At 48.0% G+C, this 144179-nt stretch overlaps 2 protein-coding genes across 9 annotated transcripts in view; one reads left to right on the plus strand and one right to left on the minus strand.

Moving 5' to 3' along the window:
* C10H1orf21 (chromosome 10 C1orf21 homolog) overlaps nt 1–37914 on the plus strand; it is a 78387-nt gene extending 40473 nt beyond the window's left edge. For 3 of the 6 annotated variants that reach the window (XM_075616905.1, XM_075616906.1, XM_075616903.1), the window contains 6 exons: nt 10957–11167; nt 12843–12937; nt 30947–31023; nt 34631–34691; nt 35683–35726; nt 37317–37914. In XM_075616905.1, the coding sequence (XP_075473020.1) occupies nt 11074–11167; nt 12843–12937; nt 30947–31023; nt 34631–34691; nt 35683–35726; nt 37317–37350 (405 nt within the window). In that variant the 5' untranslated portion in view covers nt 10957–11073 and the 3' untranslated portion in view covers nt 37351–37914. Of the gene's footprint in view, nt 1–5282; nt 5427–10956; nt 11168–12842; nt 12938–30946; nt 31024–34630; nt 34692–35682; nt 35727–37316 lie in introns of those variants that run through there. The other 3 variants (XM_075616907.1, XM_075616908.1, XM_075616909.1) reach the window with 3 other exon arrangements.
* A 13341-nt stretch (nt 37915–51255) lies between these two features.
* On the minus strand, nt 51256–113253 carry EDEM3 (ER degradation enhancing alpha-mannosidase like protein 3). 3 transcript variants are annotated; one of them, XM_075616911.1, is made up of 22 exons: nt 112790–113253; nt 112386–112619; nt 109498–109543; nt 104730–104830; nt 98688–98727; nt 96614–96726; nt 92404–92557; nt 91284–91418; nt 89533–89638; nt 88678–88775; nt 85040–85165; nt 83034–83117; nt 81999–82082; nt 80514–80638; nt 80103–80268; nt 77102–77256; nt 74947–75100; nt 71147–71341; nt 65179–65344; nt 63726–63911; nt 59283–59330; nt 51256–56003 (listed from the first exon to the last, which is right to left on the minus strand). In XM_075616911.1, exons 2-22 carry the CDS (start codon nt 112523–112525, stop codon nt 55615–55617), a joined length of 2811 nt encoding a protein of 936 aa, XP_075473026.1. In that variant the 5' UTR covers nt 112526–112619; nt 112790–113253; the 3' UTR covers nt 51256–55614. The 3 variants fall into 3 exon arrangements, with proteins under 3 accessions (XP_075473026.1, XP_075473025.1, XP_075473027.1); XM_075616910.1 differs by having other exon boundaries at nt 112386–113253; XM_075616912.1 differs by lacking the exon at nt 59283–59330 and having other exon boundaries at nt 112386–113248.
* Nucleotides 113254–144179: the final 30926 nt, after the last annotated feature.

The raw sequence follows: 144179 nt of genomic DNA on the forward strand, positions 1-144179 counted from the left end.
TATGTTTTTCTAATGTGGGAGGTATCAGATCCAGTTTTATTATGCTAATTGTTTACACCTGATTTTTTAATCAATCTTTGCATAGCTAATTGGATGTGTGGGTGTATATATATGTGTTTAGCACACCCATAGTCCATCCCCTGATAAAAACAGTTTAGCTGTTGAAACGCGTAGGGCCAGGTGTGCTGTGGATCCCTTCAGCGTCGTTTTGCGAGTTCTGCTTGATATCTTCCTGCTTGACATCTCCGTGCACGGTGTGACGTCATCTGCCCGTTCCACCGCACACAGTGTCCCCGGTGGGAACCTAGACTATCTGGAGGTGTGTTCCCGGGGAAAGGAAACTGTGATGAGCCTGATGACGTGAGTTCCTGCTGGCAGAAATACACGAGGGCTGTACTGGATGCAGTGGAGTCACGGAGCAGAGTAGCAGAGCAGCAGCGCTTACAGATCCGTTGGAGCATGAGCATTACTCATACAATGCTTTTTTATCTTTTATGTTTGTGAGTTCATTTTATGAGCCTTTTATTGGGAATTAAATACTTTTTTGCACAGTAATGCACTAGGATTGGGCGCTTTTTTCTTCTATTTTATATATGTGTGTGTGTGTGTGTGTGTGTGTGTGTGTGTGTGTGTGTGTGTGTGTGTGTGTGTGTTTGTGTATATGTATAGTATATATATGTGTGTGTGTGTGTGTATGTATATATGTATATATGTGTGTGTGTGTGTGTAGAGGTATCAGTACCGTGTTAGCCGAGCTTCAATAATCAAAAAATAAAATATATATGTGGTATGTGTCATTGAGCTGCATTCTACCAACCAGAGAAATTAAGATTTAATTGGCTTTTGGGGTATGTTTGTGAGCTGACTCTATCAATTGAGAGAGAAATTATAATCTAATTAACTATTTTGTATGTCTGTGAGTTGATTAGACAAACCCCTCCCTTAAGTGTTACTCAAATGCATGTGAATAGAGTACTTAAGTCACTGGAGCATGGCTGTGAGCCATAAGGCTGTGTAACATCAAAAGCGTCACATCATAAGTGTACATCAAAAGTGTCTACAAGAGTTAATTTTGGAGTTGAAATTGGAGGTGAAAATTGGAGGAAGATCTGGACTCTGCATTACAACTTTGCCACTGTGAGACATTAATTTTTATCATCTGTGATTTATTTGTACACTTTTATTCTCCAGTACCTCGGAACTCTCTCCTCTTGCATCTCACTATGCCCTCCCTATTTCTTTTTCTGTTTACTGTTTCCTCACTCCTTTGCAAGCATTTCTGTTCTCTACAACATCCCCACTCCCCACTGCTCCATTATTTATACACCTCTTTCCCAACAACTTCTTTACCCCTCAATAAAAAACACCCACACAAATCCTCTATTCACACCCTCTATCTACTCCTTCCTGCTGCTGGGGATCTTCCCTAAGCCTGAAGCCAGACATACACACCTGATCACACTCATGCCTCCCTGCCACCTCTTCCCCTGTAAATGGTGTTAACCTTTTCATTTAACACTGACCTTCCTTAAATTTTACCCCACAAATCAAGCATCCCAATAGCCTGCACTCATGGCTATTGTCCCACACTCAGTCACTCCTACCACCCATTGTGACCAAGTACTGCCATCTACAGCACTTACTCCCTCACCTGCTGTCTCTGTAAGTTTCCCATTAAACCTCTTAGATTGTAAGCTCTTCGGGGCAGGGATTTCCTTTCCTATTGTCTGATTTTGCTGCACTTATTGTATAATTATAATTCCCTGTACTGTATTATTTGTGAAGCGCTGAGTACACTTTTGGCGCTATATAAATACAGACATACAATACAATCTGTGGTATTTTCACTGCATGTGAAGTGGGTGAAACTTATTGGAATCCCTGTGTCCCCTTGGCTTGTGACCTTGGCTAAGTCACTTTGTCTCCCTACAGTATATGTTGTGCCTGTAAAAATGTAGGTACAATATTGTCAGCTCTAAATACTAAACTGTGTGTGTATATATGTATATGTGTGTATGTGTGTGTGTATGTATGTATATATATATGTGTATATATGTGTATATATGTGTATATATATATATATACAGTGGTCGACAAATCACCAAAAAATCTACTCGCCGAACAAAAAAATCTACTCGCCACCTAGTATTACACGTGTGCTGCTTGGGCCAATAGGAGCTCGCCACGATGTTAAATCCACTCGCCTGGGGCGGACAAATGTATAGGTTTGTCGAACACTGTATATATATATATATATATATATATATATATATATATACACACACACACAATAATCAATCATCCGCCACTCATCATCATCCCTTGTCAATCATTAATCATCCATCCACCACCCATCATCAGCCCTCGTCTGTCATCAATCATCCACCACCCATCATCAGCCCTGGTCTGTCATCAATCATCCACCACCCATCATCAGCCCTTGTCGATCATTTGTTGGATGAAGCCTCATCAATGATTTTCCAAGTGCTGCGGTTGCAGTCTCTCTTCTCCACGTTACTTCAACACATTTTTTTTATTTTATCCTCCCTTTTTATTGTTGACTCTGCCTTTTAATATCCCTTGGAAGCCAGTCAAGTATACCATCTTTGTCCAACGATGGTCATTTCTTCCGATATGTATGACCCACTGCTATTTTAATTTCTTCTTCCTTCTGATGATATCACTGACTTTTGTTTGGTCTCAAACCCATTCATCCTTTTTCTTGTCTCTTCGAGTAATACAGTGGTGTAAAAAAGAAAGTACACCCTCTTTGAATTCTATGGTTTTACATATCAGGACATAATAACAATCATCTGTTCCTTAGCAGGTCTTAAAATGAGGTAAATACAACCTCAGATGAACAACAACACATGACATATTACACTGTCATGATTTATTTAACAAAAATAAAGCCAAAATGGAGAAGCCATGTGTGAAAAACGAAGTATACCTTATGATTCAATAACTTGTAGAACAAACTTTAGCAGCAATAACTTGAAGTAATCGTTTTCTGTATGACTTTATCAGTCTCTCACATCATTGTGGAGGAATTTTGGCCCACTCTTCTTTACAACGTTGCTTCAGCTCATTAAGGTTTGTGGGCGTTTGTTTATGCACAGCTCTCTTAAAGTCCAGCCTCAGCATTTCAATCGGGTTGAGGTCTGGACTTTGACTGGGCCATTACAACACCTTGATTCTTTTCTTTTTCAGCCATTCTGTTGTAGATTTGCTGGTGTGCTTGGGATCATTGTCCTGTTGCATGACCCAATTTCGGCCAAGCTTTAGCTGTCGGACAGATGGCCTCACATTTGACTCTAGAATACTTTGGTATATAGAGGAGTTCATGATCGACTCAATGACTGCAAGGATCCCAGGTCCTGTGGCTGCAAAACAAGCCCAAATCCTCATCCCTCCACCACCGTGCTTGACCGTTGGTATGAGGTGTTTATGCTGATATTCTGTGTTTGGTTTGGGCCAAACGTGGCGCTGTGCATTATGGCCAAACATCTCCACTTTGGTCTCGTCTGACCATAGGGCAGTGTTCCAAAAGTCTTGTGTTTTTTTCAGATGCAACTTTGCAAACCTACGCCATGCTGCCATATTCTTTTTAGAGAGAAGAAGCTTTCTCCTGGCAACCCTTCCAAACAAACCATACTTGTTTAGTCTTTTTCTAATTGTACTGTCATGAACTTTAATAACATTTAACATGCTAACTGAGGCCTGTAGAGTCTGAGATGTAACTCTTGGGTATTTTGCAATTTCTCTACGCATTGCACAGTCTGACCTTGGGGTGAATTTGCTGGGACGTCCACTCCTGGGAAGATTGGCAACTGTCTTGAATGTTTTCCCCTTTTGAATAATCTTTCTCACTGTAGAATGATGGACTTTAAATTGTGTGGAAATGGCCTTATAATCCTTCCCAGATTGATGGGCAGCAAAAATTGCTTCTCTAAGATCATTGCTGATGTCTTTCCTCCTTGGCATTGTGTTAACACACACCTGAATGTTCCAGACCAGCAAACTGCTAAAACTTCGGCTTTTATAGAGGTGATCACACTTGCTGATGCTCAATTAATCAAGGGCATTTGATTAGCAGCACCTGTCTGCTACTTAGCATCTTAATTCCTATGGAAGCAGTAAGGGTGTACTTAGTTTTTCACACATTGCTTCTGCATTTTGGCTTTATTTTTGTTGAATAAATCATGACACGGTGTAATATGTCATGTGTTGTTGTTCATCTGAGGCTGTATTTGCCTAATTTTAAGACCTGTTAAGGAACAGATGATTGTTATTATGTCCTGATGTATAAAAGCATAGAATCCAAAGAGGGTGTACTTTCTTTTTCACACAACTGTATATCCATATATTAATAACATACACGTGCACAGCCTGATGCGGAGAGAAGACTGAGAAGGAGTCCGGATTCAGAACCTGGCATCAGAAGCTAAAGAAACATTCAGCGAACATTGTATGGTCTCTAAGTACGTGTGCTGGGTAGCACTCTACAAGATAAGAATTTCACGAGGGTGAATTGATAGCATGGTGCAAGAGAACAGGGAGGAACCTCAGACCCCCCCCAACAAAAGTCACTAATATATACAATGGTTCCCAGCACACAATCTAATGACGAATCAGAACCAGACAAATTTCAGATTGAAAAAACGAAAAAATATATTGAAATTAGATGCAATACAGCATATGTCCCCAATACAGGCATGGTGAGTGCATCTCATCAAGCAGAACTACAAAATAACCAAAGTGGAAGGAAGAGGAGGAGTGGAGGAAAAACGAGGGGGATTACAAAACAAAAGAAATACAGGAGTGGGAGGAACACACTACGTTAATGTGTTCAAATAAAAAAGGTATCACCTAATACTGAAGTACTCATTTATTGCAACTGGACTAACACAACTATTTCCGTTTAATTTATATACATATATATATCTATATACATATAGATATATATATATATTCTCTCATGTTCCACGATAATAAAAAATATCTAAAAAGAATCATTAGATGTTTGATTATATTTAGCAAATTCACTCAGTCAATACTACCTATTAAGAGATGATACAATTACCCTGACCAATTTTCTTCTGAATAGGACTGTAACTTCTTATCCCGTGCTTATTTAATCTGAACTACACAGGATGATTGATGGAAAAATGCTATTTTTAGAAATGAATCCAGATTTGTGCAGACTCCCCGTCTGTCTGGCAAACATCCCAAGCAAAGTGAAACGATAAACATGACAGCTACAGATGTCGTGGGACGCTGCCGCCAGCAAAAACCCGCAGGTCCGGAGACCGCGTCTGCCACGGTCACGCTGGGGGGGTTCACGCTTCTGATACACTGTACATAGATCACTGATGAAGACTGAGAAAAGTAGGGGCCCCAGAACAGAGCCTTGCAGGATACCACAGGTGATATCCAAGGGGTTGGCGTTAGCGCCCAAGATAGACACATGTTGGGATCTATGTGATAGCTATGAGTGAAACCAGTTTAACGTACGTTCCCCGATTCCAGAGCACTGAAGCTTGTTTAACATGATCAGCAGCATCAAAAGCCTGGTTACTGTGGATTGTTTTGGGCGAAAGCCAGATTGGAGTTGGCAAAGGAAACTTGTCTTGGTATAGCGATTACGCTTAATTGGGAGTGGACACATTTTTCCATGACTTTGGATAGTATTTGGAGAAGAGAGCATGTTTTTGTCCCCACTTTTGAAGACTGGGACACCTCTGGCAGTTTTCCAGGTCTATGGGATATGGCCTGAAGACAAGCGCTTCTCTGGTAATGTTCTTTGATGTCAATGGTACTGTAAGATACTCTGGGACTAGAATCGGGAGCCTGATTTATCAGAGACCTTACTTACTGTATGCTAGGATTCGTCCATCTCTGATACAGGGTTATTGCACTCAATCCGGTGTTTACTGTAATTGGCTTGAATGGCAATTACCCTGGATCGGGCGTCATACTTTGCTTTGGAGTTTGATTGATTGGTAACTAAGCCATAGAACTATGTGAGAGAGTCAACTGGATTCTGCCTCTGGTCACCAACTGGTCAGCCAAAGGATTGAAGAAATAGTTTAAACTCTAGCTGACCTGGCTATTTAACCTGACACTGTGAGGGCTCTTTTGCATGTCATTACCCAGAGTCCCTGGCTGCAGTGGAAGCACTGTATGCTAAGAGATAATGGGGAAGGGCAGGGATGCAGACCTGTTTGAGACGTGAATGTGCACACAAGGGGTATTTTTATTTGCTGTTCACTGTACGGTGGAGGGTTTTTGTCACTTTTATACCGACTATAATTGATATAATGTGTGGTTGAAACCTGTCCCAGCGTCACATTATAATTATCCTCACACTGATGAGATCCAAAAGGTCAAAACCACTGTCTGTGAGTAGAATTACTGGCTCTACACTTCGTTAACCCACGATGTACTGAAAATCTGGGTAATTCAGCAGGTGTAAGCTTATAGGGGTCCATGAATATACAAAATGTTCACTAATAGCATGGTCCCAGGGCTGTTTTGGGGTGGTTTTTTGTAGTGCGCGGCTTAGCTTGTGATTTCCATGGTGGGAGGTCACACGATGCCCTTGCTTTTATAGATAGACATTGTTGTTTTGTCTAATTTGATTGTTGTAATATCTAAAGAGGTTTAAACACGACTCCGCGGTACTAGATAGTGGTGATGTGTACCTCACTGCAGTGCTTGCACATTACAGGCAGGGAATGCCCCATGATACATTATCTCACATGAAGCCTTCCCACCGTGTACTGGAATTGTCTTTTGATAAATATCTTCCATTGACTGTGTGGCAAACTCATATTGCAGGTGTCTGATAAAGTGCATCGTCTCTTAGTATACACCGGGAGATTGTGCTCTCTAAAAACCCGTTTCATGTTAAAGATGTCATTGTTTATTGCATTCATCGAGTGCTGGGACCTCACATTTTTACCTTTCCCTATTTTAGACCCAAGGGGGGTCCTTTATTCTGTGCACCAGTAATTGTTGCATATCACTTTGGATAAAGGGAAGTGCTGCCTGATCTAGGTGCAATATTTTGTGTTCCTTAAATAAATGCAACCATGCAAAAAGCAAAGATGTGGCTGCTTTTGTTTTTCTTTTGAAGTTACGCCGTTTGTTTCTCTCTGAAGGGGGTATGTCTGTTACTCACATGTTTTCTTTACGCGTATCCTACCCAGGTCTTACCATAAAAGTAAGGGAGGAGCGTGAGCACATGCAGAGCACGCCGGGATATCTGACACACACGGAGCAGCCGGAGCAAATGAAACCTCTCCCAAGTCTCCGCTCGCCGTGTTTATATACTGACTTTAACATGGACTGGAAAGCATCCATCACACATGCACAACCCCTTAAGCAGGTCACTGCCATTAGTACACTTTGACCCCTCGGAGGGTCTGACCCTATATGGCTGGATCCACGAATCTCCGTTAAATCCAGGCGCATAAAGTTAGGAGACGTTACCGGTAATTATATGCAAAAACAGCGGCCGTTGTGCTGCACCTCATTACCATAGGCTTAATGTTACAATATCGTAGCATAAAATTGCATTATCTTGTAATAACGTGACATTACTCTGATGAGGGGGGAGAGAGAGGGGGAAAAAAAAGAGAGAGAGAGAAAACACGAGAACAATAACAATTGGTAAGCAAGACATTGAGTTTCGCCCTGGGTAGGGGTTAGGGTTAGGGGTTGAGCTTCGGCTGGAGGTAGGGGTTAGGGTTAGAGGTTGCGTTTCGCCCCTGAAGTAGGGGTTAGGGTTAGAGGTTGAGTTTCGCCCCTGAGGTAGGGGTTAGGGTTAGAGGTTGCGTTTCGCCCCTGAGGTAGGGGTTATGGTTAGAGGTTGAGTTTCGCCCCTGAGGTTAGGGTTAGGGGTTGAGTTTCGCCCCTGAGGTAGGGGTTAGGGTTAGAGGTTGAGTTTCACCCCTGAGGTAGGGGTTAGGGGTTGAGTTTCGCCCCTGAGGTAGGGGTTAGGGTTAGAGGTTGTGTTTCGCCCCTGAGGTAGGGGTTAGGGTTAGAGGTTGAGTTTCGCCCCTGAGGTAGGGGTTATGGTTAGAGGTTGCGTTTCGCCCCTGAGGTAGGGGTTAGGGTTAGAGGTTGCGTTTCGCCCCTGAGGTAGGGGTTAGGGTTAGAGGTTGCGTTTCGCCCCTGAGGTAGGGGTTAGGGTTAGAGGTTGAGTTTCGCCCCTGAGGTAGGGGTTAGGGTTAGAGGTTGCGTTTCGCCCCTGAGGTAGGGGTTAGGGGTTGCGTTTCGCCCCTAAGGTAGGGGTTAGGGGTTGCGTTTTGCCCCTGAGGTAGGGGTTAGGGTTTGAGGTTGCGTTTCGCCCATGAGGTAGGGGTTAGGGTTAGGGGTTGCGTTTCGCCCCTGAGGTAGAGGTTAGGGTTAGGAGTTGCGTTTCGCCCCTGAGGTAGGAGTTAGGGTTAGAGGTTGAGTTTCGCCCAAGGTAGGGGTTAGGGTTAGAGGTTGAGTTTCGCCCCTGAGGTAGGGGTTAGGGTTAGAGGTTGAGTTTCGCCTCTGAGGTAGGGGTTAGGGTTAGAGGTTGCGTTTCGCCCCTGAGGTAGGGGTTAGGGGTTGCGTTTCGCCCCTGAGGTAGGGGTTAGGGGTTGCGTTTCGCCCCTGAGGTAGGGGTTAGGGTTTGAGGTTGCGTTTCGCCCATGAGGTAGGGGTTAGGGTTAGGGGTTGCGTTTCGCCCCTGAGGTAGGGGTTAGGGTTAGAGGTTGAGTTTCGCCTCTGAGGTAGGGGTTAGGGGTTGCGTTTCGCCCCTGAGGTTGGGGTTAGGGTTAGAGGTTGAGTTTCGCCCCTGAGGTAGGGTTAGGGGTTGCGTTTCGCCCCTGAGGTAGGGGTTAGGGTTAGAGGTTGAGTTTCGCCCCTGAGGTAGGGGTTAGGGTTAGAGGTTGAGTTTCACCCCTGAGGTAGGGGTTAGGGTTAGGAGTTGCGTTTCGCCCCTGAGGTAGGGTTAGGGTTAGGGGTTGCGTTTCGCCCCTGAGGTAGGGGTTAGGGTTTGGGTTGCGTTTCGCCTTTGAGGTAGGGGTTAGGGTTAGGGGTTGAGTTTCGCCTCTGAGGTAGAGGTTAGGGGTTGCGTTTCGCCCCTGAGGTAGGGGTTAGGGTTAGGGGTTGCGTTTCGCCCCTGAGGTAGGGGTTAGGGTTAGAGGTTGAGCTTCGGCTGGAGGTAGGGTTAGGGTTTGAGGTTGTTTTTGCCCTGGGTAGAGGTTCGTGTTAGGGGCTAAGTTTCGCCCCTGAGTTAGGGGTTAGGGTTAGAGGTTGAGTTTAGAATTACCTGCGACGGGCGACGAACTGTCCAGTGGTGAAATGGCTGCAGCTAAACAGGTGCAGCTAATTGTCATATATGTACCTAACTGTTACCCTCATCCAGACCCTGTAAAAGCCCTACCTCCGTTCTGGATGTGAGTAACTCCAGGTGTAGGTATGGCCTGACTATTGTTGTTTTAAGTCCCTGGACTTTAGTGGACTTGCTCTTAGAGTAACACCTTATTTGTATATCATTATCACTAACGATATGCTCTTTACAGGAGAAAAATGACTTAACATTACGTTGTTATCTTTTTGATGCTACACCATTAGTCTTAACGTGACTTTAAGTGACTTAACAGCGCTATGTGGATCTGGGGGCGTCAATGACAAATGATCAGAACATCAGGTCGTTCAATTAACACCGAAAATGCAAATCACAGCTCTGAGTGACCTTGTTACCCGTACAGCATTATAATAAACTGATCTTCCCTCCATTCAACTTGGGAGGCCTGCTACATACTTGGACACACGTGATCATGGGTGTTGCAGAAAAACAAATCGGCATGAATTAGATGTTACCAGAACAACGCGTATTGGCAGAAGCTCGGAAGCAGCATGTGGACCTGCTTTCAGCTGCGTAGGACTGCGTCAGTGTGTGGGCCGGCGGAACGCTGTTATAACTGCAAGGAGACCGACAGCTGGGGGTTTAACAGAACACATTTGCATATTGTAACTAAAAATAATTGTCGCTGGTGTTGTTGAATAGTGTAAAATGTCAGCAACTTGGGAGGACTTCAAGCATTGCAAATAAATGTATACACATATGGTGTTGTATATCCGTTATACCAATCGCACTGTTTAGTAACTTTGGGCCTAAATTGTTTACCCCCTTGGCATACCTTAAATCCTATTAACGTTTCAGTGAATGTCCGTGTTTATTATTTATTTTTCTCGAGCTGTTTTCGTTTTTAGGCCCAAAGCCTGCAGTATAGTGTTCCCATGGCAACTCCTGCTGTTTATTCTAACTTGCTTCACCTCATTGGGCGAACCGCTCACGTGACCGGCCCTGCGCTCCTGTGAGCGCCGAAACTAAAAAAAAAATTAGGTGCTACGCCTCTGCACGCCTGTGGAAGCGTGCGCGAGCCCCTGCTAAAGCCGCTCTCATTGCGGCTGCAGGGGTTCACTGACAAGCGTCAGCGCGCCTCAGCACGGCGCTGACCATGGACTCAGCCTAAGTGTGTCCTGATACGTAGCCTCGGTAGATATTGACAGGAGATATTAACCACGTTGCCCAATCTGTTGTCCACTGTGAAACCCCGGGTCCATTTTACATCCTCCAGTTCTAGAGCATAACCTCTCGCTCTAGAACTTCTCTCTCTGCATTATACCTTTCTCTTCAACATTTTACAAACCCTTTATATATGTGACAGTTTCTATCATATCCCCTCCTCCCGTCTCTCCTCCAAGCTGCACATATTAACCCTTTTATATATGTGACAGTTTCTATCATATCCCCTCCTCCCGTCTCTCCTCCAAGCTGCACATATTAACCCTTTTATATATGTGACAGTTTCTCTCATATCCCTCCCTCCTCTCTGCTGGACCTGTTAAGGTTCTTCATTCATTCTGATAAGTTTGACGTTGTGTGCGTGTTTTTTTTTTTCCCTCCTGCAGGTCGACCACGAAGTTCGACAATGGTGGATACGTTCTTGAGTTTTTGGCACAGCTTGTCAACGTCCCACTAGAAATGTATTTTCCAATCAGTCAGTCTCGAGCTGACTGATTAAAAACATGGGATGTGCTTCAGCAAAGCATGTATCTACCGTACAAAATGAGGAGGATAGCCAGAACGGGAAGAGTTACCAGAATGGGGATGTATTTAGTGGTGAGTGTTAATTTTTTCTTCTTCTTTACTCCCTTTTTGCTTCGGCCTATTTTACATCCAACCAGAATGAATGTTTCCGCTGCCTGGGGATCCCACGGAATCCTGACCACGGAATCCTGATCGCTGCCTCCTCCGGCTGCTGGAAATCTTTTCATGGGTGGTCCCATTAGGAAGAGCCCACCAGGAGCTGCAGCGTTTTCCTTTTATTCCCATGTTCCCAGGGACAGTAAGCCAGCTATATCCATAGGTTCACTTATTTAGCGGATATGGCAGAAGAATACAACCCCTATAGCCCCTCTATAACACACTTCCCTTCGAGCGACGCGTCATCATGGTAACCCGGCGTCAAATGACGCAGCGGGGTCCCATGACCCCTACGCGTCATATGATACCGGGGCCGAGCAGTGGTGGGGGTGTGGTAGCGAGGCACCGAGGAGAGCAGGCTGGGGTGCGCACGGGGAAAACTTTGCGCACCCCTGATTTAGGTTTTTGGCTCCAATTTTTTTCACACAGGGTGTGATGTAGGGCAGGGGGGGTGCGCAAACTGGGGGGCACGCCCCCCAGGGTGGGCGCAAGATTGTTCAGGGGGGGCACGGCGGTTGCAGGGATCCCGAGCTCTTCCCCCAAGGCATTTAAATTAATGCCGAGGGATCACGTGTGGCCTCTGCAACTTCACCTACCTTGTCTTCGGCGACACATCGCCATGGCAATGTGGCCGCAAATGACGCCGCAGGGTCATGTGACGTCACATTGGCACGGCAACGTGAAGTCACGTGACCCTGTGGTGTCATTTGACACCGGTGAGAAGGTAAGGGAGGGAGGGCGCGAGCAGGCGGGGGGGGGGGGGGCGCAGCAGGAAAAGATTGTGCAGCCCTGGTGTAGGGTATATCTGGGTTTGCTTGTCACTTATTTGTTCTTGAGAAAAGTCCCAGTGGGGACCAAAACGTTGAGTCAATAAATGTCACTTTTTTGCATATAGGAGTAGTGCCTGTCCCTATATATATATATATATATATATAGGAGGAGTGCATATATATTCTCCTGCTTCCTCTTCCATACAACAAACCATTAGAGAGGATGTCTAAGGAATAAGATTTGAAGCCAAGAGGAAAATATTGTGTATCAGATATAAGCGATATACTGTATACTACTGTATACATTGTGGAGACACATAACACTATACATACATACCCCGCATTAACGTACGCAATGGGACCGGAGCATGTATGTAAAGCGAAAATGTACTTAAAGTGAAGCACTACTTTTTCCCCACTTGTCGATGCATGTACTGTACTGCAATCATCATATACGTGCAGAACTGATGTTAATAAGGCATGTGTAACAGGCTCTATAGTTTCCCCGCTTGAGCACAGCTTTGGTACAGGTAGGGAGCCGGTATTGGTGTTCAGTACATGCTGACAGGCGCATGCGTGAGCTGCCGTTTGCCTATTGAGCGATATGTCCATACTCGCGAGTGTACTTAAAGTGAGTGTCCTTAAACCGGGGTATGCCTGTATTTCTTTCTGTGCTGCATGGATTTCTGTTTGCACCATGGAGAGCCATGTCTGATAATGAGGACGGAATACTAATACTTTGACTCACTCATAGCTCGTTCGTTCAGACATGACTCTCTGGACTTCTGTTCTCATTAATGTTCCTTTGCTTTACCCTGCAGACGAATACAGGATCAAACCTGTTGAAGAGGTTAAATACATGAAAAATGGGGACGAGAAGGAACAGAAAATAGTATCGAGGAACCAGGAAAACTTGGTAAGATCCACATGGAACAGTAGGTTATGCAGAAGATGGTGATGTGTATTAGAAAAGTCTATCTTTAGGTGGAACCATGTTGCAATTCTACTGTCTTCTCCTTGGTGTGACCTTGGGCAAAACCATACATTCTGGCACTCAGGCACCAATTGCATAGATTGCAAGCTCTCTGGGGCAGGATAACAATTCTGCAAAATTCTGTTTATTATTGTAAGATTGGGTCCGTACCCTTTGCCGATTAAGTCACAATATATAGCTTTTTAAGGAAGTTTTTTTGCAGAAAAAGCATGTTTTCCATACTTTCCCTGGCTTTTTGCATATAAATAATGTTTATATTAAAATGTGCAAAGATTTTGAAGATTTTTATTTTTGCTAATTTTGTTTGTAATGGTTTTTAGTTCCTAAACGCACATTATATAGGGTTGAAGGAGCATCTCAGTGAGTAAAGACACTGACTGGTACCCAGTTTAAATTAGAAGAACAAGGTTCAATTCCAAGTGTCGGCTCCTTGTGACCTTGGGCAAGTCACCTTATCTCCCTGTGCCTCAGGCACCAAAACATAGATTGTAAGCTCTACAGGGCAGGGACTGTGTCTGCAAAATGTCTCTGTAAAGCGCTGCATAAAACTAGCAGCACTATAAAAGAACATGTTATTATTATTATATGCAACTTTTGTACTTATCTGTAACGTTGAAATAGTTGTATTTTTCCTCAAAATTAAATATCAAAGGAACATTTCTATTCTAAGATCCAGGCCCCCAGGTTCTTGAGAAATGCACCTTTTTAACGTGCTGGTCAATTGTAAAATAAAATCAAGATGGCGACAGATGACATCCAATAAAAACACACCTCTGTCACGAAGCATATGGGTAGCTCTGCTGGCTGATACTATATATCTCAGATATACTGACCATGGCCCCCTGCAAACACACTTACCAAACACCCTTCTACTGTTTAAGTTCTCCCCACTTACCACTTAGAGTGTAAGCTCTTCGGGGCAGGGACTCAGTTTCCTATAGTTATATGCCTGAAGCGCTTATTCCCATTGTGTTATATTATTATGTCTCGTGTATTGCAAAGCGCTATATAAATAAAGCTATACATCCAATAAGAAGCCGTGATATCATGTCCCCACGATGACGTAGCTTCCTATTGGCGTTCAGGAATGAGGCTGACTTGGCCATTTTCATTTAACAAAAGGCACTTTAAATGGTAATTATCTTAGGAAACGGGGTCCTCAGAGCTGATAATAGTACAGAGTAGTTCAATGGGTACCACAATAACCATACTGAAAAATGAGACAGGGAAATTACTACTTTAACCTTTTCACTGCCATGCCTCCAGCATTTGCGGTCATGGGATTGCTCCAGGAGCGATGACGTGGCCGTGATCGCTACCCGACCGGCATACACGTAACTAGAGGGATTGCCCCTTCCGATTTGGATTGGGGGCCCAATCATTCCCTAGCAAAAGAGCATTTGCCCATGATGCACCTGGTATGTCAATATGGGCCAGGCCGTACCAGTCCCATACGTTCTGTAAGTGTTAATGGGTCAGGCAATGTTATATATTGGTACAGGTGCTGTACCTTTTGTTGTCAGGTAATCGTTCTTCTGGTTTTGAGCGCGTTACAGGGAGATTTTCCATCGGGATTTTGATTGAAGCTTGTTCTGCTTTGTAATCCATCTAATACCTGGGGGGAAAGAATCCGAACTCCTGTCCTAACAAGCAAAAAAAACCTTGCCCATATTTATTATATTTGCCCCTAATTGTTGCATTGGGGGGACCACCTCATTTGCATAAAATACATCCCCTTTGGGTCATTTACATGTCATTAAAAAGCTGCTGGTACAGGGCACAAAATGTGGCGTAAAACATACCAGGAAAATCTTTAGAAAATGGCGCCCGGGAAAATACCAGAATAATGTCCAGCAATTTATTGGGGTTTTAGAACCCTGCGCCACTTCTTCAGGTTTGTACGGAACCCCATAAGGTTTCTCCATCGTATTGCGTGTTTCAGAGTAGTATGAACCCTTTGAGTGCCCATGGGCATAGCTACTACGTCATGGGGTTTGGCGCTCAGGAGGTCCCATCATGTAATAGCTACGTCCAAATCTCCTGCTTGTTCTAATAAAGCAGAACGCGTCAGGAGCGCAGGACGCCATCTGAACTGATGGGGAAACGGATAGGGATGATGATTCCCCTTCTGGGCCCTGGCACTCAAAGAGTTACTCATGAAACCAAATACTGTATTGGACAAGTCGATGCCACCAAATATGAAGATACATGTGTGCTCCTTACTAGAGATATGCAATCTTGCCCATTGTCGCTTACCTCGCAAAAAAACAAATCTATACGTCACATGGAGAGATACCTGGGAGCACACCTGAGATACCTGAAAAAAAAGTCTAATTTGAATATGCAAAGTATATTGAAATAATTTCCATTAGTATTTTTCCTGGGGTGTTCACAGGTATCTCACCACAAGATGGCCCTTGTGAACGCGATCGGAATGGAAGTGGAGTATCTTCCACTTCCGTTCACGTTCTGGGGGATCTTCCGTCTACCACGTGGTAGATACACCAAGCGATCATGTACTTGAGATCCGGAAGTCTGCTGGCATTCGGGTGCCGCTGGTCATTGAGCACTCAAAGGACTACAGATGTATAGATTAGTCTTTTGGGAGATATATACTGTAAGTCAGTGGGTTGTCCCTCTATCCCTCTCCTGACAAACCCATTTTTCAAAGTGTGGAGAGTTTACTCGGCGAACTTCTTGAGAACCTAAACAGTTAGAATATTGCAGACGTTGCATAACTCCTTGTAGGAAATAGGGCCCCATTTATAGCGTAATGGGGCGGTGGGTAAATCTTTGCTTACATGGTAAAAGCAAGGATTAGTTATAGACTTGAGTGCACTTAAACCAGCAGTCCACCTTATGGGGACCAGGAGGTCCTCTGCAGCTGAACCGAGGCACTGGGTTACCAAGATAGTTCATTTTTTACTTTAACCAGTACTCCTCTGTGTACTGTGAGTAAAAGCTGCAACTATGGTATCGTGCTTTAATGACGGCCTGCATACACCAACTTTCTGGCATGAGATCCACTGTTCTTCTTACCTTACCTTATCAGATGTGCCTGTTTTTATTGTACACATTGTAAGTACATATATTGTAGTTTTTTTCTACTTTTATAAACGTTTTATTGGTCTGCACTATTGGTTCTCTCCGTTGTTCTTTCTCCTTTCCTGAGTTCCATCCTGATTGCAAGCCTTCTCTCGAGCTCCTGTTACCTTGCTTCCTGACATCGCTGGTTATACACTTACTTCTTGGTGTTCCTGACTCATTGCTCCCTTCATATCCTGGATGTGCATACTTGTTAGGGAATCCTTACAATTCCCTTTTGAAGGTTGGGAATTTTGTTACTTCACCTTACACTGATTTATTAATTTATGACACTTATTTTACACTTAGATATTATATGCACTGTGTTTTAAGCGCCGTTCTGAATCACTTGGGTTACGCATACCTGCTGGTAACAGGGGGCCCTGGGTCTCCCGCATGGTGTTATAGGGGAATGACAGTACAGGCTTCTGGGGTCTTGCCCGAATCGTACTCACAGTGAAGCGCCTCCATCTCTTGCAGCCCCCAGATGTATGGGGAGAAGTCTCTGCAGGAGAATCTCTTTACCTTCTTCCCAATAGACTTCACTCGCAGGACAGAAGTATAGTAAAACACAGGTCTCTTTATTCTTTCTGTATTCAGCACAGCAGTCAGATCTCAGCTTGTAGGGCTTCCACCCTCAGGATGTCCCTGGACCTCACTCCCAGCCATAGGGCACCAGGAGCAGTCCCAGCTCATCCCTTACTCTCTGGTAGAGTAAGGGGAACAGTCTTCCACTGCTCCCCTAAGGGAGGGCACACAGTGTACAGAGCAGTGCACGCTGCACTCAGGTAGACCAGCCTCTCTCACGGTAGAGGCAACACTGCCTAAATACAGGAAGTGCAGTGCCTTAAATACAGATCCAGTAGGAACCACCCCTGTGCCTCTGATTGGACACAAGGCCTGATTACACTACCTTCTCTGACTAAATGCACTGCTATATGTGGGGAAAACCCATGATTACTCCTGGCAACCTACCCTTCCTAGGAATTATTGCCAGGAGGAGGGCAGAGCTATAGCCCAAAACCATTCAGGGCTACACATGTATGTATGTATGTATGTATGTATGTATGTATGTATGTATGTATGTATGTATGTAAAAAAAAACACAAGCAGATTGTTAATTTGAAATCCAGGATTTTAAGAAGAACGATGCCAATAAGATAATTAATGGGGGACAGAATATTCATCCTAGTCAGATTAGTCTTCCCTTTAACCCTTTGAGTGCCGGAAGAACGGCGGCACCTGAATGCTACTGGTCTTCTGGATCTCAAACCACAAGATCGCTTGGACGGATGTGGAAGATACAAGCGTTCGCAACCGCCATCGTTCCCCAGAAGATGAGAATGTACAGCATGAGGTGCCTTGGTTTGCTGAGCCTAATGACGTTCAGGGGATATCATGGGACACTCGAGGGTTACCAAAGTGGGGGAGATTCGCCAACTTCCAATCCAAAGTTTTCTTCGAGCCCCCAGATCATTGTGTTCCTGGTATGTCGCCCAACTAAAATACCTGAACTCTTAACAGTTATATAAATAACAGCGAAGGAAATATACAGCTGTTATAATTACTCTTGGGAAAACAGCTGTGCAGTATGCAGTATGAGGTACTACTAGTATGAAGTATGACCGTACTGCCTGTCACAGCAAGAAGCCATTGTTGCCTTTTGTAGGGAGGCAGTACTCCTGGGACTCAGTCAGGCTGAGTGGCATTTCTATGCTAATAAGAAATATAATGAGGTGTGATTCCTGGCCCTACTTCCAAAGGCTTCACACGGACGGGGTGAGTATGCGAGTATTACAGCACTTCCGCACCCCTTCGCTGGCTCACCTCCGCCAGCTGCGTCTTGTGTCTGGAACAGACATGACATCAGATTCTGCAGAAGGATTAACCCTTTATTTGCCATAACCAAACACTACAGTTTGCCTATACAGATTGCAGGGTGTATTGCTCAGCACGTGATTCCCAAACCCCGCCACGGCTACTATATTCTTACACTTAGGGCCTCATGCAGAGAGCAGCGCTATAGCAAATATCGCCATTTTTTGTTGAAATTCGCGCAGAAAACAGCAGAGAATGGCAAGGTAGGAAAAACGCGCCATTTTTTTTTTCTATTTATAAATCTCGCCGCGCGGCTGCCGAGAACCTACATCTCGGCAGCTGAAAAAATATCCGAATTCAGAAAGGCGCGATCGCCATCTAGTGGCCCCCAATTTGCTCCGCCAAAAAAAGTTGGCAGGAAGCTGGAGCTCACCGGCGAGAGGGAAAAGAAGAAAAAAAAACGCGTTTTTTTTCAAACATGTTTCCCCAGCGCGCATCTCGCCGGTTGAAACTCTCCATATTCACACATGATTTTAAATGCAGTTTTCGGGCCTTTCTGCATATAGAGATAAAATCACGCCATTACAGGTACATTTTATTAACATCTCCAATTTATTTTAGCGCTGCTCTCTGCATAGGGCCCATAGTGTCAGAAATTCCAATATTCTGCCAATTATTTGCGAAGCTTTTATACAATTTGCTACTTGCTGCTGTTTTGCTTTAAGCGTACACAATCACAGCAACTATTTGTATATATAGGGCTAAGTTATCATGGACTTACTGTAATTGGGAATTCGAAAAGCAGAATGGAAACATCACTTTTTTATTATGGAATAATGGGTAAAGTTATGGGGTTTCCTTCGCGGCGAGATGGCCGGCGGTGAATTGCTCTCGGCGGCTGTTTTAGTGGCAGCAAGTCATCGGCTAGTATCATAGCTACTTCTAACACACTAGGGAGGCATTATTGCTGCACAAACTCAGTGTCAAGCAAACACTTTATAATAAAATCCCATTCTTTTCAAACCTCCTCCTGCTGTTACCAAATAGTCTCCAGAGCCATAAATGACATCACAGGAGGTGATAGCAGAGAGACGCAGAACACTGAACATGGCGGCACACAGAGAGACGCAGAACATTGAACATGGCGGCACACATAGAGAGACGCAGAACACTGAACATGGCGGCACACAGAGACAGAACACTGAACATGGCAGCACAGAGAGACGCAGAACACTGAACATGGCGGCACACAGAGAGACACAGAACACTGAACATGGCAGCACACAGAGACACAGAACACTGAACATGGCGGCACACAGAGAGACGCAGAACACTGAACATGGCGGCACACAGAGACACTGAACACTGAACATGGCGGCACACAGAGACGCAGAACACTGAACATGGCGGCACACAGAGAGACGCCGAACACTGAACATGGCGGCACACACAGAGACACAGAACACTGAACATGGCAGCACACAGAGACACAGAACACTGAACATGGCGGCACACAGAGAGACGCAGAACACTGAACATGGTGGCACACAGAGAGACGCGGAACACTGAACATGGCGGCACACACAGAACATGGCAGCACACAGAGAGACGCAGAACACTGAACATGGCGGCAGCACAGAGAGACGCAGAACACTGAACATGGCAGCACACAGAGACGCAGAACACTGAACATGGCGGCAGCACAGAGAGACACAGAACAGTGAACATGGCAGCACACAGAACACTGAACATGGCGGCACACACAGAGACACAGAACACTGAACATGGCGGGACACAGAGAGACGCAGAACACTGAACATGGCGGCACACAGACACAGAACACTGAACATGGCGGCACACACAGAGAGACGCAGAACACTGAACATGGCAGCACACAGAACACTGAACATGGTGGCACACAGAGAGACGCAGAACACTGAACAAGGTGGCACACAGAGAGACGCAGAACAATGAACATGGTGGCACACAGAGAGACGCAGAACATTGAACATGGCGGCACACAGGGAGACGCAGAACACTGAACATGGCGGCACACAGAGAGACGCAGAACACTAAACATGGCGGCACACAGAGACGCAGAACACTGAACATGGCGGCACACAGAGAGACGCAGAACACTGAACATGGCAGCACACAGAGAGACACAGAACACAGAACATGGCGGCACACAGAGACGCAGAACACTGAACATGGCAGCACACAGAGAGACACAGAACACAGAACATGGCGGCACACAGAGAGACGCAGAACACTAAACATGGCGGCAAACAGAGAGACGCAGAACACTGAACATGGTAGCACACAGAGACACAGAACACTGAACATGGCGGCAGCACAGAGAGACACAGAACAGTGAACATGGCAGCACACAGAACACTGAACATGGCGGCACACACAGAGACACAGAACACTGAACATGGCGGCACACAGAGACGCAGAACACTGAACATGGTGGCACACAGAGACACAGAACACTGAACATGGCGGCACACAGAGAGACGCAGAACACTGAACATGGCGGCACACAGAGAGACGCAGAACACTGAACATGGCGGCACACAGAGACGCAGAACACTGAACATGGTGGCACACAGAGACACAGAACACTGAACATGGCGGCACATAGAGATACACAGAACACTGAACATGGCGGCAGCACAGAGAGACGCAGAACACTGAACATGGCGGCACACAGAGAGACACAGAACACTGAACATGGCAGCACACAGAGACACAGAACACTGAACATGGCGGCACACAGAGAGACGCAGAACACTGAACATGGCGGCACACAGAGACACTGAACACTGAACATGGCGGCACACAGAGACGCAGAACACTGAACATGGCGGCACACAGAGAGACGCCGAACACTGAACATGGCGGCACACACAGAGACACAGAACACTGAACATGGCAGCACACAGAGACGCAGAACACTGAACATGGCGGCACACAGAGACACAGAACACTGAACATGGCGGCACACAGAGAGACGCAGAACACTGAACATGGTGGCACACAGAGAGACGCGGAACACTGAACATGGCGGCACACACAGAACATGGCAGCACACAGAGAGACGCAGAACACTGAACATGGCGGCAGCACAGAGAGACGCAGAACACTGAACATGGCGGCAGCACAGAGAGACACAGAACAGTGAACATGGCAGCACACAGAACACTGAACATGGCGGCACACACAGAGACACAGAACACTGAACATGGCGGGACACAGAGAGACGCAGAACACTGAACATGGCGGCACACAGACACAGAACACTGAACATGGCGGCACACACAGAGAGACGCAGAACACTGAACATGGCAGCACACAGAACACTGAACATGGTGGCACACAGAGAGACGCAGAACACTGAACAAGGTGGCACACAGAGAGACGCAGAACAATGAACATGGTGGCACACAGAGAGACGCAGAACATTGAACATGGCGGCACACAGGGAGACGCAGAACACTGAACATGGCGGCACACAGAGAGACGCAGAACACTAAACATGGCGGCACACAGAGACGCAGAACACTGAACATGGTGGCACACAGAGAGACACAGAACACAGAACATGGCGGCACACAGAGAGACGCAGAACACTAAACATGGCGGCACACAGAGAGACGCAGAACACTGAACATGGTAGCACACAGAGACACAGAACACTGAACATGGCGGCAGCACAGAGAGACACAGAACAGTGAACATGGCAGCACACAGAACACTGAACATGGCGGCACACACAGAGACACAGAACACTGAACATGGCGGCACACAGAGACGCAGAACACTGAACATGGTGGCACACAGAGACACAGAACACTGAACATGGCGGCACACAGAGAGACGCAGAACACTGAACATGGCGGGACACAGAGAGACGCAGAACACTGAACATGGCGGCACACAGACACAGAACACTGACCATGGCGGCACACACAGAGAGACACAGAACACTGAACATGGCAGCACACAGAACACTGAACATGGTGGCACACAGAGAGACGCAGAACACTGAACATGGTGGCACACAGAGAGACGCAGAACACTGAACATGGCGGCACCCAGAGAGACGCAGAACACTGAACATGGCGGCACACAGGGAGACGCAGAACACTGAACATGGCGGCACACAGAGAGACGCAGAACACTAAACATGGCGGCACACAGAGACGCAGAACACTGAACATGGTGGCACACAGAGAGACACAGAACACAGAACATGGCGGCACACAGAGAGACGCAGAACACTAAACATGGCGGCAAACAGAGACGCAGAACACTGAACATGGTAGCACACAGACACAGAACACTGAACATTGCGGCACACAGAGAGACACAGAACACTGAACATAGCGGCACACAGAGACGCAGAACACTGAACATGGTGGCACACAGAGAGACACAGAACACAGAACATGGCGGCACACAGAGAGACGCAGAACACTAAACATGGCGGCACACAGAGAGACGCAGAACACTGAACATGGTAGCACACAGAGACACAGAACACTGAACATGGCGGCAGCACAGAGAGACACAGAACAGTGAACATGGCAGCACACAGAACACTGAACATGGCGGCACACACAGAGACACAGAACACTGAACATGGCGGCACACAGAGACGCAGAACACTGAACATGGTGGCACACAGAGACACAGAACACTGAACATGGCGGCACACAGAGAGACGCAGAACACTGAACATGGCGGGACACAGAGAGACGCAGAACACTGAACATGGCGGCACACAGACACAGGACACTGAACATGGCGGCACACACAGAGAGACACAGAACACTGAACATGGCAGCACACAGAACACTGAACATGGTGGCACACAGAGAGACGCAGAACACTGAACATGGTGGCACACAGAGAGACGCAGAACACTGAACATGGCGGCACACAGAGAGACGCAGAACACTGAACATGGCGGCACACAGGGAGACGCAGAACACTGAACATGGCGGCACACAGAGAGACGCAGAACACTGAACATGGCGGCACACAGGGAGACGCAGAACACTGAACATGGCGGCACACAGACACAGAACACTGAACATGGCGGCACACACAGAGAGACACAGAACACTGAACATGGCAGCACACAGAACACTGAACATGGTGGCACACAGAGAGACGCAGAACACTGAACATGGTGGCACACAGAGAGACGCAGAACACTGAACATGGCGGCACACAGAGAGACGCAGAACACTGAACATGGCGGCACACAGGGAGACGCAGAACACTGAACATGGCGGCACACAGAGAGACGCAGAACACTAAACATGGCGGCACACAGAGACGCAGAACACTGAACATGGTGGCACACAGAGAGACACAGAACACAGAACATGGCGGCACACGGAGAGACGCAGAACACTAAACATGGCGGCACACAGAGACGCAGAACACTGAACATGGTAGCACACAGACACAGAACACTGAACATTGCGGCACACAGAGAGACACAGAACACTGAACATAGCGGCACACAGAGACGCAGAACACTGAACATGGCGGCACACAGAGAGACGCAGAACACTGAACATGGCGGCACACAGAGAGAAACAAGGAAGTCCATTACTTGGGATGATATAGCTGGATTCTCTTCTCTACATGTAGTTCCGTCTTGAAAACATTTACATGAAAGTGTGTTAATAGGGGTGTAGACTGCCCCAATGCAGACCCCTCTGGTGACTTGGGAGTTAAGTATGCCGGGTGTCAATGTAATGAGCTGCCCATATTGTGACAGGAGGAAGAAACATCAAACACTGGAGGAGGTTAAACTGAGGTCACAAAGAGAAGAAAATCCTACAAGACCAGAGAGGCCCACACAATATGAAGGGAATGGTGGGAACTGTGGTGGATATCTCCTGCAGAGCAGGACTCGTAGAGAACAAATAACAGGAGAAAGCTAGAACCCCAGAAACAGTATTAATATTTAAATAATAATGGGATTTCACTGCCCCCAGCCACGTTATTATAAAGGAAAGAAATATCTCCAAACTGTGCAAGTTTGTGAGACTTTGAACAATACACACCCATCTTTAAAGGTGCAGATGCCCCATAAATGCAATAGAACGCCACACTAACCACATACCACGGCATCTGTGTTCAAACCGGGGTGTATGTGGATCAGCCACAAAGCATTTTTGTAGCTACAATTTAGGTGGGCTGGAGGAGACACTGTCTCTGCAGCCACTGCACCTGGTCAGATTCCAGTGTCCCCCTGTGGCCTTGGGCGTCCAACTATCTCCCTCTGCCCCAGGCACCCAATGTTACCCTGAGATTGAGGGGGGAGGGGTGGTGGTGATAAATGAGAAAAACCATCATGATTACTAGGCTGTTCTTGGTGGTAATGTCATTTCCATACAGTAACATATAATACTATATCAGTGGTCTGCTCTCTGATAATCCCCCTTATTACCTCTGATACAGATGCATAATGTTATTTATCACATCTGTCATCTTATAGCGTATGGGAATCAAAGACAACAAAAGAAACAACTATACAATACTATACTGCACTATATTATACAGGCATACCCCGCTTTAAGTACACTCACTTTAAGTACACTCGCGAGTAAGTACATATCGCCCAATAGGCAAACGGCAGCTCACGCATGCGCCTGTCATCACGTCCTGAACAGCAATACTGGCTCCCTACCTGTACCAAAGCTGTGCGCAAGCAGGGAGACTATAGAGCCTGTTACAGATGCGTTATTTACATCAGTTATGCACGTATATAACGATTGCAGTACAGTACATGCATCGATAAGTGGGAAAAGGTAGTGCTTCACTTTAAGTACATTTTCGCTTTACATACATGCTCCGGTCCCATTGCGTACGTTAATGCGGGGTATGCCTGTACTATACTGTAATGTACTGTACTGTATATACTGTACTGTATATACTGTACTATACTGCCATCTGCTGCAGAAAAGTGAAAGTATGAAATGTAACGTGTACTTTCTCTACATTCTGTAGATCTCTGTTTTTCGGAAGTTGAGGCGCGTGATAGAATTGGGCAGTGCGTTCGTTCGTGTGACTTTAGATTTTAATATTAAAAGGTTATGGAATGGAAATTACATATTTTTGGTAGGGATTTTTTTTTTTAGCGTGACAATGAAGTGAAAAGGCAAAAAGCCAGGAATCTGTCCTGTCGTGTATGTCGTAAAATCGGAGCCCCTCGCAGCTGTACGCCTGGAGATACTCCGAAATACTCCTATGTGAGATCTCGCCGATAAACGGCAAGAACAATGCACACAGTGCACCGGGGGTCAATGATATATGTATACACGTATTACATGCAAACTGCACATAGTCCAAATGGTGAACATAAAAACCAAGGTTTCAAATACCAATCACATCAAATAAAACACAAAATCATCAAAAGATAAATCGAAAAGTAATGAGCTAAATACGATAATGTAACCAACCAGTAATAATGAACAAAAACGACTTGAAATCGGATAGCAAATCCACTGACAAAACAACCAAATAAAGTGCATATAACCAAGCGAAATAACGCTGAGCCACTCCTTCTCTGTATATAATATAAGAAATAATAGAAAAATAATAAGAATGCTAGTCATCTCCACAAGAATTGAAGAAAGTTCCCATAGGAGTAAAAGTAAAATAACAGAAGCAGAGTTCTCACACCTGTTATCCCCCTCCTCCCCCCCCCCTTTTTTGTCTTTTTGTTTTTTTTTTGCTTGTTTACAAACAGATAACATGTTACAATTTTGTTAAGAATGTTTTTTTTTATTCCACGTTTGAAAGTTCTAAATATGCAATGTTTTATTTGATATGAAAAAAATTGAAGTTGGAAAAAAAAAAAAAAAAGTATATAAATTCGAGTAAATAATTAATTATAAACAGTGATAACTGTCTCTGACAACAATCACTTAGTAAATAATAAGGGTACTATGATAATTGATGACATTGTCGCAACCACTCAAATGTATGATATATTAAATTGACATAGTCCCTTACATGGGATGATCACAGGATCCACAGATATTATATAAATAGTATTTCTTTATTATAGCTCTGTCAGTTTCCTACCTCAGGAATCATTAATGAGATGGTCAAATACATCGGTTTCCAATCCAATTCCGTGAGAAGGTACTAATTATGGTTAATAATATAGGGTTTCCAAGGCGTTACTCATTAGTAATCAATGTTGTTTTCCATATAATTAAATCATTCACAATGTTTTTGTGTGTGTATATTCTATTTTATGTATATAAATATTTGTATTGTTATTTAGTTAGAGCCATTTATGGTTAAATTCTCATGTATGCTAAAAAGTTTAAAGTCCATGAGGGACATTTATGGTACTAATGATATAATTACCAGTATTAATGACTGTAATGGAAGTGGTGACATCATGATGAAAAGCGTAGGGACTTGCCTTCAAATAGCCCCATGGCAACCAGCTACATCTCTCCCTCTCCTGTCATGTACCCTTTACGTCTTACTTTGCCAGTTATGACCTTCAGCGGCTTACTTTATCTCCCTGTGCCTCTGGCACTACAAATTAGATTGTAAGTTCTGAGGGACAGGCTCTACATACATTGTCATCATTGTATAAGGAAGAAAGAAACATCCTTTCAGATTGCACAGCACATTGCGTTACCCTCCTGCCGTGCCGGACTGAGACACAGCATGTACTGTAGCAGGACTTGTTTACTGTAATTCTATTTGCATGACTTTGTTCTTAGGCTTTGGTCCCGCGGCGGCCGGCGGTCCACCAGCTGCCTGCCTCCGTCTGGATGTCCCCGCTGGGTCCTTCCGGCGTGGCTGACTGCGTGCTGTGACGCGTGAGCCAGCCGGAGCTACAAGGAGCTTGTGGTTTCGGCGAGTGCCGCGTCACATGACACGCAAGGCAGCCAATCCGATCCCCCCCTTCCGATTCTCCCCTCTGCTCCGATCCCCCCCTCTGCTCCGATCCCCCTTCCGATTCCCCCCCTGTTCTGATCCTTCTCCGATTCACCCCCCGTGTGTATTTGTGTGTATTTGTGTGTGTGAGTGCCTGTGAGTGTGTGAGTGCCTGTGTGAGTGTGTGAGTGCCTGTGAGTGTGTGAGGGTGCCTGTGTGTGTGAGGGTGCCGAGGGTACCATGGGGCTGAGGGGCGGCAGCAGTGCTGCGCTGTGGGGGCGGTCCCGCCCCCTCATGTCATGGCTGCGCCCCCTCACATCATGGTCGCGCCCCCCCACCCATTTTGGCCACGCCCCCCTCCCGCCGGAAAAAATTGACTGCAGACCACAGATCGCGGTGCAGTGAATTGCACGCGCCGCCGGCAAGCAAGGCGGCCTTGCGGGCGCGTGCAGCGGGGCCTTAGGCTGAGCCCCAGTACCTCCGCTGCACGCGCGCCCGCGAGACTGGCGGCGCGTGCAGCCGATTCCCCGGTCTGCAGTGAGCTGCATGAAGAGAGACCGGGGGGGGGGGGTGTGGTGGGGGAGTGACGGGGTCGCGGCCATGATGTCACCCGGCAGGATCGCCCTCATTGGCTGAACCGCTGAGGGGCGTGGCTTATAGCTCCGTCACGAGTCCTGCTCTCAATTCTATTGAGAGCAGGAGCAACTCTCGCCACAGCGCTGCGGCTCCCCCTCGCAGCGGGCCCGGCGCCATTGAGGGGAGGGCTCTCGTCCCTGCAGCGTCCGCCACAGCGGGCGCTGCAGTAGCCAGCGGGGATCAGGCCTTACCCATCATATCCTTATTATCTCTGGTTTGCAACTACTACCACCTTAACCACGCAGAATAATGTGTGAGCAACCTGATAAGTACAAAGGATGAAACAACAGCGCTGTGTGTCCGTGTCCCAGGCTTAGCTGTGTGTCCGTGTCCCAGGCTTAGCTGTGTGTCCGTGTCCCAGGCTTAGCTGTGTGTCCGTGTCCCAGGCTTAGCTGTGTGTCTGTGTCCCAGGCTTAGCTGTGTGTCCGTGTCCCAGGCTTAGCTGTGTGTCCGTGTCCCAGGCTTAGCTGTGTGTCCGTGTCCCAGGCTTAGCTGTGTGTCCGTGTCCCAGGCTTAGCTGTGTGTCCTTGTCGCTGGCTTAGCTGTGTGTCCGTGTCCCAGGCTTAGCTGTATGTCCGTGTCCCAGGCTTAGATGTGTGTCCGTGTCCCAGGCTTAGCTGTGTGTCCGTGTCCCAGGCTTAGCTGTGTGTCCGTGTCCCAGGCTTAGCTGTGTGTCCGTGTCCCAGGCTTAGCTGTGTGTCCGTGTCCCAGGCTTAGCTGTGTGTCCGTGTCCCAGGCTTAGCTTTGTGTCCGTATCCCAGGCTTAGCTGTGTGTCCGTATCCCAGGCTTAGCTGTGTGTCCTTGTCGCTGGCTTAGCTGTGTGTCCGTGTCCCAGGCTTAGCTGCGTGTCCTTGTCGCTGCCTTAGCTGTGTGTCCGTGTCCCAGGCTTAGCTTTGTGTCCGTATCCCAGGCTTAGCTGTGTGTCCGTGTCCCAGGCTTAGCTGTGTGTCCGTGTCCCAGGCTTAGCTGCGTGTCCTTGTCGCTGCCTTAGCTGTGTGTCCGTGTCCCAGGCTTAGCTGTGTGTCCGTGTCCCAGGCTTAGCTGTGTGTCCGTGTCCCAGGCTTAGCTGTGTGTCCGTGTACCAGGCTTAGTTGTGTGTCCGTGTACCAGGCTTAGCTGTGTGTCCGTATCCCAGGCTTAGCTGTGTGTCCGTGTCCCAGGCTTAGCTGCGTGTCCTTGTCGCTGCCTTAGCTGTGTGTCCGTGTCCCAGGCTTAGCTGTATGTCCGTGTCCCAGTGTCCCAGGCTTAGCTGAGTGTCCTTATCCCAGTGTCCCAGGCTTAGCTGTGTGTCCGTGTCCCAGGCTTAGCTGCGTGTCCTTGTCCCCGTGTCCCAGGCTTAGCTGCATGTCCTTGTCCCCGTGTCCCAGGCTTAGCTGTGTGTCCGTGTCCCAGGCTTAGCTGCGTGTCCTTGTCCCAGTGTCCCAGGCTTAGCTGCGTGTCCTTGTCCCCGTATCCCAGGCTTAGCTGCGTGTCCTTGTCCCCGTATCCCAGGCTTAGCTGAGTGTCCTTGTCCCCGTGTCCCAGGCTTAGCTGCGTGTCCTTGTCCCCGTGTCCCAGGCTTAGCTGTGTGTCCGTGTCCCAGGCTTAACTGTGTGTCCGTGTCCCAGGCTTAGCTGTGTGTCCGTGTCCCAGGCTTAGCGGCATGTCCGTGTCCCAGGCTTAGCTTTGTGTCCGTGTCCCAGGCTTAGCTGTATGTCTGTGTCCCAGGCTTAGCTGTGTGTCCGTGTCCCAGGCTTAGCTGTGTGTCCTTGTCGCTGGCTTAGCTGTGTGTCCGTGTCCCAGGCTTAGCTGTATGTCCGTGTCCCAGGCTTAGATGTGTGTCCGTGTCCCAGGCTTAACTGTGTGTCCTTGTCCCAGGCTTAGCTGTGTGTCCGTTTCCCAGGCTTAACTGTGTGTCCTTGTCCCAGGCTTAGCTGTGTGTCCTTGTCGCTGGCTTAGCTGTGTGTCCTTGTCGCTGGCTTAGCTGTGTGTTCTTGTCGCTGGCTTAGCTGTATGTCCGTGTCCCAGGCTTAGATGTGTGTCTGTGTACCAGGCTTAGCTGTGTGTCCGTGTCCCAGGCTTAGATGTGTGTCCGTGTCCCAGGCTTAGCTGTGTGTCCTTGTCGCTGGCTTAGCTGTGTGTCCTTGTCGCTGGCTTAGCTGTATGTCCGTGTCCCAGGCTTAGATGTGTGTCCGTGTCCCAGGCTTAGCTGTGTGTCCGTGTCCCAGGCTTAGCTGTATGTCCGTGTCCCAGGCTTAGATGTGTGTCCATGTCCCAGGCTTAGATGTGTGTCCGTGTCCCAGGCTTAGCTGCATGTCCTTGTCGCTGGCTTAGCTGTGTGTCCGTGTCCCAGGCTTAGCTGTATGTCCGTGTCCCAGGCTTAGCTGTATGTCCGTGTCCCAGGCTTAGCTGTGTGTCCTTGTCGCTGGCTTAGCTGTGTGTCCTTGTCGCTGGCTTAGCTGTATGTCCGTGTCCCAGGCTTAGCTGTATGTCCGTGTCCCAGGCTTAGCTGCATGTCCTTGTCGCTGGCTTAGCTGTATGTCCGTGTCCCAGGCTTAGCTACGTGTCCCAGGCTTAGCTGCATGTCCTTGTCGCTGGCTTAGCTGTATGTCCGTGTCCCAGGCTTAGCTACGTGTCCCAGGCTTAGCTGTATGTCTGTGTCCCAGGCTTAGCTGTGTGTCCTTGTCGCTGGCTTAGCTGTGTGTCCTTGTCGCTGGCTTAGCTGTGTGTCCTTGTCGCTGGCTTAGCTGTATGTCCGTGTCCCAGGCTTAGCTGCATGTCCGTGTCCCAGGCTTAGCTGTATGTCCTTGTCGCTGGCTTAGTTGTTTAATGCAGCATGGAGCTCCAGGGAAGCCATGTAAAAAATGCATAGAAAGCTAAGTGTGACCCACTCTGTGCACATCACTACTTACACGCTATATCCCTGTGCCTCAGGCACCCAAAATAAGGCGACTTGCCCAAGATCACAAGGAGAAATTACACTGGGATACGAACTGAGTTCACCAGCTCCAAACGCAGTGACATTACCACCGAGATACTTCTTCAGTGCAGGTTAAAACAGAAGTATTGTATGTATATATTTCTTTATATAGCGCCATCCAGGTACATAGCGCGTCACAGCAGTAATACACTGGATATAATATTGTGATCCAGGTACTGATCAGCATTGGTCCAGAGTAATTTACTTGATAGAGGAAGGATTTTCTTTCCTGTGTGTGTCACGATTGGCAGATAATCCTCCGTAACAATGTCATTATAAACACAGGCGTCAGTGGCTCCGCCTGTTAGAATTTAGCCCATTTGAACATAATGAACATTTGTCCTTTTAAACCATGTTACTGAGAAGAAAGTCTAGGGCCCGGCCCGCAGATCTCTACTGAGAACCGCTTCCGTGAATAAACTCAGTATATTTCTATCGCTTTTCTTGCAAAACAGAGTATGACGCAGCAGTGGATAAGAACGGACATTTGTTTCTATTTCAGGAGAAAAGCGCCACCCACCATGTAAGAGCTAAAATAAATAATGAAGCTCCTGGACCAGGCCAACAGCATCGAATAAAGTAAGTACGGCCAGCAAGCTGAAAAATACATGTATTTCTGTGTTAAAAAACTTGTGGCATTCTTGCAGCTGTTTATATGGTGTAGAAAGGCTCATTAAATAGAATACAGACCAGCGACAATGTGTCTCTGTATCATTCAATTGCTGCGCAGGGCATTCGAGTTTTCCCTGACGCGCGCTCCCATACTGTCACTTTATCTCCCATACTGTCACTTTATCTCCCATACTGTCACTTTATCTCCCATACTGTCACTTTATCTCCCATACTGTCACTTTATCTCCCATACTGTCACTTTATCTCCCATACTGTCACTTTATCACCCATACTGTCACTTTATCTCCCATACTGTCACTTTATCACCCATACTGTCACTTTATCACCCATACAGTACTGTCACTTTATCTCCCACACTGTCACTTTATCTCCCATACTGTCATTTTATCACCCATACTGTCACTTTATCTCCCATACTGTCACTTTATCTCCCATACTGTCACTTTATCACCCATACTGTCACTTTATCACCCAAACAGTACTGTCACTTTATCTCCCATACTGTCACTTTATCTCCCATACTGTCACTTTATCTCCCACACTGTCACTTTATCTCCCATACTGTCATTTTATCACCCATACTGTCACTTTATCTCCCATACTGTCACTTTATCTCCCATACTGTCACTTTATCTCCCATACTGTCACTTTATCACCCATACTGTCACTTTATCACCCATACAGTACTGTCACTTTATCTCCCATACTGTCACTTTATCTCCCATACTGTCATTTTATCACCCATACTGTCACTTTATCTCCCATACTGTCACTTTATCTCCCATACTGTCACTTTATCTCCCATACTGTCATTTTATCACCCATACTGTCACTTTATCTCCCATACTGTCATTTTATCACCCATACTGTCACTTTATCACCCATACTGTCACTTTATCTCCCATACTGTCACTTTATCACCCATACTGTCACTTTATCACCCATACTGTCACTTTATTTCCCATACTGTCACTTTAGCTTACATACTGTCACTTTAGCTTACATACGGTCACTTTATCTCCCATACGGTCACTTTATCTCCCATACGGTCACTTTATCTCCCATACTGTCATTTTATCACCCATACTGTCACTTTATCACCCATACTGTCACTTTATCTCCCACACTGTCACTTTATCACCCATACTGTCACTTTATCTCCCACACTGTCACTTTATCACCCATACTGTCACTTTATCACCCATACAGTACTGTCACTTTATCTCCCATACGGTCACTTTATCTCCCATACGGTCACTTTATCTCCCATACGGTCACTTTATCTCCCATACGGTCACTCTAGCTCTTGTAACTCCAACTCTCATACTTTTACTCGAGCTCCTATACTGTATTTGTAGTTCCCACGACTAATTCCCATATTGTAACTCTAGCTCCCATACTATAACTCTTGATCCTATAACTCTAGCTAAGAGACTATAGCTCTTGCTCCTATAACTCTGTCCCATACTGTCACTCTTGCTCCTATAACTCTGTCCCATACTGTCACTCTTGCTCCTATAACTCTGTCCCATACTGTCACTCTTGCTCCTATAACTCTGTCCCATACTGTCACTCTTGCTCCTATAACTCTGTCCATATTGTAGCGAGCTCATGGAACCATAGAAACTGATGACCAATAACAACCACTTCTTCCAGCCTGGCCATTTTCCTATCTGCTGGGAAATCTAAGACCCTGTTGGATCCCTGGTTCCCTTTCATATTTAGGATCTCCTTTCATCTGTCCCATGCTGTTTTTAATTCTGTTTCTGAATTAACCTCTACCACTTCTGCTGGGAGGCGATCCCAAGAACCCACCAGCCTTCCTGTGATGAGCAGCCGCACATTCCCCCTCTCCCGTCTCTCCTTCCAGCCGCACATTCCCCCTCTCCCGTCTCTCCTTCCAGCCGCACATTCCCCCTCTCCCGTCTCTCCTTCCAGCCGCACATTCCCCCTCTCCCGTCTCTCCTTCCAGCCGCACATTCCCCCTCTCCCGTCTCTCCTTCCAGCCGCACATTCCCCCTCTCCCGTCTCTCCTTCCAGCCGCACATTCCCCCTCTCCCGTCTCTCCTTCCAGCCGCACATTCCCCCTCTCCCGTCTCTCCTTCCAGCCGCGCATGTTGAGTCCATCAGTCTTTCTTGATAAGATAACGTAGACATTGCACCAGTTTATTTTCCCTTTTGTCCAACCGTTAATTTTCAGAAGTCCTTCTTAAAATACGGGGTCATAATTACCAAACCGTCGTCTGTCATAAGACACCCTCCGGTGCTGGAAACCCCATTACTGGGAAACCCATTTCCGACCACTCAGGCCAATTAGTTGTTAGGTGTCTTCTAGTAGAAGACTGCTTGGTAAATATGGGTCCTAGTCTCCAGAACAGCGCACTAGAGGAGAGAGCTCTACCCTCCAATAACACGAACACAGCAAATATTCAGAATATCACATCCCAGACCCCAGACGTGCCTGGTCCTAACTGAGAATAGAACTTAAACTAGCTCTTACCAAAAAGAAGGATTTAAAAAATCAACATTTGGAATAGATATTAGGGCTTAGGGGCTGTCTGCCACTGAAATGAGTGGAGTGTAATATAAACAGTATAGTGTTTATAGTATAATGTGAGTATATTCCAAATATAAAACATATTCTCTTGCTTCTTCATATGACTGTAGTTTGCTATATATATGGCCAGATGCTTGTAATAATAATTATATATAATATATATATATATATATATATATATATATATATATATATATATATATATATATATATACACACACACACACACACACTGTATGTCGTATGAACCCCCCCTTCATGAAAAACATTCTTATCAACTATGACCTGCAGATTCTCGCCGCTTGAAGAATTCTTCAAAGTTATAGTTTGGGGGGAAAAACACATTTTGTAAACAACGTAAAAGTAAACGGAATACATTTTCTTGGAGCACGGTCGATCTAAATCAAACATCTCTGTTTTGGGTTCTTTGGAAAGAAGAATTTTCTTTTCACCTGGGCTCTGAAAGGGGTGTGGGGGGGAGGGAAATGGGGAGGGACGACACTTGTCACTCAAGTGTTTATTCAACCTATATAGCCAGTCCTGTCCCTCTTAGACCCCAAAAAGATAAGGAAAGAGGGGGCTTTGCCTGTGCAAACTCCTGATAAACACATAGCGAGAGCAACTAGAGGGAACCAAACTACTCTTAAGTCTCAGCTAACGATGTTAACAAAGTAACTTTCAAAATAATTGACATTTACTTTAAAGGTGTGTACTATCTGATTTTCTTTCAAAAGTTCACCATTTTTCTTTAAGTGGCCACGATTTAACTCCTTAAACAGGTCACTGGCATTGGGTCATTTATGTCCCGACGATGTTCACTTAGGGGAACAGACATGCTGTGTTTATGCACGAATACATCACTATTTCATTCATTTTCATTACTTGTCTTTATTTCCTACGGTGGACTTGAAGCAATAAATAATCTTTCCTCCATGTAAGTGTCTGATTTGCAGAATAATTGAAACTTAACCCTGGCACGCCTTGTCTTTCCATCAGTATACACGTCTCTGAAAGCCAGCAGGAGTTTTTCAGGCTGCTGGATGAAAAAATTGAAAAGGTAACTCAAATCTGAATACCAATAGTGCCGCAGAATTACAGATAAAGGGAGTTATTCATGGAACGGCGACCGTGTCAATTCCCACTGACGTCAATGAGGTTTCAAATGGATAGTGCCCCGATCGGCACTATTGTAGTTTAATTAATAACCCCATAGGTACTGAATGTCTGGATCGGTTGGGACAGGTTTACACTGCAAAATATATGGGTGGCTCTAAAAATGCAATCTGTGATATTCTCCCTACTTTCTACAGAGTGTAAGCTCTTCGGGGCAGAGACTCCTTTCCCTAATGTTTCATTTTACGTATGAAGCGCTTATTCCCTTGATGTATTATGATATGTCCCGTGTAATACTGGTGTGACACGCTATGTACATGGCTGGATCTATACAAATGAACATATACATACATTTTATTTAAAAGGAAACTTGTTTGGGCGCGGTTTTTAACCAGTCTTTTTACGCTGTCTTCAGTTATTCTTGCCGTGTCCTTTTGCTGCAGTTCAGTGCAACCTGGGATTGTTTGCATGTAATTTGGGACTTTCGATAGCTTTAATTATAGATGATAAAATATGAAGTTATACTAAATTTCAGGAAATCCGACCAGAGCAAGATCCAGGTGAGAGAACCAGAAACGTGTTCTGTCCGTGTTTCTGTTCCCATAAAAATCGTTAGGGAACGAAAGTTCTGGAACTTGTGATAATGGGAATCCGCGGTTCCCTCTGGAATATCCAAATAATCCCCCATTTAAACAGTTATCTTTGATTAAATAGACACGGCCGTGTAGCGTGTTACAGTACAAAACTGAAAACAACTTCCCGGTATAATTTATGAGAAAAGTTCAATCAACTTTAAATTAGCAGTGACCTATTTGGATCTTCTGAAAAACGTATATATTTCGCTTTTCTCTGGCCGCTGAATTCCAGCTGCTTCTGTTTATCTGTTTGATGGCCTCGCTGTACTCGCATCAGAGCCTAAAATTAGACTTTTACAGGGTGTAGATGCGGAATGGGACATCTCGCCACCGCTGCCGCCAAGGTAAGTGTATTAGCGTTTATTAATATTAGGGGTTACCTTCTAGGGGTTTTAGAGTAAGAGGTTACGGTTAGGATACGGGGTTAAGCTTTCTCGGTTAAGATTTTTGGCTTTAGCTTAAGGGGTTAATGTTAGGGGTTCAGGGTAAGGGGTTTAGGGTAAAGGGTTATGGTTTAGGTTTTTAGGGTAAGGGTTAAGGTTAGGGGTTTAGGGTAAGGGGTTAAGGTTTAAGGGGTTAAGGGTTTTGTGGTTAGGGGTTAGGAGTTTTAGGGTAAAGGGTTAAGGTTAGGGGTTTTTGGGTAAGGGGTTAAGGTTAGGGGTTTTAGGGTAGGAGGTTTAGGTTAGGGGCTTACCTTTGCGTCCTGCGGCTGGATGGCTGCGGCGAGTTGCCGGCAGGAATATCTCCTGGAGCGGTGCGCGTGGGTGTAACACCGCAGTAAGATGCGCTTTAAGTAACATACAGATGCAGTCAGATCTACTGTCCTGATCTGCGGGAAGAAAAGCAAAACGCCGCGGTTCGGGGGACAGTAACGGCTGCCTGCAGGGGGGTCCGTTCTTCCAAATGGAAACCCAACCGAGAGATTTGCTGCCGCCGCTGTCAGGATCCTGCAGGTTCTCCGGCAGTGGAGACATTTATAGCCGTATTTCCCATTTCAGGGTCTGGATTAGAGATGGGAATTTTTTTTTGCGAATTTGGATCCGCAGCGGATCGGCCGGTTTCTTTGGTCCGCGGATTTCCGCAGATCAATGTAAAAAAAAAGGGCGATTCGCGGATTTATTATTATTATTATTATTACCATACGCTCCGCGGGTTCCGAGGGCGTATGTGTACAATCCAATTCTTAAGAATCCGCCAACGGATCGCTGGATCCACGGATTGGATTCTTCAAATCCGTCCACGGGTTTTATCCAATGGTGGATTTAGATGAATCCGCGCGGATTTAAACCGCTCAAATCCATTTGCGGATTTTACACGGCGAAAAAGATTTGGGGGGGAAATGCGAGAAAATCTGAGAAACGGATGTCGGTTAATTTGCCCATATTTAGCCTAGATCAGAGTAACGCTAAAACATACTTCCCATCACGTTCTTAGACGACAATACCACATTATGCTACAATAACATGATGGTAATCCTATGCTAATGACGTAGAACGGACGCGGCTTTTGTACATAATTATCTTTGAGGGCGTGTTAATCTCAGAGAACGTAATGTCCGATCCTGTTTTAGTTCCCGTTATGAGCCCGTATATAATCAAGCTTTCTGGATCTAGGCCTAACTTGTCTTATATGTTTTAAGGGAATTATTCACTAAACTGAGCAGGGCGTTATCTCACGGAAACCCCATTGACGTCAGTGAGAGTTACAGATGTAACTGATCTTATTACTTTTAATGTGAGTCAGCGCACAACATAACGCGGTAACACGTGTTTGTTATCGTCTTAATCATTGTTTTCAATAGTCCTACAGTAAAATAACACGCCAGCGTTAACGGGGCAATAACGCCTGCTACTGTGTGACATTTCCCGCTAGCGGCACCAGTGTAGTTGCAGGCCAATGTTTTATGCCTAATTGTTGTTCATGTATTTTTTAAGGGCCACGATTACTGTTCAGAAGAGGAAGATGTAACATAAGCTTCAACTCCGCACATCAAACCAAAGGGCGCACGTGTAAATATATATCCTATCCTACGGGAGACTCTCGGGAGACTTTCTGCCAGACGATGACCGCAGACGGAGCTGGTGAAATCCAAGTGTACAACGCAGTATTTCAAAATGAACTATGAACACTAATCATTTTGTTGCTGCTGGCTCCGACTTCGTATGGCTGCCATTGCTTAATATTCCGGATCTTTTCATGTAGCCGACAGGTTTCCGCTGATAGTGGTGGCATATTTCCTGCTTCCCACGTGCAATGTATTAAGGCAGAAAGGGAGGTAGTATCGCAGAACGGAACAGTGTTTTCAATTCAGTCATTGTTGCAATCACAGTGATTCCAGGCTACATAGTACAGTATATACTCTGCGTGTTTGGGAAGGGGCGAGCGCACAGTGATGGAAGGGTTACATCGATGACGTGTGGATGGAGAGGTTTTCTGCAGGTATTCGGCTTGCTCAGCTCACATACAAGTGACCACAATCATTTCAATCCCGTTTTTTTTCTAGTCAAATAAACTTTGTTCCGTTTTTATGTTTTCCCGTATCTTTTGTTTTTGATTTTCTTAATGTACAGAAACAGAGAGGGGATACACTGGTATTACATACATTTAAAATAAGTGTATATACACCTAATATCTATATATATAAAACTGGGAGAGAGGAGCTGGCTTACTATGTAATCAGCATGTGGTGTGGGGAACTAGCAAATACAGAAGCAGTAACTGTGGCTGCATTGGTCAGAGGGTATAAGAGGATAGTGCAGTGAGTGAGTATAGTAGGGTAGTGAGTGAGTATAAGAGGATACTGGAGTGAGTATAGGAGGATACTGGAGTGAGTATAGGAGGATACTGGAGTGAGTGAGTAGGGGTCACCCAGGACATTGTAAACAAACCACTGAACAGGTGAGTTTGCAGCTGCGTTTTGAAGTTAGAGAGAGAAGGTGTTGGGCGGATGTTGAGAGGGAGACACTTCCAGAGGCGGGTACGCGTTAGAGAGCTGTGGGGACACAAGGGCTAGAGAGGAGTCGGGTCTTAGCAGAGTGTAAAGAGCAATTAATATATATACATATGTACTATATATGTGTCCGTATATGTTTTGTATATATTTGTGTGTATATATGTAAGTACGTGTGTGTATGTATACTGTATAGAGATGCATAGATCTATATATATATTTCAGCTGTATATTGTATGTAGATTTTTTTTTTTTTACCATATTATAAATGGGTTTGACGGTTCATTAAAAATATATATTTTCTGTAAATTAGGGTAGATTCCGGGTTGAAAAAAAATATTTTGTATTAATCTATCGCAACATTGATTGTTTTAACGGGGGTTTCATTTTTGTGCAGCTATGAAACAGACCACATGTGCAACCGGCATTTTTCTTTAAATTCACATTACCTGTAAAAGAGAATACATGCACACAGTGAGCAGTGGGAGAATACACGCACACACACACAGCAGTGGGAGAATACACGCACACGCACACAGCAGTGGGAGAATACACGCACACAGCAGTGGGAGAATACACGCACACGCACACAGCAGTGGGAGAATACACACACATGCACACAGCAGTGGGAGAATACACGCACACAGTGAGCAGTGGGAGAATACACGCACACGCACACAGCAGTGGGAGAATACACGCACACGCACACAGCAGTGGGAGAATACACGCACACGCACACAGCAGTGGGAGAATACACGCACACGCACACAGCAGTGGGAGAATACACGCACACAGCAGTGGGAGAATACACGCACACGCACACAGTGAGCAGTGTGAGAATACACGCACACGCACACAGTGAGCAGTGTGAGAATACACGCACACGCACACAGCAGTGGGAGAATACACGCACACGCACACAGTGAGCAGTGTGAGAATACACGCACACAGTGAGCAGTGGGAGAATACACGCACACGCACACAGCAGTGGGAGAATACACGCACACAGTGAGCAGTGGGAGAATACACGCACACGCACACAGTGAGCAGTGTGAGAATACACGCACACGCACACAGCAGTGGGAGAATACACGCACACAGTGAGCAGTGGGAGAATACACACACACAGCAGTGGGAGAATACACGCACACAGTGAGCAGTGGGAGAATACACGCACACGCACACAGTGAGCAGTGTGAGAATACACGCACACGCACACAGCAGTGGGAGAATACACACACACAGCAGTGAGAGAATACACGCACACGCACACAGCAGTGGGAGAATACACGCACACGCACACAGCAGTGGGAGAATACACGCACACAGTGAGCAGTGGGAGAATACACGCACACAGCAGTGGGAGAATACACGCACACAGTGAGCAGTGGGAGAATACACGCACACGCACACAGTGAGCAGTGTGAGAATACACGCACACGCACACAGCAGTGGGAGAATACACACACACAGCAGTGAGAGAATACACGCACACGCACACAGCAGTGGGAGAATACACGCACACGCACACAGCAGTGGGAGAATACACGCACACAGTGAGCAGTGGGAGAATACACACACACAGCAGTGGGAGAATACACACACACGCACACAGCAGTGGGAGAATACACGCACACGCACACCGCAGTGGGAGAATACACGCACACGCACACAGCAGTGGGAGAATACACGCACACGCACACAGTGAGCAGTGTGAGAATACACGCACACGCACACAGCAGTGGGAGAATACACGCACACGCACACAGCAGTGGGAGAATACACGCACACAGCAGTGGGAGAATACACGCACACGCACACAGCAGTGGGAGAATACACGCACACGCACACAGCAGTGTGAGAATACACGCACACGCACACAGCAGTGGGAGAATACACGCACACGCACACAGCAGTGGGAGAATACACGCACACGCACACAGCAGTGGGAGAATTGACACTATTACGTTATTCCAAATGACTTTTGGGTGCAGACAAATGCCAATATTTTATTTTCGCATACCCATCATCAAAGCTGAGTAAATTGCTCAGTCCCGTAGTGTACATGCGCAGCTTCTTCCCTCATCATCGCGCTGGGAAAACATCTTTGCGCAAGAACACACCGCTCGCTCACAGATTGGAATCGATCAGTAGCATATTTAAACCAGTGAGCAGAGCTCTGTTTCGCTGAATAAAATACATTAAACACAATGTTTCGAGGCATTTGCGGGACCGGATCCAGATCCCTCTAGCAGATTTTGTTTTTATTTCAGTTATGACAAATGTAATTTTCAAACCCACTGTTCGGGTCACAAGGAAATCAGCTGGAGAAAGACTGCAGATTTTATTCTTTTTCATGACGAAGTGTATTTTGAGGGAGATTCATTCTTACACATTCTGCTTCTTCTAATGTTGAACAAAATCATTTGTAAGAAAGAAAAAAAAAAAACCTAGTCTATTTTACAGAAATTACCAACAGGACTTTAAAGTCTCCAGCAGGCGCGGAGCAGCAGAGATTTAAAAACAGAGGCAATAATTACAAATCTTTTGTTTCATAATTAGAATTCCCATTCTAATATATTCTTGTAATATTTTGTATTATGGTCTTCCTTTATCATGAGTAAAACTGTACAGAATGTATTGTAAAATTGCAGTGTGATACTTTGATTTAATAACGGACACAAGCAAACAATACACAGAGGGTTTAAGCAAATAAATTGCATCATAAAAATGTATTCCTCAGTAACAAACTGTTTTGCTTTTATAAAGCGGATTTGATGGACCTCCAGTTCATGTTTAAAAGAGTTAATTTAAAATAAAAATGTATTTCTCTTGCTTTTATACGCAGCTTGGCCTTTTGATGTATGTGCAGCTACAAAAAGATGTCTTCTACAAGTCCATGCGGCAGTGGTCTCTAGTCAATCTAAAACCGTGGTGGCCCCTCTCCAATGCAATGCCCATCATGGTCACTCATTTCGAGAGGACTTCCTTGTTCATGGAGGTAGAAGATTAAAGGATAGATATTCATGAGAGAGAGATCCAGAGGGGAAGGAGAAGGGGGGGAGGAGAGAGCGAGGGGGAGGATAGAGGGGGGGAAGAGAGAAAAGAGAGAACTTAAGGGTTATGGATGGGCTGATGTTGAGCAAATAATTAGTCCATCCATTATATACAGGGCCTGTAGAATATAGAGGACAGAAACTTGTTGGCAAGACCCGTTTTCCCATTTCAAATGGTTTACGGGAATGTAGCTCAGTGTAACCAGACACGCAAAACACTAACTCCTTATGTGAGGGTTTTGTTGTATACAAGGGGTATTAAGAGCATGCAGAGTGAAACAAACTGTATAGGCCCAAGATGGAGCTATATCAGACATAAAAAGTTGTAAAGCATCTTGCTCATGCATGTACTGATACACACTCATACTATACTGTACTGTACATATTCTGATAGATGCAGAGTAGACTGACTCGTACACAAAGACTCCCTGACGCACACAGCCAGGTCTCCTGAGTCTACCCAAGATTTCAGATGTTGTCCAGGGCATTTATCATCATCTTGACCTTGTTTGAACCTTGGAGACCCACCAGATGCTGGGGGCCAGCGTGGAGTTCCCAGTATACCAGTGGGCAAAGAGTTTCTTTTTATCTGGAACACTGACTTCTTGTCAACTGTTTGACCAATGACGGCATCATAATTACTTTTCAAACAAGTGCCCAACTAACAATTTAGGAATAGGAAGCCGCAACACCCTCTGTTCCTATTGGCCTGTATGACAGGAGATTTAAACCACCAGAAAGTACCGGTGCTATGTTTACAGGTAAGTGTCCCAAGAACCAAGGGGGCCCCAGAGCTGAAATTAACAGTCCTGCTCTGGACAACCGCTTCTTTCCATCTATGTAAAAATACAAGAAGTAGGCATGAGGGAGACACTGCTCCGCTAATCGTCCTGAGCAACAGTCTCCTGCAATTCCTCTTAGGCTACGGGTCCGTCATACCTGGCGGCGCAGTTTAAAGCCGCGATCAGCAGTCTGTAGGGGAGGGAGGGGGGTGGGGCCATGACGGGGGGGGGGCGCAGACATGACGGGGCATATCTGCCCTTCCCTTGGTGCGCGCCGACCACGTGACCGCATTGCAGCACAGGAAGACAAAATTATTGTCTTCCCAGCCCGGGTACGCGTTACAGCGCTTTGCGCGCCCACACACTGCCACTGGGGACCTGGCCCAACAGACGAACTTGGACTTTAATCACCAAAAGTGTTTCATACCCTACACCACACACCAAAAGTGGAAGATGTTCAATTAGCCATCCAAGGGCCACAACTCCCAAAAACTACATACAGGCATACCCCGCATTAACGTACGCAATGGGACCGGAGCATGTATGTAAAGCGAAAATGTACTTAAAGTGAAGCACTCCCTTTTTCCCACTTATCGATGCATGTTCTGTACTGCAATCGTCATATACGTCAAGAGACAGGGGGTGCCCAATGCTGCATCCAATTGACAAAACATATAAAGTAAAATACTTCAATAATAATAATTGGTTATTTAGTTAACCCTTTGGCCAAAGGCGTCATAAGCCTGCATACCAACGTCAAGGTATAACCAAAATAATGCAGGTCCTACACTACACTGTGAACCCTTCCTTTTACCTCTGTGGGTCTTGTTCCAGCAGCAAGTGAAATGACCTTCCAAGTCAAAAGGGTGAAGGAGGAGGAGTGAGCTCTGGGGGGAGGTGCCACAGCCTCCAAAGAGACATAGAAGGTCATTTCACTTGCTGCTGGAACAAGACCCATTATGGTTTTTCCCCTCTCACAGAGGTAAAGGAAGGGTTCTGCATAGTCCCTGTTTTCCTGTGTGTAGCTGTGCTGGAGCCTGCTTCTCTTCCACTCAGAGCTCCCAGGCAATTGCTGAAGAATCAGGTTGTATTCTTTCTTTTTTTCTTCTTTCTTTTTTGGTATACTTTGGTGTGGATCTGTGGGGGAGTATACTGTGAGTATACAGTGGTTTTTGTAGAGGGTTTGGGTGTTTTTTTCAGGTTTAAAAACCATTTTTATTTTCACCCAGAGGCTGCTGTATTTCAACCCAGCAAAGCTGCAATTTGGCTGGCAGGAATTGCAGTCTCAACCCCTCTCCCCTCCCCCACCTCTGGTTGTTTTTTTACTTCCAGTTTTCACTTTAATTTAAAGCCTGATTTCTTTCTTTTTCATTTGCAATTGAGAGCTCTGTGTCTTACTTTAAAACCTTCTTTTTTGTGTGTGGTTTCTTGTAAGAGAGAGAGAGTTAAATAATTAAAGGGAGAAAGAGAAGATTACAGCAGGTTTTAAAAGCTGTTTTCTTTTCCCTCCCTGTGCAGAGAGATAGTTAATTGGTTCTTAAAAAGACAGTTACCTCTCTGCATCTCTCTCCCTAAGCACTATTTCATCCCCTTACTTAGAGGCTTATTTCATTATGCCTGGGGGGAATAGGACTAGTGCAGCAACAGGGGCCACACACCTGGACATCGGACTCCAAAAACTGGGGCCCCTAGGAGCAATAACCACAGCCCTAGGCCTGGTACTTCCAGTGCCCTGGCTACACCTCCCCCAGCTCCTGTTGTCAGTTTAACCCCTGCAGTCCCAGTTCCAATTTGGGCGCAGGTGGCAGCTGCAGGCGTTGACCCCAGTAATAACAATGCTGGGGCCACGCCCTGTCTGAGCAGGAAGCTTGGGGTGAGGTGCCCAATGTCACCTGGCCTTAGCATGGAGATTTATGTTAGGGCTGTGGCAGACGTTGTGGGTCCCTCTGCTGTGGTGGCGGCCAGCAAGATGTACGGGAGAGGCGTTTTCTTCCTCCGTACGCTGGCTGCCAAGCACACCCTGGTGCAGAAAGGCATCAGTGTAGGGGGGACCTACATCCCTGTAGAACCCATGGAGGGGTTAGGCACTAGAATTATTCTCTCCAATGTGCCCCCCTTCATCCCAGATAGCCTCATGCGGCTGCACCTGCAAGTCCTGGGAGACATTAAGTCTCCCATAACAAAAATTCCACTAGGCTGCAGGGATAGAGCGCTGAGGCACGTGCTCTCATTTAGGCGGCAGGTACAAGTGCTGCTGCCGGGGAACACAGAATCTGTGGAGGGTTCTTTTAGGGTGCCCTACGAGGGCATAATGTACACAGTGTTCTATGGCACGGAGGGAATCAGATGTTATCTGTGCAAGGAGCTGGGGCACACTCGTAGGAGTTGCCCCAAAGGGAATAGAGGACCTATCCCAACTCCTACACCCGCCCCTCCCTCTGCCAAGACACCCCGTACCGCTGTGCCCACCACAGCGGGGCCCAGGTCCCTCCAGGGACCACAAGAGATGTTGCTGTCCCATCTGGAACAGTGACTTCTGCACCTCTCCCTGGAGAGCGGAGAGAAGGAGAGGGGGTCACCCTGGAGCGACCACCCTCTGTTATCACTGTCTCCCCCCGAGGGGGAATACCCTGTGCCGCTGCGCCCACCGCAGCGGAGCCCTCGGGGGCACAGGTCCCTCCAGGGACCACAGGAGATGTCGCTGTCCCATCTGGAACAGTGACTTCTGCACCTCTCCCTGGAGAGCGGAGAGAAGGAGAGGGGGTCACCCTGGAGCGACCACCCTCTGTTATCACTGTCTCCCCCCGAGGGGAAATACCCTGTGCCGCTGCGCCCACCGCGGCGGAGCCCTTGAGGGCCCAGCCCTCCCCTGGGTCCACAGAAGATGTCACTGGCCCATCTCAAACAGTGACATCTGAACCTCTCCCCAAAGAACAGAGGGAGAAGGAAAAGACCTCAAGGGCCCAGGTCCCCACTGGGATCACAGAAGATGTCACTGCCTCAACTAAAACAGTGACATCTGAACCTCTCCCCCCTACAAAGAGGGACAAAGGAAAAGTCACCCCACAACAGTCACCCTCTGTTGTCGCTGTCCCCCCCCAAGAACACCTTACCCCCAATTTAAGCACCGTACAGAGTGTGGGGGAGCAGGAGGAAGCTCCTGTTATGGAGGTAGCGGCACTCTCTCCTGGGGAATCAATTCCCAGAAAGAGGAAATTTAAAACAAATAAGAGGGTGATTGAGGAGGTGGAGGGTGAACCATATTACGTTTACCTTCTGAAGTCTCTGAAGCGGAACGTAACATCAGTTCCGCAAAAGGTGGTCCTGTCCGGCCCACTGGTTACGATTAGCCAGTGTAAACCGGATCCTACACACGTACAGCCCCCCCCCCTCGAATTTCTGGAGGGAATACAACTGAAGGTACCCGGCGTCTCTGGGGTGGAAGGCCAAAATGCTCAGCAGCATGAGGCCTTGCCCATAGATATAGACGTTGGGGTGCCTCTCAACGCCCCTCCCGGTTGGAGAGCATCCCCAGGAGAATTGTGCTTCGGTGAATTTGCCTTGCCGAATGCACCTATCTTTGGAGCCAGCCAAGATCCCCCTCCGGCTGTACCGCCTTCGAGTGTCGCACCTGAGGCGGAGTCAGGTTTTGCGTCACCAGAAGTAGGGGATGGGCTAGGGCTGACCCCCATGGTTGAGGATGGAGAGGGGGAGGCAGGTGTAGGTAGGGATGCTTTAGTGAGCACTTCGGATTTCAACTGGAGGCTATCTGACGTGAGCCCTCTTAGTGGGGAGTTTTGGTCTTTGTCAAAGATGACTGCCAGGCTAGACTCTCTCCTTGGGGTGCCTACAGAAGAGTGCCCTCCCGTGATTGAGGCAGATGCCCCTAACATTCCGTTTACTTACACGGCGATAGAGGAGACCAGGAGGGTAATTGGGTACCTTTTTTGTTCAAAAGGTCACTCCAGAAACCGCTGCCTCTGCCATGCCGCCACCAGATACCCCTGAACATCCTACCCCGGGGTTGGAAGTGGAGGTTTTAGTGGACCCCCTCGTGGAAACACCGAAGGGGGAACCCACTCTAGGACTGAGAGAGACCCCCGCAGGGGAGGGTGAGAGTCTTAAGCCTTTCAGTCAAGAGGAGCTTAGGGAGTTGGGGCTCAGTGAGGAGTCTTCTGGCACCGTGGAGTCGGTGGACTCTTTGACCCCTGTTATCCCTGCCCAGGAGCTAGATGCTTTCCTAGAGGATACCCTCCACAAGCAAAAAAACTTGAAGGTGAAGTTGGCCCTTGAGAAGTGGAAAGATGCCTCGGTCATTCTCCATTCTCTTGGAGCTTACATCAAGGTCAAAATCTCCGGGGCTATCCATATTCGTGTCCTGAAGTTTGAAAAAGTGGTGCGAGACCACGTAAAGGCTTTTTGGGGTATAGTACCCTGAGCACCTGTGGGGAACCAAAAAACTCCTGATTACCAATGGCATTAAGCATCGGTACGCTAAATGTTAACGGCTGTAAGGATGGGTTTCGCAGGTTCCAGGTACTCTCCTTTTTGCAGAAGGGGAAGTATTCTGTGAGCTTCCTGCAGGAAACCCATACCACTCCAGAGGCTGAAGCCAGCTGGCATTTGGAGTGGCGAGGCAGTGTCTTCTTCAGCCATCTCACTTCAACATCTAGTGGGGTGGTGACCCTGTTCTCTGAGTCTTTTCAACCAGAGCTGCTGCTTGCCAAAGCTGTTGTTCCAGGTCGCCTGTTGCATATCAGGGTCCAACACGAGGACCACACGTTTAATTTCCTGAACGTGTATGCTCCTGCCACCGGACCCCTGAGAAGGCAGTTCTTCGTCAGAATGTCTGAATACCTGGAGACAGTCGACGCGGACGAATACGTGGTGCTCGGGGGTGATTTTAACTGTACCCTCGAGGCTCGGAAGGACCGGAATGGTCAGGAGCCACACCCGTGTTCTGCGTCGGCCTTGCGGGAGGTCATCACCCGCTACTCCTTGGTAGACGTCTGGCGAGAACAACATCCTGAGGCATCCACTGAGTTCACCCATGTTAGGGTGTTTAGGGGTGAACGGATGTCCTGGTCCCGGATCGACAGGCTGTATATTTCTAGCCACAGCCTGTCGCGAGCCCAGTCCAGTGCCATTAGGCTGGCGCCGTTTTCGGACCACAATTGTGCGTCCGTGACGGTGATGCTGCTACCTGCAGCACCTTCGGCCGCTTATTGGCATTTCAACAATACGTTGTTGGAGGACAAGGGGTTTGCGACGTCAGTCCGAGACTTTTGGATGGCCTGGAGAGGTTGCAGGTCAGACTTTGACACGTTAGAGCAGTGGTGGGACGTGGGCAAGGTTCATCTGCGCCTCGTATGTCAGGAGTACACCAGAGGTGCCAGCGGGCGGCGCAATGCTGAGATCGAGGCCCTCAGGGAGGAGGTGCTCGATCTCGAGAAGCAGCTGTCTGTGGCGGGAGACCAATACATGCAGAGTATGTACGTGGAGAGGAAGTGCGCTCTCCGGGACTTGGAAGATCGGAGAGCTCGGGGGGCGTATGTGCGATCCCGCATCAACTTCCTTCGAGAGATGGATCGCGGGTCGCGCCTCTTCTACACACTGGAGAAAAAGAGGGGAAACCGTAGACATATCACATGCCTGTTGGCAGAGGACGGTACCCCTCTGACTGACCCGGAGAGCATCCGGGACAGAACCCGGAGATTCTATGTAGATCTTTTCTCTCCGGAGTCCATCCAGCCAGATAAATGCAGGGTCTTATGGGAGGGGCTTCCCACGGTCGGTGAGGATGGAAGGGAGCGGCTTGAGTTACCTTTGACTCTGGCCGAGCTCTCTGAAGCCCTCAGTCTTATGTCCCGCGGAAAAGTGCCGGGGCTAGACGGGCTGACTGTGGAGTTCTTCCGGTTTTTCTGGGAGATGCTGGGACCTGATTTCACCAAGGTCTTAGCCGAAGCCCTGGAGATCGGTGAGATGCCACTTTCGTGTCGGCGGGCAATACTGTCTTTGCTGCCGAAGAAGGGGGATCTCCGTCAGATCTCTAATTGGCGACCGGTCTCACTGCTCAGCACGGACTATAAGATCGTAGCCAAAGTGCTTTCGCTGAGGCTCAAGTCCGTGCTGGCAGAGGTGATTCACCCCGACCAGTCCTATACTGTCCCGGGCCGGAGCATTCATGACAACATTTTTCTGGTCCGGGACCTGATGCACTACGCGCAGAGGACTGGTCTATCACTCGCCTTCCTGTCCCTAGATCAGGAGAAGGCGTTTGACAGAGTGGATCACCGTTACCTTATGCAGACCCTGCGGGCGTTTGGCTTCGGCCCACAATTTGTGGGCTTTCTCCAGATGCTGTACGCTTCTGCAGAGTGTCTGGTGAAGATTAACTGGTCCCTGACGGCACCTTTTGTGTTTGGTCGGGGAGTGCGTCAAGGGTGTCCCCTGTCTGGGCAACTGTACGCGCTGGCCATTGAGCCCTTCCTCTGCCTACTGAGGAAGAGGCTTACCGGGCTGGTGCTGCGGGAGCCCGACATGCGGGTAGTCCTGTCGGCTTATGCCGATGATGTGCTCCTCGTGGCCCAGGACCTAGATGATCTAGAGCGGGCACAGGAGTGCCAAGAGGTCTACACCGCGGCCTCTTCTGCTCGGATCAACTGGTCCAAGTGCTCCGGCATCTTGGTGGGTCCCTTACAGGTGGACTCTTTGCCCCCCGCATTTCATAATATCTCGTGGGGGAGCGATACTCTCAAATATCTGGGAGTCTACCTGTCTGCTGCGGAAGACCCAGCCCCAGAAAACTTCAGTGATCTTGAGGAACGAGTCATTGCTCGTCTGGGGTCTTGGGTGTATCTGTCGAGGATGCTTTCCCTTAGGGGAAGAACCCTGGTAATCAATCAGCTGGTGGCCAGTCAGCTTTGGTACCGGCTGATAGCCATGGGTCCGACCCCCGAATTTATCAACAAGATCCAGAGGAAGTTGATGGATTTTCTCTGGATGGGGAAGCATTGGGTCTCTGCGGGAGTTGCGTGTCTCCCTTTGGAGGAGGGTGGACAGGGAGTGGTGTGTGTCCGCTCCCAGTTACACACTTCCGCCTCCAATACCTGCAGAGATACCTATTCGCAGATCCGTCTCCGCAGTGGTGCCAGCTGGCAACCTTTTTCTTTCGCCAGCTGCGCAATATGAGGTATGACCGGCAACTCTTTTTCATCAGGCCCGAGGGTTTAGGTAGAAACCTCTCGGAGCTGCCGGCATACTACCGGGACTTACTGAAGGCCTGGAAACTGGTCTCCGCGACCAGGAAGAAACAGGCGGTGGGGATTGATTTCCTCGCCGAGCCCCTGCTGTATAATCCGGCAGTGGGGGCTCGGATGTTGGATTCACCCTCTATTTGCCGCCGGCTAATCCTGGTGCAGGTGACCAGAGTCGGGGATCTCCTGGACTATGAGCGGCGGGATTGGGTAGGGGCAGAGGTGCTCGCGCCCCGTATGGATCTGCGTTCTGCCCGCGTCCCTCGTCGTTTGATCCAGGAGATTAAAGATGCCATACACCCCGACTCCCGCACCTTCATTGAGAGGGTATTGCAGACCGGAGGGCCTTGTCATCCTATCAACTTCGGCTCTCCGGATCTTTGCGTGGAACCAAGGTCACGGCAACCCCCTCGGGCTCTTCTCTCCCCCAACCTCAGCAAGTTGGGGGAAATGTCCCCGGCATGTTTCCGCGGCATGCCGAGGAAAGTCCTGTATTCTCTGGTGCTCCATATAGTGCATTACCTCGCCCTTGTCACCCGCCCAGACACCGTCTGGAGGCGGGTATTCCCAGCGAATGAGGATGAGAGACCCCGGTGGAGGGAACTCTATTCATCTTTGGTTCCCCGTCCCGCCGGGGATTTGAGTTGGAGAGTCCTCCACGGAGCACTGAGCACAGGAGAGTATTTGGCACACTTCACGGACTCCCCTGCCACCTGTCCCTTCTGTGGCGAGCGGGAGTCCGTATATCACATTTATTCGAGTTGTGCCAGACTGCAGCCCCTCTTTTCCTTCTTGAGGAGCTTGCTCCTGCTGTTCTGGTTGCACTTCTCACCTCATCTTTTTATTTTTGGGTGCCCAGTGTCCCGGGACAATAAGCCTAGGGATCTCCTGGTCAACCTGCTCCTGGCATTGGCTAAGGTAGCCATTTGTAAAACCAGGAAGCAGTGTTTGGAGGGGGGGGTCCCGACAAACATCGTGGTCATGTTCCGGGCGCTGGTGCACTCCCGTATTCGGGCAGAGTACTCGTACGCCGAGTCTACTGGGACGGTTTCAGAGTTTGCCTCCCAGTGGGCGTTAGGCGGGGTGCTTTGCTCGGTATCCACCAATCAGGGTTCTTCAGATTTAACCCTTCTGTTTTAAGTGCACTTCATCAGTGCACTTGTTGGGTTCATTTAATTTTTGTTTGACTGGTTTATTTTTGTTCTACTTGGTAACAAGTAGAATTGCTGTTCAACTGAATTGGCCGGCCAATCAGTTTCAAACCAGATCAAAATAGTTCCCCTCTCACAGAGGTAAAAGGAAGGGTTCACAGTGTAGTGTAGGACCTGCATTATTTTGGTTATACCTTGACGTTGGTATGCAGGCTTATGACGCCTTTGGCCAAAGGGTTAACTAAATAACCAATTATTATTATTGAAGTATTTTACTTTATATGTTTTGTCAATTGGATGCAGCATTGGGCACCCCCTGTCTCTTGTTATATACAATTGCCACACTCAGTAGCTCTCTGGTTGACATAAATATATATTCACTTTGTGGTGGGTGTGGGAGTTTGAGCTTGTTAGGAATCTGTGTTAACCTAAATCGTCATATACGTGCATAACTGATGTAAATAATGAATTTGTAACAGGCTCTATAGTCTCCCCGCTTGCTTACAGCTTTGGTATAAGTATGGAGCCGGTATTGCTGTTCAGAACATGCTGACAGGCGCATGCGTGAGCTGCCGTTTGCCTATTGGGTGATATGTCCTTACTCGCGAGTGTACTTAAAGTGAGTGTCCTTAAACTGGGGTATGCCTGTACAGGTAGCAGGAAATAAAAGGACTTCAATTCAGAATATTTACAGCGTTTATTAAATCTTTACAATCATGTCAAATACACAATTATATATACACAAGGATTATATACACTTTCAACCCAGACTTTTACAGTACACAACAGAATCCAACATTGGTAGTGCGGTATCACTGCACGTTTACCAGACATTGCATACGTTTTAAAAAAATATAAATTAGGCTAGTAAAAACCGCTTTAGAAATTCTCAACGTACAATGTGCAGGGCGGCTGTTCCGAGTGAGTCTTTCGCACAAAATTTGTGTAAACAACCTTTGGAGCGAGACAGCTGGGTCTCGCTGAAGCCTTTAGCTCTGGAAGGTTTGAATGTTTCGTTGAAGGTTATATCCACTGAAGAACAAGTTCCTTCTATAAAATCACAACTGTAATGTAAGACATGTGTAAGAAACTGTGGTTATCTTAATGGCAATTTGATAAAGAGAATAAAAAGGAGTGGAACAATTGCGATGCATGATCGATGATGCATGTTCAGCAAACCAAGGTTTCCAAGCGCCACAGTGAAATGACAACATTAGATTAGTGTTTACCTGCTATGACCATGTCAATAGCGTTCGTTAAATGTGTTTTCTGGTTCTGCACCCCATTAACTCAGGCTTCGGCTGTAAAAGTTCTATTATGCAGCACGTAAACAAATCCATGTTTAAAATGAACTAGAAGCTAAAAAGCAACACGCTCATTTGCATGTCATTACCCAGAATCCTTTTCTGTCGTTTAACCACTGTATGACAATAGGGTGAGTGGAACTGGCTTGGGGGAAACACACGGAGTCCTCTTTCCGCACCCTTTACCGACGTTTTAGGATCTTACATGGGACGCCTTCGATTACAGAATATACTTTTAAGCTAAAAACAAATACATGAGAAAATTCGAGAGTAAAAATTCTAAAACCATTACAAGATCAGATATTTACCGATTACTACTGAATGCATAAAATAAAGGGTACAAATATACCCCGGTTTGATTAAATAAAAACATCAAAATGTTTTAGAACGCTGAATTATATCTATCATCTTTTTTTAATGCAATACAATTTTTCAGAAAATGCATTTATCGAACAGTACAATGTAAACAGGCAGAGTACATCCATTGTGAAACGTATAACTATTTATCATTATCCCTTCCAAAGTGGCAGTGAAAGGGTTACATTAACCAAATGAGGTAGATTGTAAGACCCCGTCATTATTAAACATATTTTGCTGGCTCACACATTAAATAAGTAGCCGTTATATCAGGTGAGGGCAACTCCAGTGCTGAAGGGCCACCAACAGGTCCGGTTTTCAGGATATCCCTGCTTCCGCACAGGTGGTGCAGTCTTCGACTGAGCCACCTATGCTGAAGCAAGAATATCCTGAAAACCTGGCCTGTTGGTGGCCCCTGGAGGACTGGAGTTGCCCTCACCTGTGCTAGATCAACTGAAGCAAATGGAAAAAATGGAATTTGTTATATTTACAGTACTTAAACTATTTCTGTATTCACATACTCCAACGAACCCCTTAAAGTCAAACACGCGGACCGAGGTAAGGATTTGCATTAGCGTAGGAAAGATTTTCACAGTTCCCTGTACACGTCGGAAGGCGACGTCGCTACAGATTTGCCATTCATGGCAGTGACAAACGTCATTGTATTAGCGGTTAAACAGAAAACAATGCAACACTTTCTACAAGAAACCAAAGCGTTACTGTGGATAAAATATTTCTGGCTGCAAACAAGCAGGATCCTGTGCAAAATAAAGCACGCCGATTGAAATATTGCCATGTTTGTACTGTTTTTGCTTGGAATGGTGCGCATGCAGGGAAACGGTGGGTTCTAGAGCTTGTCTGCGCCACTGTCTGGAACGGATGGTGCACGAGTCCGCCGGGGGCAGGGGTGACGCCGCAGTGATCGGATCGTGGAAATGAAGACGTCAGTTTCCTAGTGCGCATTATAATGGTCTCAATGGCTCATTTTATACAATGCGGCAATCGGTCAATGCAAACAAATAAAATAAAAAAATCGGGGTATCTATTTCTTGTAAAAGCTGTGAAACGTACAACTCCCCATCGCCCCAATGCTCATCGCGCTGGTGGCAGCTTCCATCTTTGGTCACAAGAGAAAAGTCAATTTCTTACGAACCCTCAGACGGCAAAACGATTCAAGTTACAGCCTCGTTTTTTCAGGACTCTTAAATAAAGGGCTGTAATAAAATATAATCTTTTAGTCTCAGTCATACCCCCCATTGAGCATTTGCTATGAATAACTAATATTTTTCTTTGGCTGCAACATTTTCCCTTTATTACTCACATTTTCAAAGCCTTAATTTGAAACGACGATCATTAATAATGGTCGAGGAATTAGAAAGGTTTTATTGTAGGACTCAAATTTACCTTTTTAAGTCAAGGTATGTCTGACTGGTTTAGAAACTACAAATATGGTTACCCAAACCAGGAGTGGGCAACTCCAGTCCTCAAGGGCCACCAACAGGTCAGATTTTCAGGATACCCCAGCTTCAGCACAGGTGGTGTAAGCCGACAGCCACCTCTGCTGAAGCAGAGATATCCTGAAAACCTGACCTGTTGGTGTTCCTTGAGGACTGGAGTTGGCCACCTCTGCCCTAAACTAAGAATGTATTCCCTTTGCTTACTTCAACCTTCAAAATGCCTTAATGACATACCTAGAACATCATGTGCCCCGCACGTCAGAGACCCTTGTGATGTTCCGGATACGTCATGGGCACTTGTTTCTTTTCTAGGGACAGATTGGGCTGAGTATGTACATGTGCTAGGAACTGCAGGGTACAGGAATACAAATACCATAGGAGTAAAAATGATTACCTCACTGTCACCAATTCCTTTTGGTCTAGGAAGACCCGGTTTTGTTAACATACATTTAAGGGTTTAATATGATGTAATGATGTACAGTTTAGGGGGATTCTCAAACATATTATGACGACTCCTCACTACCAGAATAACCTAATCATTTCCCATTAGCTTTGTTCATTAAAGATGCAGACACCCTGCTTATTTAGTTGTTCACGATACTTAATAAAGTCTTCATTTTCACCTCTTCACCATATCTTCTGCTACATTAACGCTTAATACTTTGTGACTTGTGTTATTTTCCTTGTGGCATGGTTTAGCAACTGTGGCTCTCCAAGCATGTCTAAACAATTAACTATGGAGCAAAGTACGGGCAGTGCTGCAAATTTCCTTTTTAATTATTCACAGCAGGTCATCAAGATAAGCTCAACTCGTACACCTACAATAGACAAACATTTTGTACACAGTTAGGACCGATACAATAAGGAAAAATTAATTAATTGTAGGTTGTGATACCTAGAACTTGGGTACTACAACCTACGACCAATCTACATTCTCCAAGACTTATACGGCAACCAGACCTTTGAATCCCAATAAAATACATTTTAAACGGTTGCCAAGTCCAACTTCATCTATTTTCTCTTCCAGGGGGTACTGCAGTTTTAAATGGTGTGCTCGATTAGGATTAATACCTTTTTAAATATTTTCCATTTTCTTTTCACAAGTGTGTCCAAGTTGCAACCCATGGTGTTAATTCAAGTATTAAAGATCTGTAAAATATGGCTTATTACATGACAATGGCAAATGAAACAAACGTTTATACTACACACAGCTGCGTGTGTATGGGTACGGATGTTCTGTTATGTACTCAAACTGGTTAACGTCAGAGGATTGTGAAGAATTGCAGAAATGCTATTAAAAACAAAAAATGTTTTGCCCCAAAAACTACTTCCATGTTTTCAGAAAAATGTTTCATGATAGAAAAACTAAACCGGATACTTTGAACACAGAGGAAAATGTTGGAACTTGCAAGAAACTTCAGTTTAGTGATAAACATTCGACAAGAAAAGCTCGTTCCTTTCCAAATCCAATTTGAAAAATCTAGAGGCAGAGTTAAGCAGACGACATTCTAGTAATTTCTTGTACACAGAATTATCTTTAAAACTATTCAATAAATAATGTTTTACACCCTTCTCAGATGTAGTGAAGGTCAATGAGGATTTTTCCAAAAACATTAACTGGATTTATCTCCTTACTTTGACAAAGCCCTTTGACAGATCGACATAAAAAATAGAATTTAGATCTGTCCCATCAATCTATAAACATCTGACAGTCAGTCAATGGATCGTTTACAACATATAAAACAGACATGCCTTAAGATATTGTGGACCCATTATAAATCTACAGAGAATAGATTGCCAAGTATTGTCCTTCACACTTGCTGTTCACCACACAGTACAAGCCCTGGGAGAAGGGATTCCAACGCCTTCCACGTCGTAGAGAAGTTTAATGTTTCTGGAAAAGTGTGGGGTTTTTTTGGTCATAGTTCATCCTTTTCCATTATTTCGAACGCTTCAATGTCTTCTTGCCAATCTGCCAATATCGACTCTATTGGCTGAACTTTGTTGTCCCATTTCTCCTTGTTCCTGGGATCGTCTGAACTTCCTGAATGGACCTGAAGATCGTCACCAGAGTTCTTCAGGTCTTCAGCGTTGGTCTTACTACTTTCTGATGAGAGGTCCTCCTTGGGCAGAGGGGAATTATCACTGTTGGCGGAACTGTCCAACTCTGGTTGAGAAATCACAGAAGCTTCGTCCTTAGAGTCTTGTTTGCTCACACAGTGGTCCTGAGGCATGGAAGCTTCTTCTGGAACCTGTTTCTGCGAGTCGTTTTCCACTGGTCTCTGTTCTCCACTTTCACCTTCTAAATCTGGGTCACAGAAAGAGAAAACCTCAATGTAGGCATCAGTAGATGTCCCAGTAATGGTCATTTATGCATACAATATAATGCTACAAACATACTGTTAAACTCCCTCGCAAGTCTCAGCTCACCACATTTACAAACTTTTAATTTTTTTAATGATGTAAAAATACTTCTAGGTGCCAGATTTTGAGAACCATCAACCCCCCGCCCCCTCCCCCCCCCACATATATAAAACATTAAACATGTCCCCGCCATTAGTTCTTGTATCGTACACTTTACGGCACAAAGTCTTACCCAATCAAGAAAGAGGCGACTACGAGTACTGGGAGGTGTACTGTGAGGCTTGAGAGTTCAGCATAGGGTGCGCTGCAGTTTATCCCAGGTCATTCCCTTCCTTCAGAACAATTACATTATAATACAAATAGAACGTGTTTGCACTGGCAGGTTACTGTGACTTAGACGTGAGGAATGCAGGTATTAAAGTACTAGAAGTATATTGGACTTCCCCCGTCTGTGGATGGTGTTCTCTGTCACCGTGTCAGCTTCAAGGCGCCAACTCCTCCGAGTCGGCTACCACTCCGCTGCTCCGGATGACGTCACACGCTGTACTTCCACTACGGTGTCCCTGCTGTGCCACAATCCTGTGACAGAGAACACCACCCACAGACGGAAGAAGTCCAATCTGCGTTGTGAGATTGTCCACATTGAGGCTTGAGACCTAGCCACTTGATGTGAGTAGGTTTCCAATTTTTACCCACGGCGGAGGAGGGTGTGACATCGGTCATTTAGATCATCACCCAATGTCATCATCATTGTGAACACAGTGTGTGTGTGTGTGTGTGTGTGTGTTCACATGTATACTGTTTACTATTTTTTACCCCTTTTTAATACTATTAAATCCTTTGCCTTTATTCACCTCGCTTATCACAATTGTATCCCAGGTAATGCACTATAGTAGTGTGTATGTTATTTTTGTCTCCTTTTCCTGAGGTACGTCATTCCTAAGATCCAAGCATTCACCATCTTAGCTCCATCGTGCTATTCTATTCCTCAGCGCCAGAGAGGTCTGTTTATGTTTTGCATTTCATACTGGACATTAGACACCCAGTGGACTTTTTAGGATGCTTTTTGGACAGTATCACAGGACTCTACTATTGGACTTCATGCACTATTGTTGTATTATTTATTCATTTATTATTCTTAGTTTAATTTTTGGTGGTAGTGGCGCTTTTTGTACACTAATTTTTCTATTGATAGGTTGTGGCTGATTGACCTCTTGTCGGAGGCAAAGGATCTTCAAAAGTAGTACATTTGTGGTGCACAGCTAAAGCTATTACCACTTAACATTTACTACATCACTAAAATACATCGCAACAAATACATAAGTGAATCAGTGAATGTGAAAACAGATCAAACGTATGTGAACGGATATGGCGAGGAAGACTATAGAACATAAGCTTAAAGAAAACAAAGCAACCACTTGTGGTTGGAAAGAAGTAAATCATTGCACTCAAACAAGACGGTGGATCAACCATAAAAGACAGTGCAATTATCATAGAGCTGAAATTGTATGCGAACACATAACACAGGGCATAATCCAGCAGAGGACAAGCGAGAAGAAACCACCAATGATGTAACCCTGCGTCCTTCCAAAGCAAGTGGCAAAGCAATTAAATCCATGAAGAATGGGAAAGCTCCCAGGAAAGATGGAATTACAACTGAAATCTTGAAAGAAGCTTGGGAAGAAGAAGAGAAAATCCTTGCAAAACTCTTTACATACAGCTTGGAGAACAGGAAACGTCAAGAATAAAGGAGTAATGCCATAATTATCCTCATCCACAAGAAAGGAGAGACGGACATCAACAACTACCAACCAGTCTACTTCCAATCACTTACAGGATTTTTCCGAAGACTCACTAACCGGCTCCAACAGAAGCTGGACTTCTCCCAGCCTAGAGAACTAGTGGGATTTCAACGTGGATACCACACAACCGATCACATCCAAGAAGTACAAGAAGCAATTTCCTGAAATAATACCATCTACCACTGCACTTATGATTTGTAAATTACAAAAAAGCATTTGATTCTGTCTACACCTCAGCGGTCATGGATGCTTTAAGACAAAATGTTGAAACTTACATTGATATTAGAGAACAATTTATGAGAACGCCACATCAACTATTAGATTAAATGACGATACAGACAAAATAAGTATCAGCCAGGGAGAGAGGAAGGGAGACACCATGTCACCAATGTGTTTCATTGCAACACTTCAAGAAGGGTCCAAGTCATTAGATTGGGGGGAAAAAAGGAATCCAACTCAGCTGGGAATATTTGAGTCATCCACAATTGGGAGATTACTTATTCTTTGCCACAAGTACAGAAGACCTCCAGCAACAAATTGGAGAACTCGAAGCAAGTAAGAGTGTGGGCCTCCGTATGCATCTCAGCGACACCAACGGAAAGTTCAACAAATGTGTGGAGTCTGCAAAGATTGAAATAAATTCAATACAACTAGAAGTGGAAGACTAGGTCTACTTTGGTCAGAAAATAACAACGAATGGTAACCTCTTGAATGAAATCCACAGAAGAATGAAGATGGGATTGGGGCTTTTGGAAGAAACAAGACAATATTTCAAGGGAACCTTTCACTTGTGTGAATAAGAACGTTTTAGATCAGTGTATGCCCGTGTTCACTTATGAATGTGAAACGTGGATCCTAAGTGCCAAGTTAATTCAGAAGCTTTAGACAATGCAAAGAAGTATGAAGAGATGCATGCTGGGTATTGCCGAGGAGACAGGAAAAAGAATGAATGGTTTCGAAACCAAACAAGTCTATGACATTAACACATGGGCGAAGACGACGAACAAAAGTAAGATGGGGGGGATTAAATAAAAAAAGAAATGATGTTGGAGCGACAAGGAGAAGAGGCAGTAACCGGAGTTTGTGGGAAATCATTGGGGTGGCTTCATGCTGCAGTGGGGAGACCAGGGCCGATGGGAAAATATACAAACAAAATATTGTAGTACACACAATTAATTGTTCTTGGCTGTCAGAGGGACAATGTTCTGCACGTGTGTGAATTTTATAATTCAAGAAAAAACATTCAATTACATGTAAAACTCAGAGCTAGTTAAGTAGATTTATAAGAAACAAATCTGTTAAACAAACTTACCAACGACAAACTAATCTCAGATTAATTAAATTGATATTCTCCACACATTTTTTTTTTAATCAAGTCTGATTTACTATGCAACATTGTGTCAGGCGTAAAAAATACTTACTGCTATTAAGAATGTAGTTTGGGACTATTTTACCTTTAAAAATGGTTGCTGAAATTCCAGATGCAGCACAAAAAAGGGGGAAAAAATAGTATTTAAATTCATCAATTTTACACAGTACAATAATTAGTCAATGCAATCAGCTTTCAATACAATGCAATGTGAACCACAGAGTGAGGGGGGTATTTAATTATTTCCAAATGAATTTTAAGACAAGCGACTTACAGAAGGCAGTCCCTAAGCATTCCCGCACGGGACTGGTTTAATAGTCCCATGCACACACGCGGTGTCACATGCTCGAGCATGCCACGTTTCAGGAATAGCTGGTGTTGGCCTCACTCCGTGTTTACTTATGGAGACGTTCATCACGGCTAATACTCCCATGTAGAGTAGCAACTAGTGATGTACCGAGTACCCGGAATTACCCGGTACCCGGCTCTTTTTCAGCTACCCGGAAATTACCCGGACCCGGCAACGGAGAAGTGGGCCCGAGTAATGTCAGAGTAGCTGAAAATACATCACATCACTTACCTGCAGCCAGCGACGGGAGACATCTAGGAAGAGCAGCAGGGATCCTGTGACGGTGTCAGCATCAGGAGGGTGTGTTCAGCCGGCGTTGGAGCAGCAGGAATCCATTACACAGCAGCAGGTAGCAGTGTGAGCCGGGGAACCGTGCGAGCCGGGGAACCGTGCGAGCCGGGGAACCGTGCGAGCCGGGGAACCGTGCGAGCCGGGGAACCGTGCGAGCCGGGGAACCGTGCGAGCCGGGGAACCGTGCGAGCCGGGGAACCGTGCGAGCCGGGGAACCGTGCGAGCCGGGGAACCGTGCGAGCCGGGGAACCGTGCGAGCCGGGGAACCGTGCGAGCCGGGGAACCGTGCGAGCCGGGGAACCGTGCGAGCCGGGGAACCGTGCGAGCCGGGGAACCTTGCGAGCCGGGGAACCGTGTTACCGGAGCAGGAGCGTTCCTATTGGATAGACGGCTGAAGACACTTCTGATGCGGACAACGCCACAAGACTTCTGCTGCTCTTCATAGATGTCGCTGCGGTCTTCCGCCACCCTGCAGGTACGTGCCAACCGGGTACCAGGCCGGGCAGAACAATTCATTTTGGCTGGGTACTCGTTACCCCTTTTTTTTTTTTAATTACTACCCGTACAACACCCCCAAATAGTGTAGCAACATATACAATACTCCCATATGGTGTAGCAACATATACAATACCCCCATAGAGTGTAGCAACATATACAATACCCCCATAGAGTGTAGCAACATATACAATACCCCCATATGGTGTAGCAACATATACAATACCCCCATAGAGTGTAGCAACATATACAATACCCCCATAGAGTGTAGCAACATATACTATATCCCCATATAGTGTAGCAACATATACTATATCCCCATATAGTGTAGCAACATTTACTATATCCCCATATAGTGTAGCAACATATACAATACCCCCAATACAGTGTAGCAACATATACAATACCCCCATAGAGTGTAGCAACATATACTATATCCCCATATAGTGTAGCAACATATACTATATCCCCATATAGTGTAGCAACATATACTATACCCCCATATAGTGTAGCAACATATACAATACCCCCAATACAGTGTAGCAACATATACAATACCCCCATAGAGTGTAGCAACATATACAATACCCCCATAGAGTGTAGCAACATATACTATATCCCCATATAGTGTAGCAACATTTACTATATCCCCATATAGTGTAGCAACATATACAATACCCCCATATAGTGTAGCAACATATACGATATCCCCATATAGTGTAGCAACATATACTATACCCCCATATAGTGTAGCAACATATACAATACCAAAATACAGTGTAGCGACACATACAATACCCCCATACAGTGTAGCGACAAATACTATACCCCCATAGAGTGTAGCAACATATACTATACCCCCATAGAGTGTAGCAACATATACAATACCCACATAGAGTGTAGCAACATATACTATATCCCCACATAGTGTAGCAACATATACTATATCCCCATATAGTGTAGCAACATTTACTATATCCCCATATAGTGTAGCAACATATACAATATCCCCATAGAGTGTAGCAACATATACTATATCCCCATATAGTGTAGCAACATATACTATATCCCCATATAGTGTAGCAACATATACTATACCCCCATATAGTGTAGAAACATATACAATACCCCCATATAGTGTAGCGACACATACAATACCCCCATACAGTGTAGCGACAAATACTATACCCCCATAGAGTGTAGCAACATATACAATACCCCCATATAGTGTAGCAACATATACAATACCCCCAATACAGTGTAGCAACATATACAATACCCCAATATAGTGTAGCAACATATACAATACCCCCATAGAGTGTAGCAACATATACAATACCCCCATAGAGTGTAGCAACATATACAATACCCCCATATAGTGTAGCAACATATACAATACCCCCATATAGAGTAGCAACATATACTATATCCCCATAGAGTGTAGCAACATATACTATATCCCCATATAATGTAGCAACATATACTATATCCCCATATAGGGCAGCAACATTTACTATATCCCCATATAGTGTAGCAACATATACTATATCCCCATAGAGTGTAGCAACATATACAATACCCCCATAGAGTGTAGCAACATATACAATACCCCCATATAGTGTAGCAACATATACAATACCCCCATATAGAGTAGCAACATATACTATATCCCCATAGAGTGTAGCAACATATACTATATCCCCATAGGGTGTAGCAACATATACAATACCCCCATATAGTGTAGCAACATATACAATACCCCCATATAGTATAGCAACATATACTATACCCCCATATAGTGTAGCAACATGGGAGTTGATGTAAAACCACAGAAAATACATTTCATGGCAGCCGCATCCCAATTAGAAAATGACTTGCAGCTAAATGTTTGCCTGTAAGGTTGTGTGTGCTGAACAAATATAGAAATAAATGTCAACAAATGAACCCAGCTACGGCTGTGCTTATAGAGCTGGCTATGTGACCGCTGATGTCAGCCGTCACCGTGGCTATCGCGATTCCTGCAAGGGAGGGCGACAGGGGGCGTGGTTTTATATAGCACTTTACAGAGACATTTTGCAGACACAGGTCCCTGCCCCGTGGAATTTACAATCTATGTTTTGGTGGCTGGGGCACAGGGAGATAAAGTGACTTGCCCAAGGTCACAAGGAGCAGACAGCGGGAATTGAACCAGGTTTCCGATTCAAACTCAGTGCCAGTCAGTGTCTTTACGCACTGAGCCACTGCTCCTACTTAGCCCGAGGTTAGCATGAGAGACAAGGAGTTGTCAAGTAGACACCATGGGGGTTATTCAATCAGCTGTGACAATGACGATCAGCCACAATCGCATGGGAACTCCCTTTGACTTTAATATTGCAGGTTAGAAAGGGAATGACTATGAGCCGTTTGTTTTGTCCATCTTATTTCTCATGAGATGCGGAGATCCTAGAAGGGAAGTGTAGGATTCGCACTCACGTGAGAATAACGTTTTCTTGGATCAGTTCTGCTTTGGCTTAATACCACTTGTGAAAATGAATGAACGAGCTACGGGCGCAGAAAATACACGTAGTCTCACTCACACAAATCTGATCCTCAAAAAAAGCCCGCCACCAAAATAGAGCAAAAGATCTTGTAATCAATGGTAGGCATAGCACACCTTTTTGAGGACTATAGCAAATATGTTTAAAGCAGAAATCGCACCCAAAATGGGATTCAAACCAGGGGTCGTCCTGAGCAGACCCTATCCGTGGACTCCCCCAAGTTCCCTACCCCTATACAGTTTTAGGTGCAGATGATGGCGCGAGCGGTCATCCAATAGGAACCGGCAAAGTCATTCATTGCACCTTATTGGACGGCGTTTGTTTCCCCAGGTTAAGAGGAGAAGATCAGCACCTACAGCTAAGTATTTTGTGATTCGGGGGCGGTGTCACTGGTGCAGAAGGTAGAGGTTCAGCTCTAAAGGACCCCTGGTTCGAATCCCTAATCCCCTCTGCCTCAAAACCTGCAAAAAAAATGTAAAACAATTACGAGCAGCCAAGACTGGGACTTGAAGCCCATTGTTGGACTATAGCTGGTGTGTCCGACACCATACATCCTCCTACAGCCCAGCTCATATCAATCCTTTCCCTTAAAGAAATGCCAGGACCATTACAACTCCCAATCTTGTGTAAATCTAAACAGAACCAACAAGACCGCAGTAACAAAGTCAGGCGCTCCTTACATTGATCATTTCTCAAGTTGGGCGCTGAAACTAGATAGAAAGGACAAGTGACTGCGACAGCTTACAGGAGCCTGTCACGTTCCTGGGCGCAGTGATGGGAGTATTAGGGTCCCATGTAGGAGCAGTAACTGCTTGGCCCTTACCTCGATCTTTGGCTTTATCGGACAGAAGCACCTCCACCTCCTGGTACTCGCGGATTGCGTGCAGTATGAGGTTTCCTTCCTTGCTGAAGAGAAATAGCATAGGGATGGTAATATCGTCTGTGTTCTTCCCATCGCCAGCCATTTGGAAGAGAGGAGCAGTGTCACTGCTGCTGCCGTCATTGTCATCTAGGAGAGAAATTCAACAACCAGTAAGTATAGGTGTGTGTGTGTGTGTGTGTGTGTGTGTGTGTGTGTGTGTGTGTGTGTGTGTGTGTGTGTGTGTGTGTGTGTGTGTGTGTGTGTGTGTGTGTGTACACAAAACAAAAATCAGATCCTGCACTCCTACCAAATTGGGCTAAAATATACTAGTGACATTTACATTGAGAACCTAAGTCTGTAACAAATGAGTAATTTTGTTGCATCTTTTGATCAAAACATGATTTAAGCCTGTTAGGAGTATTATAACTCTATGCTAATTGCTCTCATTGTCAGTCTACATATCACCCTCCACTGAAGAGCAGGGGAGTGTTTATGGCTGACAGAAAGGAGAGATAAGTTAGTATTAGTATTTCACACCAGGGTACTTCTGCACCCACAGGTTACCTTTACAATAAGGGAACTCCGATACTGGCTTTGGTCAGCTTTTTAACTGCACTAAATCACACATAAGCATATGCTTCATTTAATTAACCCCTTTAAGGCACTTTGAACTAAACTTTGTGAAGTATGTGATAGGACAATAAGAAATGACATATAGTCAGGGTAGGTGCCTGCTAAACGGAGGTTACCGTGACCAGGTTGGCGGCTTGAATCATGTTCTGATCAAAAGATGCAACCAAAGGACTCCTTTGTCACACAGATTTAGGTTCTAAATGTAAACAGGTCACTGGTATATTTTTGCCAAATTTTTAGCAGTGCAGGATCTTCATCAATGTAAGGCCGATCCTCTTACCGGATTATGAAACTGTTAGGAATGGGGCTGGCATTTCTTTATTTAAAGCTATATTATTTATATTTTATAAATAGAAAAACATCAGCGTTGTAAACACACAAATATACGTCTCTCTCGCGCGTGCGACACACACACACACACACACACACACACACACACACACACACACACACACACACACACACACACACACACACACACACACAGTAAATAACCACTGGTACGTCGGCTGCCTTTGGCGCTTGCCTTGGCGAGGCGGATACAACCTACCATCGCCTGCCCACAGTATTTTACTAAAGACACCCTTTTTTTAAGAAATATGAATCAGACATGGGCTGTAATATATTGACTTGTCTTTTTCATGCAGCAATAAATAGAAAATACAAATGCCGATGACACAGGCTGAAAATGACTGACTGCCCCCAACAGCATCGATGGGAACATGACAAAACCGACATTATAATCAGGACGGTACAAGAGCTAGACTGGGAAAATGCTTACCGATGACAATGCCGCCGATTGCGCCCGATTTCTGTACGTTCCGCGCCTTCTCAGCAAACATACACTGACCTCGCTGCATGAGAGCGATTCTCCCCCTTATCGCTTCGGGGTTGGTGATGTCCGAGCAGCCGCTGTACGGCTCAGTGGCGGCTACGAAGCCTCGTGTCTGTTGGAGACATGATGTCAATGACTAACAACTAACCCTTCGCTGCCAGAGAAAGGGTTGAGATACAGAAAATTGATCGCTCTTCATCTGCGTCAACACCAAATTGTACAACAGATACCAAGTCACTGGATATTACATTTGCTATTCATAATCTTCTCAATCAGTTATTCCCAACCGGTGGTCAGTGAACCCTTAGGGGTTCGTGAGGTGTCTAAAGGAATATGCCCTTCCTCCCCCCCCCCCCCCCCCCAAAAAAAGATGGCGGATATCAGGCGGTATAGTGGGTTCCTAAGCCCGTGGAGGGACTGTGCTCTTAGTAAGGTGCCAAACTGAACCTTAGTGTCCGTGATATAGCCGTCAATTACATTGGGAGCTTCTAAAAGGCTCGCCCCATAGTGCTTAGCGTCAGCCGCTGCAAGGCATTGTGGGGTGTCCCTTTGAACACTCCTGTGGAGATTTACATTTATACCACCCACACTGCACGCACACACTAAGGGTGGCATGTGGGACCCGACCAAGCCTGCGGTGCCAAGCTCAGGACACTATACTGCCCAGGGGTCAGGCGGTTTTGTTAGCAATATTTTGGCGAGTGGTTAAAACTATTTATTAATTAGGGGGAAGACACACACACGTGAAATTTATTCCTCTACGTTTCGGCTCCCAACAGAGCCTTCATCAAGAGCACCAACAGTGATACAGCAGTGATCATATTTATAACCTGAAGTGACCCCTAGAAAACCCGCAAAAACCTCACTCACTTAACCCCTGTGACGTCATGAGTCAGGTGGAAACCCAGCGGGGCCAAAATCCAAAAATGAAAACGGGGGGGAGGGAAGGGAGGTGAGATGGAGTTAGGATAATACGCCTAGAATAGTGTAGTATAAGCCCCGTAACACAAACACAAATGTAACACTTACAAATCGCAACTGCAATTTAAGCAGCAAAAAAGTAACAGTTCAGAACAGCGATGTTTAAAGGAACAACGAGGAAAAAGCCGTGTCGCAGAGGGGGGCGGCCGCAAACACTCACAAACCTAGATACTGTGGTATAGAATTTATCGTCTTCCTCTTAGCGACACTGAACTCGCACTTCTCCAGAAAGGACGGTCGTTTGTCCCTACCTGTACACCCTCGGCTTTTGAAGTTGAAATTGATATGTTTAAACTATATCACAATTTCAAAGTTAAAGACTTTTTCAAAAATACCCATACCAGTGCCAGCATTCATCCGTTTCAACCAGGGGTGAGCAAACTTTTTATGCCGAGCCCCCCTTTTCATCCATGAAATTTCTCGGGCCCCCCCAGCCTGATGTAATCAATCACATGAAAAAAACGGTATACAATGTAAATACAAATACAGCTCAGCCCCGTTATAGCGCGGTCCTCGGGGGCCACCCGATCCGACCACGTTATAACCTGGGTCGCACTAATTTAAAAAAAAAAAAATTGGCCGCCGCGCGCCTGATCGGGAGGAGGGAGGGGAGCGAGGGGGAGGAGGGAGGGGAGCGAGGGGGAGGAGGGAGGGGAGCGAGGGGGAGGAGGGAGGGGAGCGAGGGGGAGGAGGGAGGGGAGCGAGGGGGAGGAGGGGGAGGAGGGAGGGGAGGGAGGAGGGGGAGAAGAGGTGGAGTGAGGCGCCGGCATCCACCGTACTTCCCCCAGCATTCCCCTTGTACTTCCCCGAGCAGCCTCACTTCTACCAGCACCGGTTCCCTCCTCCCCCTTCAGCAGCCGCACACTGGTTTTTATTCCCCCCCCCCAGCCAGCAGCCCCACACCGATTTACCACCCGCCAGCAGCCCCACACCGATTTACCCCCCGCCGCCAGCAGCTCCGCGCCAATTTCCCCCCCTCCCGCCAGCAGCCCCGCACCGATTTACCCCCCCCGCCGCCAGCAGCCCCACACCAATTTACCCTCCCCCCGCCAGCAGCCCCGCGCCAATTCCCCCCCCCCCTCCCGCCCGCACCGATTTCCCCCCCCCACAGCCAGCAGCCCCGCACCGATCCCCCCCGCCCCACGATGCCTCAGCAGCTGACACCAGAGGTAGGAGCGCGCTCTGTGTAAGCGCTCGCAAAAAAACCCAAAAAAAACACACAATCACAACCAACACACAATCACAACCAACACACAATCACAACCAACACACAATCACAACCAACACACAATCACAACCAACACACAATCACAACCAACACACAATCACAACCAACACACAATCACAACCAACACACAATCACAACCGCACACACCACACACACATAATCACAGGCACACCACACACACACACAATCACAGGCACAGGCACACCACACACACACAATCACAGGCACACCACACACACACACAAAATCACAGGCACACCACACACACACAAAATCACAGGCACACCACACACACACACACAATCACAGGCACACCACACACACACACACACACACAATCACAGGCACACCACACACACACAATCACAGGCACACCACACACACACAATCACAGGCACACCACACACACACAATCACAGGCACACCACACACACACAATCACAGGCACACCACACGCACACAATCACAGGCACACCACGCGCACACAATCACAGGCACACCACGCACACACAATCACAGGCACACCACGCACACACAATCACAGGCACACCACGCACACACAATCACAGGCACACCACACACACACACAATCACAGGCACACCACGCACACACAATCACAGGCACACCACACACACACACAATCACAGGCACACCACATACAATCACAGGCACACCACACACAATCACAGGCACACCACACACACACAATCACAGGCACACCACACACACACAATCACAGACACAGACACACAATCACAGACACACACACACACAATCACAGACACACAGACACACACAATCATAAGTCAGGGGATGTCTGTGTGCAGGGAAGGAAAGCCCCGCCCCCTCGGACACAGACAGAGCAGAGAAGCAGCCTCAGCACGGAGCTTCTGGCCGCCCGTGCACAGCTCTGCCCGCCCCCAGGTTTCCCCGCACGCAGCCCACGCCCCCCCCCCCTAAATTACCTTGCGCCCCCCAGTTTGCGCACCGCTGGTTTAAATGACGGAGCAGCTTTGACCGGATTAATAGGAATCCGTCCCTAATAACCTTTGAGAGGATTGTCCATAAGGAGATACGTGATGTATATACACGCACCCCTACAACTAGCGCTCACACTACTAAAGCTGAAAGACTAGCCATTCGTGACTTGGCTAACAATACACACATTATCATTCAAGCGGCGGATAAAGGGGGAGCAATTGTTATGTATTATAAAGACTAAAAGGGGCATAGATCGTCAGACAATGAAATGATTCCACACATTATAAAACCATTGACCTTTGATCCTACGATGTCATACAACAGAGACTGACACTACACTACAAAATCTGGGGCCTTCCCCCACTGGAGGCCTGTTGGTCACTGTGGATGTCTCCAGCCTTTACTCGCGCATACCGCACGATAGTAGCATGACGTAGTGCGCAGCCTGATCATCAACAACCCGCATTACACGGGGGCCGCATTACACGGGTCCCCGCATTACACGGGTCCCCGCATTACACGGGGGCCCGGCATTACACGGGTCCCGGCATTACACGGGTCTCCCGCATTACACGGGTCTCCCGCATTACACGGGTCTCCCGCATTACACGGGTCTCCCGCATTACACGGGTCTCCCGCATTACACGGGTCTCCCGCATTACACGGGTCTCCCGCATTACACGGGTCTCCCGCATTACACGGGTCTCCCGCATTACACGGGTCTCCCGCATTACACGGGTCCCGCATTACACGGGGTCCCGCATTACACGGGTCCCGCATTACACGGGCCCCGCATTACACGGGCCCCGCATTACACGGGCCCCGCATTACACGGGCCCCGCATTACACGGGGGCCGCATTACACGGGTCCCCGCATTACACGGGTCCCCGCATTACACGGGTCCCCGCATTACACGGGTCCCGCATTACACGGGTCCCGCATTACACGGGTCCCGCATTACACGGGTCCCGCATTACACGGGTCCCGCATTACACGGGGGCCCGCATTACACGGGTCCCCGCATTACACGGGTCCCGCATTACACGGGGGCCCGCATTACACGGGGGCCCGCATTACACGGGGGCCCGCATTACACGGGGGCCCGCATTACACGGGGGCCCGCATTACACGGGGGCCCGCATTACACGGGGGCCCGCATTACACGGGTCCCGCATTACACGGGGGCCCGCATTACACGGGGGCCCGCATTACACGGGTCCCGCATTACACGGGTCCCGCATTACACGGGGCCCCCGGTAGATTACCCATGTTTACACATTTTACACAAAAATTACTTCAAATTTGAAACCGAGTTCTTTCTACAGGTATCGGGGAACCGCAGTGGGTTTGAATATGGTCCCTGCCGGTGCTTTTATGCATATTTATGAAAACTTACACATCCTGAACGAACCAACAGATTCCAGGTTCACCTTCGCTGCTTTGACGACCTGTTCTTTATTTGGACAGGTCCTGCCGCAGCACTGACCAGTTTTTGACAAACTTAATTCACTCCCTTCTCCGACCAGGCCGAGCACGACACAGAACACACACACAGATTGGGGTACGGGGACACGAGCTTGTGACAACTTTGTTCACCAAGGAGACGGACAGAAACAGCCTCCTTCATGCGAGAAGCCAGCACCCATTACCCCTTAAAAAGGTTTACCCTCCTCTCAGATGGTCAGGGTGGCTCGAATAGTGAGTGATCCAGAGGAAAGAAATAGACAGCTCATATGGGTTAAAGTACATCTACTGACAGGGGTTGTAGCTAGAAGGATGTCCAAAGTAGTCTTGAACGGACTAAATGATGCAACAGGAAAGTACTTTTACAGTACAATAGCAAGTCATTTGATGCGCGTTGCCATGGTGATGCATCACGTCACATGACCCCGCGGCCATGGCGGCACGTCACCGTAGACGAGGTATGACACACTGCAGAGGCCACACGCGACCCCCCAGCACTTCATTTAAATGCCGTGGGGAAGAGTGCGGGGCCTCTGCAGCTGTCGCACCCCCACTGAAAAATCTTGCGCCCCCCAACACTAAACTATTCTAGGGGTATGTATCCTAACTCAGGCTCACCCCACTTTCCCCTCCCCCGTTTTCCTTTTTGGATTTTGGATCCCGCTGGGGACTCATGACGTCACAGGGGTTCAGTGAGTGAGTTTTCGCGAGTTTTCTAGGGGCCACATCAGGTTATAAATATGATCACTGCTGTATCACTGTTGGTGCTCTTGATAAAAGGCTCCGTTGGGAGCCGAAACGTTGAGGAATAAATGTCACCTTGGGATTTGAGTGCCTGTCCTGTTTTCTTCTATCTGATGTGCTGCCTTGCTGACACCTGGTCGGTTTGCACCCTACTACCACCCGTACCAAGACCAGATAACCCAGGAAAACTTGTAGTGGGAAACGCTCAATACTTTGCTATTTTCACTGTAACTTTTTGTACCATGAAATATGTCTTAAATAAACATTTGATAAATATTATAGTACTGGAATAATCACATCTTCCTGCAGAATTTCCTTCTAAAAGCAGAACAGCAGCTAGCAAATGCTGCAACGTCGATGCCAAATCACTACAATAACGTAACCCTTGTCTGCTGGAAAGGCCAACGGCGCACAAGGCATTCTGGGTCCCATCGGATGAGAAGGGTTAAAGGGACAGGTAGTGCAATATTGTGCAGGTCCCAAACATACGGGCGGCAAGCAGAATTCTACCCACCCCTGCGATATGCGTGGAAAGGTCCATTCCAAATTGGGCTGGTCCCGCAGTCAACACCACTCTTCCAAAGAACGGGTGAGACACTATTTGCACGGCACGGGGTGGAAGCTGCTGCTCTTTCTGTTGCTGACTGGACAGCTCAATCATTTCCTGCATGAAACGTAATCCATCCTCCGCATCTATCGAGCTCGCCGCCTGCAAAACAAGGAACGTTATATATTACCGAGCTCGCCGCCTGCAAAACAAGGAACGTTATATATTACCGAGCTCGCCACCTGCAAAACAAGGAACGTTATATATTACCGAGCTCGCCGCCTGCAAAACAAGGAACGTTATATATTACCGAGCTCGCCGCCTGCAAAACAAGGAACGTTATATATTACCGAGCTCGCCGCCTGCAAAACAAGGAACGTTATATATTACCGAGCTCGCCGCCTGCAAAACAAGGAACGTTATATATTACCGAGCTCGCCGCCTGCAAAACAAGGAACGTTATATATTACCGAGCTCGCCGCCTGCAAAACAAGGAACGTTATATATTACCGAGCTCGCCGCCTGCAAAACAAGGAACGTTATATATTACCGAGCTCGCCGCCTGCAAAACAAGGAACGTTATATATTACCGAGCTCGCCGCCTGCAAAACAAGGAACGTTATATATTACCGAGCTCGCCGCCTGCAAAACAAGGAACGTTATATATTACCGAGCTCGCCGCCTGCAAAACAAGGAACGTTATATATTACCGAGCTCGCCGCCTGCAAAACAAGGAACGTTATATATTACCGAGCTCGCCGCCTGCAAAACAAGGAACGTTATATATTACCGAGCTCGCCGCCTGCAAAACAAGGAACGTTATATATTACCGAGCTCGCCGCCTGCAAAACAAGGAACGTTATATATTACCGAGCTCGCCGCCTGCAAAACAAGGAACGTTATATATTACCGAGCTCGCCGCCTGCAAAACAAGGAACGTTATATATTACCGAGCTCGCCGCCTGCAAAACAAGGAACGTTATATATTACCGAGCTCGCCGCCTGCAAAACAAGGAACGTTATATATTACCGAGCTCGCCGCCTGCAAAACAAGGAACGTTATATATTACCGAGCTCGCCGCCTGCAAAACAAGGAACGTTATATATTACCGAGCTCGCCGCCTGCAAAACAAGGAACGTTATATATTACCGAGCTCGCCGCCTGCAAAACAAGGAAAGTTATATATTACCGAGCTCGGCGCCTGCAAAACAAGGAACGTTATATATTACCGAGCTCGCCGCCTGCAAAACAAGGAACGTTATATATTACCGAGCTCGCCGCCTGCAAAACAAGGAACGTTATATATTACCGAGCTCGCCGCCTGCAAAACATGGAACGTTATATATTACCGAGCTCGCCGCCTGCAAAACAAGGAACGTTATATATTACTGAGCTCGCCGCCTGCAAAACAAGGAACGTTATATATTACCGAGCTCGCCGCCTGCAAAACATGGAACGTTATATATTACCGAGCTCGCCGCCTGCAAAAATGGAACGTTATATATTACCGAGCTCGCCGCCTGCAAAACAAGGAACGTTATATATTACCGAGCTCGCCGCCTGCAAAAATGGAACATTATATATTACCGAGCTCGCCGCCTGCAAAACAAGGAACGTTATATTACTGAACTCGCCGCCTGCAAAACAAGGAACGTTATATATTACTGAACTCGCCGCCTGCAAAACAAGGCACACGTTATATATTACCGAGCTCGCCGCATGCAAAACAAGGAACGTTATATATTACTGAGCTCGCCGCCTGCAAAACAAGGAACGTTATATATTACTGAGCTCGCCGCCTGCAAAACAAGGAACGTTATATATTACCGAGCTCGCCGCCTGCAAAACAAGGAACGTTATATATTACCGAGCTCGCCGCCTGCAAAACAAGGAACGTTATATATTACCGAGCTCGGCGCCTGCAAAACAAGGAACGTTATATATTACCGAGCTCGCCGCCTGCAAAACAAGGAACGTTATATATTACCGAGCTCGCCGCCTGCAAAACATGGAACGTTATATATTACCGAGCTCGCCGCCTGCAAAACAAGGAACGTTATATATTACTGAGCTCGCCGCCTGCAAAACAAGGAACGTTATATATTACCGAGCTCGCCGCCTGCAAAACATGGAACGTTATATATTACCGAGCTCGCCGCCTGCAAAAATGGAACGTTATATATTACCGAGCTCGCCGCCTGCAAAACAAGGAACGTTATATATTACCGAGCTCGCCGCCTGCAAAAATGGAACGTTATATATTACCGAGCTCGCCGCCTGCAAAACAAGGAACGTTATATTACTGAACTCGCCGCCTGCAAAACAAGGAACGTTATATATTACTGAACTCGCCGCCTGCAAAACAAGGCACACGTTATATATTACCGAGCTCGCCGCATGCAAAACAAGGAACGTTATATATCACTGAGCTCGCCGCCTGCAAAACAAGGAACGTTATATATTACTGAGCTCGCCGCCTGCAAAACAAGGAACGTTATATATTACCGAGCTCGCCGCCTGCAAAACAAGGAACGTTATATATTACCGAGCTCGCCGCCTGCAAAACAAGGAACGTTATATATTACCGAGCTCGGCGCCTGCAAAACAAGCAACGTTATATATTACGGAGCTCGCCGCCTGCAAAACAAGGAACATTATATATTACCGAGCTCGCCGCCTGCAAAACAAGCAACGTTATATATTACTGAGCTCGCCGCCTGCAAAACAAGCAACGTTATATATTACTGAGCTCGCCGCCTGCAAAACAAGGAACATTATATATTACCGAGCTCGCCGCCTGCAAAACAAGGAACGTTATATATTACCGAGCTCGCCGCCTGCAAAACAAGGAACGTTATATATTACCGAGCTCGGCGCCTGCAAAACAAGCAACGTTATATATTACTGAGCTCGCCGCCTGCAAAACAAGGAACATTATATATTACCGAGCTCGCCGCCTGCAAAACATGGAACGTTATATATTACCGAGCTCGCCGCCTGCAAAAATGGAACGTTATATATTAACGAGCTCGCCGCCTGCAAAACAAGGAACGTTATATATTACTGAACTCGCCGCCTGCAAAACAAGGAACGTTATATATTACTGAACTCGCCACCTGCAAAACAAGGCACACGTTATATATTACTGAACTCGCCGCCTGCAAAACAAGGAACGTTATATATTACTGAGCTCGCCGCCTGCAAAACAAGGAACGTTATATATTACTGAGCTCGCCGCCTGCAAAACAAGGAACGTTATATATTACTGAGCTCGCTGCCTATGTTTGTGAAATAGAAGTGTTCAAATACATGGTGTATGCACATATTTGGAGTTAATTTTCACAAGTACCCTACGTAAAAACTTTACTCTCACAAATATAGAAATATCCATGACTGACGGGGACTCTGTCCTCTATCTATCAGTGACGCCATTATCCCCGGAGACACATTGGAGCCGGCATCAGAGATAGCCTCCTGCATGGCTGCCTCAAGATCTATGCCCATCTGGAAGCCAACCATTGGCTTCCCACCGAGACCATAAGGACATAGGAGGTAAGGAACCAATGGGAGAACGAAGGTGAAAGAAGACACAACAGGGAAAGAGGGCATGGAGGAGAAGGGGAAAGGGGGAATGGGAATGGGAATGGAACGATTGGCAAGGCTTTCCACCCTTTCTTCAATGGTAATGTGTATGTTACGTTCTCCTTTCATTGGATATATTACGGAGGAATTAAAGCAGTATGCATCAATAAATGTGGACCCTCACCTGGTTTGCATGTTGGACAAGCTGTACTCTTCCATCTTTCAGGTGAATCAAACTGACGCCCATCTTCTTCAGGATCTCCAAATGTTCCGAGTTACTGGCCATGAAATCTCTCGCTCGTAGGGGAGGCCTGTTCCCACTGCCAGAGATCTCGTCCCTGCCAAAGCCCAAAACAGACGGTATATTAATAATGTACGAGAAAAGGGAAAGCAAACGAACATTATTACTTCAAGCAAAATAGAAGAAAGAGGTTACCGGCCGCGTCGAGAGAGACAGGAAGCCAGCGGTCAAACGGATGAGCTGAAGAATATCCAGGCGCTAATATCACCATATAAAGTGATATTTATTTTACATAGAACGACCAACGTTTTGGCCTCAAAGGGATGTGTGTGTATCTGTGTGTGCATATGTATGTGTGCGTGCACGTACACGCTTATACAAACACACACTATCTGTTTAAAGGATTTCAGTTTGTAGATGTTTACGGCACACCACGGCTTTTACTCCTGAACAGAAACACACATTGTGCTAGATTTATCACAGTTTCTCCGCTGATAAACTACAGCACATTCATTTTGTGATACATTGGGATCGTTGTTTAGCTTTAGAGACTTTTGATGGACACTTGTCTTTAACATAGGAAAAAATGTACTTCATAAAGAGAATAATTTCAGTTACAATAACAAACGAGATCCTCCCCAGTTCTACGAGTCTGAAAGAGTGGCTTAGCGAAGAAGAACATTTCCTTTGAAGCCGCAATCCTACTTTCCTTATTTTAATAATTTTTATTTTTTTTGGAAAGTTATAGGATTGAAAAGCAAAGGGGTTCTGAGGCCGTACCGCGTTCATTTCCGCTCCGGGGACCCCCTGCTCCCCGAGATTCTCATCTCCGCAGGGGGGGGGGGGGCGGAAGCAGAGCCGGCTGGGCTGTGTGGAGCCATCAAATGACAGATTAAATATCCCGCATCATGAGGGCCAATAGGAAACCGTGACATCATCCCTTGCGGATTCCTATTGGCCAGCGCGACCAGGACATTAAAACTGGTGGCACTGCTACTGGCGCCCCGTACGGAGGTGTATATCTCTGGGAGCAGGGAGTCCCCGGAGCTGGAATGAACGGGGTTCATCTCCCGAGACTTCCTGCTGCCCATCTAGGGGGAAACTTTTCTGAGAAGCATATGCTCCTTTTAAGCAAGTGAAACGCTGTCTTGATCCCCGATTTAGCTCTCCTTGTACAGGTCACATGGCACATACAGTATTTACCAAGCAGCTTTCTCCAATCGGTCACGTTCTGGCGCTTTAAGACGCCTTACAGTCCTTGTATGGCTTAGAAGCGTGTCTTCCAGCACTGGATTGGGCCCTGCTTATTTAGTATTTCTTTTTCTACGCGTGTGTGTATATATTATAAGCAATAATATATAAAGCAATAATAAGATTGCAAGCCCTATGTAGCAGGGAAGGATTGTCAATAGACCATATAGAACGTACTAGACAATCCTTCCCTGCTACATAGGGCTTGCAATATTATTATTATATGTACGTACATGTACACACACACACACACACACACACACACACACACACACACACACACACACACACACACACACACACACACACACACACACACACACACACACACACACACACACACACTTTCTTGTCCATAACACGGACAGTGTATGCAGCGCAGTACATAGAGTTCTCCAAACACGATTCCCTCACCCACAGAGCTTACAATCTAATGTTGGTCACTGAGGCACAGTGGACTTGAGTAACTTGTCCAAGGTCACAAAAGCCGACCCTGAGCAAGTTACTCAATCTGATATTCATGACAACAGCATGCAGCGTCTCCTTCAGAATATGAATTGGTGTTTTTAAAAACAAAAAACAAATGACCCCTATTTTTGAAGTTAGTTTGTAAACATTGAGAGTTCAGACTTGGGAGCAGTTTGATTTCCTTTGGCAGTTCAAATCGTTGTCTGGATTTGTTTAGGGAAACCAATTAGACTTCCCTTCTTTACAGAAAGGTTGTTTCTGGCTGGTTACATGGGATTGCACCTTTAACGTCTGGTACAAAGAGAAGATAATTATTACAAACAAGCAATATAATGAAGCTGAAGTAAATATAAGCGAATAAGAAAAGGAGCTCTCTTACATTCGGGAAGGGCCCCGCGGACAATTCTTATCCACCACGTTCTTTAAAGGTTCCCGGATGCTTTGTGCGTACATCGGGTCGTTTGGGAAGAGGATCTGGGTGTTCGGACACGACCAGTCGAAGTTACTGTCATCCAGTTCGGTGTAGTGTGTAGTCTGGAATGAAAAGTGGCTTTAGCATTAGAAAACCATTTTTCCTTATTTCGGGGATTATTCTTTAAAATCTCACAGTAGCAAAACTGGTGCAAGTCCCCGGCATTTAAAGTTTAAAAAAGCCTACAGCCTTTTACTTCCATTTAGTTTTTATTTTGCAAGATTTTGTTCTACATACAAGTCTGCCGTCACCTCTTTTTAAACTGTTTTATTCCCAATAGTCTAACCGTGTGAAAGGTGCAAGTACAGCAGCAGATATTGCTGTGTAAACACACTGCTGCAGGCTCGGTGGCTTCTTAACGCTAGGAGTGGCCGTTCTGTTCCCTGAACGCAGCGATCAGAGCTGGAACCAGCCCTATGGCGTACAGGTAACACCATGCAACAAATGCTGGTATTTTAGGGGGCGATCGGACCGAAGTGGATTGTCCTGCATTGCTGTTTACATAGGGATGTCCCCCACAATGTGATCACTACACCAAGGAAGGATGTGGTGTAGTAAATGATGTAGTAATGATGTAGTAACATTGTGTTTATTGCACAATCAGCTTAGCAATGAAGGTGTAGTCCTGTTGGATGAAACATGTTGGTGTTTCCTACACCTTCATTGCCAAGCTGATTGTGTTTATTGCACAATGTTACTACACCTGGAGTTGCCCTATCTATTTTTGATCCACTGATGCGGATGCTCCTTTCCTTCTACATATCCTGATCTCTACCACTGAGGATTGCACGCTGCAGAGTTTTTCCCTGTCTGGATCTCACCGTCAGGTAAAGGGAACAGCCCCTCTGTGTTTACCTTCTCAGTGCCTGCTGTTTTATTGATCTAAACCCTATAGGTAGGTAATTACTTACCAGGGGACCAATCTCTGTGGTAGCCAGGTGGGCACCACTAGGTCCCTTAATCTCCCTTGGGTGATCTCTGTTATTATAAAGTTATTAAGGACATTGGGACTATACTCTGAATATATTATTCTTATACTGTACAATAGAGCACTTACTGGTGAAGCCCCATCTACCAAATCACCAATATGTAAAGATTAAGTCATCCCAGATATCTTTACTGAGATCTGAGGCAGGGATTCACCATGCTCTGATAGTGGATATCAGAGCTTGATCCAGCATTAACTGCCAATGGCTTGAATGGCAGTTAAGTGGACTTATCCTAGCTTAGCTTCAAGTGAACTGTTAGTCTAGTTATCCAATCAAAATTGTCCCTCCAGTGAATTCATACGGTCTTGTATCGTGTAATAATTTCTACCTCTGGTTTTTTCTAGACAGGTCTCGGCAGAGATCTCTACAACATCTTTAGATAACCCCATTGTTCTTCTTTTCTACCCAGCAAAATGTAGGGCTTCGTAAAATAAGTGCTCATGTAGTCCCGGACTTTTGATGCCGCATCCAAGTATAATAAACTAACCTTCGTCTTTTTACACTGATATCCAAGGCACAGGACCCAACCTCATTTGTGACTACTACTGATGTTAGTATGTGACATTATTCCCCAAGATAACACCACAGTGACGGCTGCCTTTCTTTACCCAAAACTGACACCTAGAACAGGTTTGAAATTGTTATTTAAAGTTAGTTTGTAAGCATGGTGAGCTGAGAATTGGGGTGGGTTCGACTTCCCCTGGTTGCTCCCTTTTATTTGAGGTCACGGTTTAGTAGATGAGGTTGAAAAAAAAAAAGGTTCAACCTATTTTAAATTTAGACAACAGATACTTTATCCTATATCCGTACTTACAGTATATTGATCCAGAGGAAGGCAAACAAAAAAAACCCCAGTGACACATTATCCAATGATATCTCATAAGGGGACAAATAAATTCCTTCCTGACGGCAAGAATTGGCAATAAGATTAATCCCTTCCCATGTTTACTTATTTGGTGTATCCCTGTATACCTTTCCTTTCTATAAAGATGTCCAACTTTTTTTTTTTTTTAACAAATCTATTGTATCTGCCATCACAGTCTCCATGGGTAATGAATCACACATTGTAACTGCCCTTACTGGAAAGAACCCTTTCCTTTGTTGCTGTGAAATCTCCTTTCTTCCAACCTTAAGGGACGACCCAGAGTCCTTTGTACTGCCCGTGGGATGAATAGTTCTTTTGCGAGCTCCTTGTACTGTCCCTGAATATATTTGTATATAGTTACCATATCCCTTCTTAGACGACTCTTTTCTTTTTTTTGTTTCAATTTTTTTTATTGTTTTAGAGAGACATAACAAATATATAGTCTTGGAATACATGTGATGTTTCAACAGTGTCACTTGTCCATACAACAAAGGGCATTAACAGTTCGTCATCATTACTGAAATAAAATAGTTGCTATAACACTGTTTTTGAATAAGTGTGGTCTGTCTTCCTATTTCCGGTTGTGTTAGACGCCTTTTTTCTAATGTAAACAAATCTAATTTAGCTAGCCTCGCCTCATAAATCAGATTATCCATCCACTGTATTAATTTGGTGGCTCTTCTCTGCATAGAGGGGCATAACTATGCTTCCTTTCCTTCCACACCTTTGCTCCCCTTAACTTGATTGGTTCTGTGATCTCTCTATCATGCACAGGTCCTAACTTGTGAGTACTACAGACGTGTACGTGACATGTTCCCTCCAGATAACACAACATATTCTGTTAGAACACATGAGTTTCCAAAGGATTGCACGGCAGTGTTGGTGCGGAATGTCACCGCGGATCCCCCCAGAGGGGAGAATGAAACATTCGACACCTGCAGACTGACGCTTTGAACTTATTGCACTCAGGGCAGTGTCGGGCTTCACTGCGGACCAGAATTACTTATTTCTATTGCAAAGCAAGCAGCACGGGAGAAAGGAAAGGAACACGTACTGTATTTTTTTTGGCGCTGGTGGGGTTTGCAGTAGAAAGCCACAGAGGTAAGAGATGTGCTTCGGTCGTGAAAATATAATCTTCTATATCAAATATAAGGTCTTCCCGCTCCGAGAACAGCAAATAGAGATACTTAAACATCTCTGCCAGGAAAAAGGAATCCATTCTGAAACAAGAAATTAACAACATAGATCAATGGCTGCGATTTCAGAAACGCGGCTTCCAGCTGTATGCACTTTAGTATAATACAATGTTCTGCATATTATATTTATGAGCCACTGATTGAGGAGAGAGGGGGGGGAGGAAGAGGGGAATGGCGCCTTTCTAAAAGCAAAACGGCGACGCTCTTAACTTTGTAATGAATAGAACTAGGCGCACGATGACCGGAACAAGCGGAGTAGTATATATTACCTGTCCTCGTGACTCCCGGTGCGCACGTCTTTCACTGCGGCGAATCCACACGGCACGCGAGCGTATTTATTCAGATTGTCAATAATAGTTTTCCCCACATCCAGGTAATACGGATCTCCGGTGGCCTGTTGATAGGTTTATTAATACACAATGTACACAATGTACACAATGTACACAATGTACACAATGTACACAATGTACACACGAGCTCGCGCGCTGTCCCCAGAGCCACAGCAAAAAAAGCAAGATGCCGCAGCACCAGAGAAGGTCAAAGTCGCAGCGACCTGGGGGGGAGGAGGGGTCTGGGGCATACTTCCGTCTCGGATTTGCCGCGATGTGACTCCCTGCTGCCGGGGAATACCACGGTTCCATCCCGCCACTTTCCTCGGATGTGGGGACAGTAAGCCTGGCTACATTTGTATGTCAAAACCCTTTGTACATCATCTTTCTGACACCTATAAGTATTTATTAGTTTAAAGTGAGACTTGGGAGGGGTCTCATTTCCTCCGGCTGCCCCCCGTTTGCAGGGGCACCCCTGTGTGATCAGCAAGTCCACCTCCCCATATCCTTATTGGCTCTCTGATAAGTTGCTTTACAAACACTTCCCCATTCAGAGGCCCCTAAGGCTTCGGGCCCCAGTTCTCCCTACTGCCCGCGCGCCTTGCGGGGCTATTACGGGGCATATCTGCCCTGCCATTGGCTGCGTGCTGACCATGTGACTGCGCCGCGGCACGGGTAGACAAAATTATTGTGTACGCTGGCAGCAGCGAAGACATCACAGCGCTTTGCGCGCCCACACACAGCCACCAGGGCCTGTCCCATAGAGGGCTGTGCTGTGTGGCGCGCACGCTGTAGTGAGTGAGTGCGCTCCGCCGTGACCGCCGGGGACTCGGCCTAAGAAATGTAACCGGACGGCTTTTAAAAACCGCCAAAGTCCCATTACCAGGAAATTGCAACTCCACTTCCTACCCCGACCCAAAGATGCAGCACTGTGCCAATTAACGGGTTACACAGCCCGTATTAATGACATTTTTAATAAACCCATTTTTAGTTTTTATTTACAACGTCACTGGCTGCTGTTTTAACCTAGGCAGTATCGGGGTTAATCCAACAACTACAAGTACTATTTTAAATGCAACTATTTTAACTACATTTTTAGGGTAACAAAAAAATTAAAATAAATTGCACTGGGCATGGTATATCAATAAGACCTTTAGGTAAATATAATGCGCAGTAGTGATACGAGCAGACTGGTTTACTGGGCAATTACATCAGAACTGGAGTTACGACTAAGAGGCTTAATATTTCCCCACAATGCAGCCGATGGGGTCGTTTTCAGACGAAATTCACCATTAACTTCTCAGTGGAAGGTTGGGTGCTCGGGCAGAGCTAGGATAAGTTCGAGGGTCAGTTTACCCAGCACACGCAATTTCACGGGGGTAAGCGGTGTGAGAAGCCAGGACCCCAAGCAGGGTTTGTTCTTACTTTATACAGGAAATAGGTACTTTCTGCAAACTCTGGTCTTAGTGGATGCTGGGCCCAGTGAACTCGAAAATCTGTTGTGAAAGCCTGAAGATAAAGAACACACCGTTTCAGACACAAGCCTTCATTTCCTTCTCACCCGCTGCAGAATTTTCCGCAAGTCCCTGCCTAAAATAAAGTGACTTGCCCAAGGTCACAACGAGCCGACACTGGGATTTGAAGGGCAGCGCTGTTCCCACTGAGCGTGTCCTTAATTTGTTTAAAGGAGCTAAACGTGCCGACCCATAATTTTTTTTACATATAAAAACACACACTTTATAAATGGAAGCCATAGAGCGGATTGACGCCATTCCAAGCTACATGGATTCCAGAGGTATTTCGTTTAGAAATTCCCTTACAAGAATTCATGTCTGGGAGAAACAATATGGGAACTGGTGTCAGCCTCATTCTGGCAGCCAATAGAAAGCCGTGGTATCAGTCACGTGACATTACAGCTTTCTGATTGGGTGACCGTGCTGATGTTTTTTTTCCCTCAAACACAGAACTAAAAAAAAAAAAAAAAATCTATCATGTCGGCAAACTGGGGCTCCCCGAAGTTTGAGCGGTGGGGTTCAGATTAATGGGACCCCCCCGGACGTATAGGGTGTAAAAATAAATAACCTTGGTTTTGGGGAGGAGGTTACTACTTGCAAGTATATTGACTTATGTATAAATCGCTACAGATGTAGCAGAAAGCAACATGAAGTAACACAAAAGAATGCGTTAAATAATGCATGTTTTCTGCTTCGATTTGTTTTCAATGGTGCTACTGTGAAATAAGGTTAATGAAGTATAATACTGAAGCTAGAATCCGTAGTTTGAACACCAAAACAATACATAAGAATATTCCTATGTTACGTACTTAAGGACAGTGTAAGCATGATAAAAAGCACAGCATACCAACAGATCAGCAGAAATTATCACAAGTTTGTATGCATTTAAAAGTAAAGTTTTGGGGTGAAAAAAAATGTAAAAGCTGTAAATACACACACCACTTACCTCTGGTAGGAAATTATGCTTTTTTATGACCTGGTACAACATTTCATGAGTTTCTATTGCGGGTCTTATGTCCCCTTTCAGAACCTAGAAAGCAAAAATAAAGATATAGATATAGATATATAGATATATATTCATAAGATAATTATAAATGCAACACTAACACGTGACTACAGTACATGTGTAATGCAACACGGCTGCGTGAGTTTCCCACAGAGGGGAAACAAGAAGAAAAGTCCCAAAGCCAGAGAAGGCCGCAGGCGCCCTGCCGCCCCAAAGCCAGAGAAGGCCGCCGGCACCCTGCCGCCCCAAAGCCAGAGAAGGCCGCCGGCACCCTGCAGTCCCAAAGCCAGAGAAGGCCGCCGGCGCCCTGCCGCCCCAAAGCCAGAGAAGGCCGCCGGCGCCCTGCCGCCCCAAAGCCAGAGAAGGCCGCCGGCGCCCTGCCGCCCCAAAGCCAGAGAAAGCCGCCGGCGCCCTGCCGCCCCAAAGCCAGAGAAGGCCGCGGGCGCCCTGCCGTCCCATAGCCAGAGAAGGCTGCGGGCACCTTGCCGCCCCAAAGCCAGAGAAGGCCGCCGGCACCCTGCCGCCCCAAAGCCAGAGAAGGCCGCCGGCACCCTGCCGCCCCAAAGCCAGAGAAGGCCGCCGGCACCCTGCCGCCCCAAAGCCAGAGAAGGCCGCGGGCATCTTGCCGCCCCAAAGCCAGAGAAGGCCGCCGGCACCTTGCCGCCCCAAAGCCAGAGAAGGCCGCCGGCACCTTGCCGCCCCAAAGCCAGAGAAGGCCGCCGGCACCCTGCCGCCCCAAAGCCAGAGAAGGCCGCCGGCACCTTGCCGCCCCAAAGCCAGAGAAGGCCGCCGGCACCCTGCCGCCCCAAAGCCAGAGAAGGCCGCGGGCATCTTGCCGCCCCAAAGCCAGAGAAGGCCGCCGGCACCCTGCACTTCTATTAAGTATCCATTATAAAAAGTTCAGACCACATAATACATTTCCTGTCAGCAGCAACACTGCCCAAAATCAGATAGCAAATCTCCCGGTTAATAACTTGGGTGGGGAGGTGGTACGCGCCCAATACCGCTGGAGGAGCCGATAGCGCTTTGCTTTCTAGAGACAGAAGTGATGTATATACAGATGCTATTACCCCTGTCAACACACAAAACGGGTGATGTCGTTAACCATTGTTTTCAATAGCATTACAGTTATATGATGGTCAGCCTTAAGGCATCGCATTAACGAGGCAATAAACTCTGCTTCAGATGTAGCCCTTAAGAGACAAAATACATGCAAAAGAAAGGCCCTATTTAATATGTGCAGGTGTACTGATGTATAAAGATATTTGTATTGGCCAATACAGTTATGTTGGCATTTATGGGGTTACGATTTGTCTTTGCAAAAGTGGGAGGGTTTTAGTGAAGTTACAAATGAAATGCCCTATTTAATCCACGTGTCACTTCTGCGTGAAGAAAGCACGCGAAAGTGCCCGTAACAGCTACGGGTTCGTACGGTGGCTTTGGACGCATGCAGCCTCATCCTTCACGTCTTCTTGACGATGCAATTGTACTGTACAGAGCTTTCTAAACCTCATATATCTCATCCTCAAGAGCACTGTGCCATTTATTGGACGGTACATTAGCAGAATACCTGATGAAGGCCCCCGAGAGATTGAAAGCTTGTAACACAACTACTTGTTCTTAGAAAAGGTCTCATACCCCCTACTCCCTCTCCCGACTCCGTTACTACATGGAAGAAAGGACCAACCCTGTGACCTACCCTTCTTTGCATGCATTATAAGAAGAAATCTATGAGGTTTGGGAAGCTCTGAACACTGGGATTACATCTATGGAGAATGTGTCCCTAAAACATATCCTAATGTCCCACTGAATATGGTGTAGGACGGCAAATACTTAAACGTTAACTCTCCAGGTTTCATTTTAGGATCTACACACCGGCGATGAAACAACAGATGTAACAGCCAGACCGTGCTATCACTCCACATTCAGGGCGGCGAGCGCCTTACCTGCAGACCGGGGAAAAACGCCAGCAACGAGTCCATCCACGTCCGCGCCGTTAACATCGGTTTGTGGATATGAACGTCGAGCAGAAGGGGAGGCTGACTGATATACCTCATGATGGCGTCGTAATGCTGAACACGGAGAAACCGGTGTTACGCACACGTGTTAACGGTAACACTACTCTACTGGCACGTGCAATTCTATACCCACAACACATTAAATTCTTACAATCAAGCACATAAAAATCCCACGTGTGCACATTCACATGTCTCAGACAGGTCTGCATCCCTGCCCTTACCCATTATCTCCTAGCATACAATGCTACCACTGCAGCCAGGGATTCTGGGTAATGACATGCAAATCAGCACTGAGTCACTCATTACTTATCCATTTTAACATTAAGCCCTATGAAATTCTCCATAGATTAAATTATACAGGTAGACATAATTGGGTCAGCAGCGCTTTCCTCCACCTACTTCTGGGTGTCTACAATTAGATATGTTCTGCATGAACTAAAGTCCGATACCAGCTATCGAAGAAACGACACAGGACCTGATGGCTTTGATGCAGATAAGATTCTTCACTAATCAACATGCACAAGTCTAAACCATGCCGACTGTTCTCTGTCTTTGATACTCTACTCAAACCACCCTCAGCTGCCTCTCCTTCCTCCATCTCCGCTCAGGACTTTGCTGACTATTTTAAGGAAAAGGTGGAATCCATACGTCAGAACATCCCCTCTGTTTCTTCCTCCCATCCTACACCTCTTCCTATCTCTCCTCCTGCCTTCCTTTACTCTTTTTCCACTGTCTCAGAGGAGGATGTGTCGCTGTTGATCGCCTCTTCTCCCTCTACCACTTGCCCTCTTGACCCCATTCCCTCCCATCTCCTAAAACCTCTTGCTCCTACTATAATCCCTACGCTCACGCACATTTTTAACTCCTCCCTCTGCTCTGGAACCTTTCCATCCTCCTTCAAACATGCAACAGTCATACCATTACTCAAAAACAGCAAGCTTGACCCTACCTGTCTTTCTAACTATCGGCAGGTCTCCCTCCTGCCTTTTGCCTCTAAACTCCTTGAACGTCTTGTATTCGCTCGCTTGCTCCATTTTCTCAACACCTATTCTCTCCTAGACCCTCTACAATCTGGCTTCCGCACTGCTCACTCCACGGAAACAGCCCTCACTAAAATAACTGACGACCTCCATGCTGCCAAAGACAGAGGTCATTACACTCTGCTCATATTACTCAACCTCTCTGCAGCATTTGACACCGTGGACCACCCTCTTCTCCTTCACATTCTCCATACTCTTGGCATTCGGAACAAAGCTCTATCCTGGATCTCATCCTACCTCTCCCATCGTACTTTCAGTGTCTCTTCTGCTAATACCTCCTCCTCCTCTATTGATCTCTCTGTGGGGGTAACCCAGGGCTCTGTCCTGGGACCTCTTCTCTTTTCTCTGTATACACTCTCTCTAGGTGACCTAATAACATCTTTTGGGTTTTATTATCACCTCTATGCTGACGACACACAAATATATTTCTCAACACCCGACCTTACACCTGCTGTACAAACCAAAGTTTCTGAATGTCTCTCTGCTATATCATCCTGGATGGCCCTCCGCCGCCTTAAACGCAACAAGGCTAAAACAGAGCTCCTCATACTTCCTCCCAAACCTGCCCCTACTACCTCCTTCCCCATTACTGTTGGAACTACGATCATTCACCCAGTAGCCCAAGCACGCTGCCTTGGGGTCACACTCGACTCCTCTCTCACATTTGCCCCTCACATTCAAAACGTTTCTAAAACCTGTCGCTTTTTCCTCCGCAATATAACAAAGATACGCCCTTTCCTCTGTTGCTCGACTGCTAAAACTCTGACTCAGGCCCTCATTCTCTTCCGTCTTGATTACTGTAACCTCCTGCTGTCCGGCCTTCCTGCCTCTCACCTGTCTCCCCTACAATCTATCCTTAACGCTGCTGCCAGAATCACTCTACTCTTTCCTAGATCTGTCTCAGCATCTCCCCTCATGAAATCCCTCTTCTGGCTACCGATCAAATCCCGCATCTCACACTCCATTCTTCTCCTCACTTTTAAAGCTTTACACTCTTCTGCCCCTCCTTACATCTCAGCCCTAATTTCTCGTTATGCACCATCCAGACTCTTGCGTTCTTCTCAAGGATGTCTTCTTTCTACCCCCTTTGTATCTAAAGCCCTCTCCCGCCTTAAACCTTTTTCATTGACTGCCCCTCACCTCTGGAATGCCCTTCCCCTCAGTACCCGACTAGCACCCTCTCTATCCACCTTTAAGACCCACCTTAAGACACACTTGCTTAAAGAAGCATATGAATAGCACTGTGGCTATTCTGAACACATGGCACATAAAGCTTGGCCCCCGCAGATGCACTTACCAGAACTCCCTCCTACTGTCTCTGTACGTTCTCCCTACCTACCAATTAGACTGTATGCTCCTCGGAGCAGGGACTCCTCTTCCTTAATGTCTAAAGCACTTATTCCCATGATCTGTTATTTATATTATCTGTTATTTATTTGATTACCACATGTATTACTGCTGTGAAGCGCTATGTATATTAATGGCGCTATATAAATAAAGACATACAATACAATACAGTTCTGTGCATACAATGATGTAGAAATATGCTTCTAACAATAGGAAATTTGGTCTGTAAAACTTTATGAACAGAAGGGATTTAAACCTGGTTTGTACAAGTCCTGATTGCTGTGTCTTACATTCTGGCCTAAAACAGGTCATTGGCACACCCATAAAACCGCAGGGTAATGACAAAACACAGCACATCAATATACGTGCATTTAAAGGGACAATACCTCCTAGGACCAGAGAGTACAAGTGCCATATTTAAGAGCTTATATGAGACTGGTTGATGTCTTTTTTTATTTTTTTTAGCATCATCATCTGACACTTAAGTGCAACCTACAAGATCCCAGGCAGCAGGCAGTTACTCGGGAGGATCAGGTCAAACAAAGCAAATTCATTTTTTTATCCAATGGGTGACTAAGGTAATAGATATGGGAGGAGTCGGAGATGCGGCTCATCTTTGACATTGTCCCACATAGAAGACAGATAAGCTGCATTGCATGGAATCGATTGGATGGATAGGCGACAGAATTGTCATTCAGGGAGAGCATTCAGAGGGTGGGGGGGGGGGGGGGGGGGAAGGTGACCCAGTGGAGAACCTCCGGGATCTGCATTGGGACTGCTGCTCTTTAATATATATTAGTGACATTAGTCTGGAGAGGAAAGGGTGCCTTTTTGCAGATGACACAAAGATCTGTAACAGGGTTGACACTCCAGGGGGGTGAGGGGGTAAATAAAATGATTAATGGGTTTAGATAGATTGGAGGAATGGTCAAGTGTGGCAATTTCCCGACGGGTCATCAAATTCAGACTGTAAGCTCTGTGGACCAGGGAAAGGGAACAATTTATGTACAGCTCTGCGCATATCAATATTTGTGTCTCTTTGCAAGTCCACCAACCTCGGCTGCTCCTCTGTTTACATCTCGTAATAAAATCGGATGACATAAATCGGATTTATTACAAATGAAGCAACGGAGCCTGCCATTTACTTATTCTAACAATGATGAGAAGTCATCCACCTACTGTATTAAATCTTTCCAGGTAGCTGTCATCCCCCAGCAGTACGTAGGCCTTTAGCAAATATTCGTAGTAAGAATCTATCCCGGCTCCAACACCACTGTCTTAAAAAGATACAATGCATTTTATTTTAAAAGATACATACTAAAAGTGAAAAGTTATTTTAATGCATTACACAGGTTCGTTAATAAGTAAATTGCTTTTTTGAATTTTTTTTATCAGGTATTGAACAAAGACCGAATCATACAGGGTAGTCTGCACAGTTGCTGTCCCCTCTAGCAGTGGTGAGAGGTTATGGGGTCAGTCCCTGCAAGCACAGTGAACTAATGGCAGTGACATGTTTAAGGGGTCAGTCCCTGCAAGCACAGTGTACTAATGGCAGTGACATGTTTAAGGGGTCAGTCCCTGCAAGCACAGTGTACTAATGACAGTGACATGTTTAAGGGGTCAGTCCCTGCAAGCACAGTGAACTAATGGCAGTGACATGTTTAAGGGGTCAGTCCCTGCAAGCACAGTGTACTAATGACTGTGACATGTTTAAGGGGTCAGTCCCTGCAAGCACAGTGTACTAATGGCAGTGACATGTTTAAGGGGTCAGTCCCTGCAAGCACAGTGTACTAATGGCAGTGACATGTTTAAGGGGTCAGTCCCTGCAAGCACAGTGTACTAATGGCAGTGACAGGGCAAACACTTTAGGTGCCCTAAGGTGTAGCCACTACACCATGCCCTTTTGTGCATGTTTTCAACGGAGATGATCGCAAGTACTTAATCATGACCGTGGAATCCGGTGGCACTTGGCTGCTGCTGGACTTCCGGTTCTGTACGGTTTAAAGACGATCCAATGTGTCAGTTGGTACGTACCTTTGCGCACCCAGTCTCCCGTATGAATGTTTATGGTCACGCCAACCAGATTACTGCTCCGCTGCCTCTTCTCCCAAAGAAAGTCAAGTGCTTTCCGTGCGTGCTCCTTCAGTAAAGAGGAGAAAGACGGATTATCCTACCAATGTTTCCGACGGTCGCGTTCTTCCTGACATGACCAATCCCATCCACCGCCATGGCAATCCCCATCCACCGCCATGGCAATCCCCATCCACCGCCATGGCAATCCCCATCCACCGCCATGGCAATCCCCATCCACCGCCATGGCAATCCCCATCCACCGCCATGGCAATCCCCATCCACCGCCATGGCAATCCCCATCCACCGCCATGGCAATCCCCATCCACCGCCATGGCAATCCCCATCCACCGCCATGGCAATCCCCATCCACCGCCATGGCAATCCCCATCCATCGCCATGGCAATCCCCATCCACCGCCATGGCAATCCCCATCCACGGCAATCCCCATCCACCGCCATGGCAATCCCCATCCACAGCCATGGCAATCCCCATCCACCGCCATGGCAATCCCCATCCACCGCCATGGCAATCCCATCCACCGCCATGAAACCTTGCACATGATCTCTTTTACCAGGCACACTTTGGTTGTGGCTCAGCTTTGTAATTCGCCGCTGATCAGCGCATCTTTGCAATATCTCCCGCATTATAAATGTTCACTTACAGTGCCAGATATCCAGGACCACGCAACTAACACAGCACATCGTGCTCACCCACGCAGATTTCATGAAAACGGCAGATTAAAACATTTGATTCACAAATTAAAATTATTTCGATGTGGTCAAACGTGCCAGATTTGGTCAAAATGCGGCTACATTTTGGAAATAACCGTTGTGTCATTTACGATAGGGGGGTAAGTTAAGTTTATACTGTGCAAGAAAAGGGAAAATATTTGCTTGCCTAATTTCATTTAATTCACAACCCTCCATATAATCAGAGAGCAACCGTCAAAACAGTGTATTGGCCTACAGTACTTCTAATGAACAAATCCCTTCTCTAAATATTACGGCCATAGGTACTTGTACACTATATGTGTGTACGCTGCCTTCATTAGCCAATGAGATAAGGGGGGGGGGCAATTAGATAAGATTAGAATTTACAGTCCATCCAAGAATAGAAAGAAGTTTATATTTCGCGGAATACAAATAAGAGTGATTTATTGGTGCAGGACCTGCTGCCAGCACATGTATGAATGATTTCATACCCATGTCATACAATAAGATGCCTCATTGCATTCCTAGTTTTTTCCCCACTCGCTCACTTGATTTTTTTTTTTTTTTTTTAAACAGTAATTTATTCTTAAAAATATCCATAACCTAACTTAGTACCGCTGCCAGGCCCCTCCCAATTACGATTAGTGAAAATAATTGGATTTCAAATAATCTAATCCGAGAGCCTCAAATGAAGACCACTTCTCTGATGACAACCCTTTGTAGTCTTTATGGCAAGCAGCTCTGTGCTGCCTGCTGGGGTTGAAAGGAGACTGCAGGGTTCCCATATGGACACCACTACAGGTTTTGAGCTATCAGAAAAAGAAATCCAGGTTGTCGTCTTTAGGGGGCTTCCTATTGAGGTCACTTTATGTTTAATAGAAACTAATGCATCCCAGGGATCCCTGGTTTCTTGTGTGGCCCTCTATATGGGATTGTCCCTACAGGTAGATCAGCGCATGCGTGTAGCTACAGTTGTGCAAATAGAAAAGGTTTAACGCAAACCTCAAAAATAGATATTCCAGTAAAGCGGCTCAGAGCGGCAAACTCCAAGATCAGGGTCCCGGCACAGGCTGTACACGTGTCCGTCTCTGTGCCCGTGCGTGCCTCCGGCCTCCTGATCCCAAACTTCAAATTAACCTGCCAGCAAACAACACAGATTACAGAGATATGTATGGGTGGGGAGGTGTATAGGTGTGGGGAGGAAGTGGGGGGTGACATATAGATATAGATAGCAGCAGCAGCAGTTAGAGAAGGAAACATAAAATCAATAGAAAATAATGCTAGTACTTAATCCAATTGGGTGACAATATAACTAATCTATTTTAATGTCTTTATACCAGTCTACTAGCAGCAGAAAAATGTATGCTAAAAACAAGAACCTGTGAAATATTGCCATCAGCGTTTATAAACAATGGCATTCGTTGCTAAGCAAAACTGCCCAGAAATGACAGAAATGATTGTATAAATGATGTTTTATTTGAATGGTACAAACATGCCATAGCGTGGGAATGAGGACAGCTTTGCATGTCAAAAGAGTACACAAGTTAATATAGGGGTGGCCAACTCCAGTCCTTAAGGGCCACCAACAGGTCAGGTTTTAAGGATATCCATGCTTCAGGACAGATGGCTCAGTCTCAGTCAAAGATTGCACCACGTGCTGAAGCAGGGATATCCTGAAAACATGACCCGTTGGTGGCCCTTGAGGGCTGGAGTTGTCCACTCTTGGGTTAAGGCAAGCTGGGACAGTAGGAAGACTACCTCTGTCCAGAGGAGCGTACTATCTAAAAATGAGGGGATCGGTGTGTGAGAGCTTTTTTTTTAGCAAGGGTTTGGCTAGCAAACATCAGGACTGAGTATGAGGTCCCAGTACGAAAGTAAAAGAAAGATGTCAGGAGATTGCGGGACAGGCCTCCGTGAAAAAGTGCTTTTATAAGGAACGTTAAAACATATGCATGGTAGGGGAGGGTCTGATGGAGCGAGAGAGCATACAGAGGCGTGATTAATATACAAAGATATATGAACTGTAAAATGGATATTAATGGCAAACTCGTGTGTGAGGTTTGTTCACAATGGGGGAGATGGGTGTTACGGGAGCGGAGATGCTGGAGACTGTGCCACTTACTCTTGGGTACGGGAGGCCACTGGTGGTGTTGAACGCTGGCAGCAGCTTGTACCCGAGTTCCTTGGCCATGTGCAAGAGCTCATCATTGTACCACTGCATGAGTTCCCCTTTCTCTCTCAGCATGATGGCAACCGAGTGTCCCCCGAGAAGTCCTCTGTGGGTTTCATCACAAAACAGAAGTTATTTTCCCAGCCTCAGAACCTCACTGAAGATCGGCAGCGAGTAGCACAAACGCTTCGGGAGCTTTTGTCTTCTTGCAAAACTGTTTTGTTTAGGACATGTGGAGAACTCGAGACATAGGTAAAGAGACAACCGGTGGCTGTAAAGCAGAGGTGGGCAAACTCCAGCCCTCAAGGCCATAGGACACATTTTCAGGATAGCCCTGCTTCAGCAAAGTTGGTGCAGTAATTGACAGTCACCAGTGCTGAAGCAGCGATATCCTGACAACCCGACTTTCGGTGGCCCTCGGGGACTGGAGCTGCCCACCTCTGCTCTATAGCGTAGTACATAAGGTACGCAATGTTTGGCATTTAAACAAATGCACTCACTATTTCACAAATATACTTTAGGCATAATAATTTGCCACCCTGGCATAATAATTTGCCACCCTGGAGATTCCGGTGTTACAGCCGGCGCCCAGCCCGGCACTGGTCAGCGGCTCTCTTCCCTTTACTCCCCCTCCCGAGTGCTTTTGTACTGGCAGCACCATTCCAAACCCGTCCTCCGTCAGGTTCGCAGACGCCGGCTAGTCCTCGTTTGGAAGCAGGCCCTTCAGAAGAGCCTCCCAACGCGTTACTCTTCAGGGTTTCATCGGGGGTGGGTTTTACAGTTCATCTCACCCATTACCTTTTATAACCATCAGTACTAAAATAAACAATTACATATTTGTATGTGGATGATTGAACACACACACACACACACACACACACACACACACATTTCATGCCAATTTCTTAAAGTGTTATTCTCCTTATTCCACTACATTGTTGTGTTTAACTCACAATGATCTTTTGCACAATTTGGCTCGTACTGTTAAGGACACTTTAATACCTGCGCTATTACTAGTTAATAATAGATACAACAGTAGCACAAGTAGATCGTTTTTATTTCTACACTCATGCAAGGTATCTATCATTGACCAAGTTATAGTCAAAACAACGATTAAATGTATGTGCCCAGTTTAATCTCTCACACAGCAACATGCACATGAAACGCTGAGAGACAAAATGCGTTGGGGTCCTCTGAGGTGCCAAGTGCCAAACTAGAGCCAGCCGGCATCTGCAGACCTGACTGAGAAAGTGACCAGTGATCGGAGCAACAAATGAGCCCTTGACAGTACGTGATCGCTCCACGGGAGAGACGCTGAGCAGCGACAGGCTGGGCACCAGCTGTGACACCAGAGCTCCGAGGTCTTCCGAGTGACAATTGGTTTAAGTGGCAAACATTGTGTGCCTAATATACAACACCAGTGTTTCCCAAATGGGGTTCCGTGGAACTCTGGGGTTCCACGTAGCAGTCCCAGGGGTTCCACCATGGCTCTCCTCCACCTCCCTCTCCCCCATAGCGGCTATGGAGAGGGTGAGCAGCCACGAACACACAGACTGTTTGCTCCACTGAGGCTCGTGCAGGAAGCCCTGGCTCTGCACGCTGCTCGTTCAAGGAAGATGCCGCTAGCGCAGCAGGCTGACACGTGGCAAAAGCTGCCGGTGAAGAAAGTGAAGAGCGAGGTGCATGAGAAGGGAGCGCGGGTGGCGGTTACAGCTCGCGCCGGAGCAGGAGAGCAGTGACAGGAGAGGAGGGGATATCTACTTATAAGGAAAGTGTATGGCAGTATAGAAAGGTGTGAGTGAGCAGGGGAGGTATATAGGAAGGAGTGAGGGAAAGTGTATGGGAGAGTATAGGAGGGAGTGAGGAGAAGTGTATGGGAGAGTATAGGAGTCAGGGGAAGTGTATGGGGAGAGTATAGGAAGGAGTGAGGGGAAGTGTATGGGAGAGTATAGGAGAATATAGAAAGGAGTGAGGGGAAGTGTATAGGGGGAAGTGTATAGGAAGGAGTGACAAAACATGTAGTTGCCTTCCCCCTGGAAAAATGTAACTTTCAATTTAAAGGTATTTGATCTTGAACCAAGAAAAAAATTTTTCATGTGCTATTTAAGGGGTTCCATTTTGTTGTACAAAATAAAAAAGGGTTCCACGACTAAATTTAATTGGGAAACACTGTACTACACTATAGAGCCGTCTGTTTCTCCGTTTCTTACTTTTAGTCGCAAGAGTTCTCCAAATCTCCTAAACCAGTGGTTCCCAGTCAGTCAATGACTGAGCCCCTGTGAGCCTCCTGTGCTGAGGGATGTGATTAAAACTGGACCTGTTGGGGGTTCTTGAGGACTGGATTTGGGACGCATTGCCCTAAACAAGAGATCGGTGCAAGGATATTTGTGGAGGATTTCAGGAGAGGAGCACCACAGAGATCATATAAATACTGGAAACTAAATTGGATTTAAGTCAATTATAATACTTTTCCCCTTGAAATGTCTATTATCCTCTTTTGAATACATGGTTTGTACTTAACCTACGTTTACACATCACCACCCGGACTAACGTCATTTTGAATATAGATTATAGCTGGGGTAGAGTTTCAAATTGATGTATATATAATCTTCAGGCAAAAATGCCTCCTTTAGGAGTAAAAGTAAAATCGTCATTTAGACAGTGGTTCCCAATTGTGTTTTTTAAAGCTGGGCATGTTTTTTTTCTGTCTGGTTCCATGTGTGTGTTATTTTAGTGTTTATGTTAGATGTGTTTTGATTCTAATTAAAGTTATTTTTGTATTACTTTGGACACATCGGTTGTATATTTCCCCGTCATGGCCCCGCCCCCCGCGCATCCCAACGCTCCCCTACAGACCGCACAATGTGGCTTTCAACTGTGCACGCGCCGCCAGGTGTGCGTGCTGCAGGTAAGACAGGGGCCGTAGCCTACGGGATTACAACCGGGGGGTTGAGGAGTTTTCCCCCAAACCTGAAACCTAGAAGTTGTTTTAAAATCTTTTTTGTTTTGTTTTTAAGGTTAGTTCACAGAGAGGGAGATGGGGCTTATGAGGGGGGCTTATGAGGGGTTTGATTTTCTCTGGCTGCTCCCTTATGTCTGATGTCTGTGTGTCCAGTAAATTTGCTCAGGTGAAGCCCCCTCTCTCTCACTTATCTTTATTACATCTCTAAGGACAGGGGGGGGGGTGGGGGTAAAGGTAAAGACAAAAAACTTTGAGAACACTGCCATTTAGAGGCCCCTAAGAAAATCAATCTGTAATTAATTTCCCCCCAAAATGTAAATTGTTAGAGGCCAATCAGATTGTTAATTTTCTTACAGAAGTTTGTTTCTGGCTATGTGGGAATGCACTGTTACAAGGATGTCAGTGCAGGGAAGGTGCCGCCTCTATAAATCCCTCCATGAAATCCACTCTCTTTTTGTCACTTTTGCTCACGCCTCTCCTCCTCCCCGCCCCCCTCCCCCCCCCCCCCACCCATCCCAGAGCTACCAAGGGTGGGATCCAATGGATTAAGAGGTCATTCTTCGATTGGAATTGAAGAAGCAGACGTCTTCTACTACGAATAGTATTGATCTCAAGAGTCTCCCAACAGATCAGATCTTGTGTCTACCCCCAAGCCATCTTCAATTCCCTTACTGTAGTGGCATCAACAACGTCCCCTTGGAGGGACACATAATGTGGCCCCTAAAGTGGCCACCTCTATGGCCCAGAGGGCCACGTGATACTGGCTCTCGTGCCATAGCTGTGCACCTACGGGTTGGAAATGACTTAAATATATCTAGATAAATTATATTCCTTACTGTTAACGCCACAAAATCTTTATTTTAAGTACTTACTACTGACCCCTTTACCTTAAATTAGTTCGAGTAACATAGTAAGTCGGGTTTTAAAGAAAGCTACCTCCATTGTATTGAACCTGTTAATTGGGCGAGATACTGATCCTACATTTATAGCTATATTTATCTTGAGGAATTCCACACGGATTAGGTCTTATAAGAAAATAAAGTCCTTCCTAACTCCTATCATAAAGTAATCAGATTTCTTCTTGGATCTGCATCCTTCCTACATTTTAACTTGTTCGGTTTAGCGCTGTATTTTCTATCACATTACATTTCCACCATCAAACACCAGGGTTTACTCATTTCTCCTCACATTAATACTCACCCCAGGACTCTGATATTGGTCTCAAAGACAGAGACTACAATGTCATTATCTAAATTTACATCATTAATCACTTTTCTGACGGCATCTTCGAACTCCGCGGTTTTGTTTAACACCTGAAAGAGAAGAGCGTAACCAACGTCATATTACAGACATTGGGTTGGGAAGTCTACGCTGCCTCCACGCCATTCCAAGAACCGGAAACCCTGTCCGTCCCATTAACACAGTTATTCCCAACAAGGGGTTCGTGAGACGTCTCCAAGGGGGGTCGCCAAAAAAATAAATCTATGTAACGGCGGATCCCAGGCTGTATAGTGGGGGCACTTGGAGGCAGTATGCCCTTTATAAAGCTCCAGACTGCCCCTTAGTGTGTGTGGGTGGTACAGTTGTCAATTAACCCGAGAGCTTCAAAGTCGCTCCCCATAGTGCATTGCATCAGCTACTACAAGGCTTTGTGGGCGTTTCTTGAGAGGCTCCTGCAGTGATAGACAGCTATATCCCCACACAGAGGTCCAGTTTGGGGCCTTACTAAGTGTGCTGTCCCTCCACAAGCTCAGGATACTATACTGCACGGGATTAATCAAATGGTTGTGTTCGCAATATTATGGTGAGTGAGCAAGACAAATTATTAATTAGGGGTTCACAGAATATATTTTCTAGCAAGGGGTGAACAACGTAAAGATGGTTGGCACCCGCCAGTATAACGGATCTCACCCGTGGCTCTGAGCAGAGGTCGCAGATGGAAAGTGGAGGATGTGTGATCTGTGTAATAAATGATGCCTTCTCTCTGGAGCCAGAATGTCTTAGGGACACTTTTCCACTAGACAAGTTTTTCCTCAACCAAGGGACTATTAAAAGTGGGCATCAGAGTAACACGTGGGACGTGTACAATGGGAAACACTGTCACGGGGTGTTCACCAGCCACTAATAACCCAAATCATACATGTCACTAAGCAAAACATGCTTATTCTTCTAAAAAGTACAATTCTACATCGTGCCAAAAAAATAATCATTTGTAAGGATATTAACACTAACTGGCATCCTTAAATTAATTTAACCATGCTAAAAAGCAAAAAGATTTTGCGTTTATTAGGGGCCCTGAATGGGAGAGTTTTTGCTTCACCCTTAACCCTGTCCTTTAAACATTTCCATAGTAAACAAATGCTTTGCAGGTTTTTACCATCTTTAACTCATGTTTGTTTGTTAGTGTGCAGACCTATTTTCTTTTCTTTGAGAAGTAATTATGAAGTCACCATTACTCAGATACAGACATAAACGTAGCGTTCCCAGAACGAAGATTTATTTTTCACAAGATACAAATAAAAAAACGTTACTTGAAGTGTGAGTGAATATGTCCAAATAAACCAAATGACTGAGTTTAAAAAAAAAAAAAAAAAATGTTTTTAATCCACTAAGTTGAACGGGCCACTTTATTTTAGTTTCTAGTTTCCTTCAAAAAATGAAATTCAGCAGGGGGTTAATGGTGGGGAGGCATAATCAATTTGCAATTTTGTTGGCTAAAGACATTTAAATAATAAAAAAAAAAATGGTTAAAAATACAAAAAAGGAGAAAAAGGAGAATTACAGACTCAAAGAAAGCAGAAGCATATGCATCTTTACACAGGAAGAAAATAAGTGACAATTTCACTTTATAGGGGATTGGATCTTTATAAAGACGCCAAGTACTGTAGATTTAAAAACAAGAACACTTTTTTCGGCTGCAAAAGTGTGACGTTGTGTAGTTGTTACATGAATCCTCTGCCCTTGCAGATGTGACTTCAGGTTAAATGATTCATTTACCCCTATTACTAACACACGAGGTAGCAGAGAATCTCTCTGTCATTAGACTAAGTGAATACGTTCATTAGAATGACGAGTCCCTCTTCTAACTTGTTCACGCCCCCAGACAAAATAAATACCATTTATTTAAATACAGCGCGTGTACATATTACCAATAAGGATACATAGAATATATTACAAAAAAGGATACAATACATTACCAAAACCACTTATATAATGGTAAAATAAGGACTACAATATTATATTTACAATATATGTTAAGATAACCAGTATTTACCACAAGAGTATCCAACGTATCGATTAAAGTCAGAGAAAATCTGAAAAAAAAGGAGAGAAAAAAAGACCCAGATTAATGGAATTTTTTTTTTGCATAATACAAGTACACTAGTATTAAAACACCCCGATATAACTTCAACGGTTACCCAGAAAGCTTTAAATACAAAATGAAACAAAATACTATTACTATACTTCCAACTCTCTCAATTCTGCTCTCTTATAATGCAGCATCTCAGACTTAAAGCAAATGTGGCTGTTCAGTTTCTTTAGCAATTAAAAAGGTACAGTCCCTCCGCACACCTAAGCGCGCTCACGGCAGGGACATGGTTATGGGGTCAGTCCCTCCGCACACCTAAGCGCGCTCACAGCAGGGACATGGTTATGGGGTCAGTCCCTCCGCACACCTAAGCGCGCTCACAGCAGGGACATGGTTATGGGGTCAGTCCCTCCGCACACCTAAGCGAGCTCACGGCAGGGACATGGTTATGGGGTCAGTCCCTCCGCACACCTAAGCGCACTCACGGCAGGGACCTGGTTATGGGGTCAGTCCCTCCGCACACCTAAGCGCGCTCACGGCAGGGACATGGTTATGGGGTCAGTCCCTCCGCACACCTAAGCGAGCTCACGGCAGGGACATGGTTATGGGGTCAGTCCCTCCGCACACCTAAGCGCGCTCACAGCAGGGACATGGTTATGGGGTCAGTCCCTCCGCACACCTAAGCACGCTCACAGCAGGGACATGGTTATGGGGTCAGTCCCTCCGCACACCTGAGCGCGCTCACGGCAGGGACACGGTTATGGGGTCAGTCCCTCCGCACACCTAAGCACGCTCACGGCAGGGACATGGTTATGGGGTCAGTCCCTCCACACACCTAAGCGCGCTTACGGCAGGGACATGGTTATGGGGTCAGTCCCTCCGCACACCTAAGCGCGCTCACGGCAGGGACATGGTTATGGGGTCAGTCCCTCCGCACACCTAAGCGCGCTCACGGCAGGGACATGGTTATGGGGTCAGTCCCTCCGCACACCTAAGCGCGCTCACGGCAGGGACATGGTTATGGGGTCAGTCCCTCCGCACACCTAAGCACGCTCACGGCAGGGACATGGTTATGGGGTCAGTCCCTCCGCACACCTAAGCGCGCTCACAGCAGGGACATGGTTATGGGGTCAGTCCCTCCGCACACCTAAGCACGCTCACGGCAGGTACATGGTTATGGGGTCAGTCCCTCCGCACACCCAAGCGCGCTCACGGCAGGGACATGGTTATGGGGTCAGTACCTCTGCACACCTAAACTTGCTCACGGCAGGGACATGGTTATGGGGTCAGTACCTCCGCACACCCAAGCGCGCTCACGGCAGGGACATGGTTATGGGGTCAGTCCCTCCGCACACCTAAGCGCGCTCACGGCAGGGACATGGTTATAGGGTCAGTCCCTCCGAACACCCAAGCGCGCTCATGGTAGGGGCATGTTTATATGGTCCCACCTGCGTGACTCGTACCTTTACAACCAACATCTGAAACCTTAAAGTAGCTGTATAAAGGACTTTAAAATAGTGAGTAAACCTGGTGAGTGGAGGCTTGGGAAGGGATTGCTTTCCTGGGACTGACTCCCCTTTGTCATGGTTATGGGGTCAGTCCCTCCGCACACCTAAGCGCGCTCACAGCAGGGACATGGTTATGGGGTCAGTCCCTCCGCACACCTAAGCGCGCTCACGGCAGGGCCATGGTTATGGGGTCAGTCCCTCTGCTCACCTAAGCACGCTCACGGCAGGGACATGGTTATGGGGTCAGTCCCTCCGCACACACCTAAGCGCGCTCACAGCAGGGACATGGTTATGGGGTCAGTCCCTCCGCACACCTAAGCACGCTCACGGCAGGGACATGGTTATGGGGTCAGTCCCTCCGCACACCCAAGCGCGCTCACGGCAGGGACATGGTTATGGGGTCAGTCCCTCCGCACACCTAAGCACGCTCACGGCAGGGACATGGTTATGGGGTCAGTCCCTCCGCACACCCAAGCGCGCTCACGGCAGGGACATGGTTATGGGGTCTGTCCCTCTGCACACCTAAACTTGCTCACGGCAGGGACATGGTTATGGGGTCAGTCCCTCCGCACACCCAAGCGCGCTCACGGCAGGGACATGGTTATGGGGTCAGTCCCTCCGCACACCTAAGCACGCTCACGGCAGGGACATGGTTATGGGGTCAGTCCCTCCGCACACCCAAGCGCGCTCACGGCAGGGACATGGTTATGGGGTCTGTCCCTCTGCACACCTAAACTTGCTCACGGCAGGGACATGGTTATGGGGTCAGTCCCTCCGCACACCCAAGCGCGCTCACGGCAGGGACATGGTTATGGGGTCAGTCCCTCCGCACACCTAAGCGCGCTCACGGCAGGGACATGGTTATAGGGTCAGTCCCTCCGAACACCCAAGCGCGCTCATGGTAGGGGCATGTTTATAGGGTCCCACCTGCGTGACTCGTACCTTTACAACCAACATCTGAAGCCTTAAAGTAGCTGTATAAAGGACTTTAAAATAGTGAGTAAACCTGGTGAGTGGAGGCTTGGGAAGGGATTGCTTTCCTGGGACTGACTCCCCTTTGTACTTGGCACCCCCTTATCTTTATTGGGCTGGGTTGGATAAGGGTAAAGAAAACACTTGATTGACAAACACGTTCCCTTTTCAGAAGCCCCTAAGAAATTCAGCTTCAATTATTACCAATTATAAATCAATGATTCAAGTAACAAAAAGTAGGAAAGTCTTTACGTTTAGCCCGGTTAGATTAGTTTAGGGAAGCCAAATACAAAGTTGCATGTGGCAGGCTACATGTCATTGCACTGTGTGCAAGGAAGATCATTACATGCCTGACTTGTGTGCATACCAACACGGACTGCACCTTACGGTTACGACTGCACCAATTCTCGGGCTTTGAGAATTCAATGCTATTCAGTTTCCCCAAACGTAGTGCGGAGGCCTTGTGCTATCAATGACTCGTTCACCTGCATGGTAACGTAACCCTTGGGAGTTCCCTGGGACGTTCAACAGCCCGGCTCCCTGCAGGTTCTTAGTATGTTCACAGCGATGCAGTGACACCGGAGTATGAATCTTAGCAACTGAAGGTGCCCCAAAGCTTAGCACCGGTGAGTAATTCTGGACCACATTGTAGGACCAAACACCCCCCCCCCCCCACAAGTATCTGTCTCCTCGTCTCCATCCCTCGCCTTTCTTTCCTCTGTTCTTGTAGCTTGTTACTAGTATAATGGCGATGCTTTGTGGTGTATTTATCCAATGTTATCGTGGTATTTTCATTCCTGTTCTATTTTATGGTTATCTGGAGTAGAGAAGAGTCGATACACGAGGAAGAGAAACTAGAAATAAATATAATTTCCTGATAAACCAGAATTGCTGCTTTGTACACGATCGGGTCATCTAAACCGATGTGTGCACTAGTGAGCGGTACATGCAATTCTTCCCTTGCAAGGAGTTTTAACCCTTTGAGTACCTGTGACTTTCAAGGAACGCCATGATGGCCGGCACGCCAGGGCCCTTGTTATGTTCCGGGAACGCCATGATGGCCGGAACGCCAGGGCCCTTGTTATGTTCCGGGAACCCCAGGATGGCCGGAACGCCAGGGCCCTTGTTATGTTCCGGGAACGCCATGATGGCCGGCACTCCAGGGCCCTTATGTTCCCGGGAACGCCATGATGGCCGGCACGCCAGGGCCCTTGTTATGTTCCCGGGAACGCCATGATGGCCGGAACGCCAGGGCCCTTGTTATGTTCCGGGAACGCCATGATGGCCGGCACGCCAGGGCCCTTGTTATGTTCCGGGAACGCCATGATGGCCGGCACGCCAGGGCCCTTGTTATGTTCCGGGAACGCCATGATGGCCGGCACGCCAGGGCCCTTGTTATGTTCCGGGAACGCCATGATGGCCGGCACGCCAGGGCCCTTATGTTCCGGGAACGCCATGATGGCCGGCAGGCCAGGGCCCTTGTTATGTTCCCGGGAACGCCATGATGGCCGGCACGCCAGGGCCCTTGTTATGTTCTGGGAACGCCATGATGGCCGGCACGCCAGGGCCCTTGTTATGTTCCGGGAACGCCATGATGGCCGGCACGCCAGGGCCCTTGTTATGTTCCCGGGAACGCCATGATGGCCGGCACGCCAGGGCCCTTGTTATGTTCCGGGAACGCCATGATGGCCGGCACGCCAGGGCCCTTGTTATGTTCCGGGAACGCCATGATGGCCGGCACGCCAGGGCCCTTGTTATGTTCCCGGGAACACCATGATGGCCGGAACGCCAGGGCCCTTGTTATGTTCCCGGGAACACCATGATGGCCGGCACGCCAGGGCCCTTGTTATGTTCCGGGAACGCCAGGATGGCCGGAACGCCAGGGCCCTTGTTATGTCCCCGGGAACGCCATGATGGCCGGCACGCCAGGGCCCTTGTTATGTCCCCAGGAACGCCATGATGGCCGGAACGTCAGGACCCTTGTTATGTCCCGTGAACGCCATGATGGCCGGCACTCCAGGGCCCTTATGTTCCCGGGAACGCCATGATGGCCGGAACGCCAGGATCCTTGTTATGTTCCGGGAACCCCAGGATGGCCGGAACGCCAGGACCCTTATGTTCCCGGGAACGCCATGATAGCCGGCACGCCAGGGCCCTTGTTATGTTCCGGGAACGCCATGATGGCCGACACGCCAGGACCCTTGTTATGTTCCGGGAACGCCATGATGGCCGGCACGCCGGGGCCCTTGTTATGTTCCGGGAACGCCATGATGGCCGGCACGCCAGGGCCCTTATGTTCCCGGGAACGCCATGATGGCCGACACGCCAGGGCCCTTATGTCCCCGGGAACGCCATGATGGCCGACACGCCAGGGCCCTTGTTATGTTCCGGGAACCCCAGGATGGCCGACACGCCGGGGCCCTTGTGACACTAACGTCATTGCTCGCTGCCTTCAGACAGATCCCACTCCCTTCTCCGTCAGGTCGGTGAACGAGATCACAAAGGGGGGGTGAAGCCCACTCAACGTCACTGGTTGCCGAAAGTCGGGCGGTACTGGGGTCCTCCGGTCTCGCTGTAGAGAAAGGCCTTTTTCGATATGCTCCGAAGTGTCCGACCGCACCGTTATCAGACGAGCACTCCCACTGAAGTTCCCGGGAGGTAACCGTGCAACCGGCGGCATCTGAGCAGATTAAATAATCGCCAAAGCAGATTGTGACTCGTGTATTAAATTGTCGGCAGGATTTAGAGAAGCAGTCCCATACAGCTGATTACAAAAGGTGTTTTTAAAGACTTGAACACCAAGTGCCTTCCTTTAACAACTGTAACCATGCTAAAATCAAAGATCTGGCTACCTTATCTTTCTTTAGTAATCAATTACATTTCTTGGGGGATCACCGAATGGGGAAGTGTTTGTCAATCAAGTGTTTTTCTTTACCTTTATCCCCACCCTGTCCTCATCAGGGTAGTGTTTGCCTGTGCAAACTCTTGTTGAACACACAGCGATGTCAGAGCAGCCCGAGGAAATCAGATGAGAGAATGTATAAATCATAAAATACCAATCGCTTTGGGAGTGTAAATGATGTGAAATATTTATTACTGCTACAGTCACTCCTTAGGCTTTTCAAGTGGCCACCCCCTTTATATGTGATCGCTATGACTAGTCCTTGATGTGTTAGGCACCCGGTCACGTAACCTGGCGGACTCCCTCTTTCTCCCTTTGCCTCACAGCACCCAATTTTATTTAAGCTTTAGGGAAACTCCTGGTCCCCAAGATATTTGCTGGTGTTTCTGAGTTCCTTTCCGGAAAACAGTATGGCTGCCCTCAAAGGCTCACTCCAAAGACCAATAGGAAGCCCCATCTCAGCGCACGACATCGTGGCTTCCCAATAGGCGATACTCTTTGATTGTACATGATAACGGTGAATACCTTGGTAACCGGGAGTCGCTGGGGCGGAGAATCGGCGGGTCCTGCTCCAGCATGGAGGCCCGTTACATTTGTTGTACAGAGCCAAAAGTAAATACTAACTTTCCCAACGCGTCATCGACATCCCCCCTGCTTGGTTCTTGACCGCGAACTCTTCCGCGGCACGTTAAGGGCATGAGCTCATCGGCTGGGTAGGCATGTTCCTAGATGGGAGGAAGAGAGAAATGGGGTTTTGAATGACACAAAGCATCGCTTTACCATTACCCAATCAGAATCTCACTTCAAATGGAATGAGAGTTCCCGTTAACGCAGTTACAGAAGGTGGATGTCTATAAAATGCATGGGCCACCACCAAATCATGTGTGTACAGCATGTAGGTACGGTACAGCATGTAGGTACGGTACAGCATGTAGGTACGGTACAGCATGTAGGTACGGTACAGCATGTAGGTACGGTACAGCATGTAGGTACGGTACAGCATGTAGGTACGGTACAGCATGTAGGTACGGTACAGCATGTAGGTACGGTACAGCATGTAGGTACGGTACAGCATGTAGGTACGGTACAGCATGTAGGTACGGTACAGCATGTAGGTACGGTACAGCATGTAGGTACGGTACAGCATGTAGGTACGTTACAGCATGTAGGTACGTTACAGCATGTAGGTACGTACAGCATGTAGGTACGGTACAGCATGTAGGTACGGTACAGCATGTAGGTACGGTACAGCATGTAGGTACGGTACAGCATGTAGGTACGGTACAGCATGTAGGTACGTACAGCATGTAGGTACGTACAGCATGTAGGTACGTACAGCATGTAGGTACGTACAGCATGTAGGTACGTACAGCATGTAGGTACGTACAGCATGTAGGTACGTACAGCATGTAGGTACGTACAGCATGTAGGTACGTACAGCATGTAGGTACGTACAGCATGTAGGTACGTACAGCATGTAGGTACGTACAGCATGTAGGTACGTACAGCATGTAGGTACGTACAGCATGTAGGTACGTACAGCATGTAGGTACGTACAGCATGTAGGTACGTACAGCATGTAGGTACGTACAGCATGTAGGTACGTACAGCATGTAGGTACGTACAGCATGTAGGTACGTACGTACAGCATGTAGGTACGTACGTACACTATAAGCGCAGCCTTACACTTTACAGGGAAATAAATGTTTCTAAAAAAGAAAAAAAATGTCTATTACACAGATAAGTCGCTTAAAAGTATTTCTTGCCTGCTATGTGTGACTTCCCCCGGAAGATGTGATCCAACAGAGCCCGCAAACTTTTGCAAAGAAATTCACTGTCTAATTGGCTTCCCTAAACAAACCTAACCATGCTAGCAGCAAATATTAAGCCGCTTTCATTTTCTGGAAATTACAAGTTGTATTTCTTAACAGACTCTGAAGAGGGAAGGGTTTGTCAATCAGGTAGTGTTTACCCTCAAAGAGCTAATAAAAGATAAGCGGGGGGGGGCAAGGAGGGGAAAAGAGGGGGGGGCGCGCTTTACCTGTGCAAACTTGCTCAACAAAGTGATCACAAACAAAAGGGAGTAGCCGGAGCTCAAACCCCTTCCAAGTCCCAGCGATACCAACGTGATATAAAAATACTTATAGGTGTCTGATTTGGGTAAAAAAAGGCAAACGTCCAGATTTGACTCCTTAAATGTGTCCCTTTGGTCCTAGGGTCCTTCTTGCACATAACGATTGACTGAATTGTTTACTTGCCAAGCAAGCAGTGTGAATGGGAGACCGATGTACCATGGAATATCACTCAACCATATCAGTGGCGTGCACACTCCATCTGACATGTCACAGGCTGATGTGGCAATGTTTACACAAGCACTGACACAGACTCCGCTAATCCAGGTTATAGTGACATTAAAGATACAACCCTCTCCTACAGGTGTGGGTTGCTGGAGCTCACTGTGCAGCTGCTAATCTCTCACCCTCAGTAAATAAAACACAGGCCCAGACCTACAGGCGGAAGATTAAAATATCCCACGCACTGCCACGCATTACATTTCTGTCCTGCAGAGTTCTTACAGATTAAACTTCCCAAACCTCACGAGTCTCTACCTTACAGCGCACACGTTAGGAACGTGCGAGTTCTACACTACAATTTCATTGACTAGGAAAGGTGCGCGACCAGGCCACGGATAACGGACACGGCAAAGGAGGACGTTCCACTACAATTTCAAATCGGGGAGGCCGCTGGGTCAGAACTGCTGGGTCAGCGCCTAAATACCGAGCAAATGCCCGAGACGTACCAGGTATTTTATGTTTTATGTTAACCTGAACCCCCCTCGGGAGACGCCGCGTCCCGGAATGTTCGTAAATATTTCGTGTGGTCCCCGGGTCACAAATAGAAAGTCACAATGCCACGGCCCGATGATAGTGTAACTTTGTCTTGGCCACCGGAGCAAATCATTCTGTGCCCACCTGGCAAGTATTCTTGCCCGGTGGATAAAAACAGCTTGTCCCTTGGAAACTAAGTAGCCCCTGCAGGACAAGGAACCAGAAACTCACTCCGGGGGAACCCCCAGTTCAGGTACAAGAATATATATAGTGAGACTGGACTGCTGTTTTAAAAAGATATTACCAAACAAAAACACTGTAAAATACAAAGAACCAATATTAGGTAGAAAGAAACGTATTGCTGAGTTCTTACGACGCAGCCTTACTCTCCAAAGGATAACCTTTATTCGTTATCAGAAATATGTAAACATGACGGTTATTAGCACTTTGAAGGACAGTGTTAACAGGATGTTGACAAACCTAGAGAAGCAAAAAAGGACAGGACAGAAGACCCACTCTAGTGTAGTATTTTGTTGTATATTGTCAGAATTACACTTACAGGAATAAAAGTAAATCTAATCCCCATCAGCAGCTGTCAGGAGATGTGAACCTCAGTGGCCGAGCGCTCCGTCAATGTTGACATGCCCCTGCCAAAGCTGCTAAAGGCTTAAGCATTTGACACCATAGTAGCAGGTGACCACCTGCGCGTTTCGCTGCATTTCACAGCTTCAGCGGGAACATCAACATCAGAGGAGGGCTTGGCCACCGATGCCAACTTCTCCCATGTCATGCTGGCGGTGGTGTGCCCGTTTATACCTTTAGTCCTGTAAGTGATACTCTATGTGCGGTTTTGACAATAAACAAATACTACACTAAATTGAATCTCTTGCACGTATTTGCTTCTCTTGGTTTGTGTGCATCGTGCCCCTGAAGAAAGCTGCAACGGTCGGAGTCTGAAACCCTCTGCAGATTGGGACCAATACGCCCACTGCGACAGAAATGAACATGCTTTTGGACTTTTCAAACAAACTTACTTTCTTGCAATTCCCTTCCCTCTCCCATCCTTTTTGCGGTCATCTTTACAAAATGTGTGTGTGCATGTGAGTTACTGACTGATTGGTACTAATTGTAATCACCCAATATATGCAATAATAATAATAAAATGTGCCCATAAAGAACTTTGCACATTTTTTTTACTTCTACATTGAACACTATACAATACAATAGTGTACTTTCTTGCGTTTGTATGTATGGGAGATTAGAGATTTTCCGCTCTCGTGTAAATACATATTTCAGATACTGTATGTATTTGCTTCTCAGCTGATGTTTAACTGACTGACAAGCCATTTCAATGCTAACCAGTAAGAAAACATTGCACGACGAGTTTTCCCATGGGCCATCTGCTCTGCGTGAGAGAACAGGTGCATCGTCTGAACAGAAAGATCAATATGGTATAAGAAGAAATGAACACACGAGTCCCAGCAGAATATAAAGGCCTGGAAGGGAGCATGTGGCATTGTCCTTCTGCACTGGACAAACGCTCAAAATTAAACAGAAGATGTCACCTGGTATTTGCTTTGCTTATTTTAAAAAAAAAAGCAATCTCGGTGAAACCCAACCTTGAGCTGAATGCGGCCTACGAAAGACGAGCCAGCTACAAGTGCTAGATCTCCAGATTTACCGATTTAGAAATGGAACTTTATGGGCGGTCACTGCATGAGGGAGAGGCTGAAGTTGCCATTTTGTCTCCCAGAATCCTTTGCTGGTCTAATCCTCATTACTTGCTGGCTCAAGTAAGGGCAGACTGGAATGTTAGCTTCAACCGATTTCATCTGCCATGTTGCCCTATCCCAGGGACTTTGCAGAGGACCCTCTCGCGTGCTTAGGAAAGTTTAGGGATGTTCACAAACCGCACACCGCAGTTTGGAATGAGAGAATGTCCTATTATTGGCTCATAAATAGGATTCAGAGACTGCTATAGCTCCCTGTAGTAAAGTCATCTAACACAAGGACCAGGGGACAAACCGACAAACCCCCAAAACCACAATCACACACACACACACAACTGTGACTGAAGAGGCATTTATTCCCACACCCTTCTAATGTAAAATGTGAACGGTTGCATATAAAGGGTTTAAAAGATGCAATTTTTTTTTTTTTTAGACTGACGTAGGTTTAATAACACAAACAAGAAAAGCACTGAGTATTTACCTAGGACTGAAGGACCTCGAGGATTGTTATGTATATGACATGGTGACTCACTAAAGCTCACCCGCCCATTACATATGTAACAGAATCCAAAATGCACGCTCAGCAAATAGAAGGGTAGTGAGGTTTACACTGCCGTTTTACCCTAAACTCCTTTGTTTATATACCTGCAACACCTTCTGGATATTAACAAAAACGTTTTTTTTTTTACTGTAGCAACGGCCTTGGTAAATAATTCTCCACACTGAAATAAAAGCAGATTAAGTCCGGGGGGGTTCCCCCTGCTACATGCTGGTCTACCCTTTGCATCATTGCAAGTTTAACCTCCATAACATGATAACATGTATGTTACATACCATATAGTTGCCATATGCATGACCAAACATTTCCAGCACTTGATTCCTGTAATATACAATAAATAAAAAACACCTGTTATGTAAATAACAACAAAACAAATTAAATATACGTTACAGTGGTCCACATACACAATAGAGAAGTGTTTTCTGTGGATTTCAATGCAGATGTAATCACACACACAGAAAGATCAGTTATGCGCAGTAAGTAGCATTTGCGACAGACAAGAAGGGAAAGAAATGCCAAGCTCGAGCAAGGAACATCAATTATCCAATTATAAATATGTCAGCTCTTCGGGGCAGGGGCTGCTTTTCCTAATGTTACTTTTGTCTGAAGCGCTTATTCCCATTATGTGTTATATTATTATGTCACGTGTATTATTACTGCTGCGACGCGCTGTGTACCTGGATGGGTTTATATAAATATAAAAATACATCACGTAACCTCTCTCTAGCTCCTACTAGTAACACTGCCAAAAACAGAGGCAACAAACCATATAAATGGAGAGTTGAGAATAAGTGGGACGAATCCCACGTGTGGGCTCTAATACTGTAGGTATAGAGTGTGTGAGACCAATGAATGAACAAGAGTATATAGGGAACAGGTCTATGCATTGGTGAACAGTCTCGTGTAGCCTATATTGGTGTGTGGTGCCGAGGACACAGAATAATGACCATCACCGGAGCATATGTAGGGGAGCGTGTACAGCTCTTTGATAAAGTGCCCAAAAGGTAGGAACCGTGTCAGAGGATCTCTGTGCAATTTTAAATTTTGGCTATTATGCCCAATAAAGATGAATTATTTTTCACACAGTACATGCTGCCAGCCTCACTCTTTTCGCAGTGCCCACGCCCTTCTTTTTCTACTTGTAACCATATAAATGGACACAGGTCTCTATACAATACGTTCTGTAAGTGGGTTAATCATGCACAGTCCACTTGCACAGAAGATAATGCATCATTAACATCAACTAAACCAGCGCTGGCAAGTACCTCAACACAAAGGTACGCAGTAAATGTGTTATGAAACGGTGTCTGCACGTCAAGGAAGTTCTGAGCTCCATTGAAATGGAGAGCGTGATATAGCGGCCGTAGGGGATTATTCACTAAAGCGTGAATGTCGTTAATGATTGTTAACAATCCCAAACGGTTAACATAATGTTATGTGATCCCGAGTATGCAACGGGTACAGTTTTGCATGCACACGTCCTAAGCAAGGCAAAGCAATGATGATGCCAGCGTACTCCTTGTTGAAAAGGAAAATCCTGCACAGATCCAAGTGACAATTGTATATTCAAATACCCAGCAGGGCACATGGGCCTAGTATGCAAGAGAGTGTTTAATAAGCCATAAAACCTAACGTTTCGGCTGCTAAGCACCCTTTGTCAAGGTGGCATGGTCCCCTGAGCATGCCCTGCTCTTAAATGAAATGTTTTATAATGTTAAAACCCATGATCTCAATCTCTAGTGTCCGAGGTTATCATGGTAAACTGCACTGGGCTCAGGAGAGAGCTCCATTTTAATCTCCCGGACACTTATTTATCCAAACGTTCTATATCTCCTGAATAGAGCATAAGATTTTAAAATTTAAAACAGCTTTGGAAAGGTCAAGAAAAGATCTCTTAAATAAGCAAGACATAGAATGCAAAAAAGACGCAGATCAGCCTGGTCTGCTGCTATAAGATCTCTTTACTAAGCTTTAGCAAGCGAGGTCAGCAACGACTTATCGAAAGCAGAAAGTGTCACTGAAAAAGATGTAAGTGGAGGTGCAAAAACCACACAGTAGACTCTCGTGTCCCCCACCCTCCCCTCCGGCACCATGCGTACACGCACATTATTTCTATACATCTTTAAATAGAGTATTGCACGCATTGAACCCGCTTTCACAAACCATTGCATGGAACTACTCCGTCTTGTAGCCTTTACCTGAGCACGGAGTCGTTGTTACATTAACAGAATCAATGTTGGCGAGATCTAGCAGCTGGCGTTATCGGAGCTATATAACACACGTAACTTCTTCCAGCACCGGCTATGCTGCGGGCAAACTCAACCATTAACCCCTGACCGCGGTCCCAGTCACTCAGAGGGTGGAACTGGCAGCCCCTTCTAGTACGGATATGAAGTAGGGACAGGGGCATGTTTAATGGGTTAAGTGTCGGTGTCTATTTACCCGGCTTTATATCATTCTCCCTTAAACGCGCAATGATTTTCTACCAGGTTACTAGACAGATTATGGTTGTGGTTAGAGGAAGGGCTAGGCTGGCATATTAGGGTATGAATAGGGTGCGTACCCTTCAACTGTACCCATTTAGCAGGAATGCTACATGTTAATGGGTCCCATAAGACCTGCCGGTTAAAATAAGACTGAACAAGTTCCTTATACACCCGGTTAAACGTAACTACCCTGGCATACAGTATTAAGGTTAGCCGGGCACATTGGGGTCAGACTTTATTCTGCTGCAGGTTAAATAATGTTTAACAACTTCCTCAAATAGTCTTTACCATAGGTTAAACACAGCCGACCGGGACATTAAAAAAGGTGTGTATGTATATGTATGTCAACGGCTCAGCAGCCGATGCTTAATATTGTGGGGTGCACTGGAAACCAGTATCAGGCCATATAAACGCATGCACAAATGCTTGACAGGTTTATCCCGATTGGTGATCAAGCACTGGTGAGTGTGTGTGTGTGTGTGTGTGTGTGTGTGTGTGTGTGTGTGTGTGTGTACACACACACACACACACACACACACACACACACACACACACACACACTGCCCATTATAACCCTGTGTGTAAGGGCCCCATGTGCCCCTGCATGGCAGCCCTGGCAGAGGTCTCCATCTGACATACTGCGGATTTAACCCTGCAAGGCCCAGGCAGGCAGTCACCTGAGCTGAGACTTCTCTTCTTTGGTCACAGCCGCTTCTCCAGGACCGGAAAGGGCAGAAGACACCACGACGAAGACCAGCAGCCCCCATACTCCCTGGGTAGGGCCCGGCGAGGCCCTCTCTGCGGCTGGGCAGCCCATAGCCCCGAGCACCGGGGGCCTCCCTCCAACCGCTAGGCTGGGACCAAGCGCATCCTCCTCCGCAAACACTGGCACAGGCTTGCTAATCCCCGGCCTGTCCTGCTAATCCCTGCCCTGCTAATCCCTGGGCTGTCCTGCTGGTCCCTGCCCTGTCCTGCTAATCCCCGGCCTGTCCTGATAATCCCTGCCCTGTCCTGCTGGTCCCTGCCCTGTCCTGCTAATCCCCGGCCTGTACTGATAATCCCTGTCCTGCTAATCCCCGGCCTGTCCTGCTAATCCCCGGCCTGTCCCGCTGGTCCCTGCCCTGTCCTGCTAATCCCTGGCCTGTCCTGCTAATCCTTGCCCTGTCCTGCTAATCCCCGGCCTGTCCTGCTGGTCCCTGCCCTGTCCTGCTAATCCCCGGCCTGTCCTGCTGGTCCCTGCCCTGTCCTGCTAATCCCCGGCCTGTCCTGCTGGTCCCTGCCCTGTCCTGCTAATCCCCGGCCTGTCCTGCTAATCCCTGCCGCTCCCTCGCATCTACTCGCACTGCCTCCCCCGGTTCTCCTCGCACAGCCTCCCCGGTTCCCCGCTCTCTCTAACCGGTTCCCCGCTCTCTCTAACCGGATCCCCTCCCTCTCTCTCCCCGGTTCTCCTCGCACTGCCTCACCGGTTCCCCACTCTCTCCCCGGTTCCCCGCTCTCTCTCTCCCCGGTTTCCCGGTCTCTCTCTCCCCGGTTTCCCGGTCTCTCTCTCTCCCCGGTTCTTCTCGCACTGCCTCCCCCGGTTCCCCGATCTCTCTCTCTCCCCGGTCTCTCTCTCTCCCCGGTTCTTCTCGCACTGCCTCCCCCGGTTCCCCGCTCTCTCTCTCTCTCTCCCCGGTCTCTCTCCCTCCCCGGTTCTTCTCGCACTGCCTCCCCCGGTTCCCCGCTCTCTCTCTCGCCCGGTTCCCCGCTCTCACTCTCCCCCCCGGTTCCCCGATCTCTCTCCCCGGTTCTTCTCGCACTGCCTCCCCGCTCTCTCTCCCCGGTTCCCCGCTCTCTCTCCCCGGTTCCCTGCTCTCTCTCCCCGGTTCCCCGCTCTCTCTCCCCGGTTCCCCGCTCTCTCTCCCCGGTTCCCCGTTCTCTCCCTGGTTTTCCTCGCACTGCCTCCCCCGGTTAGCCCGCTCTCTCTCCCCGGTTCTCCTCACACACACACAGCTGCTTCCGGCTTCCGCCGCTGACGTGACGTACCAGCATGGAACGCGCCGCGACCAATCAGCACGTTCCCCGCCCCAAGTGACGTGTGCAGCATTGATGCTGCCCGGACTTGGTAACGTGGCCCGGAGATCCGGGGGAGGGGTTAAGTGACAGGTGTGCAACAGCGGTGCTCTGGCAAGGGAGGGGTTAATGGGAACCTCACATATAGTGTGTGTGTGTGTGTGTGTGTGTGTGTGTGTGTGTGTGTGTGTGTGTGTGTGTGTGTGTGTGTGTGTGTGTGTGTGTGTGTGTGTGTGTGTGTGTGTGTGTGTGTGTGTCACATGCGTCACACGCGCACACACACACCCACATTTATATATACATTTTAAGTTATTGTGGGTGAAAAAGGTGACACTCACCAGCCTTATGTCTGTCTGTATATAACACTGACAACAGATTGGACACATTTATGCCTATATGATTTCATAGGATACATACTCCCTCGTGTTACAGACATCTGTGGCAATTAACCCTTCACCAACATAGCTGAGCAAAAAATATTATGGAAAAAATGGGGAATAACCCCCAAGTATACCTGAGCCTGATACCTGAGTATAAAAAAATACTCTTTGATCAAGTGCTCTTTTGGCCGAAACGCGTCAGAGTATCTCCTTTGCTGATGTTCACCTTATGATTCAATAAAGTTTTTTACTTTTTCAATGCGTCTGGCTGTTTGGAGGAGCTGTGACCGCTGAGTCACTCGTTTTTTCTTCCCCTTGAGCAAAAAATATTAGCCTAACATATGTGTGAATAACGTTGGTAAATGTATCGTAGCAGGTGACTATACACTGTCTGCACGGTTAGAAATCACCAGAATTTTCAATCTACCTGCTGGGTTTATTTGGTAATTAGATTCACCATTTACCAAATCGGCTAATCTATACATCAAACATTACTTCACTGTTCAGTGATTTCTTTGGAACTCCGACGTTACTTACCTATTATCAGCAACTCACACTCACAAGCACCCCTATATAGTGCAGTGTGAGAGATACCTTACCACACCACGACACCTGGTGTAGGGTTACATACTGTAGGAGGTATATTTTTGAGCATTCATGTTACTATCTCTTGATCATTGGCCATATACCATTGGCTTTTGAAGTCTAGCTCTACTTTTGAGGTTTTAATTAGTTTATGTTTTCTATTATCAATAAAACGTTATTATTTTGATACTTAGTATAGGTGTGTGCATCGATAGGGATTCTTCTTTAGTATCTGTTATCTCCACTATCCATCCCTGATAGCACCACTTTTAGTTTCTACTAGCTGAGACCCGGCGTTGCCCGTGAGTTAAATTTCCTGCTCCCTCCTCTCCCCCCTATTTGTGTGCTCCCCCTCTCCCACCCCCCAGAGGGAGGGAGGGACAGTGGACAGGAGGGGGGGACGACAGTGGACAGGAGGGAGGGGGGACAGGAGAGGGGGGGGGGAAGTGGACAGGGGGGGGGGGGACAGTGGACAGGAGGGGGAGGGGACAGTGGGAGGTGAGGTGAGTGAGCGCTGGGGAGGGAGGTGAGGCCTTTTTTTATAAGGGGGCTGGTAGCCATGAGTGTTTATTGTAGACAGAGGGTGGCCCTCACCCCACACAAAGCATGTCCGCCCACTCTGTCTGAGATTGACACACCGACTGGCTATGTCTGGATTCTGACTGACCCCGCAGCGCGGGTAAATCCTGTCGCCTCTCTGATAGAGGGAGCAACCGTCACGAGCCAAGGGCAGCAAGGCGGGAGGGGGGGAGACGGTGAGCGAGCGGACAGTGACGGGTCTTTGGGCGGGAAAACACGCACCTGACAGGAGCTGGGCGGGAACAGACCGCCTCACTATTGCCAACGCCGCCATCTTGTGTGACCTTACGCGAGTGCCCCGCAGAGGGGGTGAGCGCGCGGACAGTGGCGGGTCTTTGGGCCGGAAAACACGCACCTGACAGGAGCCGGGCGGGAACAGACCGCCTCAGTATTGCCAACGACGCCATAGCCTGAGGAAAGAGAGAGCGACATCTGGTGGGAGCAGCTGCAGGAGGAAGGGGGTCCTTCCGGAGGCTGCCTGGCCACTGCCTGTCCCCCCGCCGGGAGGGAAGTGAGCGCCGGGGAGGGAGGGGTGTGTGTGTGTGTGGTGGCAGTTGGGTGACGTCAGAGCCACCAATCTGATTGGTCCTCAGCCTCTGGCCAATCAGATTCACCGCAGCTAGTACCAATCTTTCGACTTTATATATTAAGATTACTTATGTAAGCAGCTGAGCGGGGCCTTTCCTACCTCTTCCCCCCCCCCCCCCCATATAGTTTATATAGCGCCATTAATGTACATAGCGCTTCACAGCAGTAATACACGTGAAAATCATATAAATGTAACGGTTTTTCCCCCACCCGGTGGAAGATTTGTCCATTACTACGGTGTATGGTGCATTGTATTGTATGTCTTTATTTATATAGCGCCATTAATGTACATAGCGCTTCACAGTAGTAATACATGTGGTAATCAAATAAATAACAGAGCATGGGGAAAAGTGCTTTAGACATAAAAGTAACATTAAGGAAGAGGAGTCCCTACCCAGAGGAGCTTACAGTCTAATTGGTAGGTAGGGAGAACGTACAGAGACAGTAGGAGGGAGTTCTGGTAAGTGTATCTGCAGGGGGCCAAGCTTTATGTATCATGTGTTCAGAATGTCCACAGTGCTATTCATATGCTTCTTTAAGCAAGTGTGTCTTAAGTTGGATCTTAAAGGTGGATAGCGAGGGGGCAAGTCAGGTACTGAGGGGAAGGGCATTCCAGAGGTGTGCGGCAGTCAGTGAAAAAGGTTTAAGGCGGGAGAGAGCTTTAGATACAAAGGAGGTAGAAAGAAGACATCCTTGAGAAGATCGCAAGAGTCGGGATGGTGCATAGCGAGAAATTAGGGCTGAGATGTAAGGAGGGGCAGAAGAGTGTAAAGCTTTATTAGTGAGGAGAAGAATGGAGTGTGAGATGCGGGATTTGATCGGAAGCCAGGAGAGGGATTTCATGAGGGGAGATGCTGAGACAGATCTAGGAAAGAGTAGAGTGATTCTGGCAGCAGCGTTTAGGATAGATTGTGGGGGAGACAGGTGAGAGGCAGGAAGGCCGGACAGCATGAGGTTACAGTAATCAAGACGGGAGAGAATGAGGGCCTGAGTCAGAGTTTTAGCAGTCGAGCAACAGAGGAAACGGCGTATCTTTGTTATATTGCGGAGGAAAAAGCGACAGGTTTTAGAAATGTTTTGAATGTGGGGGGCGAATGTGAGAGAGGAGTCGAGTGTGACCCCTAGGCAGCGTGCTTGGGCTACTGGGTGAATGATCGTAGTTCCAACAGTAATGTGGAAGGAGGTAGTAGGGCCAGGTTTGGGAGGAAGTATGAGGAGCTCTGTTTTAGCCATGTTGAGTTTAAGGCGGCAGAGGGCCATCCAGGATGATATAGCAGAGAGACATTCAGAAACTTTGGTTTGTACAGCAGGTGTAAGGTCGGGTGTTGAAAAGTATATTTGTGTGTCGTCAGCATAGAGGTGATAATTAAACCCAAAAGATGTTATTAGGTCACCTAGTGAGAGTGTGTACAGAGAAAAGAGAAGAGGTCCCAGGACAGAGCCCTGGGGTACCCCCACAGAGAGATAAATAGAGGAGGAGGAGGTGTTAGCAGAAGAGACACTGCAAGTACGATGGGAGAGGTAGGATGAGATCCAGGATAGAGCTTTGTTCCGAATACCAAGAGTATGGAGAATGTGAAGGAGAAGAGGGTGTTCCACGGTGTCAAATGCTGCAGAGAGGTCGAGTAATATGAGCAGAGTGTAATGACCTCTGTCTTTGGCAGCATGGAGGTCATCAGTTATTTTAGTGAGGGCTGTTTCCGTGGAGTGAGCAGTGCGGAAGCCAGATTGTAGAGGGTCTAGGAGAGAATAGGTGTTGATAAAATGGAGCAAGCGAGAGAATACAAGACGTTCAAGGAGTTTGAAGGCAAAAGGCAAGAGGGAGACAGGTCGATAGTTAGAAAGACAGGTAGGGTCAAGCTTGCTGTTTTTGAGTAATGGTATGACTGTTGCATGTTTGAAGGAGGATGGAAAGGTTCCAGAGCAGAGGGAGGAGTTAAAAATGAGTGTGAGCGTAGGGATTATAGTAGGACCAAGAGGTTTTAGGAGATGGGAGGGAATGGGGTCAAGAGGGCAAGTGGTAGAGGGAGTAAAGGCGATCAACAGCGACACATCCTCCTCTGAGACAGTGGAAAAAGAGTAAAGGAAGGCAGGAGGAGAGATAGGAAGAGGTGTAGGATGGGAGGAAGAAACAGAGGGGATGTTCTGACGTATGGATTCCACCTTTTCCTTAAAATAGTCAGCAAAGTCCTGAGCAGAGATGGAGGAAGGAGAGGCAGCTGAGGGTGGTTTGAGTAGAGTATCAAAGACAGAGAACAGTCGGCGTGGGTTAGACTTGTGCATGTTGATTAGTGAAGAAAAGTAGGCTTGTTTAGCTTGCGAGAGGGCAGAGTTGAAACAGGATAGCATAAATTTGTAGTGAAGGAAGCCTGCGAGAGTATGAGATTTCCTCCAGAGGCGTTCAGAGGAACGAGTGGAGGAACGCAGCATGCGCGTGTGGGAATTTAGCCAGGGTCTAGGGTTAGAAGGGCGAGGGCGGCAGAGAGAAAGCGGGGCACGTAGATCAAGAGAGGAGGACAAGGCAGAGTTGTAGTTCCTAACCAGGTTGTCAGGGTCTGTAGCAGAGCTGAGAGGAGAGGGAGGAGCGTAAAGTGGGCTCAAAGTCAGGTAAGTGAATAGAGCGCAGGTTTCTGCAGAACCGGGGGCTAGATGGGGGTGGAGAAGGGGAGAAGCGAGATAGAGAGAATGAAATGAGGTGATGGTCAGAGAGAGGAAAAGGGGAAATGGAGAAATTGGAGAGAGAGAAGTTTTTAGTGAAAACCAGGTCTAAGTAGTGGCTATCCTTGTGGGTGCTGGCTGCAGTCCACTGTTGAAGGCCAAAAGAAGAGGTTAGAGAAAAAAGCGGGAAGTCCAAGGGAGAGAGGGGTCATCAATATGGCAATAGAAGTCCCCAAGGAGAAGAACAGGGGAGTCTGAGAAGAGAAAGAAAGAGAGCCAGGATTCAAAGTGAGAGAGAAAGGCAGACGGGGGATGAGTAGAGGAAGTTGGGCGATAGATGACCGCCACATGGACAGGGAGAGGAGAGAAGATCTGGACAGTGTGAGCCTCAAAGGAGGGAAAAGCAAGAGATGGAGGAATAGGAAGGGTTCAGTAACGGCAGAGAGAGGAGAGCAGGAGCCCCACGCCTCCACCCCTGCCATCAGGGCGCGGAGTGTGGGAGAAGGAAAGGCATCCATAGGAGAGGGCAGCTTCCAGAGCAGAGTCAGACTGAGTGAGCCAGGTCTCAGTTATAGCAAATAGGTGCAGAGAGTGAGAGAGAAAAAAGTCATGTACAGAGAGTAACCTGTTAGAAAGGGAGCGAGCATTCCAAATGGCACAGGAAAAAGGGAGAGAGGAGGGAGGGTGGCAGGGGATGGGTTTGAGGTTGGAGGTGTTGACACCAGAAGGAGTAGAGGTTGCAATTGGCAGGCGAGGACAAGCGCATGTAGGAATAAGGCAGGGACCAGGATTGGGAGCGATATCCCCAGAAGCAAGGAGCAGAAGCATGGATAGAAAGAGAATGTGTGAGGATGATTTGTAGGGATGTGCTTTATTGCTGGGGATATAGCTGTGTGGTGTCAGAAGGTGCAGGTAAGAAAGGAATTCATGTGAACAGAGAAGTGGTGAAGGAAGGAGAGATGGAGATATATGAATAGAGTTAGAGACATAATGAGGCTCGTAAAAAGAAGTGCATAATTTGAGAAGAAGTGAAGTCACAGCAAATATAACTGGTAAAGGCAGCATCATAGCAGTAATGATGCAGTCTGGTATTGATGATATCCTCCTTTCCAGCGTAGTTCAAATGCGGGAATCAGGACCAGATGGGGGTGTCCACTTCCTCACTTCTTTTGAACTATAGGTGCATATACCTGCTGCTAACAGGAGGGCTGAGTCGTCAGCCGGTGGTAGTGGGGACACAGGAACAGGCTTTGGGGGTTCATATCTCTTTAGCAGTGCAGCACCTCCATCTGCCGTAGGCTCCAGGAACTGAAGGTGATCTCCCACGGTAGAATTATTACCTCTCCCCCCAGTAAGGTCACGCACAGGCAGGAGGTATATAACAACAGGAACGGGTTATTGTCTTCTGTACAGCACAGTTACACGGCAGGCTTCTGCCCGATGCAGTACTCTCAGCTCTCACTGAAGGTTGGTCCCTGGACCGCCACTACAGGCCAAGGGCACCCGCAGCCATCCTAGCTCTTCCCCACCTCCCTAGCAGAGGTAGAAGTATGGTCCACCCTCACTCTCCCCCAGAGGGAAGAGCACAAAGGAATGCCCCAATCTCAGGCTCCCAGTTGTGTGACCTGCCTTCCTCAGTGGCGGAAGGACACTACTAAATTTAGGGCGGTCCTGCCTTTAAGTACTGCCAGGAGGAGGGCACCAGGTCTGGCTCATGATTGGTCATGCCCAGGCCTGATGTCACCGTCACTCAAATGCAGCTCCTCGAGGGGGAAAACTCCATAGCAACTACTGGCAGCCTGATTGTACCAGGGTTTACTGCCTGCACAAGGGCAGAATAGTAGCCATCAGGTGACCTGGCTACATAAATAATAAATATTATAAATAACACATAAAGGGGAGAAGTGCTTCAGTCATAAAAGTAACAGGAAAAGGAGTCCCTGCTCCGAAGAGCTTTCAATCTAATGTGTTGGTAGGAAGAACATGCAGAGACAGTAGAAGGGCATTCTGGTAAGTGCGTCTGCATGGGGCCAAGGTTAATGTATGAGGTGTTAATTATCAGCCATGAAGCTACTAATATGCTTCCTTAAGCAGGTGTGTATAGAGAGGGTGCTAGTCGCATTTTGAGGGGAAGGGCATTCCAGAGGTGTGGGGCAGTCAGTGAGAAAGGTTTAAGGCGGAAGAGGGCGTTCGATACAAAAGGGGTCGAGAGTAGACATCCTTGAGCGGAACGCAAGAGTTGGGATGGTGTATAGCCAGAAATTAGGGATGAGATGTAAGGAGGGGCAGAAGAGTGTAAAGCTTTAAAAGTGAGGAGGAGAATTGAGTGCGAGATGCAGGATTTGATCGGAAGCCAGGAGAGGGATTTCATGAGGGGAGATGCTGAGACAGATTTAGGAAAGAGTAGCGTGATTCTGGCAGCTGCATTTAGGATAGATTGTAGGGGAGACAGGTGAGAGGCAGGAAGGCCGGACAGCAGAAGGTTACTGTAATCGAGATGGGAGAGAGTGAGAGCGTGTGTCAGAGTTTTTGCCGTCAAGCAACAGAGGAAAGGGCATATCTTGGTAATATTGCGGAGGAAAAAATGACAGGTTTTTTTGCTACCTTTTGAATGTGAGAGAAGAGTCGAGTGTGAACCCTAGGCAGCATGCTTGGGCTACTGGGTGAGTGATAGTACATCCAACAGTAAGTTCGGTACTAGGTTCTGCACTATCGCAACTGGACTAATATGGCTATTTCTGTTTCATATATATATATTTATTTATGCTGTACGCTGGCAAGCAAGGGGTTAATTAGGCCCTTATATATGCTGTGCTTTGGTAAGGAAGGGGTCAATGGGGCCCACATACATACATACATATATATATATATGTATGTATGTGACAAACGCCCCTCTTTTGTAGCGCTGACGTCTGTCTGGGTTCTTCCCGACACAGTCTTCTAGGGTTAATTATACAACAAACAGGATCATGCAAAGTATTACATTGCTTAACTCAGGCTTCTGCCTGCTTTATTTTCATCAAAAAAAAAGGACTGCAGCTTTAACATGTGCAGGCAGGAGGCACTCAGACATTAACCTTCAGCGGTTTACTCATATCAGTGTTATAGCATTTCACACAGTGTCATTTTTAAGAACCAAACCAAATCAAATAAACAAAATCCTATCCCATTCAGGGATCTAACTACACAGCAGAATCAGCCTCTCTAACTGCTGCTGGGCCAACTAACCTGGTTCCCCAGTTTAAAACAATGCCCTCTCATTTAGGGTCACTAGATAAAGCATAGAGTCTTTTGATACGGCAATAAACATGTGTTTGTCTTATCTGTTCGTGGTGGGAACTCGGTCCCAAGTGTCCAGGCAAATCCTCTGGTACTGTGTTACTTGAAGGGGCCGTCCACCCCGAACTGGATGCAGGGGAGCAGCGACACCCCCAGCCCCCAGGCTCTAAGAAGAGAGACTGAAATGCAAACCTCTCTGCTCTAAATACCTGTGCTAGTGATTAGGAGAGCAGGTGAGGGAGAACTAGACACATTGTAATCTGTGGTCTGGACTTTCCATCCACCAGCCTGAGTTAATGTGAAACTGTGGATCATTTTCCACAATTCCTGCACTTTCTGACCTAAAACGGGGCAGAAAGCTGCATAACATCTTTGGACTATGTCACATATCCCCCTCCCCAGCTCACACCTACTGGGGTGAGCGGCCATGGACCTCACTGGGGTGAGCGTCCTACCTGAAATACTTGTTCTAACTCCTCAGTACAATATTAAGCATTCACATGACACGAACATGAACTTTTTTCCACGGCAATTATGGACAATAGGTTTCGTCATAAGAGACTATACTTGGCAAACCTATTTTGTTGCTCTCTATTAGGGAACTATTTTGAAAAATAAATGTCTAGCACAAATTCTTATAACCCAGGATATGATAAATATACTCACACAACCAGACAGTTTCTATTACCTCCCTGGGTTTTTTTTTTTCTACTCTAGAATATGAACTTCATTATATATTTACCAACCAAAAGGGCCATCAACCCTGTATAGTAATTTGTAGTTTAGCTACATTTTCAACACAGAGAACCAATATAACATTGCAATATTTACAAAATGCTTATTCTAGAGGCCTAATATACAGTAGCATAACTACACTAGCTTATTTGCAAAGTTAAGTGTCGTGACATAGTCCACACGTGTAACATAAAAATAATCGGTCAGTTCCCCAAACATTTTTTTTTCTTGACTTCCAGTCCATTACATCCTCTGACTTTATTTCAACACCCGCTACAACCTGCAAATGACTGGACTGTTTCTTCAGCCACTGACGATACACTCGGACTGGATCCTCCTTGGCTCCACACTGTGGTCCCGAGTGGCACGATCTGGAACTATTCAGGCGCAGCGTTGACCTTAGTCGCTTTTTCTTTTCAATCTTTGAACCTTCTAGGCTCTTCTTACTGAGATGTCTCCTCATCAGAAATCTTTGATTTCCCTTTTGGGGCCATTACCAGGCCTTTGGGTTTTGGAGACCTAATTGCCTCTGTATAAACGTAGCCCATATTAACAATGTCATCAGGATTTTTCATCAAGTTTGTGTTTTCAGGAACTGCCACCCACTTGGCTAAAACATCTTCTGTGATGGCCTGGGTGTGTTCACTAGTTTGATAATCATCTGGACAATGTAAATGAAATTGAGGATCTGGATTTTTGAATCCCAGATCAGGGAGTATATTCTCAGTATTCTCAGGAGGGTGCCTATCTGTTTCTGGAATAACAGCAGCACAATCAAAGTCAATTCTTTCTCCTTCCTCTTTGTCATCAGTGACGGCATTGAGTTTACTTTCCCTGGTCTCCTTTTGTGACCTTGTCTCTTTCAGCCTTGGAATCTCTTTCTCCAACTTCATCTTTATAGCAAATCGTAATATTGCAACAGCATTGAAGATACACGTATAGGAACGTACAGCTTGCTTGGTTAGGAGGTAGGGTTGATATCCCGACTGAACCACTCTAGTGGCTTCTAATTCAACTTCTTTGGAGTTGAGTCGCGATTCCATGTCTGTCATCTGTTTCAGCGCAAGGTTTAACTCTGTTTCCTTTTCTCTATTCTTGACCTGCAGCTGCAGGTGCTCCTCCCGGGTCTTGTCCAGCTCCAGCAGCAACCGGGCCCCCTCATTTGCCGTGTGGTCCAGCTGCTTGTGGATATCGGCCATCTCGCTTTCATAGCGCAATGTCAGACAGACCACCTGACGGACGGACACCTCCTCCCTTTCGGCGCACTGTATCTCGCACTCAGTTATCTGCTTCTGCAGCTCTTCCTGCATTTCTGACTTTTCCTAGATCAATTGCTTCTCCACTTTTCCTGCTTGGTGAAGCTTCTTATCACCTACACTAATCTGGTCAGTCAAGTCTGAATTTTTCTGTGTCAGAATTACATTCTCTCCCTTTACAGTCTCTAAATTACTCGGGGCATTCTCACAGGTTTCCTTCAATATTCCCAGCTCTGTGTTCAGCCCGTGGCCCTCCAGGCGTGAGTGTTGCACCTCTGTGCTGAGCGCGTGAACCTCTTGCAGAGCCTTCCCGTATTTCTGTTTTAGGATAGCAATCGATTTGTCAGACTTAATCTGTTTTCCATCCATGGTGGCAATTACGATGTTGGCCTTTTCCAGACTAGTCGTCACCTCTTCCAGCTCACTCCGTAAGAGAGACTCTGTTTTCTTCAAAGCCTTGTGCTCTTGTAAAGCTGGGAGTATACACCTCTGTAACTCTGCGTTCGCTTCTTGCTCCTTCTTGTTAGATTCTCGCTCCTTCATGAATCCCTGCCACAGGACTTCATAATTATGGCAGGCAGCTTGGAGTGCAGAAACCCAAGCATCTTTACCCTGGATCAAGGATTCAGCTTCCCTTTTCTCCTCCTTTTCCTTTGCCACTGTTCCCGTGACAATTCTGCCGGTCACTCCGGTCTGCAGCACATCTCGGTGCCTTTCTGACGCATGTCCTGACAGCGCAGGTTCAAGTGGCTCGGTCACTTCCCCTGTGACTTGAGGAACAGTTTTCTTTTTCATCTTCTTTCTTTTTGATTTATTAGCTCCAGAGATATCAGTGGTACTGGGCACAAGCTCACTGGTATCAGCTTCCACATCTTGCTTGCACTCACAGGGCGTTGCTTGCTTTTGCAGCTGTTTGTCTTTGAGAATTCTAAATTCATCTGTGGATACGGCTCTCTTCCAGGGGCCACATACTAGTCGTCATCATCATGGTGTGGCCTGAAGGGACACTGTTTTTCATGGTTATGTACATTACAAAACAAACATTTCACGTCGGCCATTTTAGAAACCCGGCAGGGACAACTTGCTAGCTGCAATTTTCACTTTCTTCAGCAAAACATTTTGGTTTTCTGTTTGGGTTCAGGGTGCTATTGCATCCACACTTCGCACATTCTCTGTGTATGCTGGAAGCACAACTTGTTATACACAGTGGGACAGACTTCACTCATAGCATCTGTACTTTTACTTCGGCTGGGCGGCCATTTTAAACCCCCGCATTTATTTGCAAACCCACAGACCTTTTAGTGTCGACCCGCATTCTCCACCATATGTGACAAACGCCCCTCTTTTGTAGCGCTGACGTCTGTCTGGGTTCTTCCCGACACAGTCTTCTAGGGTTAATTATACAACAAACAGGATCATGCAAAGTATTACGTTGCTTAACTCAGGCTTCTGCCTGCTTTATTTTCATCAAAATAAGGGACTGCAGCTTTAACATGTGCAGGCAGGAGGCACTCAGACATTAACCTTCAGCGGTTTACTCATATCAGTGTTATAGCATTTCACACAGTGTGATTTTTAAGAACCAAACCAAATCAAATAAACAAAATCCTATCCCATTCAGGGATCTAACTACACAGCAGAATCAGCCTCTCTAACTGCTGCTGGGCCAACTAACCTGGTTCCCCAGTTTAAAACAATGCCCTCTCATTTAGGGTCACTAGATAAAGCATACAGTCTTTTGATACGGCAATAAACATGTGTTTGTCTTATCTGTTCGTGGTGGGAACTCGGTCCCAAGCGTCCAGGCAAATCCTCTGGTACTGTGTTACTTGAAGGGGCCGTCCAACCCGAACTGGATGCAGGGGAGCAGCGACACCCCCAGGCTCTAAGAAGAGAGACTGAAATGCAAACCTCTCTGCTCTAAATACCTGTGCTAGTGATTAGGAGAGCAGGTGAGGGAGAACTAGACACATTGTAATCTGTGTTCTGGACTTTCCATCCACCAGCCTGAGTAAATGTGAAGCTGTGGAATGGATCATTTTGCACAATTCCTGCACTTTTTGACCTAAAACGGGGCAGAAAGCTGCATAACATCTTTGGACTATGTCACAATATATATATAGCAAATGGAAATATAACTGTATGCTCATTTGCATGTCTAAGACAGGTCTGTAACCCCGCCTTTCACCATTATCACCCAGCACACAGCACTTCCACTGCAGCAAGGGATTCTGGGAAATGACATGCAAATGAGCACACAGTGCCAGCATAACTTAACATATATATATATATATATATATATATATATATATATATAAGAAAAAGTGTAAAATCCAATGATAAAGGTTTAATGACACGAACAAAGACAAATGCACACTCACACTTTGCCAATAAAATAAGAGCGTTGTATGGGACAAGCCCATGCGCCAGCATGTACCAGACCGTGGTAAGTTCGTTCCGTCTCGCTGTGTGAACAATAGGCTTCACTGCTGCTGGTGTCACCGTCTCAGCGTCTCCGGCAAACCGAATGAGCAGCCTCTAGTTCCTATTCAGCACGGCACATCTTAGAAATGAGTCAGAGAACTTCCTCTCTGTTGTCTGGCTTATGGCGTCTGAGCTGCTCCACCACCGTAGTTCATTGACCACGTGACCCTACGCGTTTCTTCCGACTCAGCGGATTTCATCAGGACTACACTTGTGATGGCTTACTATTTATAATGCCTCAGTCCAATTAGATGATTACAAACATGATTGTTTTAGTAATTAATTCAGGTCATCTGTGCTAGATGATCCATACTGATGGTATTCAAATGACAATATGCTTATTGTTAGAATAAGGATCAACACAGTGCCACCCCAAAATATATATATATATATATATATATATATATATATATATATATATATATATATATATATATATATATATATATACTAGTTGAGAGACCCGGCGTTGCCCGTGAGTTAAATTTGCCGCTAGGAAAAGGTGGGGGGAGGGACAGTGGACAGGAGGAGGGGAGGGATGGGGACAGTGGACAGGAGGGGACGGGGACAGTGGACAGTAGGGGATGGGGACAGTGGACAGGAGGGGGGTAGTGGACAGGAGGGGGGGTAGTGGACAGGAGGGGGGGGTAGTGGACAGGAGGGGGGGTAGTGGACAGGAGGGGGGGGCAGTGGACATGAGGGGGGGGCAGTGGACATGAGGGGGGGGGGCGGGGGACAGTGGACAGGAGGGGGGGACAGTGAACAGGAGGGGGGGACAGTGGACAGGAGGGGGGGGGACAGTGGACAGGAGCTGGGGACAGTGGACAGGAGGGGGGGACAGTGGACAGGAGGGGGGGGACAGTGGACAGGAGGGGGAGGAGAGTGGACAGGAGGGGGGGAGAGTGAACAGGAGGGGGGTGACAGTGGACAGGAGGGGGGTGACAGTGGACAGGAGGGGGAGGAGAGTGGACAGGAGGGGGGGGAGAGTGGACAGGAGGGGGGGGGAGAGTGGACAGGAGGGGGGTGACAGTGGACAGGAGGGGGGTGACAGTGAACAGGAGGGGGGTGACAGTGGACAGGAGGGGGAGGAGAGTGGACAGGAGGGGGAGGAGAGTGGACAGGAGGGGGGGGCACACACACTGTGTCACACACACACACACACACACACACACACACACACACACACACACACACACACACACACACACACACACACACACACACACACACACACACACAGTGTAACACACACAGTGTAACACACACACACAAAGTGTCACACACAGTGTCACACACACAAAGTGTCACACACACACACAGTGTCACACAGTGTCACACACACACAGTGTCACACACTGTCACCGCCGCCATGTTACTTAGTCCGCGAGGGAGGAAGGGGTCCTTCCGTCTGCCGCCATGTTAGGGCATGCCCTGCCCACTGCCTGTCCCCGTGCCGGGGAGGGAGGTGAGTGGAGCGGGAGGGAGTGGAGCGGGAGGTGAGTGGAGCGGGAGGTGAGTGGAGCGGGAGGGAGTGGAGCGTGAGGGAGGTGAGTGGAGCGGGACCTCTCCCTCCGGCCGCCGCCATCTTAGGTGCCGCGTGGCAGCGGCAGGCTGCCCTGCCCACTGCCTGTCCCCACGCCTGGGATGGAGGTGAGTGGAGCGGGAGGGAGGTGAGTGGAGCAGGAGGTGAGTGGAGCGGGAGGTGAGTGGAGCGGGAGGTGAGTGGAGCGGGAGGGAGTGGAGCGGGAGGGAGGTGAGTGGAGAGGGAGGTGAGTGGAGCGGGAGGGAGGTGGAGGGAGGTGAGTGGAGAGGGAGTGCAGCGGGAGGGAGGTGAGTGGAGATGGAGGTGAGTGGAGCGGGAGGGAGGTGGGTGGAGCGGGAGGGAGTGGAGCGGGAGGGAGGTGAGTGGAGCGGAGGTGAGTGGATCGTAGGGGAGGCGGGGAGGTGAGTGGAGCACCGGGGAGGGGGGAGGTGAGTGTGATGGGGGGGGGAGAGGACAGAGAGAGAGGTGTGTGTGTGTGCGTGTTTTTTGGACCTTTGGCCCGTCACTCCGCCTCAGGCCAATGAGAGGTGTGGGGGGCGGGCCAAGGGGGTGGTGTGAGTGTGTGAGGCCAATGAGAGGTGTGCGGGGGCGGCGGGCCAAGGGACCAATGAGATTGCCGCTAGGGACAGGGAACACAGTGAAACATACATACATACAATGCTTTCAGAAATATATCTACTATATATTTCTCAAACAGTCATATGTTTCTATGTCTGTATGTGTCTCCCTTTGTCCCTCCCTGTGTCCCTAGCGGCAATCCCATTGGACCTTGGGCCAGGCCAATGAGATTGCTCCCTTGGCCCGCCCGCCCGCCCCTGCACACCTCTCATTGGCCTGAGGCGGAGTGACGGGCCAAAGGAGAGACACACACACACACTCACTCTCCTCGGATCTGCGCCAGTCCCACTCTCCACCCCCTCTCACTCCCGTCGTGTGTGTGTGTGTGTGCCCCCCTCACCGCAAACCCCCCGCACCGCAAACCCCCCGCCCCCCCTCACCGCAACCCCCCCGCCCCCCCTCACCGCAAACTCCCCGCCCCCCCTCACTGCAAATCCCCCCCGCACCGCAAACCCCCCGCCCCCCCTCACCGCAAACCCCCCACCCCCCCTCACCGCAAACTCCCCGCCCCCCTCACCGCAAACCCCCCGCCCCCCTCACCGCAAACCCCCCGCCCCCCCTCACCGCAAACCTCAGCCTCCCCTGCGCCAAGCCTCCTCCACCTCACCTCTCACACACCGCCAGCAAAACTCCCGCCGCCTCTCACACGCCGCCTCACTCAGCTCTTCTCATCGCGGCCCCGTCTTACCGCCGGGAGCGCCAGCAAGCAGTTAACCCCCCCGCGGCCGAGCCGGGAGCACGGGGGGCGCAAGGAGGTAACCTCCCCCCCCACACACACAACCCCCCCCCGCGGCCGAGCCGGGAGCACCGGGGGCGCAAGGAGGTAACCTCCCCCCCCACACACACAACCCCCCCCGCGGCCGAGCCGGGAGCACGGGGGGCACAAGGAGGTAACCTCCCCCCCCCCCCACCACACACAACCCCCCCCCCCCGCGGCCGAACCGGGAGCACCAGGGGCGCAAGGAGGTAACCTTCCCCCCCCCCACCACACACAACCCCTCCCGCGGCCGGGAGCACCGGGTGGCGCAAGGAGGTAACCTCCCCCCCTCCACACAACCCCCCCCTCCACACAACCCCCCACTCCACACATCCCCCCCCCACGCAACCCCCCCCCCCCACACAACCCCCCCCACACACACACAACCCCCCCCACACACACACACAACCCCCCCCCCGCTGGCGCAAGGAGGTACACACACACACTGACACACACACACACACAGTGACACACACAGTCACACACTGACTGACACACACTGACTGACACACAGTCACACTCTGACTGACACACTGACTGACACACAGTCACACACTGACTGACACACACTGACTGACACACAGTCACACACTGACACACACTGACTGACACACAGTCACACACTGACTGACACACAGTCACACACTGACTGACTCACGCACACACACCCTGACTGACGCACGCACACACACACCCTGACTGACGCACGCGCACACACACCCTGACTGACACACGCGCACACACACCCTGACTGATGCACGCGCACACACACCCTGACTGACGCACGCGCACAAACCCTGACTGACGCACGTGCACACACCCTGACTGACGCACGCGCACACACCCTGACTGACGCACGCACACACACACCCTGACTGACGCACACACACACCCTGACTGACGCACGCACACACACACACCCTGACTGACGCACGCGCACACACACCCTGACTGACGGACGCGCACACACACCCTGACTGACGCACGCGCACACACCCTGACTGACGCACACACACCCTGACTGACGCACGCACACACACACCCTGACTGACGCACGCACACCCACACCCTGACTGACGCACGCACACACACACTGACTGACGCACGCACAAACACACTGACTGACGCACGCACAGACACACTGACTGGCGCACACACACACACTGACTGCCGCACACACACACACACTGACTGCCGCACACACACACACTGACTGCCGCACACACACACACTGACTGCCGCACACACACACACACTGACTGCCGCACACACACACACTGACTGGCGCACACACACATACTGACTGGCGCACACACACACTGACTGAGGCACACACGCACGCACACACTGACAGTGTGTGTGTGTGTGTGCGTCACTCAGTCTGTGTGTGTGTGTTTGTGTTTCTGCGTCAGACTCACTGACGCACGCGCACACACACACTGACTGACTGACGCACACACAATGACTGACGCACACACTGCATGAAGCTGTAAAGGGGGACAAACAGAGCTGTAAAGGAGGGAGGGGGGGACTGGATTGATGTGAATGGGGGACAAACAGAGAGAGGGGGGAGGAGAGAGGAGACAGAGAGGAGCGGGAACATTACATCCCGGGCAACGCCGGGTCTCTCAGCTAGTAGTAGATATATATCTTCTGAACTCTGATAATGAAGAGGATTTTCAGCCATTAATTGCTGCTCCGCCCTGTCTAGAATAACCCCCATTATTGCAGAAGAGGGAGACATTGTCTTCGTTAGATATATTCATTCACCCTTCAAGCAATTTCATCAGGTCTCTTTAATGCTAATCTCATATGTTCTTTCCTTTTATCCATTTGGCCAACGATGGCAGCATGAGTGGTGTGCACAAAACAACATGAAAAGTGAGAATTAACAATCTGCTTGTATTTTTTCTGTGCCACAGTCACGGCGGGATCCCACGGTCTCAGCGAGGTGCCACAGTCACAGCGAGGTGCCACAGTCACGGCGGGATCCCACGGTCTCAGCGAGGTGCCACAGTCACGGCGGGGTCCCACGGTCTCAGCGAGGTGCCACAGTCACCGCGGGATCCCACGGTCTCAGCGAGGTGCCACAGTCACAGCGAGGTGCCACAGTCACGGCGGGGTCCCACGGTCTCAGCGAGGTGCCACAGTCACGGCGGGGTCCCACGGTCACAGCAAGGTGCCACAGTCACGGCGGGGTCCCACGGTCACAGCAAGGTGCCACAGTCACCGCGGGATCCCACAGTCACAGCGAGGTGCCACAGTCACCGCGGGATCCCACAGTCACAGCGAGGTGCCACAGTCACGACGGGGTCCCACAGTCACAGCGAGGTGCCACAGTCGCAGCGAGGTCCCACGGTCTCAGCGAGGTGCCACAGTCACGACGGGGTCCCACAGTCACAGCGAGGTGCCACAGTCGCAGCGAGGTCCCACGGTCTCAGCGAGGTGCCACAGTCACAGCGAGGTCCCACGGTCTCAGCGAGGTGCCACAGTCACGTCGGGATCCCACGGTCTCAGCGAGGTGCCACAGTCACGGCGGGGTCCCACGGTCACAGCGAGGTGCCACAGTCACGGCGGGATCCCACGGTCTCAGCAAGGTGCCACAGTCACAGCGGAGTCCCACGGTCACAGCGAGGTGCCACAGTCACGGCGGGATCCCACGGTCTCAGCGAGGTGCCACAGTCACGGCGGGATCCCACGGACTCAGCGAGGTGCCACAGTCACAGCGGGATCCCACGGTCTCAGCGAGGTGCCACAGTCACGGCGGGATCCCACGGTCTCAGCGAGGTGCCACAGTCACGGCGGGGTCCCACGGTCTCAGCGAGGTGCCACAGTCACAGCGAGGTCCCACGGTCTCAGCGAGGTGCCACAGTCACGTCGGGATCCCACGGTCTCAGCGAGGTGCCACAGTCACGGCGGGGTCCCACGGTCACAGCGAGGTGCCACAGTCACAGCGGGATCCCACGGTCTCAGCGAGGTGCCACAGTCACGGCGGGATCCCACGGACTCAGCGAGGTGCCACAGTCACAGCGGGATCCCACGGTCTCAGCAAGGTGCCACAGTCACGGCGGGATCCCACGGTCTCAGCGAGGTGCCACAGTCACGGCGGGGTCCCACGGTCTCAGCGAGGTGCCACAGTCACAGCGGGATCCCACGGTCTCAGCGAGGTGCCACAGTCACAGCGGGATCCCACGGTCTCAGCGAGGTGCCACAGTCACGGCGGGGTCCCACGGTCTCAGCGAGGTGCCACAGTCACGGCGGGGTCCCACGGTCACAGCAAGGTGCCACAGTCACGGCGGGGTCCCACGGTCACAGCAAGGTGCCACAGTCACCGCGGGATCCCACGGTCTCAGCGAGGTGCCACAGTCATGGCGGGGTCCCACGGTCACAGCAAGGTGCCACAGTCACCGCGGGATCCCACAGTCACAGCGAGGTGCCACAGTCACGACGGGGTCCCACAGTCACAGCGAGGTGCCACAGTCACAGCGAGGTCCCACGGTCTCAGCGAGGTGCCACAGTCACGTCGGGATCCCACGGTCTCAGCGAGGTGCCACAGTCACGGCGGGGTCCCACAGTCACAGCGAGGTGCCACAGTCACGGCGGGATCCCACGGTCTCAGCGAGGTGCCACAGTCACAGCGGGGTCCCACGGTCACAGCGAGGTGCCACAGTCACGGCGGGATCCCACGGTCTCAGCGAGGTGCCACAGTCACGGCGGGATCCCACGGACTCAGCGAGGTGCCACAGTCACAGCGGGATCCCACGGTCTCAGCGAGGTGCCACAGTCACGGCGGGGTCCCACGGTCTCAGCGAGGTGCCACAGTCACAGCGAGGTCCCACGGTCTCAGCGAGGTGCCACAGTCACGTCGGGATCCCACGGTCTCAGCGAGGTGCCACAGTCACGGCGGGATCCCACGGTCTCAGCGAGGTGCCACAGTCATGGCGGGGTCCCACGGTCACAGCAAGGTGCCACAGTCACCGCGGGATCCCACAGTCACAGCGAGGTGCCACAGTCACGACGGGGTCCCACAGTCACAGCGAGGTGCCACAGTCACAGCGAGGTCCCACGGTCTCAGCGAGGTGCCACAGTCACAGCGAGGTCCCACGGTCTCAGCGAGGTGCCACAATCACGTCGGGATCCCACGGTCTCAGCGAGGTGCCACAATCACGTCGGGATCCCACGGTCTCAGCGAGGTGCCACAGTCACGGCGGGGTCCCACGGTCACAGCGAGGTGCCACAGTCACAGCGGGATCCCACGGTCTCAGCGAGGTGCCACAGTCACAGCGGGATCCCACGGTCTCAGCGAGGTGCCACAGTCACAGCGTGATCCCACAGTCACAGCGAGGTGCCACAGTCACGGCGGGATCCCACGGTCTCAGCGAGGTGCCACAGTCACAGCGGGATCCCACGGTCTCAGCGAGGTGCCACAGTCACAGCGGGGTCCCACGGTCTCAGCGAGGTGCCACAGTCACGTCGGGATCCCACGGTCTCAGCGAGGTGCCACAGTCACGGCGGGGTCCCACGGTCACAGCGAGGTGCCACAGTCACTGCGGGGTCCCATGGTCACAGTGAGGTGCCACAGTCACGGCGGGATCCCACGGTCTCAGCGAGGTGCCACAGTCACGGCGGGATCCCACGGTCTCAGCGAGGTGCCACAGTCACGGCGGGATCCCACGGTCTCAGCGAGGTGCCACAGTCACGGCGGGATCCCACAGTCACAGTGAGGTGCCACAGTCACGGCGGGATCCCACGGTCTCAGCGAGGTGCCACAGTCACGGCGGGATCCCACAGTCACAGAGAGGTGCCACAGTCACTGCGAAGTGCCACGATAACAGCGAGACCATTAAAGCATGTTGCAAATGATGAATAAAAGATTAAAACATTATATATATCATTTTTTTTATGTGTAATTGTCGTCTTTTTTACCTGTTAACCCTTTGTGTGCTGTAGGGGACACAGCATGGCAGTGCCACATGGGGGAGTCCTCACCACGTTCCCTGCGTGCCAGACCCTGTGATGTACTGGCTCCCTTGACAGGGCACTCGCAGCGTTATTCGTGCCACCGCCACTGGTTGAGTTTGGCCCTAGGAGGAACTACATCTTTACCTGGGCTCATTCAATGTGGATACAGATGATCCCACTAGAAATAAAACAATACGCCAGTGATTCTCTACGGCAGGAGTGGCAAATCCCTGTCCTCAAGGGTCACTAACAGGTCAGGTTTTCCAGATATCCCTGCTTCAGCACAGGTGGCTGTCATTGACTGAGCCACCTGTGCTGAAGCAAGGATATCCTTAAAACCTGACCTGTTGGTGGCCAACTTCAGTCCTCAAGGGCCTCCACTGGTCTCTAGGTTGGAGAGCAGGGAGGGGAGATGTCTACTTGCCAAACGTTTCTCGAACTACTAAAACTGGTATTAGACATGCTGTTACCTCGGTATATATGGGAGGCTTGCTAGCCTGGGGCAGGCAGGCTCGAGGATCTGCAGCTATTATTACAGCCTGGCAGTGGCTGCACAAATGCCCAACCAGCAGCACCGCTAGCCACTCCACTGTGGGTATCAGCTGTAGTATATGTAGTAGTAGTAGTACTAAAACTCTATGTTATATAGATAAAGCACATAACCTATGCACGTGATGTAACCCGTCATTACCGCAGATGCTGTAAAGTACTAATTAAATTAACCATCACACAAGACTTGTTGATCAATTTGTTATACCCTGGTACAGCTAGTAGCAGTTATATACCCTACAGTGATATTATTATTATTTGCTGGGGTGGGTGGGCACTGGGCGGGGGTTTAATAGTTGCTGGTAAACGCTTCTAGTACAGGCGCGCGTGATGTCATGCGTGCCTGTACTATATCAAAGGCCTTATCCTGAATATGCTGCTGTTTCTGTGGAACTGGCAGTGGCTAGTCTCGGTGGCCTGGCCGGCACACTGGCAGTGGCTAGTCTCGGTGGCCTGGCCGGCACACTGGCAGTGGCTAGTCTCGGTGGCCTGGCCGGCACACTGGCAGTGGCTAGTCTCAGTGGCCTGGCCGGCACTCTGGCAGTGGCTAGTCTCAGTGGCCTGGCCGGCACACTGGCAGTGGCTAGTCTCGGTGGCCTGGCCGGCAGTCTGGCAGTGGCTAGTCTCAGTGGCCTGGCCGGCACTCTGGCAGTGGCTAGTCTCGGTTGCCTGGCCGGCACTCTGGCAGTGGCTAGTCTCAGTGGCCTGGCCGGCACTCTGGCAGTGGCTAGTCTCAGTGGCCTGGCCGGCACTCTGGCAGTGGCTAGTCTCGGTTGCCTGGCCGACACTAGGTGTAAAAACAAAATGTGTATAAGTTTAACCCTCCTTGCAATTAATTACTATTAATATACTGCTGTATAATATTGTAGACAATAGACACAGACAGTAGAGTTCAGCCCCCGCCCAGGGAGAGAACACAGGCGGGTCTGTCCAGTAACACTAAATGCTACTAATTGTTTCATTAAGTAAGCATAAGCGCTGGTACAGTAAGTAACCCACTCCAAGATAAACCCAAGAACGCCTTACACCTGATCTATACCCCTCTCTATACCCCTAACGGAACAAATGTTTACAATCTGCATTGGAATTAGAATGTGTGTGTTTCCGCATGCAGATATTTAATGATACAAAACAGACACATTTTTAAGTCTGAGCCCCGAAAATCTGCAGCTCAATGTAACTTGCAAATTCCAGGCAGATTCGACTAGCACCAAAAAAGGTGCCCTTCTCTATACGCGAGGTGTCACTAAGTGGTTCACCCCAAAATGTGTAATGGCGGATCCCAGGCAGTACAGCGGGGTCCTGAGCCCAAGTGGGGACTGCGCACTTTGTAAGACCCCAAACTGCATCTCAGTGTGGGGGTATCGCTGTCACTTCATAACATTCTTTGCCACTCAATATGCCGCTTTGTCTTACCATGTAACTTCAACACCCACCATTGTGATATGTTAGTAGGACTGGGCTGGCTATCCTTTGCGTGCAGACGCAACACACATCTTTCCTGTCTCACCACCAAATACTTTCTGGGCAAGTTACCCAATTACCTGAGCAGGCTTCTCTCCCCTATTGTACCCGCACTTATCTCCTTGCATCCGCCTCTAGAAACGTGCTTATAGATTGAAGGTTCCATTAAAGAATTTGGTCGCTCTTCCTTCTTGTACCGATCACCCCACAGCTGGAACAATTCACCTGGGTCTCTCAAGTCCGCTTCCTGTCTAAGTTCGTCTGTTTCCTACTTTAAACATGTTTGTAACTGTAACGTGTAATGTCACGTTACGCTGTGCCCAGGACATACTTGAAAATGAGAGGTAACTATGTATTTTTTTCCTGGTAAAATATTTTATAAATAGATTACAGCAGGAGCTTCTCACAATGCTTTGCATCCGGAGCAGCAAGGCATTGTGGGGCGTGACTTTGGAAGCCCCCGCAGTGAGTGACAGCTATACCCCCCACACTGAAGGGCAGTTTATGGGATTATTAAGTGTGTTCCCCCCACTAGCTCAGGACACTATACTGCCTGGGATCAGTCACACAGGTCTAATGAGTAGGTGATAAGATTGATTAATTAGGGGTTCGCAGAACTAATATTTTCTAGCAGGGGGAGCATCATCATCATCATCTTATCCGTTCAGTCGAGTACGACTCTCGGCAACTCTATGGATCGGTGTTCTCCATGTCTTCCGATTTCTCACGGCTTCTTTCAATTCTGCTATGTTCAGTCCAGTATCTTTCTTGATGGTATCTAGCCAGCGAGTTCATGGGCGACCTCTTCCTCTTTTGCCACATATCATTCCAAGCATGATGTCCTTCTCAAGCAACTTGCTTCGCATGATGTGACCAAAGTAGGAGAGCTTTTGCTTTGTTATCTTGGCCTCCAGTGAGATTTTCGGTTTGATCCGTTCCAGAACTGCTTTGTTCGTTATTGTCTGTTCACGGAATACCCAGCAGACGTTTCCAGCACCACAGTTCAAATGCTTCGATCTTTCGCCTGTCTGCCTTTCTCAGAGTCCAGGTTTCTATTGGGAAAACGATCGCACTGACCAATCTGAATTTGGTTGCCAGGCTGATGTCTTTACTATTCCAGATGTTGTTCATACTGACCATCGCATTTTTTCCAAGTGTCAGCCGTCTCTTCATCTCAGGGGTGCAGTCACTATCGCAAACAATTTTGGAGCAAAGGAAGATGAAATCTTTAACAACTTCAATTTCTTCGTTGTTGATCTTGATATTAACATTCGCATTGTTTGCTGTTGTCATGATCTTTGTCTTCTTAATGTTCAGGCACAGTCCAACCTTCTCACTTTCTTCTTTGACTTTCATGATCAGATGTTCGAGATCCTTCTTGTTTTCAGCCAGCAGGATGGTATCGTCGGCATATCGGAGGTTGTTGATGTTTCTGCCGCCTATTTTCACGCCAATCTTGGGCTCATCCAGGCCTGCTCGCCGCATGACAGCTTCTGCATACATGTTGAAAGCTGCTGGTGATAGGATGCATCCTTGGCGTATACCTTTCCGATCTTGAACCAATCCATGTCTCCATATGGCGTTCGGACTGTAGCTTTTTGTTCTTGATAGAGTGATCTTATGAGTTCGGTCAGGTGTGGTGGTGTGCCTCTTTCCTTCAGGCAGGTCCAGAGCTTGTTGTGCTCAATTACATCAAACGCCTTCGAATAATCGATGAAACACATGTAGAGATCTTTCTGATACTCCCTGGTATATTCCATAATCCATCGAAGGTTGGCAATGTGATCACGAGTGCCTCTGCCTTTCCTGAAGCCAGCTTGCACATCTGGCATTTCCCTATCGACGGTTGTACTCAAGCGTTGTTGGATAATCTTCAGAAGGATTTTGCTTGCGTGTGGTATCAATGCTATGGTGCGGTAATTCGAGCAATCCTTTGTGTCACCCTTCTTCGGAATTGGGATGAATTCTGCTCTTTTCCATTTTTTTGGCCACTCACACGTGCTCGATATGCGTTGACATAACGCTGTTAATGCTGCCGCTGGTATGGGCATGAGCAATTCTGCTGGTATGCCGTCGATTCCTGGGGCTTTTCGGTTGGCTAATTGCTTCACTCCCCTTACGACTTCTTCCTCCAGAATATCTGGCTCCAGTTCCAGTGTCTCATTCTCCGCCAGATGTTTCGGATGTTCACTTTCGTACAACCTTTCTGTGTATTCTTCCCACCGTTCGTGTTTTGCTTGCTGGTCAAGCAATTCCTGGCCATTGCTCCCATGAACTGTTGCCTTCCAAACCTTGAATGTTGACCGTGCCCTTTTCACGTGGGTGTAGAGTTCTCGTCTATGACCTTCCCTGCTCGCTTCCTCCATCTTCTGGCACTGTTCATTCCAGTAGTTCTCTTAATCTTTTCTGCCCTCTCTTTGGAATTCTTCATTCAGCCTTCTGAAATCTTCTCTGTTCCCAGTAGCTTTGGCCTTCCTTCTCTCTTCTGCGATGCTGATGGTTGAATCGGAAATCCACTGGGCTGATTTTGATGGTTTCTTGTGCGGGACATGTTCTAAGGCTGTTTCGATAACGCATACTTTCACTTCTTCCCATATCTCGTCTGGGTGTCTTTCTTCTGTAGCGAGGAGGTCGAATCTGTTCTTTACTTCGACTGCGTAGCTGGGGCTGATCTTGTCTGTGTCGAATTTCTTTGTGGCTGCCGTTTGTTTGGTTTTGCAGAATCTGAATTTGACTGTGGCTGCCAGCAGTTGGTGATCTGATCATACCATGGTATGTCTTCACAGCCAAGATCGAGCTCTGACACTTCTTCTGACACAGGATGTAGTCGATTTGGTTTCTGTGTTCTCCACTTGGTGATGTCCAGATTTACAGCCGCCGTTTGGGTTGTTCGAACCAAGTGTTGGTGATCGTTTGCCGATGTTCTTGACAGAATTGAACCAGTCGGTCTCCTGTCTGGTTCCGCACTCCTAAATGGAATCTTCCAACGATTTCGGGTTCTTCCATAGTTCCCACTTTGGAGTTGAAATCACCAATAATGTAGATAATGTCCTTATTTGGTGTTTAGCTTAGGGCATCCTGAAGTTCGCTACAGAAATCTTCCCTTCCTCTTCAGGTGCGTCTGCTGTTGGGGAGTATATCAGCAGAACCGTGATGTCACGAGATTTCCCTCTGATTCGGATGGCCATTATTCGGTCGCTGAGTGTCTGATAACTCTCGGTGGCTTTGGCAATTTTCTTGTTCAAGATAAAGCCCACTCCTCGCCGTCTGGTGGTGCCGTTTCAAGAGTAATACACTGTGTGCTCGCCGGAATTGAAAAAGCCATTGCCAGTCCAATGTATTTCACTGATGCCCAATATGTAGATGTTCAGTCGATTAATTTCCCTTTTCACAATGTCCAATTTTCCTGCATTCAGACCGTTCACGTTCCATGTTCCAATCTTGTAAGGTTTTGTGCAGCGCAGAGTGGTTGTTTCACTGCGGGCCACATCAGCAGATGGGAGTCCCAACGTATTTATCCTCTCCGCGTCATCACTGCCCCAGCTACTTCAACCTCTTCATTGCTCTTCACCAGTTGCAGTTCGGGAACCTTCCAGCCTAGGGGTCCCATTTTCCAGTACCATGTTGGAATCATTGTTGAGTCGTTGATCCATAGAATATTTTTGGCAGAATACTGGGGTAGGTTGCCAGGTCTTTCCCCAGGCCAGAGCCATTTAGCCAGCATACTTACAGTATACCGTTGCCACACCCAACACCACGATGAGGAGAACGGTTGGACTTTGCAGGGGGAGCACAGTGTAATAAAGGTTGGAACCGCTGGGATGTATGAAAGGAAAGATGACTTTACTAGATATTAACATACAAGTGAGTATCCTTCACATACCTGCTAACTAGGGTGACCAGATGTCCCGGTTTAGCCTGGACAGTCCCGGGTTTTAGGGCTCTGTCCTGACTTATTTGGATGCTGTCCCAGTTTTTGGATCCCATTGTCAAGCGCCGACTGCGCATGCGCAAAGAGCGCGCATGCGCGATCGGCACTTGCCGGCTACTCGTGCACATCAGCGACCAACAAATACCATTGAGGCTTGGCAGTCGGCAAGTGCTCTTCGTGCATGTGCAATCCTGGTTTTTGCCGGGACAAACATGTCCACCCTACTGCTAACCCTAAATAAGATGGGAGGCTCAACCTTTTCCGCTCATCTCTCTCTTGTGCCCCCATTCGGTATAGTGTAAAAAAAACCTTCCCAGTGCGGGGGAAGGGGTAAGCTCCATTCAAATGGATGGGAATAAAATGTTCTCTGGCGCAGCTTTACTGCATATTAAATGCAGGCCCTTCTTTTTCTTGGATGATGTGATGTTTCTTGATGTGTGCAGAGATGAACGTTCATCTTTCCCGTGCTGGACCAGATTGTAGTCTCCTGGAAACAGACAGTGACGGCAGAGAAGAATGGGAATTTCTGCTCTGATGACGCCCTGGATCTGGAGCCCCTACCACCTCTGCTGGGAGGCTATTCTATTAATCCACCACCATGCCCCCTTAGCTGCCACCCTCCAGCATGACCTCTTGTTCCAGTACTTCTCTTTCCATGTCACAAATGGGATACTGAAACAAATAGGACATAGGAGCGCTCACAGTTTCATTGAATACTGCCACAGAGTGAAGGCCACACGCTCTCTCCACCCCCTCCTCTCTCTCTCCTATTCCCCCTCCTCTCTCCCCTATTTCCCCCTCTTCTCTCCCCTATTCCCCCTCCTCTCCCCTATTCCCCCCCCCTCTTTCTCCCCTATTCCCCCCTCCTCTCTCTCCCCTCTTCACCCCCTCCTCTCTTTCCCCTATTCCACCCTCATCTCTCCCCTATTCCCCCGTCCTCTCTCCCCTATTCCCCCCTCCTCTCCCCTATTCCCCCTCCTCTTTCTCCCCTATTCCCCCCTCCTCTCTCGCCCCTATTCCCCCCCTCCTCTCTCTCCCCTATTCCCCCTCCTCTCTCCCCCCTATCCCCCCCTCCTCTATCTCCCCCCTATTCCCCCCTCCTCTCTCCCCTATTCCCCCTTCTCTCTCTCCCTATTCCCCCTTCTCTCTCTCCCTTATTCCCCCCTATTCCCCTCATTTCTCTCCCCTATCCTCCTTCCTCTCCCCTATTCCCCCCGCCTCTCTCTTTCCCATATTCCGCCCCTCCTCTCTCTCCCCTATTCCCCCTTCTCTCTCTCCCCTATTCCCCCTTCTTTCTCTCCCTTATTCCCCCCTATTCCCTCATTTCTCTCCCCTATCCCCCTCATTTCTCTCCCCTATCCTCCTCCCTCTCCCCTATTCCCCCTGCCTCTCTCTCCCCTATTCCCCCTCCTCTCTCTCCCCTCTTCCCTCCCTCCTCTCTCTCCACTATTCCCCCCCTCCTCTCTCTCCACTATTCCCCCCTACTCTCTCTCCCCTATTCCCCCCTCCTCTCTCTCCACTCTTCCCTCCCTCCTCTCTCTCCACTATTCCCCCCTCCTCTCTCTCCACGATTCCCCCCTCCCCTCTCTCCCCTATCCCCCCCCTCCGCGCTCTCCCCTATTCTCTCCCTCCTCTCTCCCCCTATTCCCCCCTCCTCTCTCTCCCTTATTCCCCCCTCATTTCTCTCCCCTATCCCCCCTCCTCCACTATTCCCCCCTCCTCTCTCTCCCCTCTCTCCCCGATTCCCCCCTCCTCTCTCCCCTATTCTCCCCTCCTCTCTCTCCCCTATTCCCCCCTCCTCTCTCTCCCCTAATTCATCTCTCCCCTATTACCCCTCCTCTATACCCCCCTCATCTCTCTCCGCTATTCCCCCCTCCTTTCTCTCCTATCCCCTCCTCTCTCTCTCCCCTATCCCCCCTCCTCTCTCCCCTATTCCCCCCTCCTCTCTCTCCCCTATTCACCCCCTCCTCTCTTTCCCCTATTCCACCCTCATCTCTCCCCTATTCCCCCGTCCTCTCTCCCCTATTCCCCCCTCCTCTCCCCTATTCCCCCTCCTCTTTCTCCCCTATTCCCCCCTCCTCTCTCGCCCCTATTCCCCCCCTCCTCTCTCTCCCCTATTCCCCCTCCTCTCTCCCCCCTATCCCCCCCTCCTCTATCTCCCCCCTATTCCCCCCTCCTCTCTCCCCTATTCCCCCTTCTCTCTCTCCCCTATTCCCCCTTCTCTCTCTCCCTTATTCCCCCCTATTCCCCTCATTTCTCTCCCCTATCCTCCTTCCTCTCCCCTATTCCCCCGGCCTCTCTCTCCCCTATTCCGCCCCTCCTCTCTCTCCCCTATTCCCCCTTCTCTCTCTCCCTTATTCCCCCCTATTCCCTCATTTCTCTCCCCTATCCTCCTCCCTCTCCCCTATTCCCCCTGCCTCTCTCTCCCCTATTCCCCCCTCCTCTCTCTCCCCTCTTCCCTCCCTCCTCTCTCTCCACTATTCCCCCCCTCCTCTCTCTCCACTATTCCCCCCTACTCTCTCTCCCCTATTCCCCCCTCCTCTCTCTCCACTCTTCCCTCCCTCCTCTCTCTCCACTATTCCCCCCTCCTCTATCTCCACGATTCCCCCCTCCCCTCTCTCCCCTATCCCCCCCCTCCGCGCTCTCCCCTATTCTCTCCCTCCTCTCTCCCCCTATTCCCCCCTCCTCTCTCTCCCTTATTCCCCCCTCATTTCTCTCCCCTATCCCCCCTCCTCCACTATTCCCCCCCTCCTCTCTCTCCCCTCTCTCCCCGATTCCCCCCTCCTCTCTCCCCTATTCTCCCCTCCTCTCTCTCCCCTATTCCCCCCTCCTCTCTCTCCCCTAATTCATCTCTCCCCTATTACCCCTCCTCTATACCCCCCTCATCTCTCTCCGCTATTCCCCCCTCTTTTCTCTCCTATCCCCCTCCTCTCTCTCCCCTATCCCCCCTCCTCTCTCCCCTATCCCCCTCCTCTATCCCCTATCCACCTCCTCTCTCTCTCCCCTATCCCCCCTCCTCTCTCTCCTATCCCCCCTCCTCTCTCCTACCCTCTCTCCTCTCCCCTATCACTTCCTCTCCTACATCGTCTCCTTCCTCCCTCCCCTTCCCCTCGCCCTCCTCTCTTCCTCTCCTCCCTCCCGTCACCCCCTCTCCCTTCTTTCCTCTCCTCCCCACTCTCTTCTTCTGCTTTCCCCTCTCTCTTATGCACATCCCTCCCCTCTTCCCCCCCCTCTCCTCATCTCCACCTCTCTCTCCTCCTCCCCCTCTCTCTCCTCCCCCTCTCCTCCTCGCCCTCATTACTCCCCCTCTCTCCTCCTCCCTCTTCTCCTCCCCCTCTTCCCTTTTCCCCTCTCCTCTCTCCTCCTCCCCCTTCCTCCACCTCTCCGTTCTCCTCCACCCCTTACCCTCTTTCCTCCCCTTCCTCTCCCTTCTCCTCCACCCCCTTTCCCCTCTCTCCTCCTCCCCTTCCATTCTACCCCTCCCTCCTATCTGCCCTCTCTCTCCTATCCCCTCCTACATCCCCTCCCATCTTCCTCTCCGCACCCCTTCTCTCTTCCTTCTTCCCTCCCCTCCTCCAGTCCTCTTTTCCTCTCCTCTCTTATGCTCTTCCTCCTCCTCCTCCCCCTCCCTCTCCCTTCTCCACCGCCTTCCCCTCTCTCCTCCCCCTCTCTCTCCTCCCCCTCTCCTCCTCGCCCTCATTACTCCCCCTCTCTCCTCCTCCCTCTTCTCCTCCCCCTCTTCCCTTTTCCCCTCTCCTCTCTCCTCCTCCCCCTTCCTCCACCTCTCCGTTCTCCTCCACCCCTAACCCTCTTTCCTCCCCTTCCTCTCCCTTCTCCTCCACCCCCTTTCCCCTCTCTCCTCCTCCCCTTCCACTCTACCCCTCCCTCCTATCTGCCCTCTCTCTCCTATCCCCTCCTACATCCCCTCCCATCTTCCTCTCCGCACCCCTTCTCTCTTCCTTCTTCCCTCCCCTCCTCCAGTCCTCTTTTCCTCTCCTCTCTTATGCTCTTCCTCCTCCTCCTCCCCCTCCCTCTCCCTTCTCCACCGCCT

Source organism: Ascaphus truei, chromosome 10 (assembly GCF_040206685.1).
Source record: "Ascaphus truei isolate aAscTru1 chromosome 10, aAscTru1.hap1, whole genome shotgun sequence".
NCBI lineage: Eukaryota > Metazoa > Chordata > Amphibia > Anura > Ascaphidae > Ascaphus > Ascaphus truei.

What these genes read in the sequence shown, in the direction of transcription:
- EDEM3 (XM_075616911.1), bottom strand. Translation starts at nt 112,525, where the DNA reads ATGGGCTGCCCAGCCGCAGAGAGGGCCTCGCCGGGCCCTACCCAGGGA. An exon ending in AGCATAATTTCCTACCAGAG is followed by an intron (nt 82,083 to 83,033) that starts GTAAGTGGTGTG and finishes CTTTATCTTCAG; the next exon opens with GCTTTCACAACAGATTTTCG. An exon ending in AATCGGCGGCATTGTCATCG is followed by an intron (nt 63,912 to 65,178) that starts GTAAGCATTTTC and finishes TTTCTCTCCTAG; the next exon opens with ATGACAATGACGGCAGCAGC.